Source organism: Sphaeramia orbicularis, chromosome 12 (assembly GCF_902148855.1).
Source record: "Sphaeramia orbicularis chromosome 12, fSphaOr1.1, whole genome shotgun sequence".
In the NCBI taxonomy this organism is placed as follows: Eukaryota; Metazoa; Chordata; class Actinopteri; order Kurtiformes; family Apogonidae; genus Sphaeramia; species Sphaeramia orbicularis.
This window is the reverse complement of record NC_043968.1, coordinates 9,966,025-10,110,015: the sequence shown is the minus strand read 5'-3', so window position 1 is coordinate 10,110,015 and position 143,991 is coordinate 9,966,025. Positions and strand designations below refer to the sequence as shown.

The 143,991-nt window shown below is 36.3% G+C and overlaps 3 protein-coding genes across 3 annotated transcripts; 2 read left to right on the top strand and 1 right to left on the bottom strand.

Moving 5' to 3' along the window:
- Nucleotides 1-27,586: 27,586 nt before the first annotated feature.
- Nucleotides 27,587-28,790, bottom strand: b3galt9 (beta-1,3-galactosyltransferase 9). Its single transcript, XM_030150275.1, has 2 exons — nucleotides 28,772-28,790; nucleotides 27,587-28,693 (listed from the first exon to the last, which is right to left on the bottom strand). The coding sequence occupies exons 1-2, from the start codon at nucleotides 28,775-28,777 to the stop codon at nucleotides 27,587-27,589; spliced, it is 1,113 nt and encodes a 370-aa protein (XP_030006135.1). The 5' UTR covers nucleotides 28,778-28,790.
- Nucleotides 28,791-32,487: 3,697 nt separating this feature from the next.
- psmd5 (proteasome 26S subunit, non-ATPase 5) lies at nucleotides 32,488-41,760 on the top strand. The gene is made up of 10 exons (XM_030150752.1): nucleotides 32,488-32,717; nucleotides 35,776-35,920; nucleotides 36,023-36,136; nucleotides 36,223-36,351; nucleotides 36,458-36,567; nucleotides 36,954-37,096; nucleotides 37,202-37,393; nucleotides 38,039-38,148; nucleotides 38,721-38,861; nucleotides 40,816-41,760. Exons 1-10 carry the CDS (start codon nucleotides 32,545-32,547, stop codon nucleotides 41,071-41,073), a joined length of 1,515 nt encoding a protein of 504 aa, XP_030006612.1. The 5' UTR covers nucleotides 32,488-32,544; the 3' UTR covers nucleotides 41,074-41,760.
- A 13,568-nt stretch (nucleotides 41,761-55,328) lies between these two features.
- Nucleotides 55,329-136,668, top strand: kcnt1a (potassium sodium-activated channel subfamily T member 1a). The gene is made up of 31 exons (XM_030150921.1): nucleotides 55,329-55,816; nucleotides 61,901-62,059; nucleotides 75,966-76,045; nucleotides 76,164-76,299; nucleotides 77,203-77,250; nucleotides 79,493-79,541; nucleotides 81,227-81,286; nucleotides 81,591-81,665; nucleotides 84,279-84,362; nucleotides 85,981-86,075; nucleotides 90,384-90,564; nucleotides 92,006-92,170; nucleotides 92,388-92,524; nucleotides 99,456-99,519; nucleotides 99,692-99,800; nucleotides 105,360-105,468; nucleotides 109,266-109,415; nucleotides 112,446-112,675; nucleotides 114,996-115,212; nucleotides 122,431-122,536; nucleotides 122,689-122,861; nucleotides 125,280-125,351; nucleotides 125,481-125,615; nucleotides 126,291-126,402; nucleotides 126,622-126,723; nucleotides 127,933-128,016; nucleotides 129,020-129,148; nucleotides 130,852-131,146; nucleotides 132,452-132,514; nucleotides 132,607-132,691; nucleotides 136,208-136,668. Exons 1-31 carry the CDS (start codon nucleotides 55,650-55,652, stop codon nucleotides 136,323-136,325), a joined length of 3,789 nt encoding a protein of 1,262 aa, XP_030006781.1. The 5' UTR covers nucleotides 55,329-55,649; the 3' UTR covers nucleotides 136,326-136,668.
- Nucleotides 136,669-143,991: the final 7,323 nt, after the last annotated feature.

The window sequence follows — 143,991 nt, the reverse complement described above, 5'->3', positions numbered from 1 at the left end:
CATGGGGATCATTCATATTACATGGTCTACGCACGCACGCATGACTGATGCCTGTCACTGACTTCCACTGTATCACTTCTGTGGGCCTATCATGGAATTTTTGGGGATTCCGTGGTACCATCACAGACTTGAGGTAGGGAGCAGTGCCTTGCATTCCAGGCTGCTAACGAAAACGACATGCTGACTTCTGTTGTCGTTTGTAGTTTTACCCAAAATTCAAAATCGAAAATCAAGTTTTTAGAGGAAATTATCTGGATTTTATTTTTGGCCAAATTGTGCAGCCCTAATCTGAGTATGTCGAGCCAAAGGACACAAGAAAAAGAAACTGAAAATAATGACTTGATTGTTCTTCAATCACTCAAAGTCCCTATTAAAATTGAGTATAAAGTAAGTCAGTGAGCAATGAAAAGTACAAATTCACTACTGCTACCTTTACTGTAGTTATATCAAGCCCTCATTGGAAAAAACAGCCTCCATACTTTCACAAATTCATTTTCTGAGCCTCTTAATACATATTTGATTTTTTTTTTTGAGCTTCATGTTGAACAAGACATCTGGAATAAGAACTGCCTTTTAATTGCTTTGTATGTATTACTTTGCACTGCAGCCCATTCATTTCCAGAACTTTGAAACTGCCTCTTGTTATGTCAAACTACTTTTTCCTTAGCTGCATAACTCCATGTTTTCAGGTTGGTAGAATATTTTAGTATTTTAGTACATAACAATCTCAGCCCTTTCTGGGAAAACGATGTTCATAGATGACCATATGTGTTCTTCCACAGTCTGTTACAGCATTGACACGTGTGACATGACATGAAATTATGGCTTTTTTTTTTTTTTTTTTTACAGAAACGAGAACATACAGCATCCCTCATTTTCATAAAATCTAGAACTTTATACTTAAAAGGGTGGAGCTCTTCCTGCCATTAAATGACTATATTCAGGTTGCCACAGGGTTTGAAGGAATGCATGTGGGTGCGTCTGGTGCGTCCACACTGTATGTATAACATAAACTGCAAACATGCATCAAAGGAAGTGGCACCCCTGAGGCTAAATATTGCACCCCCTGTTATAGAGGACATAACAGCGCTCACACACGCAAACCCTGCTCTCTGAGATAGCATACAGTAAAATAAATTATGGATTTCTTAAAACATTAAAAAGCTGCAGTTATTTTGCCTTGATACCTTTTACAGAAACATATAGAGGAGGCAACAGGAACATTAAGTTGAAGTGCGTCTTAAATTAAGAATGAATCTACCGGTAGCGGTGTTCACATCATGTATGCAATGACAGTAAAAAAAAAATAAAAGGAAAAGTAATTGCAATCAACTCTAATCCACACTTTAAAACAGGAATGTCAAACTCGTTTTATTTCAGGAGCCACATACAGCCCAATGTTATCTCAACTGAGCCAAACTAGGATAATAAAAGGCATAATAACCTATAACTCACCACTGTTTTAGCGTGACAAAAGTAAAATAACATTATAAAAATGTGAAGAACCTGAACGACCACATACAACCTGCAATGTATTAAGAAAAATATGCACAATTTCAACAATATTATGTCTCCGCTTATTACTAACACAACTAAGAGATTAGAGTGACTCTACAACTGCACAAAACATTTATTAACAGGCATAATATTTTAAAATTTGCACTTATTTTTCATTAGAAATTTCACGTTGCTCAGATTTGTTCAGATTCTTCACATTAAATTGTGAAAAATCTAAATTTTTCATATGTAATTTTATTTTTTTCATGTTAAAGCAAGGATAAAATTTGGAGTTGTCATTACTTAGGTCCATAAATTATTCTTCTATTATTTTGCCTGAGATCCCATCAACAGCATTTATGTTTAATGTTGTGTGATTTTTTTACATAAATTCATCTTGCAGGCCAGAATGGAGCATTTGGGCTGCTGGTTTTGGCCTGTGGGCCGTATGTTTGACACTCCTGCTTTAAAAGAACCGACAAAAAGCCAATACTTTGAGAAAATAATTTGCAAACATTCTATTTTACCTTCTAATCTCCATACTCTGCGATGAACTGGCGACTTGTCCAGGGTGTACCCCGCCTTCGCCCCTATGTAGCTGGGATAGGCTCCAAGCGACCCCCGTGACCCTAGTGAGGATAAAGCGGGTTCAGAAAATGAATGAATGAATCTCCATGCACTACAAGAGTCATAAATATCAGATTAGTAAAATAACAGCATGGAGGCTTCAGTGTGGGTTGTTGCTTGTAGAATATTCTAAAATAAATAACACTGCATTAGCTTAGTACAGTGTGCGGCATGGTGGTGCAGTGGTTAGCCCCATCTGACCCGGGAACCTCCTACTGTGAAGAACTATTTGCTAGTGTTTAAATTAGATTACATTAGATTAGATAAAACTTTACTGGTCCTTTGGGCAGAGCCCTCAGGAAATTGAGGTTCCAATAGGAGCACAACAGCTGGAAATACACATAAGAAATACTACAAGAAAATAGCAAAACAATAACTCTAAAAAATAGAAGAGTTCTGGAAAAAAAACAGTCAGTTGCACATTGTAAAGTACTACTAGAAACAACAAGTAGCAAGGTTGTAATAATAAAGTAATAATAATAATTAGGGGTGTTAGAAAATATCGGCTCTGCAATATATTGCGGTATTTCATTTCACAATACTGTATCGATATTAAAAAGTACTGTATCAATATTTTAGAGTATTTGTTCAAATGCAGATATGGCGGATGTTCATTTTTGTTTTTCTTTATTGTTTATATCTTATTTATTATTATTTAACACTGTTTTACTAAATAATGTTAGTTCCTTTGTTGGGATTGAACTAAAATAATGTTCTGATGTTAGTTCTGAACTAATAGAATATGAACATTTGAACAGGATCTTAAACTGTAATGTCTGTAAAACAGAATTTCAGTCTGAACACAGGAACATTTTGTGATATAGCATTAGATCCTGTTCTGATCAAATAAAAATGTGTTTAGTATTTGTTCATATTTCTGCTGTAATTCAATTCTTCCAGGAAATAATCATTTAAAAAAAGAAAGAAACAAAAAACTACCTTTTTAACAGTATCGTGATTAGAGATGGATAATCGAGAACCGTTTTTTTTTTTTTTGAGAACCAGTTCCCAGTAGCTTGATTCCTTGGAATCGTTTGCCTGCCTGCTTAACAATTCTGCTTATCGATTCCGCCTTCGTTGTGCATGCGTCATGACATCACACGTACACTGCATTGTTTTGGTCAGAACGTGGCCAACATGGCGTTGAGGCAGAAACGGTCTAAAAAGACGACACCAGGTCCACTTACTTGAAACACTGTCAAAGCTTCCATGTCTTCAAAAGGGTGGTATCCCTCCAATATCCTCAAACATTTGTCCACAGCATGTGAATCATTTACAGCAATGTCACATATTTGATACTCTACTTAGTGGCGCTTGTGAATGTAGCGGCAGAGTGAGCGCTGGGCCGGTTCCGGTGTGGGCAACAAATGTCGTAACTCCTCAAATACAAGTTTCCGAAGGTAAGAAGGGAAAGGAAATGAGGTGCACAACAACGGGAGACAAGCCAAGCCGAGTCGAACCTGTTCCATGTAGTAGAAATGCGGCAATAGGAGAATTAGTGAAGCGTCTTTAGTTTCACTCCCCCCTCGCCCCCGAACCGGCCCGGCGTCATCTGTTCTTATTATTTGTACATACTGTATACGTTATATTTTCTGTGCAGAGATGGAAATATAAAAGACAGTTAATGCAAACACACCCATTTGTACTCTTTTACTCCCTCACCAAATGAGAATCAATAAGAGAATCGATAAGGAATCGGATCGATAAGCAATATTGATAATGGAATCAGAATCGTTAAATTCTTAATGATTCCCATCCCTAATCGTGATATATTGTGATATATCGTATCGTGATCCTAGTATCATGATTTGTATCATATCACCAGATTCTTGCCAATACACAGCCCTAATAATAATAATAGCTAATCATGTTGTATGTATCTTTATTATACATGTATGTATTGTTCAACAATCACAGGATAAAAGTTCTAATGAGGTGATCACAATAATAGTAGTCATGCCAATACATATAATAGTAATAATAATAATAAAGGTGTGGGCGTTTTTTTTGTGTAGTCTGCATGTTCTCCTCATGTAGGTTCTGTTTGGGTCCTCCAGCCTCCTCCCACTGTCCAAAGACTTAATGGGTTTATTGGTGAATCTAAAACACCTGTGGATGTGAATGTGACAGTGAATGGTTGTTTGTTGTTGTTTGCTGTTTACATGTGAGCCCTGTGATGAACTGATGACATGTCCAGGGTGTACCCCACCTTTACCCACTTGTAGCCAGGATCGGATCCAGACCCTGTGACCCTCACCTACACTAAGTGAAAAACCAGACCCAGGGTTGGGACCCATGAGTCACTCAGCTGTTTGTATTTGGTCGCCAAATGTCATGAGTAAAATATACAACAATAATGTGATATATGAATTCATTTTCCCAATTAAAATAAAGGAAGCGTGTTCTCTGGAAAAATTTAGAAATGTTGCCCAAAGCCATGTGACAAACACAGGCTTCAGTCATTAAAGACATAACAAGACAAAAATGCGTCAAGAAAAAAAGATGTAAGAAGAAAAAAAACACAATGTAATGACAACACTTTCAGAAAGAGTGTTTGGATCAATTTTTTTTTAAGTAGTTCCGAAGGAGACGAAAAAATGTTTATTTGGATCTTGAACTTGAGCCACAAGTATATGATAACATAAACGGCAAAAGATATTTTTTTATACAAGGCATGAGTTCTTACCACATTACAATTTAATGTCCACTTTCTCCCAACAGTTGCGGACCATTTCATTTTATTGCTCTAAATGACCGTACAGTGGAGCGTTCAGGTAAAGTGCTGACTCTCAGGCCCAGACGTCAACATTGTGGTTCTGTACTTGACACGACCTGTTCAACATTTTTATGGTCAGTGATTGCTGACATTTCCTATTCATGTCTCAGTGGGAACTGACTGAAAGAGACAAATCTAACAATGCAGTGACATTTCTTCAGCTAAATATACTGAAGGGGAGTCATTCAGATGCTGCTTAGAGTCCAGTTGTATTCCCAGAACACGTCTCTGAGTTATGTCTGGGGATGAAACCATGAAACCACACAGGGCTGGATGATGAGGAAGATGTTTACAGAAGAAAAGATCAACAAGATAACTGGTCTGTGTCTACGTACGTATTCCAGGCTTAAGATGCACAAAATAACAAACACACTTCAATGATGTATAAGTAAGGGTGTTCGAAAATATCGGTTCTGCAATAAATCACAATATTTAATTTCACATTACTGTTTCGATCCTAAAAAGAACTGTATTGATATTTTTAGGTATTTATTCAAATGCAGATATGGTGGAGGTTCATTATTGATTTTTGGTTTTCTTTATTGTTTATATTTTATTTATTATTATTTAACACTGTTTTATTAAATAATGGTTATGTGAAGCATCCTAAAAGCACTTTTTACTGTCTGAGAGGGCCAGATGTTAATTCCTTTGTTGGGATCGCACAAAAATAATGTTCTGATGTTAGTTATGAACTAATAGAATATGAACTTTTGAACAGGATCTGAAACTGTACTGTCTGTAAAACATAATTTCAGTTTTAACACAGGAACATTTTGTGATATAACATTAGATCCTGTTGTGATCCAATAACATTGTGTTTAGTATTTGTGCATATTTCTGGTGTGATTCAATTCTTCCAGGAAATAATCATTTTTAAAAAAGAAACAAACAAAAAAAAAATTGCCTTTTTAACAGTATATCATGATATATCGTGATATATCGTATGATGATCCTAGTATTGTGATTTGTATCGTAGCACCAGATTCTTGCCAATACACACCCCTTTGTATAAAAAGTAAAAATTGGCATGTGCCTTGAAACAAAAAACAAAAACAGAGCATTATCATTAGGGACGTACTGATACCACTTTTTTCCAGACCAAGTACAAGTACGAATACTTGTATTTGGTTACTTGGCGATACCGAGTACCGGTATGAGTACCGGGACTTACTCTCTCCCCACATTCAAATCCAGACTCAAAACTTACCTTTACAGAATAGCCTACCCCCCATAAACTCTAATCTCCATTCTACAACTTCATTTCTATATATAGTAATTATTTGTTTTAATCTGTTTATTTCTTTGTATCTTATGGATTGTTTGTTTTATCTTGTTGTACAGTGTCCTTGGGTGTCTTGAAAGGCGCTTATAGGCGCTGCTCTTAATTAACCAGACTGGACAAATACCACGAAGATGAGTAATGTTTTTTGAGACATAGAAGAAGAAAAAAGTCAATAATAACAAACATGGTGAGACAGAGGAGGTAATACTAATGTGGATGCTAATGTTGATATTGATGAGGGTAGTTGTCATAAATCTGTCAGTAGTTTTTCACTAACTCACACTGTCGCTCTTTGAACAGATCCTCTACCTCCACGGTTCCTGCTGGTACTGCTCCAAATTCTCTGTCTGGGTACGCATCCGTGAACATCCGGAAAACGGACAGAATGATGTACAGAATGTAGGCAGAGGATGGACAGAACGCTCCTCCACTTGAATTTCCCTCTCAATTAATAAAGTATCTATCTATCTATCTATCTATCTATCTATCTATCTATCTATGTCAATGTAATTTTCAGTCACCGTTACTTTTGTCATCGTCGTTTATTTAGAAAAATCTCCACACTGCTGACATTAATCTTAAAGTGGTATCGGTGTGTTTGTATCAGAGCAGAGTAGAAATACACGCGCTCAGTATCGGACCGATACCTGATACTGGTATCGGCATCCGTGCATCCCTAATTATCATATCATATTCATGTTTGGACTTATTCAGGTTTTCTCTGTATTGTTCTAAATGTTTAATGTGTGATATTTAGTGACCTCTAGCAGGGTTTCTGCAGGTATCAGCAAATCGGATTTAATGCCCTTTTTAATGCCAATTTAAACGCATTTAATGCCCATGTCCAACTGCAGATACAGTTTTATATATAGTTTTATGACTGTTTACTGTCGACAGGCTTTAACCAGGTTCTGAGTAGTTCCTCCTCCGATCACTTCTACTGAAACTTACATTTTTCCGACATTTGTTAATGCTCTTTCACCACAGCACATGTTGCATTCTAAGCATCCAGTGTTGTGACTTCACGTATTGGTCATAAACAATAGCCAATTAAAGGGTTCCGCCTGTCAATGATCACACTATACTTCCGATCATAATTATTAAATGTTTATATAATTAAAATAAATTGGGAATAACAATGCTTTTTTCCATCAAGTGTATTTAATTTTTTAATGCCTCTGGACATCGAATTTAATGCTTTTTAATGCCATTTAAGGCCTTAATTGTCACAAAATCTATTTAATGACTTTTAATGCTTTTTTTATTACCTGCAGAAACCCTGTCCAGTGGCAGGGCTCGTGACTGCGACTGAATTACGGTCGCATGCGCCTGAGAATTTCGGTAGTGCGACTGTTTTTGAGATTACGATCGCACGGTGCGCCAATATTAAAATGAGCGAAAATTAATACGTGCGCCTAGAATAATGGCTGCAGAAGTAACTCGTCAGCTGAAAATAAACAAGCTCCACGCCCCGCTGACTGAAGCGGAAAATGTAGTCCCCGCCCGCTCGCGTGTGCATCTCTGCGGATGGTCCAACACTGCATGACTTCGATGCACTGCCAGCGGTCAGGAAGTACCTACACTCTGGCACCAGGTCAAGGAGGCCTGACTTCAGGCGTCGTAGTGCAGACCACAGTGACTAAGGGGCACCAGGTCAAGGAGACCTGACTTCAGGCATGGTGTAGACCACAGTGACTAAGGGCCTTTAGGCCATGAAATAAAAAAGTTGGTTGTTGCAAATAATGGTGTGATTCGTCTTTCTTCTCCAAGAACCAACTAAAGTATATACCACACATTGACAATTGTTTTGCACCTGTGTCAATGTAAGCTTTTTCTTTCATACTCTATTCAAATACTTTATTCTAGGTTGTTAACATTGCTTAAATACATATAGGAATATTACTTGGTATGGCCAAGAGTTTTGCTTGTTCTCCAAATTTTTTATATAATAGTGGTGCGCCTAGATTTTAGCCTGTGCTCCTAACTTTTTAGGGTTAGGAGCACAGTGCTCCTAGGTCAAAAAGTTAATTTTGAGCCCTGAGTGGTGAAACTGCATCAGATCAACACCCCCTCGCCACTACACTGATGACTGTACAGGGCCAAATGTTTAATGTTTCAGTCTGCTGACATTGTTCATCATAAGCCTTTGATTTTAATGTTTGACTTAACTCCACCTGTATTTTAGTTGTTTTTTTTTCCTTTCATATACCATATAGTGAACCCACAATCTAACCACTCACGTTGTATATTGAGCTAATATTAACAATGGAGGCAAATATCCAAGTGGTTTTGGCCTCATGCTCAGTTAAACTACTGTTCCTGTGTAAAATATGGAGGTGAAGGAGACTAAACTAAAGTGTAACAGCCTGAACAAGACTAGACTTTGTTATCCGAGACACTTTAATCGTCTGTTTTGAGTTCATTCTGGGTCCTGAATGCATCTGTATTTCACAAAGTAACTTGGCAGCGCTGCAGAAATCATCCAATCATAAAAGGGACAAGAAAATAAAAACAAATCTGATTGGCTAACATGCACAGAAATTACACTTTAGTCCTTCAATCAGAGTCCCACCTCATGTCACTCCAAATGTTTGAAGTTGTTTTATGAGCAACATACACACTCATTTGTCTGGTTCTCCACAACCACAACAACGTGATATCATGAATTGTGAACAGATAATATGCCACTTTTAACTGGCGTGTTATCTGCACGCATTATAAGCTTTCAGCGTGTGTATTTATGCTGTGTAAAAAAACACGCTATTAGTGTGATTAGAGGCTAGCGCTATTAGCAGTTAGGGTTAGGTTTAGGGTTAGCAATTAGTGCAATTAGCGATTAGCACGATTAGTGGTTATGGTTAGGGTTAAGGTTAGGTTTAGGGTTAGCAATTAGCAGCTAGCGCGATTAGGGTTAGCGGTTAGTGATCAGCACAATTAGTGCACTGATGCGCCATCAAATGGCATTAAATAACACGTGTCACATGCAACGCGATTTCATGAGATCAGTCTGACCATGAAGTAAACATACATAAAAACAACAACTTAACATCAATAGAATCTTTATTTTTTCCTTTTTGCATTAACATTTTTGTTAAAGGTGCCCTGCCACACAAAACTGTTTTACTTGTATTTTTTGCAGTATGTTAGGTCCATAGGTGTTTGTGTTATGTAGCGAATGTGAAAATGAACCGTTACCTCCAGGCGTGTTGTTGCCTGAGCTCATTACTATTCATGAGCTTGCCCAGGTGAGACCACGCCCACAGAATTCATCTAGTTCAGTGACAGTTTTTGTATACAGCAAGGATGGCTGAACATCAACATTCTTGTGCGCTATATTCAAACAGAACTTCAACAATGCACATGTTGCCCAAGAAGCCAGAGTTGAGGATCAAATGGCTTCAATTTATTTTTGGAATAATGCCACAACACTGTAATTCAAAATTAACTCTCTGTTCTTCACATTTTGAAGAGAGTGACTTCATCAGCTTTGGTGAGTTCAGCAGAGGGTTTGCAATAAGGATACTGTTGAAGCCTGAAACAGTACAATCATGGCAGTCTAATGAAAAGCCAAGCTCTCATTGGCTAACTGTTAGCCAATCAGAGTCAAGCAGATTAGCATGTTGAATATTGATGAGAATTGGCGCATATGGAGCTGAGTCTTCCAGCAGCCTTTCTATACCTCATTACAATGGCTTGAAACTTGGTAACCAAGTCATTTTTACCACAAAAAATGTTACAGAGTCCATGGTAGAACTTCAGACATTACCACAAAAGTAATGAAATATGTGTGGCAGGGCACCTTTAAAATGAATGTTTAATCAGCTCCTCTTCTCCAAGTAATTTTAAGTGAGGTGCCCTATGCCCCCTATTGACCAGACACCACTGATTTTCATACAAATATCCCCTAATGAAAACAATAACTATTATTAAATTCCATTTCTGCAATTAGATTCTCTTACATCTTTCACACTAAACCTGAAAAATCAGCCATCATCATGACTATTTAAAAAAAAATCGCACTCAACAGCTAAAAAAGCATTTAGTATGCAACGTGATATCATGAAATCACATAAATATACACGCCACTTTTAATTGGTGTGAATTGGTGTGTTATTTGTATGCATTAATGCATTAGAAGGTTTCCATGTGTATGTTCATGCCGTGTTAAATACCACGAGCTGAGGGTTAGGGTTAGGGGTTACGGTTATGTGAAGATCTCGATGTCAATTAACACATGACCAAATGGCATTGAACAACACGCTAAAGGACTAAAATGCACATGTATAGCATGACAAATGCCATAAGAACTGGCATGACATACAACGAGATTTCATGAGATCAGTCTCTAATATGTGTCTAACTCATACTAGAACCTAGGTCAGGGGTGGGCAATCCTGGTCCTCGATGGCCAGTATCCTGCATGTTTTAGATGTTTCCCTCTTCCGACACACCTGGTTCACATAATAAGCCTATCATCAAGCTCTGCAGAAGCCTGATAATGACCTTCAGGTGTGCTGGAAGAGGGAAACATCTAAAGGCGGCCATACACTGCGATTATTTCGATCGTTGCACACAGCTCCATCTCAAACTGTGCGAATCAATCGTAAAGTCAGGCTCACGATTCATGTTCTCACACTGTACGGACCGATGCTCGTATGCGACCTGACTGCTCACACTGTAGGACCATACACCAGAGGACAAACCACACGTTCGAGTGTTGTATCCAGAAATACAACGTTAAAATACCAAGGAATCCGTAAAAGTGCATAGACGATTGTGTATTGGCGTGAGTCACGAAATGGTAGTGCTAAACAAAAACCAACGAGCCGCTTTGGCAATATGTGCCGTTATCTGCAGGGAATCAAAAAAGAAGAAAAGACGACGATGTGTTTGGTGCAGGAATTGGTTGGCCAGACGTGGACAGTATGCGCTGTCAATCCTACGGCGGGAACTAGAGGGAAGCTGCAAAAGCTAAACTGCACTAGGCCAATAACCAGCTACTGTTAGCTTGTACGCTACTGTACGCTTCTGTGTTCGCGCATGCACAGTGTGAGAATTTGAGGCACATGGGCTCGTGGCACTGCTTTGACAGCGCGATACCCTCACGAGGAGCGAGCAGGATTTCAAACAGCTCTATTTTCCTTGCAAACAAATGATTGCTGGTCGTTAGGTGTTAATCGCTTCTCCTTACCCCATGTACACTGCACAAAGCACCACACACGATCAGAGGCACATCTGGCCCGATCCCACGAAGAGTCGCACGAGTGAGAAATCGGCTCTAAAATCGCACAGTGTATGGCCATCTTAAAACATGCAGGATACCGACCCTCAAGGACCAGGATTGCCCACTCCTGACCTAGATCCTTTACCTGATGGCTTACTGAACCAGGATTTAGGCCGCTATATTTCTGGTTTGTGTTGTCCTCTGCTCTCGTTATCTCATTAACATAGCTGACTGGGAATGACAGCAACTATTAATAAAAATCTATAGTGTCTATTTTCCTTGTTATGCATCTTATCTTTTAAGAATATGATTCTATGTTATGGGAATGCAAGTATTTTAATTTGGTTAGTGACTTCTTACATGATTGCTCAACTTTTCATATGGAAGGAACCCGCATTTCTATCAGTCATTTTTGGCTTCTATCCAAACTTTTAACATTTTCTAATCATATCCTATTGTATGTAATGTGTAAATAAAAACTAAAAACTAGCCGCATCCTTTTAAATACCAGAGAAAACCATTCTCCTCATCCTTAAATAGAGCATTTTTCCCCTATTGGAAAGTCTTTTTGAACCAACAATAAGGAAAATGCCATCATGCCATCACTAGTTTTTACATCATTAGCAGCTCATCAGTGTGGTGTGGACTGGGCTACAACATAAAACCCGAATTAAGAGTATCTCTGGAGCCATGAGAATCAGACGTTGCTCCCAACTCTGCTCATACTGGTGTTCACACGCTGTTTCTGTTTTACTGGCGTCATTGCATGCCTGTGAATGAGGATGCAGACGTGCAAAAGACTATGTGCAGCAGTGAAAGTGGCAGAGCATCTTCCAGGATTAAAAGAGGAAGAAAACAGGGAGTAAATAACTGGGTTTGGAAAGATACAATGATGTGAAAACCAGCACACTGGCACCTGATCCAACAGACAGAAGAATTTGGTACAAGAATAGAGCTCACATAGTTATACACTCAGAGCTATCATTACCAACCATTTGCTTCTATTTCTCAATAAGTGACGCACGTTGTTATTGTATCCTCACTGTCTGTGTGTTTATTTTAACACAGGCATGTTTTGCTCCAGCTGTTATATTCATTCAAATAAAATGAATTTCAATAAAACAAAATTACAAACATGAGATAAAGTTCTGACACAAAGGCCACAAGAAAGTATTATAAGATCCACTGTGATATAATTCACAGATAAAAGACACCAGTAAAACCCAAGGAGCAGCAGTGGCTACAAATCTCCCTGCTCCAAGACCTCTGCCTGCAGGCCTCGCTGAGGAAAAGCAGCTTAGTGCAGTGTGTCTCACGTCTGGTCAGTTGAAAGTCCTCTCTGAAACAAAACTCTATTCAGGTCAGATTAAGATCACATTCTGTGGGAGGACAATGGGACCACTGATCTGAGGCCAGCAGAAATAGAGAAGATTGTTTCACTGCCCTTAAATCGAGATAGACTTCCCTTTCAGAAACAGAGGACATTATTACAGACACTTCAAATAAACCTTAAATCCACAGGCATTTACGCTGAAAGGAGTGAAGGGAGTCTGGAGAATTATCTGAAGGGTTATTCTCAACAGAGTAAGAATAACTTGACGAGTGAGTTGAATGTTTGAGGTTAATGTCAGTAAATTTAACAGTAAACGATTATTTATGAGCTCATTAAAGCAGTCCCACTGTATTAATGGGTTGGTTTTGCGCCACTGGGAACCAAATTCACATTTATAAAGTTATCATAGGTAAAATATACAGAACTACTGTTAATTTGATTATTGCACAGCTTTCCTGAATACTTGAATCTGACTTGGTAATAACAGCCTCTCTGGCCTGTTATTTTACTGTTGCTATAACAGACCTTTTCTGTGGTTCAGTTTGGATTGAACACTTGAGGATCAAAACCAGTAACATAATTTTTAAATCATTATTTGTTTTCAAATAATAGATTTTTTTTTTTTTTTTTTCGTGAGAAGACATATAATGAGCATGGTAATGAAGAGCAAAATAATAATTTCACTTTTTTATTGGACTTTTCTTGTTATTTATCATGCCCTTATTCTGATGTGGTGGGATATGATACTGTTCTTGTCTGACTTTGTCTTTAAAATGAGGTGGTAACTACAGTTTTTCTAATTACAGCATCATTGCATGATATTTAGTGACATCTAGCTGCAGTTGCAGATGGCAAACAAATGAATACTACTCCACCTTCACCGATGACGGCCACAAAAAATGCAGAAATCCCTTGTTTGTTCAAGGCTTTCAGTAAAGGATAATAAGTTTGGTCAACACTCAATCATAGTAAGCACTGGTAATGCATTTAATACTGTATGTCAGCTACTAAATAAATGAAAAAGAGGAAGTCCACTTCATAAAAGTACAAATAAGAAATATGCCTCCATTACCAAAACACAATGACTATTAAACTGACTCAGATGTTTGTTTGTTTTTCTGTATATCTATTGTGACGATAATGTAAATATGTAAATAGTATTTAATTTTGAATTCATTTTTTTATTTATATAAATATTTATATAAACACAAAATTTAAAATTTTTCTTTTCACATGTTTCATTTTCACTTGTGTGGTTTTTCTACCTGTCTTTTGTCTCTGTGATTGCTTGTTGTATGTTGCTGCTGTTAAACTGTGAAATTTCCCCATGGTGGGATATTATTTTATCTTATTCTGCCCCTGCTTGTGTGTGTGTGTGTGTGTGTGTGTGTGTGTGTGTGTGTGTGTGTGTGTGTGTGTGTGTAGCGACTACCTCAACAGATGGATAACAGGTATCCCAAGACAAGCCGGACGTCAAACTTGTCTTCAAAGCTCTGCTTAAGATTCACTGTAAAACTGCAAAACATACATACAGAATATGTGTGTTATGTCTGTTGCCTTAGTACAGTGTTTTTCAACCTTGGGGTCGGGACCCCACATGGGGTCACCTGGAATTCAAATGGGGTTGCCTGAAATTTCTAGTAATTGATTAAAAAAAAAAAAATTCCTACTAAAAAAATATATATGGTGAGTTGACAGAGACAATCCCAATTCATAAAAGATATGCCAAACTGAGTCTGAAACTGCAGCACTGTGGTTCTGTTTATCTGTCAAATGTTCATTGCGGTCGGTTTCAGATGCTGCAGCTCTTTCATAATTCATAGTTTGAGTTCTTGTTTGTTCAGTATTAATTGTCAGCCTTGTAAATCCAAGCCGGACTGACTGTACATATCCTGACCAAGGAAAATAAAATTCTCAATTTGAGCAGTAATCTACACCTGGATTTACTGCCTCCGTCCATAATAATATACATTATATAGACTAAATGTCATCTAAAATTAACATTTATTTGCAATGTAGTATAGCAAACTATTACTTGATCAAAAACAAATTAATTTTAGCAAAAAAAAAAAAAAAAAAGTCTTTGTTTTGAATGTCTGGGGCCACCAGAAATTTGTGATGTTAAAATGGGGTCATGAGCCAAAAAAAGGTTGGGAACCATTGGTGCAGACCATTCCATAGGTATTGCACCGCAGTATCGTTTTAATGAGATTACAGAGAAATAAGACTATTAAAAGTAAAACTAGTTCTATAAGTATGTGTGTAGTTTATCCCCTCAAAATGCACTACGAAAACATATCCGCTGCACAACTAAATCAGCAGTGACACTATATACAGCTACGATGAATCAGCCTCAAGTAATGTCAGATGGAACGTGGATGCCCAATTGGACATGCGTTAATGTCGGGTGACCATTCAGTTGCAAATGTCCAAGACAACATATCAACGGAGAAGCTCTGAATGAACTTTGTGCAGTAATCTCAACCTGGCTTTTCTGCCTCCGTCCATAATAAAATACATTATATAGACTAAATGTCATCTAAAATTCATGTTTATTTGCAACATAGTATAGCAAACTATTACATGATCAAAGACAAATTAATTTTAGCAACAAAAAAAAAGTATCTGTTTTGAATGTTTTGGTTCGTCACAAATTTGTGATGTTAAAATGGGGTCACGAGCCAAAAGAGGTTGGGAACCACTGCCTTAGTACATAGCATCATTGAAAAAATAGAAATTAAATCGCTAGCTCGAAGTTAACCTGAATGGGAAATCCCATAGACATGCCAAAGATTAGCATTTACAAATTAACTAAAGGTTTACAACATCTCTTTATCCAACAACAAAGGTTCACATCAGATATTTTTAGTATTCATTCCTACAACAACTGAATATAAAAATACTCATAGGCAAACGCTTTCCTGCATACACACAGAAAACATCTTGACTGTTTAGTTCCTTTTTAGGGCTGCAGTGACTACGGGAACACCGAAAGGACAAAATACACGTTACTGCAACTTATTCTGACCGCTAGAGGGCCTCCTATGCTTGCTTTTAAAAACAAAACACCACTATATCAGTCTTCATTTAAGTCCCTGGTCCTCAGCCTTGGTCCTCCAGAGCCACTATCCTGCATGTTTTAGATGTTTCCCTCTTCCAGCACACCTGACGGTCGTTATCAGGCTTCTGCAGAGCTTGATGATAGGCTGATCATTTGAATCAGGTGTGTTGGAAGAGGGAAACATCTAAAACATGCAGAATAGTGGCTCTCCAGGACCAGGGATTAAGTTCTATTGCAACTGCTGTTAGTCTCATAGTCACCCTATTAAGAGAAAAGAATAAGAGACAAGATATGGACAAGTACAGAAGCCGAGAACGGACGTGGATATACATATTATTTGATGGTCGTTATGTCATGATAATGAATTAATTTGTTATCACAAGACAACAAAGATTGTTGTCTCGTGATAACATTAATTTATTTTGTTATTTTATAATAGAGAACCATATACAGATCTCAGATACAAACAGGTACCACATCCTCCATATCACAGCCTTCAAGACTCACCGCTCACATGTGCTGTACAGAACAGAACACACGTTCAGACTTACCAGTAAGTTACAGTAACTACGAGAAAACGATCTGTGTTATGTTATTTATTATATTTATTCATTTTTATTTTATTGGTTTATTTAATAGGGACCATGCACATTTATGAACATTGCTGTATAAAAAATACACCTATGTAAATATGCCAGAAATAGTAAAAATAACTACTTTTCATCTACAGTCCCTAGGCAGGTGACAGAAACAAAACAAAACAGCCAACATTAATACATCACTCGTTCACTATAAATTAGAAAAATTTAAAATACAAATAATGATGACATGGACATCATCAAAACAAACAAATTAACAAAAAACAAATAGACATAGTGTGATCGCAGGGGCATTAGCCTATTCATTCACCTCTATACTTACATACAACTAAACAGACAGTGTATGGATGATAAAATGTATGTCAGTTAAAAATGAGTGCATCTCTGGTTTTCTAGGAGCCACCGTTTTAAGCGAGTTTTAAAAGTGTTGTATGTTGGACAGTCTCTTATTGGGAGGGGCAGGTATTCCAAAGTTTACTTCTGACGACAATTAATTAATTTATGTCGTTACCACAAGAAAATGATCTTTGTTATCTCAAGAAAACAAATTTATTATTACGAGATAACGATCATAAAATAATATGGAAATCCACGGCCGTTCTTGGCTTCTGTAGGCAACAAGGTTATAATAGTTTTAGATTTTTCATTATGGTTTAGTTTTAACTTTTTTCTCTAATTCAGTTAGTTTTAATTCATTTTTAGAGCAGGTTTGCTCGTTTTTATTAGTTCTCATTTTTTTCCAAAATGCTTAGTTTGAGTATTAATTTTAGTTTTGTCATATCTGTTCTCTTCCTCGCCGTCATATTCAAATAAATCCCAGAAAGGACTCTGCTGCTTTCTCCCAACTTTAACCTCTATGTTGTCAGGTAGAATGGGGACGAGAGGCTGACTCTGAACAAGTGACAAGAAGAGACGGATCATGAAGTACCGTATGGTGCTGCTAGCTAAAACTCCTAGAGTGGTGTCTGCTGGATGGCCGAGCCTTGGGGCCCTCTTGGTCGGTCCCTGATCCTTGGAGGAGTGCGGTTGCGGTTGCATGTCTGTGTTCTTCACCTCAGTCTGTTTGCCTGGTTCACTCTGTCACAGCAGATGAATGTGAACAACTGATGAGGTGTGGATTTGTTTCTGGTATTATTTGTTATAGGTATTATTTGTACGAATGTAGTATACGACATTTTGTTCATGCTTTCTTATATTCTTCATTTCATAGGTCTTATGTATCTCATTGTTGTGGGTTTTTTTTTGTTTTTTTTTGTAGTTTTGTTTGTTTTGTTTTGTTTTGTTTTGTTTTTCTCTCTCTTCTGCCCAGTTTACGCAGTTCTGGTTGTAGTTATTGTCACCATTATAATTGTCTCCATGGTTGTTGCTGTTTGTATTGTTGATACTTTCTTGTGAGGGTCTTCTCCACCTTCTTCTCTCTTGTTCTCTCCCCTTCTTCTACCCCCCCACCCCCACCCCCCATGTCAGGTCCGGCATCGAAATGTGGTTCAACTAAACTCATAATAAACACAGTAGAATATCAAAGGGCGCTTCATATACTTTATGAAGTTACCCTTGGCAAAGGAAATTTGTTCAGCACCAAAAGGAACCAGACTACCATTCTACTGTTAGAACGCTGGACAAGACAAGTAGGGAAAAAAAAAAAAAAAAAACAGTAGTGTGAGATACTCCCTGGCAAAATGTCCAAATAAAAGAGGATACACAAGCAAAGGTGTTAGAAAAATGGGCAATGATGACTGGGAGTACAATTGGTGTTGGCTGCTGCCTTATCGGTACAGACAGCTGCCTGTCAGCCAGCTGAGCCCAAAAACAAAAGAGAAAAAGAAAAAGAAAAAGGAAAAGAAAAAATAAATAAAATAAAATAAAATTCCTAGAGTGAAATAAATTGCTTTCGTATCAATCCGGCATTGACAAAGACGAAAACGAAGGGAATTTTATCCACAATTTTTATAAGTTTTACAAGCACACAATACAGTTTCAGTTAGTTATCCTTTTTTTCTTTTAATAATAGTTTTTATTTATTTCAGTTAACGAAAATGTTTTTTCAATTCTAGTTTTCGTCATTTCGTTAGTTTTCATTAACGATAATAACCTTGGTAGGCAAGTGCATATTTCGCAATAACTTGATCCATGGTTTGTAACAGAATTTTCATTTCTCTTCTTTAATATCTATGTTCTGTTCTCAGCCAGTGCAGAAACATGGCAGACTCTATGAACACAGTAAGCTGCTCCTTCTGTTGGTATAAACTGCTCATTCTCCAGTACAGCTTGCTGAGGCAGCAGAGTCCACATGAACTACACAGGGAAGAACATAAGTGGACTATAGAAAGCATTTATTTAGTTCCTAGTCACACAACATCCATAGATAGAAACCTAAATCTGCAGTCTGTGTATTGGATTGTAAACCTCAACCATCACCACAAGTGTTTGGTTAGGTTTTATACATATTGTACATACGTGCTTAAACGCAGCTATCCTTGACATTCTCGTGAATTCAAGGCGCTGATAACGCGTCAGTTCCTGACGTGCTGCTGAGGAGGAAGCTGTAATAACAAGTGTTGCATGATGAAGTGGTTTTATTGGGAAACCCAGCTTTATAATTACTGTTATTACAAGTCCAGCCTCCCTGTAAAACACTTACACACATATGCTCTCCCTCCGTCTCCTCCTTTACCCCTTCGTATCCAGCGGGATAATGGTCAATTTGCACTGGTGGACACTAGTAACAGTACACCCATAAATCATAATTCTGCTGATATATGGTTTTTATATTTTTTTTTCTGCAAACTTAGAGTATGTTTAACCCTCTTAGACTATTTTTACAGGGATTTTGTCAAGTCATCATCATCATGAGTATTACACCTACTATAAAACAGCTTGAAGACTTCAGCAGTGACCACCTGTTACAAACTGTGATATGATGGGTGTTGATGTAAATTGAATTAGTTCCATCTCACACATCCAGCTGTATGCAACTCTAAATCGCTGATAAGTAATTTTCTTAGGGGTAATGTACACAGCTATACACAGGACTAGTATTGAGTTTTCTTAAAAAGGAAATATAAGGGTGAATCACATTGTTTTTATGCTTGGAAAGGGATACTGTATGTTTGTTTGGAATGGGAAGACCCCAGGAAGAGTAGTTGATGTACTGCGTCAGCTAATGGGGATCCTAATAAATAAATAAATAAACAAATAAATAAATACACTCGATAAGTTTTATTGAGTAGTTATGTTGAATATCACCACACCAGTCCCAACATATGATCGGGTACAGACAGTTCTGCTACCGTTATTGGGCTAATATTCCATTACATACAGATACTCAAAATCATTCATTTAATTTCATTTATACAGTTTAATGTCAGAAAGTGATGAGCAGGTTTTTTCATTACAGCTGCTTTCGGCATAACATATTTTTACAGATTTTTTCTTATTTTTTATTTATTTATGTTTTGGTTTGGTTTGGTTTTTTTTGGTCATGTTGTCTGTCTTTCTTTACTCATTTATTTGTGGAGATAATCCCTTGATATTAATCAGAAACGGGTCTCAGGTTGAGAACCACAGTTTTATGTGATTCTGCACAAAGTGAAATTATAATGTAATGAATACTGGAGTGTCCGACTGAGTAGTAAGTAAGTTTTATTTATAGAGCACTTTTCACAGACAGGGGGTCACAAAGTGCTTTACAGTGCAGATACAGTTATAAGCAATTAAAAATACAGAGTAATATACAGTTTTAAAATGCAATTAAAATGCAATAAATACATAAAGTGCAGTCACTAATCAACCACTGAAAATCCAACCAAAGCATCCCCATTTGCAATACATTTTTCTTTACATTAATGCATTTTTTTCTTTCGGCAAAAAGAGAAGAGTGGGAAATGCCAGCGTATTAGAGTGTTAGCAGATGTCTTGATCATCTGGCTGTAAGCATTCAGACAAAGTATAGAGAAAGATGCAGCAGAACCACACCAGAGCTCATCAGTAAACACAGTACAAGCCTCTAATAACATGTGATCTGATACAGTCTATTACAGACTGTGTCTCCACCCAGCACTGGTCTTGACAGCTGTGATTGAGGACCCTTTTGATAAATCACTCAGTGGCTCAGTACTCTGACAGACCCAGCAAACTGCAGTCCAACTAGCACAAAGAGCAATTAGACAAGAATTCAACACAACTGTCCGCAAGAGACCAAAACCTGGTGCAATATAAGAAAAAATAGAGCTGACTTACCATGTGAACATGTTACAGCTTTGAGAAAAAACACAGAGAGAGTTAGGAGTTTGGAGAGTTAGATCTCATGAGGAGGTGTGTATGTATATATATATATATATATATATATATATATATATATATATATATATATATATATATATATATATATATAACAAACCCCATTTCCAGAAAAGTTGGGATATTTTCTAAAATGTAATATAAATTGAAGGCTTTCACTGAAACTTTATTTAACTCATAAAGACCCAAACATCCATCACCAGCCAAAACCATCTACTAATCTAAACTGTTTAATACCTGTTGGTCCACTAATCCTATCAATGCATGTAAATAATTGGTGTTGAATGTACTTTGTCATCATTTCATGGTCATCAGATATGACCCATTTGGACGTTCAGAGGCTCCTTAGTTACTGTGTAAACACTGTCATCTTCTACAACATTGATTCACCAGTAAAACCCATGGAGTTGGATCAATGACAGTGGATGGGAATGGTTGTTTTTTGTTCAGTTAATGATTGATTTTACTGAAAAAGTCACTTTTTCTGCAGTTTTCTCAGTTTTTGATATATTAACCCCCATCTTTGCTTTTATGAACATCTTCATGATCAGTAAATTAGATATAGGAAAATACCTGATTCATACTGATAAAATACAAAGTACAGAAGATAAAATCACCTAAGAAAGATTAGACATAGAGAAAATTCATTTGGGAACTGACACAAAAGCAGTGCTGGGCCTTTATTGGTTAACTGAAAAATGTAATTTAAATAAATGCCTGCAACACACTCAAAAATGTTGGCGCAAAATACAGCTGAAAAGTTTTATAAAATATCCAGTACAAATAAGGATGTTTTTGTCAAATTCTGCTATGTGCAGGTTAACAGGTAATGACTGAGTGAATCATGATTGGACATACAGGGAAAGTCAACCAGAGGTTTATTCTTTATAAGGATGAGGTGCAACCCAAACTTTAAAGCAGATGTAATGTATTGGATACAGACACATGGGCTCAGAGGGACTGTGGAAAGTGACTGTTGTCACTTAATACAGTCCACTGCTGCATCTAGAAATACAACCTGAATCTGTACTGTATAAGGATGAAGAATGGTATCAGTTCTATGCAAAAACATTTCAAAGTTCTCTTGACCTGAGCTCATTCTGAACTGAAAGACAGTGTGAACATGCGCTGTGGTCAGATGAGTCCACGTTACAGCTTGTTTCCATAAAAAACAGATTTCAGGTTCCATGTCAGGAATGAAAAAGACCATGTGACTATTATTACGATGTAAAATCAACATCTGTGATGGTCTGGGGCTGCATCATAGATACATATAGAGACAATATGCTGCTATTGAGTCGACATGCTTTCCCTGAAGTCCGTGGTTATTTCAGCAGGACGATGCCAGGCTTCGTTCTGTACCCGTTCCAACACCGTGGCTTCGGTCCACATCCGTCTACTGTTGGAAATGTATGGACTTCATGAAGAGGAGAATCAGACGACGGCCACCACGGACTGATGAGCAGCTCAAGTCTTGGAAACAGAATGAATAAATTCCACTTGGGAAACTGCAATGGAGTCCTTAGATTGTAACTGATAGAAAAGTGCAATAAAAAAGAAAGGCAACGTCACATGGGGGTAAAACATGCATCTGTCACAGCCATCAAAATCTAAATTTGCCTATATTTACATATTCTATTTAATATTTAAATGTATTTAAGTTGGTCAATAAACATTTTTTTCTTTACTTTTTCAGTTAAGTAAATGAACAAATCACAGATTTCTGTTTTTATTTTATTTTAGAAAATCTTGCTTTTCTGGAAATTGGGTTGATATACGTATGCATATGACATATAGTATATTGGGATGGAATGCTGATTGTAATATTTTCAAACATAACATTAGTGCAAATATAAATATATACCTAGCACACAGCTAGTGTTGGTAGATATTTTAACATAACACATTTAATTTTGAAAAATCTTTTTTTTTTTCAATATAAATAAATCTACCAATTTGATTGACGGTTCATCAAAGTCATCTTCTGTGGGTTGGGAAGGAATCTCAGCATTTCCAGAGTCCTGCCTGTGCCCCTTATACTGTCTGTTGGTGCTATTTCGTCCAGCTGTATCTCATTATTATATCATATGACATCAGGTTACACACATGCAAAGATCACAACAAACAAATATACTTTCAGTCAATCTGTCTTACATTTTCCATTATGTAACCTGAACGGCCAGAGATGGATGTAATCTCTCTGCAGTGAAGAAAGTTCAAATTGCTTATTTATAAAGTGTCACTTAAAATAATTAGCGTGCAAACTTTGCTAATGGAGAATATTTATGATATGACAAGTATCTGGCAGCATCAGTAGTTTCCCTTAGACCTATTAAAGACTTGCTCCAAAGTCCATTAGATTTCATACATTTAATTTCATCCAGATGCAATAGTTTCGCAAATGAAAAAAGACCCTTTTGTTAGAACAGCCAAATGTTATAGAATGGATAATTTAAACACAAGAAGTCAAAAGCAGCAGCACCGTATGAAGCACAAACTACTGGCTTGGCAAAGTTACCAAAGCCTCAAAGAAAAGATTATGGAGTTTACTAAAAGGGAAAGGAGAAGAAACCACAGATGTCGTCAAAAAAGAGGGTTTATCCTTGAGGTTAGAGCTTCTACGTAAATGAGCGTGGGCTGGAGGGCCACATGAATACAGAGCCTCTGCTCTGAACATGAAACCTCCATGAGACTCTATCAGGATCATACACTCGTATAAAAACGCACACTGTAAGTATCTGATGAATGACACATGTGCATGTACAAAATTAATATGACACACAACTATTTCTTTCATCAGTTGAGTCGTTGACTCCTGCTGACCTCCCCTTAAATCAGTGGCAGTGGCTGCGGAGCCCCAGACTTCTTTCGTCAGTGTAAACAGCCTAAATAAAACAGTGTTTCTCTGGTTTGATGAGTCCCGCTCTACAGAGATGCATCTCTCTGAGGGGAGGCTTTCATTAGTGCCCTGCACCACCCACATGCAGTTTACCGACCCCTCGACCTCACATTAACAATCTCTGCAGGCTGTATTAGGAGTGTGTGTGTGTTTGGTTGTGCATGCGTGGTGGTGTACATGTGGTTTGAGGGGGTGGGAGGGTCTGAAGGCTTTCCCACTCTGCAGACCCTGTTTCCACATTCTGTTGGAAAAGCCCACAGACCTCAAGTGAGTTTTGGAGCCGGTAGGAATTACTTTTTTGAAAAAATAACTCCGCTCACAAATGCCATTTAAAGTGAACATCCGTAAACTACAAACAAATTGGGTAGTCTTAATTTAAAACTTAGAAAAAGTAGAAGAATTTTTTGGGCACCTGAATTGGTTTTGGAAGATATTCTTACACTAAGGTCAATAATCAAACATTTGATTTGTCTAAGAACAGATGTAATCTTTGAAGAAATAACAGTAAAGGTTAATGCTTTTTACTGTGAACACAGAAAGAATTCAGATTAAGCTTTTTTTATTATCATGATTAAATCCAGATTATTAGCATTAGTGGTTCATTGATAGTTCTAGTGCAGTGTTTTTCAACCTTAGGGTAGGGACCCCACGTGGGGTCACCTGGAATTCAAATGGGGTCGCCTGAAAGTTCTAGTAATTGATCGAAATTTAAAAAAAAAAAGCAAAACAAACAAACAAAAAAACCTTACTAATAAAAAATTTATGGTGAGTTGACAAAGACAATCCCAATCCATAAAAGACAAACTCTGAGTCTGAAACTGCAGCACTGTGGTTCTGTTTATCTGTCAAATGTTCATTGTGGTCAGTTTCAGATGCTGCAGCTCTTTCATAATTCATAGTTTGAGTTCTTGTTTGTTCAGTATTAATTGTCAGCCTTGTAAATCCCAGCTGGACTGACTGTACATATCCTGACCAAGGAAAATCAAACTCTCCCTTTGTGCAGTAATCTACACCTGGCTTTTCTGCCTCCATCCTTAATAATATACATTGTATAGACTAAATGTCATCTAAAATTAAAGTTGTTTTTTTTTTTTTTGCAACACAGTATAGCAAACTATTACGTGATAAAATAATAATAATAATAATAATTTTAGCCAAAAAAAGGCTTTGTTTTGAATGTCTGGGGTCGCCAGAAATTTGTGATGTTAAAATGAGGTCACAAGCCAAAAAAGGTAGGGAACCACTGTTCTAGTGGTTCAAAAGTTACTAAATATTTTCGAACAATAGATTTTTTTAGCTAATGAGCTAACAGGAGGGATCCACTGCTGTGGATCTCAATATCAGTGCTTGTTTTGTATCAGAAAAACGTACAATATAAAAGTATAATGAGCTTATTCTTCCCCACAGAGTATGTTCAGGATGTTGGTGATTAGAAAATGGCCAAAATGTTAACCCTGAAGCCTCATGGGGCCATTTGTCAAGACTAGACAGACGACCCAGGTACGGAGGTGAGGGGCCAAGGATCCTGCGGTGCTGAGGCCATGGATGAAAGGTGTTGATGCTAATTTATCCAGATTAATCCTGGAGAGCGATCTGGTCTTCCACTGATGGCATGCCAGTCAAATTGTTGCTTTGATTGGTCACCAGTCAGAAAGATTAGACATGCAGCAATGTTATGCTTTGAATGCTATGGCTGGATGTGGAGAGACAGACAGCCAGGGAAAGCTCTGCAGACACAATGGAACCAGGCCAAAGTGGAGTAGAGTGTTGCAGTGTGAACCACTGGCACGAAAACAGAAGAGAAAAAGGTTGTACAACATCCAAACATTTTGTTTGGTCAGCTCATGTTGCTGGGACAGACGCCAGAGTTTCCTTTTGTGGAATTTAGGGAGGGAGGCAGTAGTTTATGTCGTATTAAAAGAACATCAGATGGAACAGAGACACTTCTGTTGCGGTAACTTTGTTTGCTGACAACATCTAACCAGGTCAAAATGGTAATAGGATGATGATGGTAATAAAAATATAAAAATGTCTGTGATCTAAAAAAAAATATGACAGATTTATTTCACAACTTAATACTCGGAGTATTTATGACACTCCTGATGACTTTCCTTGTATAAATACTGCTTTTGGTAATAAATAAGGATTACTACATTTCACCCTATTAATTTTTAATACTGACATGCAAAAATAAAAACTGATTAAATGCCACTATTTGTTTTTTTATATTTGTAACTCATGTATGTTTGTGAGCCTTGAGTAAAGAAAAAAAAAAAAAAAAAACTGCTCTTTTATGTTTTTATGTTCAGCGAGTTTCCCTATATTGCAATATTGTTAAATGACCACTAGATGTCCTCCTTGAATTTAGCAGTGACCACACATAAATGACATTCATTAGATAAAATAGTAGTACACTATTACTACTACTGCTATTACAAAATAAATAAAATGAGAAAATGAATTATTATTATTATTATTATTATTAATAATAATAATAATAATAATAATAATAATAATAATAATAATAATAAGCTAACATCCTTGACATTAAATATGTGTTGTGTCTATAATAAATTAAAATTTAAAACAGATGAAACCCTTTTGTTTGTTAACAGACATTTACTTCATTATTGTTTGGTCAGGAATGTTTAAACTTGTGGTTATTAAAAATGAGGTAGATTGATATAGGTCACCTCAAGTAGCCTTCGGGTACTAGATTTCCTCTGGTTGGGGAATGTTGGTGGATGTATATAGAGACTGACATCTGCAATGACAGCATGTGAACATCATGTGTTTTTAAAACATTTTTATGGCATAGAAAAATATGATGAGTTTAATTAGATGGCAGCTTTTATTATCTTATGGTCTGCAATTTAGATATGTTGTTTTCATCTTCATGTTATTCAACTTGTAATCTGTGGTGTATTTCATATACTGTCTCTTTTCCCCAATTGGTGCGATAGCATTAGTCAAACCAATAATAAATACATGCAATTACAGCAAAAGGTTTATTAAAAATGTACCCACTGCAGCTTTATTCATGTAAATGTGTGCCTGTGAATATGAATATTGCATAAAATACAATTTTCCAGGTTAAACTATCCCTTTTGGTTACAATAAGGTCCCATACAAAGACTTAGTCAATGGGCAAACAAAAGTGACAAACTCAAACATAATCTTATGTATATATTTTGCACACTCTTCCATTCATCCTCTTTTACTCATACGCAGACCAAACATAAACACCATACTCATAAGTACAGGTTCAGTCTGTGATATCCCATATCAGCTGAACAATCCTCCAGTACTGACTGAATATAAATCAGGCAAACAAGCAACATGGCTCCCTCTGCAACTGCAGGATTTTGACTTTATTTAAACAGCATCACAGCATCCTTTGTTATATACAGACTACGGTCATGTCCAGAGTTTGTTTTGTTCATTAATAGCTTAGTAATTCTGGTATATTAATTCTAGTCCACACACCAATTTGGTGACAGTAATGCATCTTAACACAAGGTTTTACCCCCTATAAATGAAAAAAAAAAACAACCAAAAACTAGAAAAGCATTCGGAGAGTGCAGACCTCCGCCAAGGCAGATCAGTGCCCCCCCACTGATCACCACCAAAATTTAATTATTTGTTCCTTGTGCCAGTATCAACATTTCCTGAAATTTTCATCCAAATCTGTCCATAACTTTTTGAGTTATCTTGCACACAGACAGACAGACAAACAGACAGACAAACGAACGCTGGCAAAAACCAAACCTCCTTGGCGGAGGTAAAAAAAAAAAAGTCAGGTCTTTGCAGAAACATGGCGATGCAACATGGCTCTATGAAAGGTGACCTGCTCCCTCTATGGGTATGAACAGCTTGTTTTATTGTAACAAAAACACAATGAACCTCATTTTCATATAATCCTACGCTAATGAAAACATAATTATGAATATTATACTCCGTTCTTACAATTCAATCTGATTAAATCTTTAATCATGTAACACACTTTGCCCCTGCGAGTTGAATAAGGACAGTTTATCCAAGTATGTAAGAGCCTTGCATGTCACCAGACCAGAGTAGGTTTGTAACAGGGAGCAACTTTTTTCACTTTGCCCCAAATCTGCCCAAACCCTCTCTAATTCTTTGCCTCCCATTCCTGCAGAGCTGAACAGGTAACGGTAGCAGCAGGCATTGTAGCGGATGTGCTTCTCTCCTGAAAACCTTGAGCTGTGACTTGGCGCCACCCCAGCCTTCTGAGCACAAAGACCTACAAAGACATCAGCCGACACAGGTGCACGCACCACTGCAGAGGCTATGTACACTTTTCGGACCACATCCTGTGAGAGAACATATGCCGTCCTGTCACAGTACTCGGGCAAGTACTTGTTAGGGTACAGAGCAGGAGGCAGGTAGCCGGGGCTGTTAGGGTCCCGATCAGGGGGATCTCTCTGAATCACTCTACCTAGATAAAGGTCCTCTGGGTGCCTGTGAAGTCCAAGCAGGTAAGATCCAATGGCAGGGAGGTTGACATACACAGAGTCCTGAGTCAGCAGAACAAAACGAGCCACCGGACAGAAGGCTATCACCCAACGGAGTGCCAGTACTGTCCTCTCTGTTGGGCCACGCAGAGACGAGTCAGCCACAGCATGACCCTGCACCATGTCTCCATAAAGGTCAGACTCCCTTTTGAGATCTTCCTGCGCTGTAGACGTCTGAGTTGATCCTAAAAAGAACAATACCCGCACTGGGAAGCCTTGAACATCTGTTTGGTTCGCCCACGTCCTCCTGACTGCGTGTCTCTGTGTGATATTAGCTGGAGAACTGAAGACTATAGAGAGCAGGAAGAGGTCAGAGTTTAAGCAGGCGTCAGGGTTAGCAACGGGGTAGGCTTGGGACACATTTTCCCTGGCATTGCTCAGGTCAAGTTTTCTCGCTTTCTCCCTCACATTAACAACCATGCCATCAGTGTATACGCCGGGTGTTGGTTGAAGGAGGTACTCCTCGACAAAATCTGCCCCGAACAACAGGCAATGGAAGAGAAGCACATTGAAGAGCAGGAAACACCACTGGTGGGTACGCAACTTGCACAGAGAACACTGAAACATCACACAGAGGTAAGATTAGAGACAAACTTGAATTACAAAATTCAAAACAGCAAATAGGTAACAATGTACCTGCATGACTAGCCTTGATGTTTCTCTTTCAGCTGTTGGGGACCGAAAAGACCTGCCACTGGCTCTACAACAATACTTGCTGACAGAGGTGGTTTCCTCTTTCATGAAACTCTAGTAGCATGTAACCTGCTACTCCAAACCCAAGTCACATGAAGAGGAGAGTGTACTGCATACAAAATTAATGATACATAGAAGGAATGTTTGGACAGCACCACATGGACAATGACAGATCGACTAAATCAAAGAGTTTATGAGCTATTGGCTTAAATTTAACCTCCTCAGACCCAGCAATGGGTTTTCTGTCCACATTTGTGGACAAGAGTTTCACAACTTTATACAAAAAAGAAAAGAAAACTGTCCACCACAAAGGACATTCCATAAAAATTTCAAAAACTGCATCTGAAAAAACTGTTGCATTGATGTTTCCAATATAGGCACTGATTTAATAAAAAAACAAAAAAAGCTTGTACTTTGCTGACATTTCCTGGGTCTTAGGAGGTTAAGGTAGAGATTCAACAATTCAAAGCATAGATGAACAACCACACTATGACCTGTTGAACTCTAACAATTGAGCACATAAGCAATTGGTTTTATTGGTCAAAATTCTAAACTTTTTTTTTTCAAAATTCTGCTCGAAAAGCCAGGTGTGTAAGATTTCTAAGTGTCTGGAAGGATCTATGTACAGAAAAAGAACATAATATTCATAATCATAGTTTCTTTAGCATATAACTACAAAACATTACAATTGTGTTTTTGTTCTCTGTGAAATGAGCCATTTATGTTTTCCATTTGAGGATGTTCAGGTGACATCCAGCTTTAAGATGTATTACCATCATTTATTATGTTTAAGCATTAACCTAATATCCATCCATTATCTTCTGCTTTATTCGGGGCCAGGTCGTGGGGGTAACAGTCTAAGCAAGGATGCCCAGACTTCCCTCTCCCCAGACACCTCTGGACACCTAACCTAATATCCTCTTAAATAAAAAGCAGAGAACAGAAAAACAAATAAGGGACTTTCATGGTTTGGCAAGCATCATAGGTGAGGATTTAAGTGGTATTTGGTTGGTAGCAATCTGCAACTTCTCCAATAGATGACAGAGAAAAGTATTGATTGAACCTTTTAAGTATATTTTGAACATGAGCTGTAATACTGAAGTGGCACATATTGTATACTGTGCTTTTTCTGCTTGAAAAGCCAGGTGTGTAAGATCTGTAAGTGTCTGGAAGGATCTATTAACAGAAAAAGAACATAATATTCATAATCATGGTTTCTTTAGTACATAACTACAAAACATTACAATTGTGTTTTTGTTCTCTGTGAAATGAGCCATTTATATTTTCCATTTGAGGATGTTCAGGTGACGTCCAGCTTTAAGATGTATCATCACCATCATTTATTATGTTTAAGTGTTGACCTAATATCCTCTTAAATAAAAAGCAGAGAACAGAAAAACAAATAAGGGACTTTCATGGTTTGGCAAGCATCATAGGTAAGGATTTAAGTGGTATTTAGTTGGTAGCAATCTGCAACTTCTCCAGTAGATGTCACAGAATAGTACTGATTGAACATTTTAAAATATATATTGAACATGAGCTGTAATACTGAAGTGGCACATAATGTGCTTTGGGGCCGTACAGTTAAGGCATCCATGAAACACAGTATATTCTGGTAGAAAATACTTTATTTCCTTTGCTCACAGACATGTTGTCCAGTAGAGCATGTACAGTAAATCCAAACAGCTGTTATATAAGCTGCAACATGTTATATCCACAGGGAGACAGTGTGTAGTGACAAGAGTGATATTGTACAGTTTATGTGATTCATTGTATTCCGCTGATGGAAAGTGATTGTTCAAATTAATCCAAATTAACCCACGAGGTGATCCAGGTGCACAGCAGTGACACACCATAGTTGTTATGATTGGTCAGCAGCCAAAATGTACAAACATGCTGCGTCTCTGTCTGGACTCTGTCATCATGTGGTGAGGAAGACGAGACACAGAGGAACCTCGCCAAAGTGAAGTAAAGAGTTACCCTATAAATCACAGTGACCTGGACAAGCAGGCAGGGTCTTACAAGTAAGTTTGGTGCTGGGGTGTTATGAGGTTACCAAGTTATCAAAAAATACAGTGTAGAAGAAATTAGTCAAACCTTTTTGATCACTGGACCAAGTTGCTGCAGCTCCAGGTGCTGTCAGTCACACTTGCTTCTCCCACAGCCTTGTTCCAACTTTCTGGAGACACATTGCAGTAATCACATTCAAAATGACTGTATTTTTTCTTAAAAGCATACATTTTTTGAATTTCAGTGTCAGTTAATGTTTTATTGGGAATGATATTTGCAGTAATGAAATTTGCAAATCATTACATTCTGTTTTTACCTTTTTTTTTTTTCTTCTAATATTAATGATATAACGTATTATTCTAACAAGAAAAAAAAAAATGTCTGGCCATTTATGTTGAATTATACATCAGTGAATCAACACCATGTACCTGTTGGCAGTAGTTTACTTAAATACAGTTTCTAATATACCAGTCATAGTTTTATTACTATTTATGGTAGTTTGTTGCATATATATTAGTTGTCATAACATATAATATTATTTTGTGATCAAATAATTTCTATCAAATCAGCTGTCATTACCTAACAAGCTAACAGTGGCTAACTTTAGCTAGTAGTTAAGCAGTTTCATTTTGCCAGTTCAATTAGACTGAGGTGAAATTACAAAATAAGTTGAGGACATATAAACTCAAAAGCTTCAGAGCTGTTGAGAATTAATTCATGGTTGCATCATGGTTTTTTTTTGTTTTTTTGGGGGTTTTTTTTAATTGACAATATACACATATACAAACAACTTGGCATCTGTATTAAAGAACATATAAAGGCATGGGTGCAAATAGGAGTACATACACAGATGTCAACAACCATGAAGACTGCAAATTTTGAAAAAAAATAAAATAAAATAAAGAAATAAAGAAATAAAAATAAATAAAGAAATAAAATTAACAAATAAAATGAGGTGGGGGGCAAGGGCTTGTTGTACAAATTACATTCTTCAATAATTGATAAAAGCTTAAATGCAGGTTTACTCTTCATGTAATTGAGAGTTTTCGTATAGAGCAAAAACTCATTATGGAAACTGGAAAATGTGGGTTTCATCTTCAAATGTTTACATTTGTGTATGTAAAACTGACCCAGAATGATGATATTATCAATTAACAAGCTATCTTTGACATTGTCCAGTACATGCCCATAAGTAATGTCCATTACAGAAAATTCTTCAGGATGGCAAGCGTTTCTGTGAAGCCAGTAATTAATATCGGTGAAATTGCTTTCACATACATATAATAAAAAATTAAATGTATTATGGTGTCAGTCTCAGTACAAACAATGCAATCAATACTTTCAAAATCATATTGTTATTTTATCACATCATTGGAGGGATAGACTGGTTGCATCATGGCTGCACTCACACTTTTTCTTTATTTAGTCATTACTTGCATTTACACTGATCTAGATCATTTTAGACAGATTTCTTTATTTCTTTATTTCTTTAATCATTTATCTATGAATGAATGAATGAATGAGTGGAAATAGTGAAGTTCTATTTGACCCCTAGTAACACAGAAAAAAAATTACAACAAATTTTATTTTGAATTACGTAGGACCGGAAGTAGTATGACGTTTCGGCGTAGAACCAACCGGGTTTCCGGTACATTTCCGGTAGTGATCAGCACGTTAGTCGCCAGTTTCCCCAAACATTCACAGTCATGACCGCATCAATTGAGAGTTTGTTGGAGGAAATCTCCACTGTTGAAGATCCAATTGAAGAACTGCAGAGTTTAAAGACGGCCCTTTTGTCCATCCCTGTCAGCGCTTTGAGGGACACAGTGAGTGGGCAGCGTCTGGATGTCATCTTCTCCCTCTTAAACTCCAATGAAAGGTCTGTTTGCTGTCAGTCATGTTGTTGTTGTTATTATCTGCTGCGTCACTGAGCTGTCACTGTTTTAGTGACAGAAGTTGAGTTGGATGTAGTCACACCTGTAGCCCAAGTGAGGTTACAAACATACTGTATCAAATGTGTGCTAGCGGCTAGTAGCTAACTACTGAGCTATTTAGACATGATTTGACTGAAAATTAACATTTACATTTTCTCACTAAAAAATATTTAATACGGTTTGGGAAGTCCTCTAAACATTTAACACTGTAGCAGGATTATCAAAGCCTGAGATTTTCTACAATACAGATGTTGCACAAGCAAAGGCTAAATAATATTAACACTAATGTCACACACAGCCTGACCAAAAGAAGTCCTCACAAATATTTAACTTAACAAATTGTCCAGATCCTGCCACTGGATAATTTCTGCAGTCATTAATATGTTTAATTTGCAACAAGATCTTTAGCCATAAGTGATGGAGTGAGTAGCTTCTCATTTCTTAACCATCACTTTGATAGAGAACATAAAGATTGGACTGTGTTATAAAGATTGGACAGTGTTTCAGTGTAAAAAGGTCATGTTGTCTGGAAAGTCCAGACTAAAGCTGAAACCGATTAATTGATTAGGTGCTTGAAGCAAATGCAAAAATTCACGATTTGATTAACTGACTCGAATTGATTGATGGGAAATATTCTATTGCAGTTTTCCTGAATTGAAGCTTCTTTGTGCGTCACAGTAAGTGTCCCTGTGAAACACAACAGTGGAACCAATGTTTAACAGCAAAGAAATGAAGTAAACAAAGCTTTGAATCAGGAGAATTGTGGTTGAATGATTTTTTTATTTATTTTTTTTTTTAAATCACTTTGAGTCAATTAATTATTTCAGCTCTAGTCCAGACTGACCCTGTTCCAGAAACATGGGTGTACTGTATTTATTCAGACAGGCCTACTCAATTCCATAATTTCACTTTTATCAACTGCCATTTTATGAACCAATGTGTTTTATATATGTATATATGAAATTCTAATTGTGCTTTATTTATTTTATTTACTTTTAAGAATTTTGTACGGTGACCTTGAGTGTCCTGAAAGGCGCCTATAAATAAAATGTATTATTATTATTATTATTATTATTATTATTATTATTATTATTATTATTATCAGGGTGAGAAGAGAAGTGGATGAAGTCATTACCCATCATGCTTAGTGCCTACAGTGCAAACCTGAGAGGGTAGTGTTATAATCTGGGGGTGAATTTTTTTAAAGCCATGTTGGGTGTTTTGAACTGTCAGTTAACATTATTTTATTTTTCCGCTTGTTCTTTTAAACTCTGTGTTGCCAGATGTTGTAAGAGTTAAATATTGCTTTAATGTCAGTCTAATCAAAAGTTATGTGGTTTGTGAAAAAATTGATTAAAAATTTACCTGAGTGGTACCTTGCACCCACTGTGTGCTGCATTTCAGAGTTAAAATAATTTAAAATAGGTAAGACCATAGCATACATTTGACTTATTTAAAAAATATATATATATTGAAATTTGGAGAAATCCATTATATACAAACTGTATGAGTATGTTTCAATTGTTTCTTTTTTTTTTTTTTCTTTGCTTGTCCAGGGTTTTATATCCACCAGACTGACATGTTGTCATAAATATATACATCACCAAATGTGATCTGAATCAATGTATAAGCTATTTTATTGAATTGCCTATTGTTAAAATGCTATGAGTGACAAGTCTGGCTGATAAGTTCTTAGGCTGACTATGATCACCTTGTGGAATGTGATCACATGGTTTATTTTTCTCCCAGTGATACTGCAGTGCTTAGACCACCTTGGTTTAGAAACATTACAGTCATTACAATGGTCAAAATGTCTCCAAGTGCAGATATAAGCTTATCATGAGGTTGCAACTGCTTCCCAACCAAATTATTATCATGATGGAAAACAGAGTACTGTTAAATGGCGCTAAATCAGATGATACTGAGGTTGATCAACCACTTAAAAGCCACAGTCCTGCACTGCAGCCATTGCAACCCCAGTCTTTGTGCTGGGGCAGGGTCTCAACGAAACAATACACCCTTTCATCAGTTTCCCTGGGCATTTAGGCCTGATAGCCTTTTGTAGCTGCCTTGGCAATTTGGCATTGTACAAGTACATTTATTTTCTGTCCCTTTTGGAAGCCATCACCTGCTGAAGACATGACCTTGACCTTTTTTGGAGGATATGAGAAGGGGGTGTTTCCACTGCATAGATTACCTCTTCTTTCCTTCCTCAAAGCAACCCAACACCCATCTTGGGTTAGAAACCGTTCACTGAAATTTGCTGGGTCAGGGTCCTTTGTAATGAAGTTCAGGGTGATATTTAGTGACATCTTTCCTCTGGGTGCTCCAGTTTTCCTCACCATTTAAAAAGACAAACCAAACAGGTACATGTAGGTTAATTCTGTCAGTCCCCCTGACCTCAGTGCTAATGAATATCTGCAGTTGGTCCTTCAGTGGCAGTTCACTGTTCCTTACATGTGCTAACACTAATGCTAAGTACTGTGTGTATGTATTAGGATGGTAAAATACAGAGACTGGCTTTACATATGGGAATAATCAAGAGAGTCAACCTTAACCTTAACATAATGGTGAAATTGCAGTTAGTATTCAACTGAATTCTATGAATATTGTATTCCATTCATGTAACTGAATCCTAATTATGGTCATTTAGTTTCAGGTCAGATGTCATGTAGTTGTAATACAGACAGGAAAAGTGTAGTTTAACCTCCTGAGACCCAGGAAATGTCAGCAAAGTACAAGCTTTTTTTGTTTTTTATGAAAAAAAAGTGCCAATATTGGAAACATCATGATGCAACAGTTTTTTCAGATGCAGTTTTGAAAATTTTTATGGAATGTCCTTTGTGGTGGACAGTTTTCTTTTTTTTTGTATAAAGTTGTGAAACTCTTGTCCACAAATGTGGACAGAAAACCCATAGCTGGGTCTGAGGAGGTTAAGGTAAACATCCATGATGGGACAGTATTCAGCAGGTTCAAAGTTACCAATGCAACCTGTGTTCACAGAGAGCAGGTTGAACTATGTGTGGACATCCTGGAGCGTGTCTTAATGGCGCTCAGCCCTGTTCACCTGGCCCAGAACTACCAAGCAGAGCTGCAGGGAGGTCTCAGCCATCCTAATGAAAATGTCAAGATATTAGCCTTGACTCAGGTAGGCTTCCATTTGTTACATATGTGCATGCACAGTTCAGCTGCCTTCATAACAACATACCATATCAAGTTTTTTTTCTCTCCTTCTTTTCTATCTTGTCAGATTGGCAGAATGGTAGAGCACCCTGACGCTGTCACTGAAATCCTCAACAACCACGGCATTCTTTGCTCTGTCATCCAGTGCATTGGAGAGGAGAAGATGGCTGTGGCCAAGCAGGTAAAAACTGAATATCAAGTCAAGAATTCCATTTAGATTCTAATGCATATATATACAGTGTGTGTATTAACTGTGTTGTTTTGTAGGCCATTCAGTCGTTGTGTAAACTGAGTCACTCAAAGCCTGGTTTAGACAAACTGTTCCAGAGCGACCTGCTGAAAACTGTCAAGGATGTGATGGCCATTAGTGACATTGTCAGATACAGAGTATACGAGGTATGTTGTAACATTGGTTTTGTTTATTTAGTATCTGGTAATGCATGAACAGCAGGTCATGTTGTCATAACTTAAAGAAGATTGACGTGTTGTTTTGTCTCTGCAGCTGGTTGTGGAAATCTCATCTGTGTCTCCCATTTCACTCGGCTACTGTGCCAACAGCAGCATCATTTCTCAGATGTTAGGTGAACTGACAGGAGATGACGTATTGATCAGGTAAAAAAAATGACTCATACTGACACAGAAGCACAGATTGAGTCTATGTGTACAACTTTGCATTCTTTGGACTACATGTTTCCTGTCTTTCTTCCTGTGTCTTTAACTGTTTTCAGTAGACGGTAGTAGTGTAGTTTGTAAAGACCCACCTGTTCTCAGCTGCATTTGAATAGAGTTTTTATTCATCAGGTCAGATACGCACTGTGTCTTTTAAGTTTAAAATTTTTATCTGTTTATCTGGGGTTTTTTTCTTCTCTTTTTTTCTCATGCCTATACTTTTTATTGCTTCCCTGCTGTAATGCTTTTAATGTTTTATGTAAAGCACTTTGAATTGTAGTAGTTATAGTTGTAAAGTATTCTAAGTGTGTGTGGTTTTGTTTCTCTAGAGCTACAGCCATTGAGATGGTGACAACCCTAGCCCATAGTCAGCATGGCCGCCAATACTTGGCCCAGCAGGGTATAATGGATAAGATCTCCAACATGATCAGAGGAGCAGAAACTGACCCTTTCTCTTCTCTCTACCTTCCAGGTAAGTGTGATTAAACTATTGCCTATTTAAGTGTTTACATATAAAATGGAAATATGTCATTTTTCACACTACTATTACTATTAATCCTTCGTTTTGCTTCCACAGGTTTGGTGAAGTTTTTTGGGAATCTGGCCATTATGGACAGTCCTCAGCAGGTTTGTGAAACATATCCGGCCTTCCAGAACAAAGTGTTTGAGATGGCCCTGGACCCAGACCCTGCCATGATCGGTGTGGCTCTGGACACTTTGGGCTTACTTGGGTCCACCGTGGAGGGAAAACAGGTCCTGCAGAAAACAGGTCAGCTGGTTATGTTTGTAAGCTGTAAAGGCTCATTCGTACTCGCTTTACGTATATAAATAGGTGTGTCCATTTCAAACGATGTCAAGCGTCACTACCTTCATACTTAAAAGCGTCCATTGCGTTGGAATGAGCTTTTGTCGATCCATCCACCAGAGGGCGCCACTCTTAATTAACGTGCTTGCCATATACCATGAAGAGTAAATGTTTTTTGAGAAGAAACGTCAATAGTAAACATGGTGACGACAGAGGAGGTATTACTAATGTTGATATTGAGAAAGGTAGATGTCATAAATATGTCGTTAGGTTTTCACTAACTCACACAGTCGCTCTTTGAAAAGTTCTGCCATTTCTGGACATGATTTTCTTCAAATCTCAACACTGCCTCCACGGTTCCAATTGGTACTGCTCCATATTCCCCATTTGGGTTTGCATCCACAAGTTCCCAGGAAACAGACAGATGTGAACACAGAGGATGGATAGAAAGCTCCGTCTGTATACGTATGTGTTTTTAACGTAGAGCATGAATAGGCCTTTAATCATTCTGCACTGTGCTATGAGTAACGGTGTTCTAATGTTGTGATTTTCAGAGTGGTTTATTTGAGGTAATTAATATTTATACTGACTTTTTCTGCGTTTCCTCAGGGGAAAAATTCAAGACAGTGCTGTCAAGAATGAGCCAACTCGCCGGCTCTGGAGCCACAGAGCTCAGAGTACGAAGTTTAGACGCCATATCTCAGCTGCTGACACTACAGGTATGTGTGTGAAAACATCAGGAATAGTCTTCAGTCAGGGTTTATTTAAGTTCTTTAAGTCTAAACCAAGGTTAATTCCATTTTTTCTTTCACTGTACTCATCTGCTCTAGTTAGTTTTAATTACTCACTTGATTTTTGGAGCACAGTAAAGACGTGTTTGACATACCTTCATCCTGCCAGCATCATTGAGCCTCATGGAATATTTTTGTAAAAGGTATATGAACTTTTTCCTACTTATTTTAACCACATCAGATTCAACAAATAACTTTGGAAAACTGTGCAAATGACCAACATACTCATAAATGAACCTGGTCTATCACCTGTGTCAAACAGAATGTCCACAAATCATGAGGTATATAGGATTTTCAAACTGAAAATTGATTGTAGTAAGCTGTAAAAGTGATGAAATATACATCCACTTATAGAAAAGCTTTGTCACAATTACAGAAAATCAATTCCTTTAAAAAGATCCGGACCCACCAGCAGATGTCTGCCATCGCACAGTACTGTTCTGTATTTATTCCATCATTATACTTCACCATTGTGTTTTACCCTGATGTTTTTACTGCAGCCAGAGCAGCAGACAGAAGACCTTTTGGCTCTGACTGAGTCCTGGTTCCATGTTCTGTCTAATCAGCCCATGGACATGATTCGCAACATCAGCACACAGCCTTTCCCAGAGCTGCACTGTGGGGCTCTGCACATATTCACTGTGAGTATCGGTCTGTTAGAATTAACTGTCATTTCCACCCTGTGCTACTGAAGCTGTGATTCCAACAAACAGTAGAGGAACTCTAGAGTACATTCTTATTTCACAAAAGTTCACACTTCTCTCAGGACCTTACTTTGCAGCTCCGTCACAGGTTGCATTTAGTAAAATTCACAAATACAGCCTAATAACAAGATTTAATGTGATCAAACAGCATCCGGTCCCTTTAAATCCGGCCCACCAAAGGGTCCAGTTCGGCCCTTGGGATGAATTTGTGAAATGCAAAAATTACACTGAAGATATTAACAATCCTTTTAGTTCATGTTCCACATTCAGACCAATTCAATCTCAAGTGGGTCAGACCAGTAAAATACTACCATAATAACATAAAAATAATGATAACTCCAAATGTTTCTCTTTGTAAATGTAAATAATTTCATGTATTTACACTAAAACAAAGTATAATTTTTTCAAAAAATGCGAATAACCCGAAATGTCGTAGGAGAAACAAGTACAGTTTTAACAATATTCTGCCTGTTACTCAATGTTTTGTGTATTTGTAGATCCACTGTGGTCTGTAAGTTATAATGTACATGTATAAATGATAAACTGAAGCATAATATTGTGAAAATTACACTAATTTTTCCAGTTTGTTGATGTTATTCACATCTTTTGAAAGGATAGTTTGTAGATGTAAACCTGTTCATAATGTAAATCAACCCTTTTTGCTCTAAAACATAGAGAAAAATTTTGAGTTGACATTATTTATGTATTATATTATAATTTTACTGGTCCGGCCCTTTTCAGATCAAATTTAGCTGAATCTGGCCCCTGAACTAAAATGAGTTTGACACCCCTGCTTTGGATGATCTGAATCTGATCTGCTCGGACCTGTAATATTAACTATGATATATTTAATGCACTATTACTCTATTACTATTATGAACATGTTGTAATGTCAAATATGACCTACAGCTGTCTCAATAATCATGTGTTTACTTCAGTACCTGCTACTGGTGAACAAGTTAAGAGTAAAGATAAACCCACCGACTGACATCATCGGCTAATTTGAAGATGGCAGTGAAAAACAAGTGAAAAAGTAAACAGACCTTAACACCCTAATACCCTTGCCCGGTTGCACAACACTTTGCCCCTCCCACTCACTGATACCCTGCCTACCCAGGGATCAATTATGACTATTAACTTTTCAATAATGCCTGAGAAAATTTTAATTTCGGGGGGATTTTTTTTTTACAAATATTTGAGAATTTCAATTTTAAAAAAATTTGTCCAACCAATTTCTCTGAGACTGTTCACCTGATTCTTTTCAAATTTTACACACATCTTTACAGGAATCTGTTAAAAAAAAAGAGCAAAAATTCTAATTTTTTTTCTTTACAAATTCTTAAAAAATTTTTGAAAAAATTGAAAGTTAAGACTCAAAACGAATCCCTTGGTAGGCAGGGTATCAGTGAGCAGGAGGGGTAAAGTGTTGTGCAGCCGGGCGGGGGCATTAGTAAGGTCTGCTTACTTTTTTACTTGTTTTTTTTTTTTTTTAATTTATTTCAATTCCTCTTTAAGGTTTCCATATTTACCTTTTTCATCACTGATGCATTAATATTCCTGAATTTCTGTTGGGAAATTCATAAAAAACAGCACTAAACCTGATTTACATAAAGACATGGAAGAGAAAAGAAAAAATAAAACATCTAGGTTTTCCATTGGTTTTGTATTGAATGTAGGTGCAGGGATGATTTTTGTTATCATAATGTGAATAAAATCTATTCATTTTTGCATAATTGTGGAGCTATGTTGTTAAAATGTCAGGAAATAGGTTGTAAGAAGTTTTAGTATTTGATGTGGATATGAAATTAACCAGTACTTAACTGTTCACTTGTGTTCATGTGCTTAAAGGTTGTGATTAGTGTATAATTAAGTGTGTGTTTTTGTGTTTTAGGCTATCGCTTCTCAACCATGGGGTCAGAGGTTAATGATCGCAACCCCCGGGTTCATGGAGTTCATACTGGATCGGTCAACAGGCCAGACCAAGGAGGCTAAGGATGCCAAGTTCGAGCTGGTGGGGTCACTTGTGAGTTCTTCAGCAGCAGCTCAGATTCTGGGCAGCCAGCATTACCTCCAGCTGAAGACGTACCTCAGAGAAGGGCCGTACTATGTTTCAGCTGTAGCCTCAGTCAGCACAGAAGGGGCAGACTGAGTCAAAGCAGCTCTGATGCACTTTATGGGTCTTTAGTTAATGCTTAAGTAACGGTGAAGTGCCTGATAAATGTTACTCACATGTCACACACTGCCATAATAAACCTAAGCTTTTCAAAGTAGATGAAGAAACCTGAGTTAACCCGTTCAGCTGAATATTCGGAGTATATTCAGTTCAGCTCCATGTAAAACCACAGGATTCAGAACAGATCATTTAGATTTAGATACCCAGAATGCATTCACAAATGATGTAAAATGAGTTAATTACTTTGTCGAGGGTTCATTTATCTGTGCTGTCTAAAATAAAGCGTTCATTAAATTTAAGTGTGAAAATCAACTTCCTTTTGGCTCAATATCACCATGACTGGAAAACAGATACGAGAAATATTTGTTGGACTCGCTGCTAACATGTATAATTAGTCTTTACCAACTACTTAAGCACTAATTTCAGAGCCATTCATTGTGTCAGAATTTACCCTTTAGAGGTTTACCGTTATTTCCACAGATTCACATCCTCACAGCATCTTTAAACCCGTCAGGACTGGACCAATAATACACACTCAGTAATCAGACTCCTTTCTGCCAAACCCATCAAATGTGGATGCAATTTCTTTTGTTTGAAATATTTATTTTTTACCAGATGGAATTAAGTGTATTTGTAATTAAAGAGGATGCAGTCCGACTGTGATTGTGGTTTTGCTTTTTAACTTTTGCATCATTTCATACAAGGTTTGCAACTAAACAATACACACACGTGACTGAGGGGAGACAATGCAACACTTACCTGGTTGGATTATGTGATATTTTCTTTAATATTTGTTTTTTTTAATCATGGAACAAAATAGTTTAATGCATTTCTCTAGAAATTTTTTAAAATTACAGAAGTCAGTCTAGTTCTAGTCTCTAGTTATTATTTTATAATTTCTAATGTTATTAAACCGCAGAGATTCAAAACCACACGTGTAAAAATACTACTAGTTTTATGCACTAACGTGGTTAAACACACTTTAAACATCTCCTTAAATGATATCTGATAAAATAGGGCTGGACGATAAAACAAGAACAAATCATCTCAATATAATTTTATTTAATAAAATCAATATTGTGATATTTATCACAATATATGTCCTATATATACAGCATGTGTGTTCTTTCTTCTAGGTTTAGTTTGTTTTATGTCTTTAGCAAAAACATTTAAATGATTCAATGTGTGTTGCTCTAAAAAAAATTAACATAACCATACTAAAAAAAGTCTCAGTGTGTAACCGTGCAAGGCTGTTGCTCTTCAAAATTCTGCACCATGTGCAAATCTCTCCTAATAAAAGACACCAGATGAATCACCAACTTTCACCTCTGTGTTTGAAGTGCAGGGCTGCTATAGGAACCTATACACACTGTGTCTGCTTATGTCTAAAAATTCAATCCTATTGGGTAGATATTTTACAGGACATGGAAAAGATTCTTGAAGTGTCTTTGAAACTGGACCCTTTATCTCTACACTTGGGACATCCAAGTCCGGACATTATCGACACCAGCTTGAAAAGAATAATAATAATAATAATAATAATAATAATAATAATAATAATGGATTAGATTTCTGTAGCGGTTTTCTATGAATGCATACTCAAAGCGCGTACAGAGGATCCATTATTCATTCACTCTCACATTCACACTCTGGTGGTGGTAAACTACATTTGTATCCACAGCTGCCCTGGGGCAGACTGATGGAAGCGTGGCTGCCAATCCGCACCTACGGCCCCTCAAAAAAACAAAAAAAGACTTTATGATACCCCTGCATATACTGCAGGGAAAAATATTTTCATGTCTTGGATAAATGACAAACCTCCCACTATAACAACTTGGCATAAAATCCTTATGGAATGCTTTCCTATGGAATATTTGACCTGTTTACTTCATTTCTCAAAGGGACAGTTTATGAGAATTTGGACTGCATACCTTCGTTTCACTAATTCATCGGTCACTTCTATACTTTCATACCAACCTTTGGTGCTTGGTCACAGTCAGATCACTACTGTTCTCACCTGTCACTGCTGGATTGTCTAATCTTTGTTTTATCCTCACTGTAAGTCCATACAGTGTACTATTCACTTCATCTTGGATTAGTCTACTCTTTTTTCTTACTCTGCCTATCTTCCAACAGCTTTATATTTTTATTTTCATATAGACCAGGTGTTGTGCTGAGCCATTTGTTGAAAAAATGTAATAAAAACTAATAAAGATAATTGGGGAAAAAATATAACATAACAGGCAATTAATCAAAAATGTAGATTTTTAATTCAGCTGCTTATACATGTTCATCTTTTACACTTTTCATTGTGTTTCATCTTCTGCATGGTTTTATCTTATGTTTTCAAATGATTAATTTAAAACCACAAATAATAATAATCATCATTCTTGATATTCATTTCAGTTTAGTGTAGACAGGGTTTTATTGCAGCATATAAAGTTAGTGAAGATATGACATGGCTCCTGTGTATCCAAGTATGCATTAACTTAGTCGTGGAAAAAATTATTAGACCACCCCATGTTTTCTTCAATTTCTTGTTCATTTTAATGCCTGATACAACTAAAGGTACATTTGTTTGGACAAAGATAATGATAACAATAAAAATAGCTCATAGTAGTTTAATTTCAGAGCTGATATCTTTCCATTTTCCATGTTTTCTTGATAATAACACTGGTCTACAATTTTTTAGAAATGATTTGCTTCAGACATTGAATGTGCTAAATGTTATGTATTTTAATAAGATTAATTGGAAAATAAATGACAAAAGTGTGGGTTTGCTAATATTTTCAACGTATATGATTAAGTGTTATTACACATATATTGGTTTATGTACATTTATATAATAGTTTTATAAATCTTCCACTAAATAGAACCTGTAAAGTGAATGTATTCTAATGTGCAGACAGTGTTTTGAAGTAGGTCTTGTAGCTCTGAGACAAATATTCCTTTTGAGTCAAACCCGTTCTCTCGTTAATTCTTGAATTTCACATTTTGACCCAAGGCTGTATCTTGGAAAGTTCAGCCAACCAGCATTTTTGACTTGATTTTTCTTTATCAGTGACTCTCATGTGGTAAAATTTCATTACTTTTATTCTGGAAACATTTTCCTCGTAGACCAGTGTAACCAAAATCACTTCAGTTCTTACATCAATATCTATGGCATTGTACTGACAAAAACAGTGCTTTTATCATTCCATGTTTTCTGTCTGTCTTAGTCACATGATGCACACAGGAGTTAGTACTTTATTGCATAACCATTGTTTTTGATGACTTTTGATGGTCTAATATTTTTTTCCGCGACTGTATATGCAGCCTTTCTAATGAAATGTCTAAAATAAATCCAGCTATCAGTCATACTAGATTTACACATCACCTTCCTTACAGATGAGTATAGGTCTGTGCGCTTTACAGAGGATTAATAGCACAGAACAAACTGCAAACATGTCAAATAAAAATAGATGCTGAAGAAGTAAATCTTAAATTTCAACCCTTTCATTAGTTTTCATGTTCTCCATCATGAACCCCAAAAATTGGTTCATCATCATCATTTCAACAAACAAAATAATTCTAAAATCCATGAGCTGACAGCTGACTAGTGTAACAGGCTGGACAATGGTGTTCTGTCCTGTTGGTCTGTGTTTTGTACTCAAGCTGCAGATGAATTGGCTGTAGTTACTCATGACGTAGACCAGACAGGAGAGGATTACAGCTGTCAAACCTGTTTGAATGGAAATACAAGAGGCAGGATCTGACACTTTCTAGTGTTTCATTCTATAACACATATTCTCCACAAGTACAATACATAGTAATGATAACACTGGCCAACAACAAATTTATTGTTTAAGTTTTTTGAGCTGATTTAGGATAATTTTGGTGTGCTGAATCCAAAAATCACATTACTTTTGCTCAATCAGGTCAACTTTCTGAACTATGCTACACATTGGCTTTTTAACATTTTTGCTTACATTTATGGGCATTTTCACATCATATGATACAAAATTCTTTCATATTTCTTGCAATAAACGAGTTCTGAAGATTTTACTTTTGCCAATTTATGATTAATGTTTTTTTTAATATTACAGGTGAATGAAATGGCTTCGACTAGAAGATCTTGCAAAAATAAGCCTGACGTATTCTGCTAAATCTGCGGTGAATACATCATTGTACCTAGCAGGAATCAATTCACAAGTTTCATAAAGTGTGCTTACCAATCTTATTTTGGTATTAATTCTTATATTTTGTGAGAAGATCAAATTTTTCAAAATCAAATTAGCAAAAAAAACCTGACCTGATTGAGAAAAACAGATGTCATATTTGGATTTAGCGGTGCAAAATGGTCCTAATTCAGTTGAAAAAACCTAGACAACTTGCAAAAAACATTTTTTTGTAACCCAGTGTAATTATCATAAGGTGGGAAATAAGAAATGGATCGAAATTTCAAAGTTTTGTTAGATTAGATTACATTGGATTTCCTTTATTGTCATTATGTAACAAATATGATGGAATCCAAAGCCCAGTAAAATAAAATAATACTAATAAAACATAAAGTCAAGCAGTACTCACACCTTCTACTTGCGCACACATACACACCCATGCACCTACAAGCACTCATGACCTCATTACACACTATTGCACATATTGGTGCTGTTTTCTATACACTATGGAAATTCTACTTTATGATATAAATGACTACATTTAAAAATAAAACAGAAAAAATACAGAGAGAAACACTTTTATACATATGTAGATATACCAGGAATTCTGTCCGTCCTTCCATCTTAGATTTTTGTCCATCCCATTTCTCAGACACTATTCATCCGATTGTTTTTAAATTTCCCACATATTCTTTTTCACTACTAGAGTTGCAGTGCACAGTTTAATGACTGGGTTACAATGGAATTTTTTTTTTTTTTTTTTTTAATTTTTGAAAATTTCAACTTACAATTTTTGTCCAATCTTTTTCTTTGACAGTATTCACCCAATTCTTTTCATATTGGACACATATTATTTAACACTAGAAGAGGTGCAGTGAACAGTGTGATGGCAAAATTAAAACTTTGGGATTTTTTTAAATGCATTTTTTTCATGCATCTTTTTTTTTTGTTTGTTTGTTTGTTTGTTTTACACTTTTTTTTTTTTTTTTTACACATTTTTTTTACACTTTTTTTTTTTTTAATGTTTTAACCCATAAAGACCCAGTGCTACTTTTGTGGCACTTCTGAAATATTTTTTTCTACATTTAACTCTTAAGTGTTTTATTATCATTTATTATAATATCATTTTCATGTATTGATAGGATTACTGGATCAGCAGGTATTAAATATTTTAGATCAGTATGGTTTTGGTTGCTGGTAGAGTTTTGGGTCTTTATGGGTTAAAAAGATTGAAAGGTTATACTCAAAATTCCAAAATTCCTGCCAGGGGTAAAGTGTTGTGTTGCTGGGTTGGTGTATTAGTAAGGTCTGTTTACATGTTCACTTGTTGCACTTGTTATATTTTCACTTGTTTAGTGCTGTTACAGATTTCCTGTTGGTGTGTGACTGGTGTGTGGTCCAGGGGTCAATCTCTGATGTCATATGGAGACGACAATGGCCCAGTGTTCAGATCTGGCTGAAAATGGTAAAGCTTATGTAAAAGTCTGCACTATGAGCGTTGAGATTTTCTGTTAAAGTCTCCTCTCCTGGACATGACTGCAGACTGGATGTAGTATGTTTATCCATCAGGATGCTGTTCTTGGACTCAACTCCAGTGTCATATTCTCTGTAAGTCCACACAAACACTATCTCACATCTTTAAATCACTTTTTTTTTTTTTTAATTGATTTATTTCGAATATGGAAATGATACAAGTTTCCTGATTGCTACTAACTGACTGCTTTGCACAACATAATATAGAAATGAAAATTCAAGGAAGCATAAAATATTGATACACACAAAAAGAAAAAAAGTCATATTCAAAAAGCAGTGAGAAGAAGCATAGCTTATTAGCTAAACCATCATTAGTCTAAACCAATAATATGTACATATATACATACATACATATACACATACATACACACATATACATACACACATATATACACCCATATATATGTACACATCTCTCTCTGTCTCTCTGTCTCTGTCTCTGTCTCTCTCTCTCTCTCTCTCTCTCTCTCTCTCTCTCTCTCTCTCTCTCTCTCTCTCTCTCTCTCTCTCTCTCTCTCTCTCTCTCTCTATATATATATATATATATATATATATATATATATACATATATATATATATATATATATATATATACACACACACACATACATGTACACATGCATATATGTACACATCCACATATATCATTATATACATACAGGGGTTGGACAAAATAATGGAAACACCTTCACCTCAAGATGATAATGCCCCAATCCATACAGCTAGAATTGTTAAAGAATGGCATGAGGAACATTCTAATGAAGTTGAGCATCTCGTATGGCCGGCACAGTCCCCAGACCTCAACATTATTGAGCATTTATGGTCAGTTTTAGAGATTCAAGTAAGACGTCGATTTCCACCGCCATCGTCTCTAAAAGAGTTGGAGGGTATTCTAACTGAAGAATGGCTTAAAATTCCTTTGGAAACAATTCACAAGTTGTATGAATCAATGCCTCGGAGAATTGAGGCTGTAATTGCCGCAAAAGGCGGACCTACACCATATTAAATTATATTTTGTTGATTTTTTTAAGGTGTTTCCATTATTTTGTCCAACCCCTGTATATGCATATACATACCCATGCACATACACTTACATATACATGTACAAATGCATACATATACACATCCGCATATACCATCATATATATATACACACACACACACACACACACGCACATACACACACACACATGTATGCATATACACACATATACATACCCATGCACATGCACTTACATATACATGTACAAATGCATACATATACACATCCACACATACCATCACATACATATATACATACACATACACCTACATATACATACATACACACACGTATATGCATATACATACCCATGCACATACACATGTACAAATTCCTATATACACTGTTACATATATACATTCCCATAGGCTCCTCTGCCTCTTATCCCTGTGCCATATCAATGAGTAAAGGACACTAGTCAGTAATGATAATTATCAATTATCAGTTATAACTGCTAAAGAAAATATTTTTGTACATTTTCTTAAACTGGTTAACTTCAGTCTTTTTTGGCTGAAATGTATAGCCCAGCACATTTCTGTATCCTTATTTGTCACAAACGTGATGTGTCTCTACTCCAACAGTACAAAAAAAAAAACAACAACTTCCCACACGAGTCAGAATGACTTCATCCATCAAAAGCTTAAAAGTCTGGACCGACCCCATGTCACCGTCTCCCTGGTGAATCATGTCACCTCTCCCACGTCCTGTCTATACTTGCTCCAGTTTGCGTCATCAAATAAACAAGAAAGAAAGAAATAATAAAAAAAAAAAACCACACACACACTCTGTCAGTCATTCTTTACCTTTTTATTTGATTTCTCATCCTCAGATTTCTCTTCTGGTCATTTGGCTCCTCTTACTTCACACATGCTCCACAGTTTTATCGCTGTCAGAATATTTACACTGCTTCTTCATATGGACAATTTATATTATTAGTTTTGTATTTATTGCATTTCAGACATCAAACTCGAAGTATCATCCTGACTGTTTTATCTTCAGTGATGAGGTTGATTCTGATAGTAGCTTTTCAACAGGAATTACTGACTTTGACAGAAATCATGGCTGGAAGAGGGGAAAATAGCCAACCTTATTCATTTAGGATTTCATTATTTTGACTTATACAGTTTCAAATAAAATCTGTAATAGGGTCAAAACACAGTAATGTCCTGTCAGAGAGCAAACCTTAATTCATTTCCATTCCAACATTTATTTTAATATAAAGTAGCTGCTTGTTTTGGATAATCCCTTATTGTCCAACTAAAGCAAAAATTAATTTAAAAGTAAAAATGTGGGTCATTTAGCAACACTAATCTGTCAAATTGTCTCTAAAATGTCCCATCAGAGAGATTTTGAATACCGTGTTTTGACCCAATATTTGATTCCCAGTAAAAATATGTCTTAGTATTACACCAGTCCTGTAAAACTACTGTAAATGAACAAAGAAGTCTATATAATAGTGACATGTCATTTCAACAGGTAAAAATACATTAGTGCTGGATGTAAACTGATAAAGAATCAAGAGCAACATTTCAACATGCATCATAAGAGATACAGAGAAGTGACAAGTGTTTTTTTATTGAGCGGTGGCTACAGACAGGTGTTGAGGACAGACACTTTGTGGATTTTTTTATGCCGGATGAATTTATGCAGAGGATATTTATTGGAATGAGATGAAGCGCACTTCCCATCTGTCGGTATTTAAGGCTAACTAACAGTTAGTCCTGTCCAAATACGGCAAAACTGTGTCTGTCATTCAGTGGATCAGTGTTTAATACATCCACTCTAATGCATAAGGTAGAAAAAGAAGATATGGCCATGTCCAGTTTATTATCATAGTACAAAATGTTTTATTCAGTTAAATGTGATTAGAACATTGTAAAGTGTCATCCCCTGTGGTGTCCGTCTGTGTGTCTGTCCATCACTGTCAAAGCCGTTACTCTTCATCAAATCACCTGATCTCTGTCATGTTTGGTATTTAGGTGAAACTTGGGAAGTTCTTGGATGAGTTCTTTGGACGTTGACCTTGACCTTCATTTTCGAGGTCACCAATGTTGGCCAACATTTTTCAGGTGTTTTTGGGGTCAGTTTCATGGGGGCAGATAGGAGAAGTTACTACAGACACTGCAAAAAATCTAAATCTTACCAAGTATATTTTTCTCATTTCTAGTCAAAATATTTCCTCACACTTATAATAAGACATAATCAGCCTAAAGAGTAACTTTTCAGTGAGATATAAGAGCTTATTTTTAGACAATAGAGCTGGAAAATCTTATTTCAAGAAATCTTACCAAGATAGCTTTCACTTGTTCCACTGGCATATTTTTTTGATTAATTCAAGATTTTTATTTTTTTTTGCTTAATTCAACCCATACACCTTGTTTTTACTTTTACCTTGTATATATCCTTTATTACCTGTAAAGATCCTCATGTATTATGTTTATGTTTATGTTTACGCATTTGGCAGATGCTTTTTTCCAAAGCGACTTACAGGGGAAAACCAATTAAATCACTCAATCAATCAAATTTTATTTATATAGCGCCAGATCACAAAAAAGTTATCTCTTGACATTTTATATATAGAGTTGGTCAAAGCCAGACTCTAAGTCAATTCTACAGAAACCCAACAGAATCCTCCTGGAGCAAACACTTGTGACTGGTGACAGTGGCGAGGAAAAACTTCCCTTTAACAGCAGAAACCTGGAGCAGACCCAGACTCCTGGAGGATGGCCGTCTGCCTTGACCAGTTGGGGTTAAAGAGAGAGAGTAGAGAAGGGGAAAAAGAGAGAGCGATAGAGATAGGGACTGGGGGAGAGGGGGAGAAGGGGGGAGTAGGGGGAGACACATGGAGGCGGTTGAGGATAAGTGAGTGGTGATGATGAGGGCAGGGAAGAGGCCGGACCACCGCAGCAGGTCCAGAGATAATCGTGAAAGAATCTGTGGTTGTCCTGGGAAAAACCTTATTAGAATATTTAAAATGGAATGTTTGAAAGTGCTAGGAAAGGAGGTGCTCTCGGAAGAGCTGGGTCTTCAGGAGCTTCTTGAAGATAGGCAGGGATGACTCTGTTCTTGTAGCACTTGGTAGAGCGTTCCACCAACATGGAACGACCCATGAAAAGAGCCTGGATTGTCTTGTACAAGGTCTGGGGACCACCAGACTACGTTCCCCAGACGAGCGGAGTGGTCGTGGGGCGACATAAGCTTTTATTAGTGCACCTAAGTAGACAGGAGCAGACCCACGGAGAATTTTGTAGGCTAGGATTAAAGATTTGAATTTGATGCGGGCAGCTATGGGTAGCCAGTGTAACTCAATGAGTAAGGGGGTGACATGTGCCCTTTTAGGCTGATTGAAGACCAGACGCGCTGCTGCATTCTGGACCATCTGTAGTGGTTTGACAACACAAGCTGGGAGGCCCGTTAGAAGAGCATTGCAGTAGTCAAGACGGGAGATAACCATAGTCTGCACCAGGAGCTGGGTGGCCTGTTCGGTTAGGTATGGCCTGATCTTTATTAGGTTGAACAGAGTGAAACGGCATGATCGGGTGACAGAGGCAACGTGATCCGTGAAGGTCAACTGATTATCAATCATGACTCCCAAGTTACGTACTACACTGGTAGGAGCCAGAGGTATGGAGTCAATAGTGATGGAGATGTCCTGCTGTATGGTTGGCTTAGCTGGGAAGACCAGCAGTTCAGTTTTGGACAGGTTCAGCTGAAGGTGATGGGCTTTCATCCATGCAGATATGTTAGAGAGACAATCTGAGATCCGCACTGAGACTGTGGAGTCATCAGGTGGGAATGACAGATAGAGCTGGGTATCATCAGCATAGCAATGATATGAGAAGCCGTGTGAGTGGATGATCTGACCGAGTGAGGTGGTGTATATGGCAAAAAGGAGAGGGCCCAACACAGAGCCTTGGGGGACCCCCGTGGTGAGGCGGTGAACTGCTGATGTGTGCCCTAGCCAGGACACACTGAAGGACCGACCAGTAAGGTAAGATTGAAACCAGGAGTGTGCGTGGCCTGTGATGCCCATGTTCCAGAGTATGGATAACAGGATATCATGATTGACAGTGTCAAATGCTGCTGATAAGTCCAGTAGAATGAGTACTGAAGACTTGGCTGCTGCTCTAGCCTCTTTCAAGGCTTCTGTCACAGACAACAGAGCCGTTTCAGTGGAGTGGCCGATTTTGAAGCCAGATTGGTTGATGTCAAGGAGGTTATTTTGGGAGAGGAATTCTGTGACCTGTTTGAAAACAGCCCTTTCGATGATCTTAGAAAGGTATGGGAGGAGTGAGACTGGTCGATAATTCTCCACTTGAGTGGGGGTGAGGGAAGGTTTTTTGAGTAGTGGTGTTACCTGCGCTTGTTTAAATACTGTAGGAAATGTTCCTGAAGTCAGTGAAGCATTAATCACATGTGTGATTGGTGCTGTGATAGTAGGGGCAACAGACTGTAAGAGGTTGGATGGAATAGGGTCCAACAAGCATGTTGTAGGACGGCTAGAGGAAAGGAGTTTAGACACCTCGTTCTCTGTGAGGGGAGTAAATGAGGGGAATGACGCAGTTGGGCTTTTATCAGTTGAGTTAGTAGTAGCCGTAGTCAGGGGAGAGGAAGCAGTGTGTGATGATGATGATGTTGAAGAAGGAGGCGTGCAGTCTATGGGTGGATCAGTGAACTGACTGCTGATAGTAGACACTTTATTTGTGAAAAATGAAGCAAAATTGTCTTCTGTCAGATTAGTAGTGGGCGGTGGAGGTGGAGGGTTGAGTAGTGTTTTAAAGGTTGAGAATAGTTTCTTGGTGTCGGTGGCAGAATGAATTTTGTTATTATAGTAAGCCTTCTTCGCAGCAGTGACACTGGATGAGAAGGATACCAATAGTGACTGGAATGTGATCAGGTCAGAAGAGCTTTTTGTTTTGTGCCATTTTCTCTCTGCGGCTCTGATACATTATTATGTATTATGTATATATTTATTTTATTTGTAGTATAGAGTTAGAGTTTAATATTTCTTTGTAGTTTCTGTATATTGTCAATATTTTTAATTTTCAGTCTAATTTTGTGTGTTATTTTTATACAACTACTTTTTTGTGATACTCAAAACTTATCTGTTTAAACTGGCATATTCACTTTGACTGGATACTGCACACCACACTTGTTTTTAGGTTGATGTTTTCTTTTATTTATGTCTGATGTTGTTATTTTATGCTTTTTATTGTCTGTAAGATGACCTTGGGTGACTTGAAAGGCATGACCAAATAACATTTATTATTATTATTATTATTATTATTATTATTATTATTATTATTATTATTATTGTTGTTGTTGTTGTTGTTATACAGTCTTTTTGCACTTTAAGTTTTTGCTGCTAAATAAGAAACAGAGCTACTAAACTAATATTCTATTCTGTTCTATTCTATTCTATTCTATTCTATTCTATTCTATTCTATTCTATTCTATTCTATTCTATTCTATTCTAAAAATAAAATAAAATAAAATAAAAACATCTCTTATAATGTAAGGGAATATAAAATGAATATGATAAATGCCTTGATAACTGGATGTCTGTTTCTCTCATTTTTCTCTAATACATGCTTGTTGTCTTTTTAACCCATAAAGACCCAAACAACCACTGGCAACCAAAATCATCTACCAATATAAAATGTTTAATAACTTCTGATCCACTAATCCTATCAATCTATCTAAATAATTGGTGTAAAATACAGTTATTCATCTTTTCATGGTCATCAGATATGACCCATTTGAACGTTTAGAGGCTCTGTAGTGAACGTGGAAACACTGTCATCTTCTACAACATTGATTCACCAGTAAAACCCATGGAGTTGGATCAATGACAGTGGATGGACACACTTTTTATTATTTTGTTACTGATATATTTGGCTGAAAATGCCAGTTTTTCTTCCATTTACTCTATTTTTGATATAATAACCCTTAACTTTAATGTGAGCTTTAATGAACGTCAACATGATCAGTGAATTAAATATAGGAAAATACATCATTTTTCTCTGAAAACAGACAAAACATAGAGGATAATAATACATAGTGAGAAACTGCTTAAGAAAGGTTCAATAGAGAGAAACATTAATTTGGCAACTGCCACAAAAGAACCAAGGGTTAATCTGTGCATCCTACTGTATATTCGACTGACTAGTTCTGTTGTGCAGACACAGAGCCTGTAAAGCAGGTGTTGTGCCAAGGTATGTATCCCCACTCAGAAATGTTTCCCCTGGCTGTGGGAGCATAATTTCAACTTTTTATCTCTCATGATTTTGACTTTTTATCTCATAATCATAACTTTTTATCTCACATTTTTGACTTTTTGTTTCATAATGTTGACTTTTTGTCTCATATTATGTCTTTTTCTCACAATTCCGACTTTTTGTCTCATAATTTTTGACTTTTTATCTCATATTCATGACTTTTTATCTCATAATTTCGGCTTTTGTCTATAATTATGACTTCTTTTATCTCATAATTATGACTTTTTATCTCACAATTTTGATTTTTTGTCTTATAATTTAGACTTTTTATCTCATAATTATGACTTTTTATCTCATAATATTAACTTTTTGTCTCATAATTTTGACTTTTTTAATCTCATAATTATGACTTTTTATCTCATAATATTAACTTTTTGTCTCGTAATTTTGACTTTTTAAATCTCATAATTATGACTTTTTATGTCACAGTCTTGACTTTTTATCTCACAATTTAGACTTTTTGTCTCACAATTTCGCCTTTTCATGTCACAATTTCGACTTTTTGTCTCATAATTTCGACTTTTTATCTCATAATTATGACTTTTTTCTCACAATTTCAACTTTTTGTCTCAATTTTGACTTTTTATCTCATAATCATTTATCTCATAATTTCGATTTTTGTCCAATAATTATGACTTTTTGTCTCACAATTTAGACTTTTTGTCTCACAATTTAGACTTTTTGTCTCACAATTTTGCCTTTTCATGTCACAATTTTGACTTTTTGTCTCATAATTTCGACTTTTTATCTCATAATTATGACTTTTTTCTCACAATTTCAACTTTTTGTCTCAATTTTGACTTTTTATCTCATAATCATTTATCTCATAATTTCGACTTTTTTCCAATAATGACTTTTTGTCTCACAATTTAGACTTTTTGTCTCATAATTTCAGCTTTTCATCTCATAATTATGAGTTTTTATGTCATAATTATAAGCTTTCTATGTATGGAAGCCCGTTTCCACCACTGAAAAAAAATCCCCATGGTAAGTCATAATTATGTGATAAAAAATCGAAATGATGCTCCAGGGGAAACCCTTCTGAGCGGGTATAAGTGCCTTGGCAGTGGCTCTACACCTGTACCTGTTTCCTCTTCATCCTGGAGCAGTGCAGAGGAGCAGGGCCTCCAGCAGATGGGGCTAATGTCTCTCTGTCCTCAGCAGCAGCAGTTGGGTGATCATTCAACAGTTATGTCATTAGGTGTACCACCACCTCAGGAGGAAAAACTGTCATCACCGTCATGTTCACTGCTTTCCAAGACCTGTCCTCTGTATCTCACTGCACTTTTTACCCCCTCTCACACTCAGATGATTTAACCCGCATCTTTCAGCTGATCCTGTGAAGAGTTCAGTGACAGAAGCAGAAGAAGCTGTGTGTGTTTGTGTGTGTGTTTGTGTGTGTGTGCGTTGGCGGCTGAAACTCTTCACACTCTTCCTCCAGGATGCACCTGCAGAGGTGAGCAGGGCCACCCGGGCTAAGCCACCGGGGCTTTTTATGTCCAAGGCTAAGTCTTTCTCCAGGAGTTGGCTGATCACCCTCCGATGCAATTAACCCAGCAAGAAGACTCTGTCAAGGGGGACTCAACGCCGACCACCGCAGCTCTCCAATCCGACGGCAGCGCCGGGTCTCCGGCCAAAATGTGCAGTGAATGTTACGTCAACCAGTCATTCGTGAACGATGATGGGACCGTGAACCACCACAAACCACGGTAAGAAAGACAGAAAAAAAAACAGCAGAGACCAAGACTAGTAAGACAGAGAAGTTCAGGTGGAGATCAGTGGTGTGGATGTGGAAGTTTGTGCAGCTTGCATGCATTGATCAGCTGATGTTTGTTTACATTTGTCTAGTTGATCATTTGTCCATCATGGTCTGCTTTTCAATTCAGAGATCTGGGAAAAGCAGGCAACCTAATAATTCTTCCTTGTACCTTAAATTATTAGATTCTTTCTGTGTTTGTAGTGGCTGTGTGCATCCTGAACTCCAACAGTGCAGAGTGTTTTTCTTTCTCTGCTGTTCATCACTGGTGTGTGTTCAGCTGGGCTTGTTCTGTGCTTGTCTCAGCTGTCAGTGTCCAGACCATTACATTTACTGGAACTGTATGTAAATAATTACTGAAATAATTCTTAGAGGACACCAGGTGTGATGGAGTTAACAACCCTTGGGCTCTTAAAATGTGAGCAGACACTCACTAAACACCTTATTGTCCACATGTCCTTTACATGGAGAAGTCATTTGAATTTGTCGGAGATTAAAAAAAAAAAGAGGGATGAGCCAAGGTTTAAGAAATTACTGGTCCTTAACCCTTTCATGCATAAGTCACTCCAGTGGACAGTTCTTCTCCAGCTGTTCTCTTGTATATTAATGGGTTTAGTTGTTTTAGTTCCATATCAGCCAACACAGTGGACACTTACGCATCATCTCATATCCTGACATTCATACCATTACTGTAACTTTGCTGTTCTTCATAAACCTGATGTGCACTAACATGTTTGAGTGTAAATCAATTGTTAGTTAGACAAGGAGGGTTTTTTTTGCACATTATCTCGATGAAGTGAGGAATTAATAGCATTAGAATATGTTAAAAATGTGAGAAGACATCAGATTAGCAGCATTAAACATTTTTTTATTTCATTGTTTTCATCTCACTTTCTGATACTTGGTTTTAAACACATGTTTCTTTACTTCAAAAATTAAATGCATGGATATTTTTGTAACTCCACAGGAAAAAAAACCTTGATTGCATTGTTTTTTTTCATGCCTAAGGAGGAATAAAAACACTGAAGAAAAATATTTTGACTAAGGTTCTCACAATTAATGCATGAAAGGGTTAAACTTGGAATCTAATCCATTTCTTTTTCTGACAATAAAAAAAGTCCTGAAGCCTAAATAGTAAGGCACACAAGAAATGCTTCTAGAATGTTGCATAATGATCATAATAACAAATCAATTTTCTGAGGAAAAACTAGCATATTTCTAAATGACCAAGCTGCTTTGCTATTGTGTACCACCCCGCCCCTTCAAAATATGATTTTTAGACGATGTAGTGAGTAAATGTCAACAACTTTCCCCAATATTGACACAAAAAAACAGGACATAACTTGTTGTTTTGACATCCACCACCTGTCAAAATGTATGTTTGTGCTCAGTCCATCCAATATCCTCCTGAGACCCAGCAATGCTTTTTTGTCCTCTGTAGGGGACAAGAGTTTAACAGCTTTACTTAGAAAAAAATCCCGTCCACTGCAAAAGACATTCCATAAAAAATTAAAATTAAAATGTTACCTGAAAAACTGTTGCATTATGCTTTTTCCAATCAAGACAATTATTTAATGTAAAAAAAAAGCCAAAAAAAATACTTTCCTGTGTCTTAGGAGGATATAGATGACACCAGTCAGGCTGTTTCATCTAAAGGACATTTGTAACAGGACATTTGCGCAGATGTAAAATCCTGTTTGTCCCATTTGAGGTTGGGTTTAACCCATAAAGACCCAGTGCTACTTTTGTGGCAGTTACATATTTAACCTTGCTTAAGTGTTTTATCACCATATATTATAATATTATCCTCTGCATTTTGTGTTTTTTGAGTGAAAATCAGGTATTTTCCTATATTTAATTTAGTGATCATCAAGAGCAGATTAAAGTTCAGGGATATTATGTCAGAAATAGAAAAAATTGGGGAAAAAGTATATATATATATCATTAACTGAACATAAAAACAAGTGTGTCCATCCACTGTCAATGATCCAACTCCATGGGTTTTATTGGTGAATCAATGTTGTAGAAGATGACGGTGTTTCCACGTTCACTACGGAGCCTCTGGACGTCCAAATGGGTCATATCTGATGACCATGAAAAGACGATAAACTGCATTTTCCACCAATTATTTACATGTATTGATAGAATTAATGGATCAGATGTTATTAAGCCTTTCATGCATGAATTATGAGAACCTTAATCAAGATGTTTTTCCCAAGTGATTTTTATTTCTCTTTGGGCTTGAAAAAAACAAAAAACAAAAAACAAAAAAACAATGCGATTGAATTTTTTTTATGAACCTATTTTCATGGAGTTACAAAAATGTCTACTCAGCTGGACACCATGCGTTCAATTTTAGCAACGAAGAAATGTGTATTTACTACATGTATTTACTGATGTACTGTTTGAAAACTATGAAATAAAAACATGTTTAATGCCGCTAATCTGATGTTTAATCACAATTAATCATACTCTAATACTAGTTATTACTCACTTCATGGAGATAATATGCAAAAAAAAAAACCCAACTTTTTGTTTAAAAAAGAAAAAAAATCCTGTTAATTACAGTCTAATAACAGTTAGCATTTTTTTATACTCAAACATGTTACTGCAGATTAGGTTTATCTAGAACAGCAAAGTTACAGTAGTGGTATGAAATGCAGCGTACAGGATGATGCATAAGTGTCCTCTGTATATGGAACTAAAACCACAAAATCCATGAATATACAAGAGAACGCCTTTGAACAGCTGTTCACTGTAGTGACCATTATACATGAAAGGGTCATACATTTTTGATCAGTAGATGATTTAATTTCTCAGTTGCTGTTTGAGTCTTTATGGGTTAAACATATGTTGGATGGTCTGAAGTTGTATTTTGTGTTCATACACTCATAATAAGAAAGAAAAGTAACACTTAAGAGTCATCCACTCGATTTTCTTCTACGAAAAACTGATTGGAACCTGATTTAACCTGATTTCAGAACATTTATATAAACGCATATATGCACACTTATGTGTGTAATGTTAGTACATATTAATTATTTTCTCGGTTTTAGATTTATTTATTTTACTATGACACTACCTCGTCAGTATTTTATAACTTAATTTATCTCAGGTGTTTTTCTTAGTGTTAACCCTGCATCAAAATTTCGCTCTGCAGTGCATCTCGGATGTAATTTTTTGCTGAATGACAATAAAGTGATCTGATTCTGATATAAAGATATATTTTGGTCAAAATGTCATAAGCTGTTGTGTAGATGCGGCACATCCAGTAATATCATCAAACAATCCTTCCAACTACCATGCTTTGTCCTCTAGCTCTTCATTCCAACACCTCATATGACCTGTGTAAGATCTACTGTGTTTTAAAGACCTGAGTGGAATATTTTGCCACTGGGTTTTGTTTGATTTTGTCAGATGGATGTTTTCATAAAATTGCAAGGGGAAGTTGCCCCTCATCTATTATACAATGAGTTTGACATGTTTAATGCATGACTTTAGTAAACAAACAGACAAAATGATGAAGAGAAGAGGTGGAGAGGAGTGAAGGGAGGAAGAAAAATGAGGGAAAACAAGGTTTGCAGGTTTTTCAGCACTCTGTTTTTGCAAATCCCATGTCTATTCCTTCTACTTCTTCAGCGCAACTATTTGGATAAATTAGACATTGCTTACATCTCTGTGTGATGACTAATAATTCATCAGAGATTCATTGTTTGAACTGGTGAAGGGGAGATTTCATATTCTAATGATTTATAAAATGTAAGACTGTCATAAAAATCTCTTTGCTGTGTATTTTAACAGTTTAAAATATGACAGTGTTGTTCATCTCAGTTCTGGAGTTTCTAATTCATCCCATTCCTTCAAGTGCCCACCATCAGCTCATCTTCACACACCTCCTCCCTCTGAAGTCAAAGGTAACATCTCACTGTGCTGTGCTTCTCCTTTTGCATGCTACTCATCAAGCTTTGACGACTGTGATTGAAAAGTGACTCAACATCTACTGACATTCACAGAAAACATGACAGTAGTAGCTGGTAGAAAATGGCTCTGGATCTGGATCTTTGGATGTTCCTGCTTCTGCTCATTAAATTCTTACAGCGACACTAATGGCAGTTTATCCCTGCATCATGCCTCAGGGTACTTTCAGTACTGAGCTTGTCCGATGTTTGAGATAAACACAGCGACCGGATCTGCTTTTAATTGTTCATGTCAAAATGGAGGATGCTGTTTGAACAAATAGTTTGGACTTGTGTTGTCCTGGGGCCGGCACCAAACAGACAGATAATTAACCTCAATGGAGGCTAATTATATCTGCAGTCACCTTTGCTCAGTGTACAGCACAGGTGTCAAGCATGCGGCCCGGGGGCTAAATCCGGCCCGCCAAAGGGTCCGGTCTGGCCCCTGGGATGACTTTGTGAAATGCGAAAATTACACTGAAGATATTAATCATTTTAGTTCAGCTTCCACATACAGGCCAATTTAATCTCAAGTGAGTCAGATCAGTAAAATACTATCATAATAACCCATAAATACTCACAACTCCATTTTTTTCTCTTTGTAAATGTAAAATTTTTCATGTCATTTTATTGTATTTACACTAAAACAAACTAACATTTCACAAAAACACGAATAACCTCAACAAATATAAACATTCTGAAATGTCTGAAGTGTAATTTTAACAATATTCTGCCTGTTTTTAAATGTTTTGTGTATTTGTAGATCCACTGTGATTTGTCAGTTGTGATTTACATGTTTAAATGATAAGCTGAGACATAATATTGTTAAAATTGCATATAGTTTTCTTAAGAAATTTCAGTTTGTTCATGTTATTCACTTTGTTTTAAAGGATAGTTGGTAGATGTAAACATTTTAATCAAATAATTTAACTTTTTTTGCTCTAAAACAGAGAAAAAAGTTTGGAGTTGACATTATTCATATATTATTATTTTATTATTTTACTTGTCCGGCCCACTTCAGATCAAATTTGGCTTAATGTGGCCCCTGAATGAAAATGAATTTGACACCCCTGGTGTACAGTGTTTTTCTGACTGGGCTGAAATGTGTTCTATTAGTGTTGGACTATAGGGGTGTGAATTGGCAAGAATCTGGCGATATGATAGAAATCACAATCTTAGTACCACGATATGATATATCGTGATGTGTCATGATACTGTTAACAAGGCAATATTTTTTGTTTTGTTTCTTCTTCTAAGAGAATATTTCCTGGGAAAATATAATTATACCAGAAATATGCACAAACACTAAACAGATTTTTATTTGATCAGAACAGGATTTAATACTATATCACAAAACTTTCTTCTGTAAAAAATACATTTTGTTATAATAATAATAATAATAATAATAATAATAATAATAATAATAAATAAATAAATAAATAAATAAATAAATAAATAAAATTATGTTTACAGACATTAAAGTTTAAGATCCTGCTCAAATGTTCATATTTATTAGTTGTGAAAAGAAGGCATAGTGGACAGTCCCTGAATCATCCAGCATCATAACATTATTTTTGTGCTATACCAACAAAAAAAATTAACATCTGCCTCTCAGACAGTAAAAAGTGCTTTTAGGATGATTGAAATGACCCTTATTTAACAAAACAGTGTTATCAGTTTAAAAAAAAACTACATGCATGACTGGCAAATATAAAAATACTACTTTTTTAGTATAAACAACAGAGCGAAACACCCATTTGAATATGGAAATAAAAGAAACACAAAAAAGAAAAACAAAAATATGAACCTCCGCCATATCTTCATTTGAATAAATACCTAAAAATATCAATACAGTACTTTTTAATATCAATACAGTATCATGAAATGAAATATCACAATATATTGCAGAACCGATATTTTCTTACAGCCCTATCGGACTAAATGTCAGTAGTCCACCGCCCAGTTTCCTTTTCCCTGCTTCTGCTCTCATGTCCCTTGTGCTCACTGCTCCCCTCTTAATCTTCCCTCTTAATCTAGGTCCTCTTCTTATTTTCTTTCCCCTTCTTCTTTCCCTCCCTCAGCTCCACCCCAAAATCACTCCAGACAAACAACAGCGGGGTTATCTTAGACATCTCCACCCTTAAGATGGAGCAGCTTGAAAGTGAGGTGCTTCCGCTGCCGCCCCGTTTTCGCTTCAGAGATCTGCTGCTTGGAGACCAGAGCTTCCAGAATGATGACAGGTAAGCACCAGGCCCTTCACAGTTATTTCATAATTGCCTTACCACAGTTATTTGAGATAATGGCAATGATTTTGTGTAACTATGATAATCATCTCCATTCACCTGTATTAAAAACAGCTGGATGTAACTAAGAAATGAACTTTTCTAAACACTATTTCTACATCATTTTTTTTTTTTTTTACCTTTTGAGGTTCAACCCTAGGTGCTCTTTGAAAGGCACATTTTCAAGCACATTTTGTAAGGTATATTATATTTTATCTCCAATTTGGTCAATACCAATAAGTGGCTCATCTTTTTTTCTTATTCATTCAATGTACTGTGTGCATACCAGTAAACTTATATTCAGACTGATGGCATAAATGACCTGAAAAAGACAAGCTCCAGAGAGACACATAACCTTACCTTGGCATCTAAATCCTCCACAGCAACATTCCATCCTACTATGAGCATATGCAAATTCACAACAGGTTTTAGATAAAGGTTCAAACATAGCTCAGTTAAACATAGAAGAATATCAGTGAACAAAATCTTGAGATAAAATGATCATTAGAAAATCCTCTATCATGACCTGGATCTTTGTCCTTTCATACTTTTCTATGCTTGTGTGTTGTAAATCAGATAATAGGTAATTAACATTACTGACCTGTGTTGCAGATGACTTCACCTCATCACAGCTCTCTTATTGGCTGAAAAACTCTGTTGATTTGCCTCTTTTACAGACACCAAGATATATTTTTTTTTGTAGTAGAGTTTGTTAATATGCTTATAGCTGAAGTGTTTGCCTTGAACACCACCTGTCCTGCGGTTGAGCGGATGGTTGTTTGTGTTATGGAGTCTGTCAGTACTACTGTTTAAGAGGGGGTGGTGCTGTCCATGGTGCTGAAAAACGTGGCACATATAAGAAAATGCATCATAGAGGTTGAATGTGTCTTGAGATGGTGTGACCTGAAACGTGTTTTTTAAACAGCACCGGCATGTAATGAGAATTTAAAATGAGATCTCCATAGCGGTCCATCTGTTAGCTACCTATCCACATCCAAACTTGTCTCCTCACTTTCCTCTGCTGTTTCTGCTGAAACAGTCTTATGATCTGCTCTGTGGATGAACTGCACTCTAAGATTGAAGAACAGTCATACAGATGGGATATTAAAAGCCTTAATGCACAGGTGTCAAACATATGGCCCGGGGGCCAAAACCGGCCCGCCAAAGGGTCCGATCCGGCCCGCGAGATGAATTTGTGAAATGCAAAAATTACACTCAAGATATTAACAGTCAATCCTTTTATTTTAGGGGCCATATAAAGCCCGACTTGAGTCTGAAGTGGGTCAGATCAGTAAAATACCATCATAAAAACCTACAAATAGTGGCAATTCCAAATTTTTGCTCTGTTTTAGTGTAAAAAAGGAAAATTACATGAAAATGTCTAAATTTACAAACTAGCCTTTCACAAAAAATATGACAAACCAGAAATGTCCTAAGAGAAGTAAGTGCAATTTTACTAATATTCTGCCAGTTACTAAAATGTTTTGTGCATTTGCAGATCCATTGTGATCTGTAAGAGTTGTAATGCAGAGACATAATATAGTTAAAATTGCACTTATTTTTCCTAACACATTTCAGTTTTTTCCTGGTTGTTCATGTTATTCACATTTTTAAAAGGACAGTTTGTAGATGTAAACATTTCCATAATGTAATTTTACTTTTTTCACTATAAAACACACTGAAATGTCTGGAGTTGGCATTTTTTATATATTATTATGTTATTCATTTACTGGTCCGGCCCACTTCAGATTATATTGGGAGGATATGGCCCCTGAACTAAAATGAGTTTGACACCCCTGCCTTAATGTCTTGATAAAGAGTTCAAATGGCTTGACAAAGACAGTAACGTCTATATTAGTCATAAATTATTATTATCATTGAATGCGTAATCTTGGTTCCTGCCTCTTTATAGTGTTGATGGAATGTAAAGTTAGACGTGATTACAGCACAGTAAGAAAAGCTTTTTGCAATATTTGACATGTTCCTTTGATAAAACACATGCGCTGCCAGTGCTTTTAGTCAAAGGTGACCTTTTTCCAGCTGTCCTTGCAAGATCCGTTGTTTTCTCTCTCCATTAAACTGCCCACATTTGCAGCTTCTATTTAGACTGTCATAATAATTTTTTTTCTGTTCCTTTCCTGAATACAAACCTGCCCTCTGTTCCTGGTAGATAGTGTGCTTGGGGGAGGTGGCAGATGCTTCGGGTTACCTTTTCTGTGCTCACCTTCCAAGCGTGTTTTCACAGCCTGTCTGTGAACTCGAAAATGTCACTGGTCACATCTGCCCAGGGTTCATCAATCAGTCTGGGGCTCCTTCCTCAAAGCCCATCATGCATTATAAGAAGTACATGTGGGTCTGATCAAGCAAAAGTGAACATCAACATGAAAAAGTACATTTGCACACATCAATTATCAAGTGGATTCATTTTTTAGCTAAAGGTCTCTATTTTATGGAACTGTTATCCTTTTTAAAACACCACTTGTAGAAAACAAGTTACAATTGAGTTTATAGATTGTACTTTTTACACCATAGCCATGCCTCAGACATAAAATTACTGCTTGAATTTGACACTAAAAACTCTATCTAAAAAATTAGAAAATGTATTCAATGTCACATTTAAAAAGACTATCTATGAACTGTTACTGAGAAATTACTCTTTATTTGTAATTTTCCCATATCACTAGATAGATAGATAGATAGATAGATAGATAGATAGATAGATAGATAGATAGATAGATAGATAGATAGATAGATAGATAGATAGATAGATAGATAGATAGATAGATAGATAGATAGATAGATAGATAGATAGATATTTTATTGATCCTTTGCAGGAAATTATTTGTAAAAGTAAAACACACTGACCCATCCCTACAGACAACCAACATTAGAGACACAAGGTAAGACGTGATGAAAAAGAATAAAAGAATGGACCACCACAAGTTGTAAATTACACTGTGTTAGTATTAAATACATTCAATAAAGCATTGTGAGTATAAATCAGCATTTTGGGTGATGCATACAATGGTAAAGAGTCGTCCGTGTGTTACTATGGCAACCTGACCACGTGTTACCACATTCTCATGTCAATAAAACAGAGACTTTTCAACATTTTCTCCAAAATTTATTTTCAGAATAGTTGAACATAATAAACGTTTTTGTTAGTTAGTTAGTTTAGTTTTATTTTGAGCACATAGAATGATCAGGTAACACGGAACCATACAACATGGTTAAACAGTTTTTTGGCACTCAAAAAGGAGTGGGAATAAGTATAACTTATAGACTCCTGCCCCTTTTTTACAAATTAATAATTAAATTCATTTTGCTTCCTTTGCTTTGTTAACACACTCTTTTTAAAATATATTTTACAATAACACAAAGCATCCATACAAACCATTCACATACACTTCTTTAGTCACCTCACACACAATCAGATTTGCAAAATCAACCTTTTTTAATAGAAACTATAATATTTATATGCACTTTAAATATTTACTACAAATACAATCATCAATAAATGTGATAATATCTCCTAATCATGATAGTCTGTATTAATTAATTACAATAATATCTTATTTTATACGTTCTTCTATATTATAAGGAGGAGGGGCCAAGGGGTGAATTGGGATTGGGCCTAAATGCCACTAAATATCATACACCAAACCATGGGTGGTTTTAGCCTGTTTTGGGGGGTGTTGAAGCACCCCTAAATTGATTCCCAGCACCCCTAAAATATTTTAAGGTGGCTGAAATTTTTCTTTTTTCTTGTTTAGTTTATGTCCATTCTTAACATGCTAGAAAAATGTCAAAACCATATACAGTACATGGTTGAAACGTAATATTTTAACAACAAAAATACAGCACCCCCTCACCCATCTAGTCTTGAAAATGGTTTGATCTACTCCATCCCTCCCCCCTTTCCCTGACTCGGACTCTGGGCTCCATCTGTATAGAGCAGTGCGCAGGCGCTGCCTTCTGGAGTTGGGATACAGTAGTGGTGTAAGTATGTGGTGTAAACCAGGACATTTGTTTACTTTTACCACTAAATACCAACACATTATTATCATCACTAGTCCCTATTTTTGCTGCATTGAAACGTAGATCCCTGTTTATGCTGTTAGGTGGGAGTTAGGTGTTCATATTAAAGACAAGGTGCTGCTGTCTTTATCTGACTGGCTAACTGACTGGATACCCATTAACTCCTAGTGTGTGTGTGTGTGTGTGTGTGTGTGTGTGTGTGCGTGTGTGTGCGCGTGTGCGTGTGTGTGTGTGTGTGTGTGCGCGTGTGTGCGTGCAGACAGCCAGCCTCATCATGAGCATATGATTGTTTTTTTTTTCTGGCTCAGAGATTAAATGTGCTAAATGTTACATATTTTAATCAGATTAATTGGAAAACTAAAGACAAAAGTGCCGGTTTGCTGATGTTTTGATGGTATATGATAAAGTGTTCTTCCACACACATATATATATATATATATATATATATATATATATATACATATACATATATATTGGTTTATGTACATTTATCCAACAGATTTATAAATGTCTCACTGATAGAACCTGTAAAGTGAATGTATTGTCATGTGCAGACAGTGTTTTGAAGTAGATCTGGTACATCTGACACTCATATTCATCTGGACTTAAGACCATTCTCTCATAGATGTATATGTTGAGGAGCTGCTGTATCAAAATGGAAGATTGTCTTCCACCAGAAATTAGGGTTAGGGTATAGTTCTTTTGTGATTCCTATCCATTCCTCTTTTACTGTGGCTCAGCATTTAAATAACTTTGATCAGATTTGATGGTTTAGTCACAGAGTTTCTCATACCCAAAAAATGTAAGCTTTTCTTTCACAAATGTGGGAACGATGGTCCGTAATTGCATTAAAGTGTTGAAAACAGTGAAATTTCTCTTGCCTGGCCAGCCTGCACTCTGGGTGCTCAGCGCCCCTAAACCTCTGATCCTAGAATCCCCCCTGCACCAAACCTTTTAACACCTGCTCCTTGACATTCTCATGCTACTGTGTTATTTCATTGCGTCACATGTCATCTTTACTCATCCTGATTAATCTTATTTATGAACTAAACTTGGCAAAACATAAATGCCAGCGAGTGGTTATGTCGTAACAGGCAGTAGATGAAGCTGAGTGGTGCCACCAGTGTGGGCGAGGGCTTCAGGTGGAGTAGCCTCTTGGGATATTTTCACAACCACTGACTCATAAATTACTTCTTCAGACTATTCAAAGAGACAGTAGATTAAAGGTGAGAGAGATGTGGGGAAACACAGAAGAGATTTCACTTTTTCTCCTCAAATAATAAAAAAAGAGCTTTTCTCTCATCTGTTTTTTTGTCATCTGTCACATAAGACATAAGGTTCCATCCATCAACAGAACAGAGAGAATAGAACCCCCACCCCAATTCCCTGCTGAGAAAATGAGAAAAACTGCACAAGCCTTTGAGTGTTGCAGTGTATAAGTCATGAGGGCTTCAGATGGCAGCTGGAGACAGTCTTGGAGCCAGCGGTGCAGTGAAGAAGCCTCAGGTCACAGATGTCAAACATGCAGCCCGCTAAAGGGTTCAATCTGGCCCCTGGGATGAATTTGTGAAAAGCAAAAATTACACTGAAGAAATTACTAATCAAGGATGTTAAAATCATTTTAGGTCAATTCCATCTACAAATGATCAGACCAGTAAAATACTATCATAATAACCTGTAAATTATGAAAACTGCAATTTTTTGTCTTTGTTTCAATGTAAAAAAAAACCAACAAAAAAAAGGTACGTAACACCAGAACATTTACAGACTAGCCTTTTATTTGAAAAAAAAATGTGAATAACCTGTAACCTCTTAAGAGAAGTAAGTATGTACAATTTTAATGATATTCTGCCTGTTATTTAATGTTTTGTGTGTGCGTAGATCCACTGTGACCTCTAAGTTATGATTCACATGTATAAATGATAAACTAAGGCGTAATATTGTTAACATTGCACTTATTTTACTTAAGAATTTTCAGGTTGTTCATATTTGTTCATGTTATGTTCGAGTACAATTCGTAGATGTAAACATTTTCATTAGGGATTTTTTTTTAAATTATTATTATTGATTTATTTCGAATATGGAAATGATACAAGTTTCCTGATTGCTACTTATTGACTTCTTTGCACAACATAATATAGAAACGAAAATTCAAGGAAGCGTAAAATAATGATACACACAAAAAGAAAAAAAAAGCCATATTCGAAAAGGAGTGAGAAGATGCATAGCTTATTAGCTCTCAGCCCTGGGTCTAAACCAACAATATGGACATATATACATACATACACACATATACATACATACATATATATACACCCATATACGTACACATCCAAACACACACACACACACACACACACACACACATATACATATAGAGGGAATGCACATACGTCACTTCCCCCCTGGGCCACGCCCCTCTAAGTCAGACTGAGTGGCAAAAACAAACCGGCTCAACATGGCGGAGCATAGCAGTAACTACAGCGAGACCAGGAAAAATGTGGAATATAACATGAAATTAAAGACAATTGGACTGGACAATGGATCCATACAAGCTACAAACAACAAGTGGTCTATGAACATTGATATGTGGCCGGAAATCACGTATCCTGACATTTATACAGGGTGGGGAAGCAAAATTTACAATGAACATTTAGTTGTTTTTTCTCAGCAGGCACTACGTCAATTGTTTTAAAACCAAACATATATTGATGTCATAATCATACCTAACACTATTATCCATACCTTTTCAGAAACTTTTGCCCATATGAGTAATCAGGAAAGCAAACGTCAAAGAGTGTGTGATTTGCTGAATGCACTCGTCACACCAAAGGAGATTTCAAAAATAGTTGGAGTGTCCATAAAGACTGTTTAGAATGGAAAGAAGAGAATGACTATGAGCAAAACTATTACCAGAAAGTCTGGAAGATACTATTAAAGAAGAATGGGAGAAGTTGTCACCCCAATATTGGAGGAACATTTGCACAAGTTTCAGGAAGCGTGTGAAGGCAGTTATTGAGAAAGAAGGAGGACACATAGAAGAAAAACATTTTCTATTATGTACATTTTCTTGTGGCAAATAAATTCTCATGACTTTCAATAAACTAACTGGTCATACACTGTCTTTCAATCCCTGCCTCAAAATATTGTAAATTTTGCTTCCCCACCCTGTACACTCACATATACATGTACAAATTCATACATACATATACATGCACATAGGCTTCTCTGCCTCTAATCCCTGTGCCATATGGATTTTACATTTTTTGACTCAAAAATTCTTATCCTATTATTTATATTATTTTACTGGTCCGGCCCACTTTCTATCATATTAGGCTGTATGTGGGCCCTGAACTCAAATGAGTGTGTCACCCCTGCCTCAGGTGATGATGGCCAGGGCGGTGCACCTGATGCCAGCAGTCAGCCTGTGTGTGCAGATGATCCATCAGATCATTCCTTCACACTGTCACCCTGAGTGTGTTCTGCTTTTTTCGTGGAGCTGCAGTCAGTCAGTCAGTCAGTGTGCTGCTGGAGAGGAGCGTGCAACAGCATCAGTTAGGGTTATTCCTGTCGTAGCATCGTTGCTGTGGCAACAGGCCCGCGCACGAGAGATGGAGAGAGAGAGAGAGAGAGAGAGAGAGAGAGCAAGAAAGCGGGAGAGGGACAGAGAAATTGTATAGATTTATATAAAAACATGTTTACATAAGCACCCGTTCCTTAAAATAAATAATTAATTAATGCATAAAAACCTGCCTCTTGTTTCATATGTGCATCTCTTCCTTTTCTGTGCAGTCTGCTCAGGTTTTTTTGTTTTGTTTTGTTTGTTTGTTTTTCTTCTCAAAGCTAAAACACAATTAATCAGTTAGTGCAGTTTTATTCTAGAGCTGCAGGGAGGCGCAACATAGAGAAGGATTAAAAACCTGACAACACGACGCAGCTACAGGTGCGCAATGGATCCGAACATCCTCATCCAGACCTGGGTCAGTCCGTCCGTGGGCGCGTGGAGGTCGGAGCTGTTTGGTAGCGACAGCGGGCAGAGGTAGGACCACCTGGGACACACCGAGGCCGGATCACATGTCCGTGCACCCGGGTCTCACACACTGGAGGAGAGCGCATGATAGGCTGAAGCTCCGGCTGCAAACTTTTATCCTTCTGTTTTGGTTTTCCAGCTGATACTGTTTACATTTCATTGCATTTGCAGAATGAAGCAATAAGTGCGCGTTCCTCATTTGATAAGCGCGCTCAAAATGAAGGTCCATGGAAATGTGTGAAATAGTACTGAAACTTAGAACAAGTCAGATTTTATATTTAGACTCTTATACTATATACAGCCAGTCATCAAGCATGTCTTTGTCTTGTTGCTACAAATGGCCACGATGATTTTATTTTTCTGATTATGAAAGAGTCCTGCAGCTGAAACAGCATGACCATAACACATGGTCACAGGATGATGCATCTTATTAACTGTTTGACTGCCAATCCAAATGCTTTAGCACTAGATTGCACTTGATTTTTTTTGTGGAAAACTGTTTTAAGTGACAAGATGATGCCTTAAGGATAAATGGAAAAGAAAATGATGCTTAAGTGGAACCTTTTTTCTGGGCTGGAACAGGCATTTTTCCAGCTACCAAACCAAAATACCTAATAACTTTATTACCTACCATGCTGTCATATCACAGAGATTTTTCTTGTATTTTTGTCTCTTTAAAAATGTGGTATTTAGTTGATGCAATGAGTGCATGTAAGCAGCAACAGCCTAATCTGAGTCAGTGCAGAGACAGGATTAAAAACTATAAAACAGGGCTGTCAAACTCATTTTAGTTCAAGGGCCACATTCAGCTAAATTTGATCTGAAATGGCCAAACCAGTAAAATAATAACATAATTATTTATAAATAATGTCAACTCCAAAATTTTCTCTATGTTTTACAGTGAAAAACATAAAATTAAACAAAAAAAAGGTTTACTTCTACCAACTATCCTTTCAAACAATGTGAATAACATGAACAAACTGAAAAAATAAATGTAATTTTAGCAATATGCTGCCTCACTATATCATTTCCACATGTTTATTATAACTTACAGATCACATGGATCTACAACTACACAAAACATTTAATATCAGGCAGAATATTGTTAAAATTTTACTTACTTCTCTTAAAATATTTCAGATTGTTCATATTTGTTCAGGTTATTCACATTTTTTGTGAAATTATACTTTATTTTAGTCTAAATACATGGAAATATTTACATTTACTAAGACAGAAATTTTAAGTTGTGAGTATTTATAGGTTCTTATGGTAGTATTTTACTGGTCTGACCCACTTTTTGATCATATTGGTCTAAATGTGGAACCTGAGCTAAAATGATTGTTAATATCTTCAGTGTAATTTTGCATTTCACAACTTCATCCCAAGGGCCAGACTGGACCCTTTGGCGGGCCGGATTTGGCCCCCGGGCCACCTGTTTGACACCTGTGGTTTAAGGTATACACTGAATACATGTTAGGATGAAAATGTCATGTTTGACACCTGTGCTGTAAGAAATCATATACGAGGGGTCTCAAACTAATTTTCTTTTGGGGGCCACATTCAGCCCAATTTGTTCTCAAGTGGGCCGGACCAGTAAAATAATAGCATAATAACCTATAAATAATGACAACTCCAAATTTTTGTCTTTGTTTTAGTGCAAAACCCCCCATTAAATTATAAAAATACATACTTTTCTAAACTATCCAAACAAAAAAAAAAGTGAATAACCTGAGAAAAAAAAAACAAATTTCTTTGGAAAAATAAGTGCAATTTGAACAATATTATGTCTCAACTTATCATTTCTACATGTGCATTATGGATCAGATCTACAAAGACACTAAACACTAAGTAACAGGCAAAAATGTGTTAAAATTGTGCTTAATTTTCTTTAGACATTTCAGGTTGTTCATATTTGTTCAGGTTATTCACATTTTATTGTTACAGGATAGTTTGTAAATGTAAATATTTTCATAATTCAATGTTATTTTTTGCACTAAAACAAAGACAAATTTGATGTTGTCATTATTTATTGGCATAATGTAATGTTATTTTTTTCACATCAAACCAAGAAGTCATTTTTGTAGGTTATTATGTTATTATTTTACCATAGATCATATTGGTCTGTATGTGGAACCTGAACTAAAATGAGTTCCACAGCCTTGACTGTGGAATTTTTGCACTTTGCAAATTCATCCCACGGGCCGGATGTTTGAGACCTCTGCCATATATGAAAAAATTTTCTCCTATTTCTGCTCATATCCTTCATATTCTCTTATTTTGTTAGTACCCATAGATTTGTGGGATTCACCAATGTTTTCTTATTTCTGCTCTTACTCGAGGTAAAAGAAAAGTTGACAAGTAGTTGAGGGCAGTCTACCAAGATAAGAGAAAAACATCAATGTTCGATCATTATTTGATGCATGGAAACACACGTTTTAAATTTTGCTACCACAGAAACACAAACTACAATCTAATTCAGATTATTTTTAGAGGAATTTTTATGATTGAGAAATTTGTGGTTAAAAAATATCCTATCAAGTTGAGCGTCTGACTGGACACCTTAGTATCAGAAATAATAAAAACAAAAGTAATAATTGACCAGTGGTTGTCTTTTTGTCATCTTGTGAAATAAGATATGTGGGGAATTGATTTACGCGGCCTGTTTTGGATTTGTACTTGCAGAAGTTGCTGTGCCACAATTTTCTTTGCGTTTTGCCTGAAACTCTAAAGTGACACCAGTATGACTAATATCAGACCACTTCAGATGGTAATTTTGTGCTCAACAGGAACTGATTGAGGGTCATTACTTGCAGTATTATGTAGGCCACGATATGTGTGTGTGTGTATGTGTGTTTGTGTGTGCGTGTGTGTGTGGGCGAAGAGGTGACACACAGACAGACACAGCGCAGCTCTGTGATGCACTGAGGTCATCTGTAGCCACATGTAACAGATTTTTTTTTCAGATCTCATCCACAGACTTTTTCAATCCCATTTTCATCTTCGCTCTTTGGTTCAGTTTTGCCAGTGTTGACCTGAAACAGTCATCGCAGTCAGTGCACACCGCAGTACTCATGAGCATCAAACCCACACACTGCCTTGTCCCACTCTGAACCCTGAAGCCACAAGTCAAAACTTTTACATGACTGCATCTACCTGCTTGGATGGATTGAATTCTTCTTCTCTGTTTGATCCTTGCACTCCATCTTTCATTTGTCCCCCGTCTGAACTCCCTTACGGCAGTACTTTGAACATTACGCATGAAAAGGGTAACGACTTTCCCTACAGAGCAGTGTTGCCAAGTTGTACCTGCTATAGGCAGATTTCATGCTGTTTTGCTTTGCCTCACAAATTTGCACTCGGCACATGCTATTCATTCACTCATTCATTGTCAGTTCATTGCAGACAAAGAACTATTCACACTCATGTTCACACCTGGGGCACTTGTAGTGACAGACTAATCCAGAGGGAACATGCAAACTCCTGTTAGGCCTACAGTACAGGGTGGGGAAGCAAAATTTACAATATTTTGAGGCAGGGATTGAAAGACAGTGTATGACCAATTAGTTTATTGAAAGTCACGAGAATTTATTTGCCACAAGAAAATTGACATAATAGAAAATGTTTTTATTCTATGTGTCCTCCTTCTTTCTCAATAACTGCCTTCACACACCTCCTGAAACTTGCACAAGTGTTCCTCCAATATTCGGGTGACAACTTCTCCCATTCTTCTTTAATAGTATCTTCCAGACTTTCTGGTAATAGTTTTGCTCATAGTCATTCTCTTCTTTCCATTATAAACAGTCTTTATGGACACTCCAACTATTTTTGAAATCTCCTTTGGTGTGACGAGTGCATTCAGCAAATCACACACTCTTTGACGTTTGCTTTCCTGATTACTCATATGGGCACAAGTTTCTGAAAAGGTATGGATAATAGTGTTAGGTATGATTATGACATCAGTATATGTTTGATTTCAAAACAATTGACGTAGTGTCTGCTGAGAAAAAACAACTAAATGTTCATTGTAAATTTTGCTTCCCCACCCTGTATGTTTAGAATAGTACCTAAATGCTGTGAGGTGACAGTGATAACCACTGTAGTACCCCACAACTGAATTAATGGAGTGATATTTAGCTTTTTTAAATGGAATTACTCATCTTAAAACATTTCCCTGTGGTCTACATAAGCTGTAAATGCTATGCTTTGGTCTGAATTCTTCATTAATTCAAATCCACAGGTCCATCTTCAACCCTACTTCTGAGTAATGACTAGGGGTGTTAGAAAATATCGGTTTTGCAATATATATATATATTACAATATTTCATTTCACAATACTGTATCGATATTAAAAAGTACTGTATCAACATTTTTAGGTATTTATTCAAATGCAGAAATGGTGGAGGCTCATTATTTGGTTTTCTTTATTGTTTATATCTTATTTAACATACAACAACTTATTTAAATTTATTATTTAACATTGTTTCATTAAATAATGGTTATTTGAAGCATCCTAAAAGCACTTTTTACTGTCTGAGAGGCAGATGTTAGTTACTTTGGAAACTAGGAGAATTCAAAAAATTTTGTGATACAGTATTAGATCCTGTTCTGATCAAATAAAAATGTGTTTAGTATTTGTACATATTTCTGGTGTACTTCAAGTCTTCGAGGAAATAATAAAACATTTTTTAAAAAAGACACAAAAAATTGCCTTTGAACAGTATCATGATATATTATGATATATCGTATCATGCGCCTAGTATTGTGATTTGTATCGTATCACCAGATTCTTGCCAATACACACCCCTAGTAATGACACCAGAAAGGTCGTTTTGAGCACTGGCCCTTTAAATGCAAATGAGCCACTTCACACCCCACCCCCTTCAAGTTGTTGACTGTGCTTTCTGTCCTGTTCAGCCACTTGTGTTTGTTAAAACAACCAACAACTGAACATTTTAGGTAATCAGCTCAAAGTTTGGACATATTTTCAGTATGGACTACAACCGCTGCTGCTGATAAACAATTATGTCGTACTCGGAGAAATGTTCATCGGAAGTCTTGACCTTATATGTGCAAATGTTGTGACGTAAGTGGTTATAAAACGTAACAAATTAAGCAGGAATTGAAACAGGTTGTAGAAATCCACTGGATTTTTGCAGGAATGAAAATAAAGATAGCTTTGCAGCACCTGGAGGGTTCAAATTCAACCTTTTTGAACTATAAGGGTCCCCAAATATACAAATAAAGGTACCAAAGACTAATAAAAGTGGGTTTAGCAAAATATGACCCCTTTAATCTAAATGAAGAACTTTCACATTGCTAGCAAATAAGTCACTCACTACTATTTACATTCTGCTCTTGCTCAAAGCCCTATTTGTGTGTTTGTGTGTTGCTGTTTTCATAGCCATAATACAGTATTCACATTATTAAGAAAACCTGGACTGAGCGTTATTTTGAACTTCATTTTTTATACCACTTGAAGGTCACATTAACACTAAAAGTCAGACTATGAATATATGTTTTTGGCTTTTTGGTTTGTTTGTTTTTTTTGCATGAAAGCAGTAATGCATTAGTTGCTTCTGTAACTCCTACATCTGTGGTTTATGCTACATGGCCTGTCTTAACTCTGTCTCATGATTGGGAACAAAATCAGTGCTGGATAATTACCGAACCTACTCCAGGCAAATGATTAGGAAAAACATCATGCATATTCATGTTCGGTGAAATTTGTCCTTTAAAAAACAGCTGCATGGTTCTTTCTGTAAGTGTTGTTGATTTTCTTCCTCTCTTCCCTGTTAGGGTGCAGGTAGAGTTTTATGTGAATGAAAACACCTTCAAAGAGCGTTTGAAGCTTTTCTTCATCAAAAACCAAAGATCAAGTGAGTGCATGCCATCATCTCAATTCAAGAACAATACAACGAAATCTAAACACTTACGCCTCATTAGATTCAGATGTGTATATACGTACACATGCAGTCTCATTTATCTCTCCTTCAGGCCTGAGGATCCGTGTGTTCAACTTCTCGCTGAAGCTGCTCACCTGTCTCCTGTACATTATCAGAGTGATGACGGACAACCCTGTGCAGGGCACCAACAGCAGCCACAGTGCAGGACAGCAGAGCAGCGGCAAATGGTGCTTTCACTGTTTAGAAATTCTGAAACTGTGTCTGAACAAGCTAGAAGAAACTTTGCTTGAAGTGCAACTAGGGATGTAATATGAAAATTTCATATCACGGTTATTGTGACCAAAATTATCACGGTTATCATTATTATCGCGGTATTATTGAAATTGTGCTCAAAATGTTCAAAAAGTACTTATGCACACACTGAAATAATTTAACCAAGTTCTATTTAATAAAATAAAATAAAATCATTGGTACAATGTACTTTCTCTTGGCAGAAACATTCAAATTTTAACCCTTAGGGATCTGAGCCTATTTTGTCAGTTTTTCAGTCCTTTTGATTTTACCTTTATATACTATATAAACAAATGTTTACTATACCCATGTTTGTTTGTTTTTTTTTTTTCAGCACAACTTCATTTATATCATCTGCCTATTATTTTTTCACTTTAACCTACCATGTCAACATAAAAGGCCAGAAAACACACAAAAAAATAAATATATACTAAAAGATAAAATCTAATTTGAAAAATTTCTATACTTTATCACATAAATAACACAAAGATGCTTAACAAACCTTGTCAAAGACTTTAAAAGTGAATATTGGTTCCAAATATTTGGTATATAAAATTAAAATTGTAATAAATTAAAACTACACTCAAACATTTGACATAAAAGCATATCTTTACATAGGCGTTTTTTCCCCTAAAAGTGCGGTAATCAAACACAGTTATCATGATAATAAGAATTTAAACGGTAATACTAGCTGTCTGCAATTTTACCATGGTTTATCACTATTCTGGTAATCGTTACATCCCTAAGTGCAACAGTAGTGATACCACTACAAAAGGTATTCATTTTCATTTGATTCTCCGTTCTCTTTTCTTTTCTCTGCCATCATCTCGACTCTGCAGCGTTAACTGCCAGTGGAACGGATCAGTGCAGGACAGAGAGATTAACTGGTGAGTAACTAAAGGTGTCATTTCTCCTGATAAGGGCAGATTACTAGCAAATAATAACATTGCTTCCAGTCAGAATAACACTCTAATGGAGCATCTTTCACTTATATCATTATTCAACCTTGCATTAAATCACCTATTTTAATAGTAAGATGAGTGCAGATGTCGTTAATAGGACCGAACCATTACCTCTGAAGGCAGGGTTTTTCTCCTTGTATGTCTGTGCCATTTTGAACACCACTTTATTCTAATTAATGTCAACTCAGTGCAGAGAGCACCAACATTAACACTGTTAGGTTCACACTGCCAGTCTTAATGTTCAATTCAGATATACTCCAATATATATAAAAGTTATGCACACCTACGTTTGCAACCCAAAAAAGAAAAAGTTGGCACATAGAGAAGATGCAAATTAAAAATTAAATGCACCAATGTTGTTACAACTGATTTGTAATTGACTGAAGTCTTTCTTCATTCCACACATTCAGGCTGCAAGAAGAAGTTACCAACATAACACATTCACCAATTTGTAATGTCAGTTATTTTCACAACACTTAAAGGAGGATCAGGGACAGAAAACACTAAGAGGACATGTAATTTTGTCCTCCGTCTGTTAATAAATCTTTAGATGAGCAACAGTATAAGGTCACCATTGCCGCATTTTGTGTTTCAAAATGGGCCACATATTCTCTGTTGGGAACAAGTGTAGACTGCATTAGGCCAGTCCAGCACCTGCCGCCTCGTCTTCCTCTGCCAGACCTTTGAAATATCTGCAGAGTGTGGTTTTGTTTTGTTTGGATGAAATATAGAGTCAAGGTCAAACGTTTTCGCTGTGACACAAACTGACTCTGTGCATTAATGCAATTTGTCAATAAAAGCTTTGGAAACTCAGAAAATGCTGGTATTTCTTCTTCACTGTACCCCACAAACATGTGGAGAAAAAAAAAACTGAAGCAACAAACCTTGCAAAAAAAAATAAAGTTTGTGTCACTACCAAACACAAACATCCCTGCAATGATTATCTTGAAGCCAACATTTGTTGCTTCAAAATGTATTAATGTAATATCCAGCATTTATGATGCATCAAACAAGTGACTCCAGACCAGGACAAACCTCAGCACCTGTTACTGGTAGTATTAGTACTGTAGTATTAGTAGTATTAGCACTGTAGTATGAGTACTGTGGTATTAGTAGTATTAGAACTATAGTATTAGTACTGTAGTATGAGCACTGTAGTATTAATACAGTGGTATTAGTAGTATTAGAAATGTAGTATTAGTACTGTAGTATAGTAGTGTAGTAGGAGTACTGCAGTATTAGCACTGTAGAATTAACAGTAGAGTATTAGTACTGTAGTATTAGTAGTGTAGTATGAGTACTGTAGTGTAGTATGAGTACTGTAGTATTAGTAGTGCAGTATAAGTAGTGTAGTACTAGTACTATAGTATTAATACTGATTGTTTTCGTAGCACACATCAGTCATTTGTCCAAACCCAAGTCCTGGATGCTGATTGGTCTGAGTAGAGTCCTCGTTCCCACTGATGGTCCGTCCCAGATACCTCTGAGTCCACAGGAGTCCACCATGCCTCTGGACACAGTTAACTCCAGGCTTCCTTTGGGCTCATCTGTGGATCTTGTCTGTATTGCAGAGCTTAGCGAAGGTTCGTCACAGTAATCCTGACCCATGTGGTTCTATCAGCTGTAGATGAACGTGTTGTCAGAGCGATCAGAGACCACGGCGTTCACCTTAGACCTGAGCCCTTATCTCACTGAAACATGGAACTGCACCCTGATTCCTTGGATCTTTTCATTTGTTTTATACTGTTGATGCTGAAATATCTAAATCCCTTCCTATCAAACGAAGTCGATCAGACAAAACATGAACCATGTTGTGTTCTAATGTCAGATAAGTTTCATACTAGTGCTTTCTTGATTTGCATTTTTGATACCGTCACAACTGTTTCTTATTTGGGCTTGTATTATCCACTGTAGCTTTTCCAAACTTTTAAAGACACATATGTTTTATATTTTTTATTCTGAGCCCTCAAACATTTTCTGGGGGGGAGGACCTCCAAATCAACATGTGTGCACTTATGTTTCTCATAAATTTAAGGATAACTCTGAAATATATTAATACCTAAAGATAATTCATCTGACAGCGTGGGTGATTATAATCGTATTTATAATTGCTGGCATATAAACAAATAAAGTTGATTAAGTGTTGTTTGTTCTTTCTGTCTGTCAGGGAACTGATCTTCTGGGTGGACAGGAAAGTTCCGGTCTGGGCCATTCAAGTGAGTCATTAAAGAATAAAGATAAATTAATTACTATGGTAAATAAGTTGTCAAAATGTCCCTGAACAGAAGGGCGAAGTCAAGGGAAGGTTAACATCTGGTCAAAAAAATAAAACTACAATAACTTACACCAAACTTATATTTTTGGGCAGGTAATTACTTATATTTTCAGAAAAATTTATTTTAAAATGAGAAAAAAAAAATTAGGAGTTTTATGAGGGTGAATGTTTGGAAAGTGACAAAGTTTTCTTCTGTCATTCTGAGTTCATTTTATAAACTCTCATAAATAAACTAAATTTATTCCAAATACATTGATATTTGACCATTACATTATTTATGTCATATTCTAAACATACAGCGTTTAAAATTAATAAATCCATATATCGATGCAAAATACATTTGAATGTAATGTTGATATTATTTGTATGCTGTAAATATTGTAAAAAAAAAAAAAAAAAAAAAGTATATGATATCGATAATTGAAATAAAAATGTTTAATTTGTTATTTACTTTTTTTGTCCATCCATGATACTGCCATTTGTCAAAACTCCTGCTATTTAGGTATGGTCAAATGTTTATTTATTTATTTTTTACCTGTAACCACTTATTAAGTTGTAAAATAGAGGGTTTAAGGCAGGGGTGTCAAACTCATTATAGTTCAGGGGCCACATTTAGCTAAATTTGATTTGAAGTGGGTCAGAGCAGTGAAATAATAACATAATAATATATAAATAATATCAACTCCAAACTTTCCTTTATGTTTTAGTGTGAAAAAAGTAAAATAACATTATGAAATTTTTTATATCTACAAACTATACTTTAAAACAATGTGAATAACATGAACAAACTGAAAAAATAAGTGCAATTTTAACAATATTATGCTTCAGTTTATCATTTACAGACATAATATTGTTAAAATTGCACTTACTTCTCTTAAGATATTTCAGGTTGTTCATATTTGTTCAGGTTATTCACAGTTTTTACAAATTATTCTTTGTTTTAGTGTAAATACATAAAAATGTTTACATTTACAAAGAGAAAAATTTGGAGTTATGAGTATTTATGGGTTATTACAATAGAATTTTACTGATCCGACCCACTTTAGATCATACTGGTCTGAATGTGGACTCTGAACTAAAATGATTGTTAGTATCTTAGTGTAATTTTTACATTTCACACATTCATCCAAAGGACCGGACTGGACCTTTTGGTGGGCCAGATTTGGTCCCCGGGCCACCTGTTTGACACCTGTGGTTTAAGGTATACACTGAATACATGTTAGGAGGAAAATGTCACAGGAACTTCACTTTTGAGAACTTCATAATTCTTGCAAAAAATAGATGTTAATTTTTTGTCCATCTGTGACGCAGTAGTTTTTGATATTTTTAATTTAAAAATATTTGAAACTAAATTTTGCCCTTTGAGTACATTTAAGATGGCATTTAGACCTTTACAATTATAATATTTGTCTTCAACTTTTCTGGTTCAAAAGTTCTGAATCAAAAAGTAGTGGGCTGTCCCTAGACCTCGCTCAGAAATGAGTGTGTTTTCAATCAGCAGATCATATTTGGCCACTTAATATGAACCCCAGATGTTTTTAAGTGACTGTTGAAGTATGCATACATTATTTTAGAGAACATTATTACGTCGTAACACTGTTATGAGATTGTGTTTGATTTATTCAGGTGATTGTGGCCATCATCAGTTTCCTGGAGACTATGTTATTGATGTATCTGAGCTACAAGGTGAGACACACAAACATGAGCACACAAAGCCTTGAAGCACGTCAGCATGATTAATGCATTTTGAACAATTAGTCACTTACAGTCTGAGAGTGGCAGTCCATAAGTGGAGTAATTAGCCCCAGTCGTTTGTCACTGCTACATCAAGGCTAGCAGGTAATTACAGGATCTGAGGGAGGTGAAGGATTAAGTGCTGCCGGAAAGTGACAGATGACAAAAAAGAAGTGCATCTCTCTGGTGACTCACTGCCTATTGTTTGCACAGGTAAAAGTGTTTTTAAAAAAAGACTGTTTGCCTCTTATAACAGGGGAACATCTGGGAGCAGATATTCCAAGTGTCATTTCTTCTGGAGATGATCAACACAGTTCCGTTCATCATCACGGTAAAAAGTCCCAACTTCCTGAATGTGTTATTACTAGTCATTAAAGAGTTTTTTTTTTTTTTTTTACCAAAACCAAAATTCAAAACTTCTATACACACACAGCCTGGCTAAAAAACACAACTTACCCAGTTGTCGACCCTTTGTCCAACGACCGAAGGGTTGGCGGTTTGAATCTTGGCTCCGACTGTCCACATGTCAAAGTGTCCTTGGGCAAGACACTGAACCCTAAATGGACTTTATGCACAGCTCCACCACTTCCTGAACTTCAGGTGGCTCCTGTATTTCCTGTCTTTCATCATTGGACACACTGATTAATCCAGGTGTGTCTGACCACAGTTGTCACAACAAGAAGTAGCAGACACACCTGGATTAATCAGTGTGTCCAATAATGAAAGACTTGTGCTGCATTCCAGAGTACTTAGTTAATGATTAGTTAATGATATATGTTGTTGAAAAAGTCACTGTTTCTGATATAATAAACCTCAACTTCAATCTAAGTTTTATGAACATCTACTTGGTCAGTAAATTAAATATAGACCTAGAAAAGCACGTGGAGAGCTCAGACCTCCACCAAGGCAGATCAGCCCCTCCAACCCAAATCACCACCAAAATTTAATCATTTGTTCCTTGTGCCAGTATTAACATTTCCTGAAAATGTCATCTAAATCTGTCCGGAACTTTTTGAGTTATCTTGCTAACAGACGGACAAACAGACAAACCCTGATGAAAACATAACCTCTGCCATCCTTGGCGACGGTAAAAATACCTGATTCTCACTGAAAAAATAGAGGATATATAGGATAATATTATAATAAACAGTGAAGAATCACTTTAAGAAAGGTTGAATAGAGAGAAAATTTGATTAAATTTGGTTTGGGAAATGCCACAATAGCAGTAGCAGATCTTTATGGTTAATGCAACTCTGGACAGAAATAAATATTGTGACATTGCATAACCTTACTGAAATAATTCCATGGTGAATACATGCTGTAATCAAAGCTGTAGGAGTGTGGGACCTTTTTTGGTCAGGCTGTATATTTTATAATATTTGGACTCTGTGGTCTGGGAGTAATGTGTAATGTGAATAGGTCATAGACCACCTTTAGCTTTGTTAGAATGAGCATACATATTTATTAGTAAATATTAATGCAACTTAGGGGGGAAGTAAATGCTATGACATTTATTGTGACGTTACATAAGCATCACATGGCATAAACAATGCCTTAGCAAATGCATCAATGCATCATAATCAAAGCTGAAGGCGTTCCAAAGAAGTACATTCGATGACTTTTTTGGCCATGCATTGTATATTCAAAGGAGTGATATTTTGCTTTTATAAATGGAATTATGCATTTTAAAACATTTCCCTGTGGTTTAAATAAGCTGTAAATGCTATGCTTGGGTCTGAGTTCTTCATTAATTCAACTCCACAGGTCCATCTTCAACCCTATTTATTTTTATTTATTTTATTTATTTATTTATTATTTATTAGGGACAGTGCATATTAATGAACATCTACAACAGTTGCAGCTGTAAATATGCCAGATCGTAGCAGTGTCATTTCTGAGTAATGACACAAGGCAGGTCGTTTTGAGCACTGGCCCTTTAAAGTAAATGAGCCACTTCATGCCCCATCTCCTCCAGGTTGTTGAATGTGCTCCTCTGTCCAGTTCAGCCACTTGTGTTCATTAATACAACCATTAACTGAACATTTTAGGTAATTGGCTCGAAGTTTGGAGATATTTTCAGTATGGACTACAGCTGCTGCTGCTGACAAACAATTATGTCATACTCCAAGAAATGTTCGTCTGAAGTCTTGACCTTATATGTGCAAAAGTCGTGACGTAACTAGTTATAAAATGTAACAAATTAAGCAGGAATTCAAACAGGTTGTAGAAATCCACTCGATTTTTGCCAAAATGAATATAAAGATAGTTTTGCTGCACTTGGAGGGTTCAAATTCAAACTTTCTGAACTATTAGGGTCCAAATACACAAATAAATGAACCACAGGCTAAGAAAAATGGGTTTAGCAAAATATGAGTCCTTTAAAAGAGAACTACTTGCAGATGTGGATCCTGGTCTCATGTTCATGTAGCAGCCCAGTACATCATCAGCTCAGCCTAACTGGGTTGACTTTACCTAGATTTATATATTTATATCAAACTTAGAGAGCCTAACTTTGGCAAATGAATGATTTTAGAATATTTATGCTTTTTCTACTAAATGTTCAATCTTTTCCTCATTAATTTACCACTCAATCGGGAAAAGATTTTTTCCCTCGAAATTTTACCCTCCTCCTCTCCTTCAGTATTTGTTTTGTACCTAAAATGACCTCAGTGCGCAATGTCCCAGTATTCTATGTCTGTGCAGATAACAAAACTGCAGCCTCTGAGCTTAATAACAGCTAAAAAATCAAAACTACATCTCTACTGCATGTGTTTGGGTGACAAATTTTGCATAAGTTATCATTTTTCTCAGCTTTTTTGTGCAATTTAATTTGCATAATACCCTTCACTATGAATTTTTTGATAAGCCATTTGAAGAAAATTTGCCAAAATGATTAAATATCAGCTTCAAATTTGACATTTTACTTTTTCTTTTTTTTTTTCAGATCTTCTGGCCCTCATTAAGAAATATCTTCATCCCTGTGTTTCTCAACTGCTGGTTAGCCAAATGTGCTTTGGAGAACATGATTGTGAGTGAAAACATTCTCTCAATGGTTTTTATTAATGACCTATTGGTAGATCACATTGAAATGAAGTAAGCCAAGGCCGACTGAGTCACACTATGCTGGTTTATGAAGGCTTCATGCACACTCATTCATAGTGTTGCTGCTACTGACAACAGCCTCCTCAACACATCTTTCACCTGTTTTGGTTCTGCTCTGTTTGTGTGCATCCCAGAGGATTCCCATTGGGGGATTATTTGCTGTTTTTGCTGCGTTTTATCATGTTGCTCTGGATTTCATTCTGGTATTGCTGCAACATGAGGTAGCTCTAAAAGTAGAACCATACTGCCATCACTGTGTGCAACAAATCATTTAACAACAGTAGTGGTATATGTTTTATTTATTTATTCACAACAATGACGGTGCAAACAGTTAAGGTCATCAAGCATGTATTTTTAGATTAAAACTACAACCAATTAAAACTAATTGCAATTAAGACTGAAATACAGGACACACAAATGATAGAGATGATACTGTATAGCAGGGGTCTCAAACTCATTTTCTGTCAGGGGCCACATTCAACCCGATTTGATCTCCAGTGGGCTGGACCAGTAAAATAATAATATAATAACCTATAGATAATGACAACTCCAAATTTTTGTCTTTGTTTTAGTGCAAAAAATCCCCATTAAATTATGAAAATACTGACTTTTATAAACTATCCAAACAAAAAAGATGTGAATAACCTGAAAAAAAATGAAATTTCTTAAGAAAAATAAGTGCAATTTCAACAATATCATGCCTCAACTTATCATTTCTACATGGGCATTATGGATCAGATTTACAAAGACACTAAACACTGAGTAACAGGCAGAAAATAGTTAAAATTGTGCTTAATTTTCTTTAGACATTTCAGGTTGTTCATATTTGTTCAGGTTATTCACATTATATTGTTACATTTTATTGTTATAGTTTGTAAATGTAAATATTTTCAAAATTTAATGTTATTTTTGCACTAAAACAAAGACAAAAATTTGAAGTTGTCATTATTTATAGACATAATGTAATATTATTTTTTCATATCAAACCGAGAAGAAAATATAGTTATTTTTGTAGGTTATTCTGCTGTTATTATTTTACTGAAGATCATATTGGTCTGTAGGTGGAACCTGAACTAAAATGAGTTCCACAGCCTTGACTGTGGAATTTTTGTACTTTGCAAATTCACCCCAGGGGCCGAACTGGAACCTTTGGCGGGCCGCGTTTGGCCCCCAGGCCACATGTTTGAGACCCCTGCTGTATAGGATGAAATATGTCACAGAAACTACAACCATCAGTCAGTTACACTATTAATTGATAATGTTTTAAAGCAAAAAAAAGGCACGATGTAAGCCTCGATTGGTGTGCTAACATTCATAACTATTCTATTTTAACGTACCCTATTTCAAACAAGTGAGAGGAAATCAGACAAAAAAGGAAAGTAAATTATGTACAGACAAGTGCAAAGTCAAGTATAGTAAAAAAAAAACATGTGTCCCAAAGGTCAGATGCAATAATGTCTATCAAGTGGCTACTTGACAAGAACATGAGGTACTTGTGGTTGTATAAAACAGCAGTATATGTGTGTGCTGTCTTTGTTGTGTAGAATGATGTCCACAGAGCCATCCAGAGGACCAACTCTGCTATGTTCAACCAGGTCCTCATTCTCATCTGTACTCTGCTCTGCCTCGTGTTCACAGGGTGAGAAAATCCTTTACACATGTTGTTTTTATGTTTTTGTGTGGGGTATCAAACTCGTTTTAGTTCAGGGGCCACATTCAGTCCAATATGATCTGAAATAGTAACATAATTACAGTGAAAAAAGTAAAATTACATTATGAAAAGCTGTTTACATCTATAAAGTTTTCTTAATGTGTGTTACAACTTACAGACCACAGTAGATCTACAAATACACATTACATTTAGTAACAGACAGAATAGTGATACAATTATACTGACATCTCAAAAGACATTTCAGGTTGTTCATATGTGTTCAGGTTTTTCACATTTTCTGTGACAGGATAGTTTGTAAATGCAAAAAATTTTAATGGACTTTTAACTTTTTACCCTAAAACAAAGAAAAAAGTTTGTAGTTGTCATTATTTGTAGGTTATCATGATAGTATTTTACTGCTCTGATCCACTTTAGATCATTTCGGTCTGTATGTGGCAAGGTTATTATCGTTAACGAAAACTAACGAAATGACGAAAACTGAATTGTAAAAACATTTTCGTGAACTGAAATAAATAAAAACTATAATTAAAAGAAAAATGATAACTGAAACTGTATTGTGTGCTTACAAAACTAACTAAAACGTATAAAAATGATGGATAAAATTCCCTTCATTTTTGTTTTTGTCAATGTCAGATCGATATGAAATCTATTTATTGCACCCGAGCATTTTGGCCGGCGCCACCATACGGTACTTCACAGTCTGTCACTTCTCATCACTTGTCATTTCCAGTCGTCTTCTGGTCCCCACTCTACCTGGAAACATGGAGACTAAAGTTGGGAGAAAGCAGCAGAGTCCTGTCTGGGATTTATTTGAATATGTTGGCGAGGAAGATAAAAGATATTAAAAAACTACAACTAAACTAAAACTAAGCATTTAGGAAAAAACAAAAACTTATAAAAACTAGCAAACCTGCTCTAAAAACTAATTAAAACTAACTGAATTCGAGAAAAAAAGTCCAAACTAAATAAAACTAAACTATAATGAAAAATCCAAAACTGTTATAACCTCGGTATGTGGAACCTGAACTAAAAAGATTTTACTACCATTGATTGTTATTATCTTCAGTGTAAATTTTCCAGTTAAGAAATTTATCCCACGGGCCGGACTGGAGCCTTAGGTGGGCCGGTTTTGGCCCACGGGCCGTATGTTTGACACCTGTGTTTTAGTATAATTGACCTGTTCATTTTATTTTACTTAAATTCATGTTCTGAAGTTAGCAAGACTGGAAAGTACACATCGACATGCACATGCACATGCACATGCACATGCACATGCACATGCACAGTCTCACATTTAATTTAAAGTCTAGTGTGTAAGATTTCGCTGCAGAAATTAATGATAGCCATTATTTTGTTTTCATTACTCAATGGTAAACTGAAAATGACTTGTATTGTTGTTACTTTAGTAATTCCACCAACATGAGTCCACCATGTTGCAGCCATGTTTTTACAGTAGCCCAGAATAGACTTCCTTTTTTTTTTTTTTTTTTACATTTTATAGAGGGTGGTATGTATCGTGACGGTGCATTACCTTCTTGTATCATAGTTGACTCTGGGCTTGAGTTAAAATCCCATGATCTTCTTGCATAGCCAGATCCACCTCCACACTTTGTTGGTGTTGTACTAGTACTGAAAATCTGTTATGACACCATCCACTGTCATCATGGAATTGGAAAAACAAAACTCTCCAGACTGTTTGCCTAGTTTTATACTTCTTTAAACAACACTCATCCTAGCCCTGTGATGAACTGGTGACATGACCATGACATGACCCCATCTGCACCCTTCAGTAGCTGGGAGGGGCTCCAGTACCCCTGCCACCCACTCAAGGACTAAGCAGTTCAGAAAATAAATGAATGAACGAATGAACACTCATCCTTGGTGGCACTAAGCTAAAACAGAATAGAATAGAATAGAATAGAATAGAATAGAATAGAATAGAATAGAATAGAATAGAATAAGCTTTATTGTTGTTGCAAATTACCATTGTACAGTGCAACGAAATTTGGTTTTATGTTCTGTAAGGTGCTCAAGTAAAATAAACACATCAATTATAAAACAGTCAAGTTAAAAAGACAATATAAGTATAAAAACAGTCAAGTACAAAACCACACACACACACACACACACACACACAAAAAGTGAGTTCTCTGTCAAACTACAGGAGACAATTCACCAGAAGAGGCAATGCAGCCAAATTCTATACAATGTGGCAGCCTGTTTTATCATATATTAAAAAGATGGACACAAACAATTTGTCATTGTAACTAAGAACATATATATGTGTGTGTCAGTGGCGATTTCTCATAGACTGCAAGGGAGGCCCAGCTTTCCCTAAAATTATGAAAATTAAATGGTTAAATATGTACGGCTGTGTTGACATTTCATTGACTACAAATGTGTTAGAACACGTTCATCTCAAAGATGAGTTCGTTCAGAATCAGCTTTATCACAAATCAGCAGACGTGATGTTGTTCACTTCTCCTCCATTCCCGTGTCTGTGTTTTCTCCTCCATCTCTGCTCAGTGCATTTGTCCGTAGACTGCGGGCGTCTCTGGGCTTCAATGGGACTGAGTGGAACAGTTTTTTTCATTGCCTCAAAACTGGACGGTAATTGGATAAATGCCACGATGTTGTCCCGCCCCCGGACGCCGGGCGTCTCTGGGGGTGAATGGAGCTGTAGGCGGTGCTTGGCCGGGCTGGACGCCAGAATCTCACGTGCTGATTGGAGGATCAGTCAAAAGGCTGAATCCCGTTTGATTGACAGCTGTTTTCAGATCTACTCCTTCACTGACTACAGTTCAGTTTAATACCGTCACACATTCTGCTGTGAAATCAGAGAAACTACTACGAAATTACTCGTTCATTTCTTGCACTGTAAATAAAACACACTCATTGTACTTCCTTGTTTCAATTTAACATAATTTCAGCGTTTGCTTGTTTCAGTTCCATAACTGAATCATTTCTTGTCCGAGTTTAATATCGTTTTGTAGATAGTTAAGTCAATCAAACTGTCGGCTAGGTCGGAGTGAAAGGGGCATCTGTAGTTTAAAAAGGCTGAAGTCTTACACCCACAACACACTGGGCCAAGGCCGTCTAAGCAGCCAAGCTCTGCTGGACATTCAGAGGACACTGGTCCAGTCCCTGGAAAAGACACCTACTTGGTACGATAAGGTCACTGAGCATTTTCTTAAAAAGGAACAGAGGACCGAATGTATGTTTAAATAACTTGACAATTTGTTATGTATTCATTTATTTATTTTTATGTAAGCCAACAATGAGCTTCCCCTGTCTGAAAGACGAGCAGCCGCCACTGGTGTGTGTGTATGCATATAGATAGATAGATAGATAGATAGATAGATAGATAGATAGATAGATAGATAGATAGATAGATAGACAGACAGACAGACAGACAGACAGACAGACAGATACATATTTTTTTATTTTTAATTGTATTTTAATTAATTTTATTTTATGTATTCATTTTGGATGTGTGTGTTTATATATTTTTGTTAGAGTATGAGGTACATCAGGGTTGGGACTCCATTAGAGTGGGGATACATACCTATGTTGTTATATTTTATGTACATTCAATTGTACAGTTAGGATTGTTACAATATAAAAATTCAATTAAAAAGAAAAAACTTTGAAGGAAAAAAAAATACAGGAGACAGTAACAACTATAATGTTTAATCTTTTTAAGCAAAGTGGGTAGTGCAATGTCCTGAGTATGACTTCTGTTCCTTGGTAAATGGCAGCAGAGTGAAATTACATTGTAAAGTGTCTTTGCAGAACAGGAGAGAAGTGGTTTGGGAGGAAATTTGCACATGAGGATGTGAGCTGCAGTATAAAAATGGCTAAATCTCTACAAATGAAACTGTCCTATAAAGATAGGTTTTCAAGACGTTGCTGCAGCTTGGAGGTCATGGTGTTTAAATAAGTGGGGGGGACTGTGGAAAAGCTAACACATAATAGTCACCCAGTAGGAGTATTATTCCAGAGAAGTGCATCCTATGAACCAAAGTAAATACGTTCTTAACTAAACATTCCAGAACAGACAAAATAGACACTGTCTCTAATGAGGGACATTTTCTGCAGTGACTGTAGGGGAAATTCAGCTGGTTGCAAATTCCTCTAAAGATGTCACTAAATATCACACACTGAACCTTTAAATCATGCTTTTGACTTGTCACATAAATAATTACAGCTGCATGTTGCCTCTGGTTCATACTGACTATGATATAAAGTATTCTTATTTCCGACTCCTCTAAACAGAACATGTGGAATCCAACATTTAGAGCGAGCAGGAAGAAACCTCTCCCTCTTCAATTCCTTCTACTTCTGCATCGTCACCTTCTCCACCGTGGGCTTTGGAGATGTCACTCCTCGTATTTGGCCCTCCCAGCTGCTAGTGGTCATCATGATCTGTGTGGCGTTGGTGGTGCTGCCCCTCCAGGTGCCCCTTCCCATATTGAACTAATGTTGAACTTTCACTGTAAGACCGGATAAATAGAGTTTACATAAAAAATCTGAGGTAACTGGTTGCCTTAAAAAAATTTAAGTAATGACTAATGAAAACTTGAGTATATTAACTCTTTCATGCACGAATTATGAGAACCACAGTCAAGATTTTTTTCATGAGTGTTTTTATTCTTCTATAGGCATGAAAAAAAAACAAAACAATGTGATTGAATTTTTTTTAAGTAACCTATTTTTCATGGAATTACAAAAATGTCCACTCAGTTGGACATCATGCATTTAATTTTAGAAGCAAAGAAACATGTATTTACTGATATACTATGAGGTAAAAACATTTTTAATGCTGCTAATTTGATGTTTTCTCACATTTAAACAATACCTGCATATAGATAATATGCAAAAAAAACCCAAAACTGTTAATTACAGTTTAATAACAATTAGCTTTTTTTTTTTTTTACAGTCAAACATGTTACTGCAGATCAGATTTATCTAGAACAGCAAATTTACAGTAATGTTATGAATTACAGTGTATGGGACGATACATAAGCGTCCACTGTGTTGGCTGATATGGAACTAAAACAACAAAATCCATAAGTATATAAGAGAACCCCTTTGAACAGCTGTCCACTGTAGTGACCACTATGCATGAAAGGGTTAAACTTAAATGCTAGATTTGAATGGAATTGCTATTTTCAGTACAACACACTAAATGCCAAGTTAATTTAGCATATTAATTTAGTTAATTTAACTGCTTTATATAATCATTAGACTTAATATCATCAATTAGTTGTACTCAATTCCAAGTATATTTAAATTAAAATCATTTACAGTATAAATTGCTTTGTATAATCATTCAATTTAATATATTGTAACATGGATGGAAGTTAGGCAGGAAGTTAGCTCAATGATTTTTGCCAGTACAGGAATTGCTTTTAATTTGGTAAAGCATAAAGTTTTATATTACTTAAGAATAATCACAGATGAACAGTAAATCCATAGTTCTTCCTATGGCTCTCACTCATGTTGCAGCTCTACAAAAATACAAAAACAAACACAAAAAGACCAATAAACATTACCATACACACATTAAATCCAAATTAACACTAACACCACAACCCCGCTGAACCCCTGCACAGAAAAAGAACACATTTTAGACAACATCCCCACTACCCACAATGCAATGCGGAGATAAAAAGGTGTGGTCATGACTAAAACTAAGTGATTTAAAAACTTTTTCGTACTTTCAACTATATCTACAAATTAGTAGAATATACTAAACATTTTATAGTAATGGAATAAAACTTAAATCATTGAAGTACATTGTAATTATAGCATTTTAGTAAATACAAAGTCCGGGTTTACAGTGTTGGAGCGGTCTAGTGTAGGTCAGAGTTTTAACAAAGTTTGTTTTGTGACAGTTTGAGGAGCTGATTTATCTGTGGATGGAGAGGCAGAAATCTGGAGGGAATTACAGCCGCCACCGTGCACAGACAGAGAAACACGTCGTGCTATGTGTCAGCTCACTCAAGATAGATTTACTCATGGATTTCCTTAATGAATTCTATGCCCATCCCAGACTACAGGTATATGCTTTCTTCATATTGTGCAAAAATATGCACATACATTTTTATTTTAGTGTGGTGCATGTCGTAAAATAAGCGTGGTTTACCACTAAGCAAACTGAGATGACACATTAACTAAAAAATACACAATAGTGGAAGCCATATTTGGTGAGATTAGTAAAAGGAGGCTATCAAAAGTCAAAACAAACCCTTATATCTTTATTTTGTCATCTACAAGGATTACTACGTGGTGATCCTGTGTCCAAGTGAAATGGACCTTCAGGTTCGGAGAGTACTGCAGATCCCTCTGTGGTCACAAAGGGTCATCTACCTTCAAGGATCTGTTCTCAAAGACCAGGATCTGCTGAGAGCCAAGTAAGTCAACAATTACAGTCAAGCACTTTTAAAAATAAAAATAAACACTTTAACCCATAAAGACCCAAACATCCACTGGCGACCAAAACCATCTACTGATCTAAAGGTTTAACACCTGTTGATCCATTAATCCAGGGGTGTCAAACTCATTTCACTTCAGGGGCCATATCCTCCCAATATGATCTAAAGTGGGCCGGACCAGTAAATTAACAACATTATAATATATAAATAATGCCAACTCCAAACATTTCAATGTGTTTTATAGTGAAAAAAGTAAAATTACATTATGGAAACATTCACAGCTATAAACTGTCCTTTTAAAATGTGTGAATAACATGAACAACCATGAAAAAACTGAAATGAATCAAGAAAAATAAGTGCAATTTTAACTCTGTTATGCCTCTGCTTATCATTTGCAAATGTGTATTACAACTTGCAGATCACAATGGATCTGCAAATACACAAAATATCTAGTAAGTGGCAGAATATTACTAAAATTGCACTTACTTCTCTTAGGACATTTCTAGTTTTTTGTATTTTTTTGTGAAAGGCTAGTTTGTAAATATACACATTTTCAGGTAATTTCACTTTTTTTTTTTTTTTTTTTACACTAAAACAGAGGAAAAATTTGGAATTGTCATTATTTGTTGGTTATGTTGATAATATTTTACTGATTTGACCCACTTGAGACTAAAGCAGGGCTTTATATGGTCCCTAAAGCAAAAAGATTGACTGTTAATATCTTGAGTGTAATTTTTGCATCTCACAAATTTATCCAACGGGCTGGATCGGACCCTTTGGAGGGCTACTTTTGGCCCACAGGCCGTATGTTTGACACCTGTGCATTAATCCTATGAATACATGCCAATAATTGGTGTAAAATACAGTTTTTTGTCTTTTCACGGTCATCAAACATGACCCATTTGGATGTTCAGAGGCTCCGTAGTTACTGTGGAAACACCGTCATCTTCTACAGCATTGATTCACCAGTAAAACCCATGGAGTTGGATCAATGACAGTGGATGGACATGCTTGCTCTTTGTTCAGTTATTGATATGTGTGCTGAAATAAGTAACTTTTTCTTCAGTTTTCTCTGTTTTGAATTTACTGTAAGCTTTTATGAACATCTACATGATCAGTGAATTAAATATGTCAAAATACCTCAGTTTCACCAAAAAAATGCAAAATACTGAAGATAATATTTCAATAAATGGTGATAAATCACTTAAGAAAGGTTAAATAGAGAGAAAAATTCATTCACAAAAGTAGCAGTGGGTCTTTATGGGTTAATATGATGCCATTAGTGCCACGTACACAGTCAGCTGAGCAGGCAGTCCTTCAACCCTTCCCAGGACACATTCATGTTCAGACTGCTAAGAAAATGTGGACGCGTGTCCCAGACCACCTTCAGATGCATCATGAGTAAGCGGATCTCCATGTGTCCTGAGTGCCTTCACACCTAGCGTTAGAGCTGCCATTTGATCAGCTGTTGCTGCCAGGTCTGAACAGAATCATAAGAGTTATCATGTGCTGCATGTGTTATTGACACTTTTCTTTACCACATAATTCAAACAGGTCTGAGCAAGCAAAGTTTATTCATATAGCACCTTTCACATGCAAGAGAAGTCACAAAGTGCTTCACAAAAGATAATTAAATATAAATAAGACAATAAAATACAAATAAGAACACATAAAATTACAATCATAAAAAGGAATACATTTAAAATAATAAGTTGGTCATATAACAATTCTTTATCTACTGCTGTTAAAATGCCTGGAGAAACAAGTGAGTTTTGAGTTTACTCTTAAAAACATCAACAATTCAACAAGCAACAAGCAATTTCAATGACTGACGTTGTTGGTACAAATCAGTGGTTCCCAACCTTTTTTGGTTCGTGACCCCATTTTCTGATGACTCCACACATTCAAAACGGAGACATTTTTTGGCTAAAATTAATATGTTTTTGATCATGTAATAGTTTGCTGTGCTATGTTGCAAATAAATGTTAATTTTAGATGACATTTAGTCTATATAATGTATATTATTATGGACGGAGGCAGTAAATCCAGGTGTAGATTACTGCACAAAGGGAGAATTGGATTTTCCTTGGTCAGGATATGTACAGTCAGTCCAGCTTGGATTTACAAGGCTGACAATTAAAACTGAACAAACAAGAACTCAAACTATGAATTATGAAAGAGCTGCAGCATCTGAAACCGACCACAATGAACATTTGACAGATAAACAGAACCACAGTGCTGCAGTTTCACACTCACAGTTTGTCTTTTATGAATTGGGATTTTCTCTATCAACTCACCATATATTTTTTATTAGTAAGATTTATTTATTTTTTAATATCAATTTCTAGAAATTTCAGGTGACCCCATGTGGGCTCCCACCCCAAGGTTGAAAAACACCGGTATAAATGCTATAATTAAATAGCGTAAAAATATTTCATTTCGACATCTCTGTCCTCTCTTGGCGAGGGGTGTAAGAAAATATCGGTTCTGCAATATATCGCAATATTTCGTTTCACAATACTGTATTGATATTAAAAAGTACTGTATCAATATTTTTAGGTATTTATTCAACTGCAGATATTGTGGAGGTTCATTTTTGTTTTTGCTTTTCTTTTTTGTTTATATTTTATTATTATTATTTAACACTCTTACTAAATGTTAATTTCTTTGTTGGGATTGCACAAAAATAATGTTATGTTAGTTCTGAACTAATAGAATATGAACATTTGAACAGGATCTTAAACTGTAATGTATGTAAAACATAATTTAAGTTTGAACACAGGAAAATTTTGTGATATAACATTAGATCCTGTTCTGATCAAATAAAAATATGTTTAGTATTTGTGCAGATTTTTAGCGTAATTCAATTCTTCCAGGAAGTAATCATTAAAAAAAAAAAAAAAAAAGAAACAAAAAAATGGCCTTTTTAACAGTATCATGATATACCGTATTGTGATCCTAGTATTGTGATTTGTATCGTATCACCACATTCTTGCCAATACACAGCCCTACTCTTGGCCTACTGTATGGAGGATGACTCTCAGTGTTGTGTGCTGTAGAGAGTGATGGGGTGTAGCCTGTTTACTTAAGTGCATCCTTATTGTATGTCCTTCAGAAAAATAAAAACCTCTCAGACTGATTCGATTTTGTTTGACTTTGCAGACTGGACCTGCAACTAAATGCACAAGTCTAGTCTGAGATTGCACTATCTTTAGAGTAGGATGACATTTGAAATCCTGTACATTGGTTCAGGAATGAGTAATTGCATTAACCTACAAGGCTATCATCAACAGGGTGTGAATCATTATTGTGCTTCTGTTCTTTTATGTCACTCTGATATTCGCTCACTTTTTTTTTTTTTTTTAAGAAATAGACTTGTCAGAGCTATTGTGTGCCCTCAGACTCATAGAACATGGTAATTATTTGTTCAAGCTGTTCTCATTTGAGATTGATCATTGAACTTCTTTCTTAGGAGAGAGTGATCTGCCCCACATTCATCTGATCATTTTGAGTCGTGCGCGTCTTAATGGTAGACATAATGTACCAAAATTCATTTTCATTTATTTATTTTGTTCGTGGTTGTGCATTTCATCAGTAGACATTCAATAATCATCAGGTGAACAAACATATACACACCCATGCTCGAAAAGGAGTAGGATGAAGAAAATCTTATATTTCCTGCCTATTTTTGAGGCAGGGATTGAAAGACAGTGTATGACCAATTAGTTTATTGAAAGTCATGAGAATTTAAATCTTCAAATCATATTTTACTGCATTTCTAACCGTCTTGTTGTCTACCTCAAGTTCAATTGTCATTTTTCTCATGGATTTGGTTGGATCCTTTAGGATTTTGGATTTGAGAGCTTTAGTAAAAGCTTTGGTACGTTTTTTGTTGCTTCCTCCACTTCCAGACTTTCTCGTAATAGTTTTGCTCATAGTCATTCTCTTCTTTTCATTATAAACAGTCTTTATGGACACTCCAACTAATTATGAAATCTCCTTTGGTGTGACGCGTGCATTCAGCAAATCACACACTCTTTGACGTTTGCTTTCCTGATTACTCATATGGGCACAAGTTTCTGAAAAGGTATGGATAATAGTGTTAGGTATGATTATGACATCAATATATGTTTGGTTTCAAAATAATTGATGTAGTGCCTGCTGAGAAAAAACAACTAAATGTTCATTGTAAATTTTGCTTCCCCGCCCTGTATATAATACACGTTCTGTGTCCGATCGATGTTGCAGCACAGGAGAGTGTTCGCACAGATTTTCCTCAGCCTTCACAGGCCCCATCACTGCCAATCTCGCCAAATGAATAGAAACATTGCGTGACTATCTACTAGGCACAATTTTATGTCCGTATTCAAATGTTGTGAGGTATGCTGGGTGATTTTAGCCTCTCTCTACTTTGAATTCTTCATCCCTTAACACCATACTCCATTTTCGGAAGTGGTTATGCTGACGTTCATGAAATTTCTACTGCTAGCAGACGATACTACAATGTGAAGGCTGCAGTTCACTACCACTGTATGAATTTAATCATGCTTGACAGGTCAAACAAATACATGCTCTTCCCTTCATGCCTCACATGTTGGCTCAAAATATTACCTGCACAATGCATGATGAAATGGTAGTTTACAAATGGATAGTGGTGGCAGACAAGTTCTACTTATCATGCTATCATACAGTGGCACCACGGGTACAATGCCGCTAGTAGCCTTAATGCAGTGTTTTTCAACCTTGGGGTCGGGACCCCACGTGGAGTCACCTGGAATTCAAATGGGGTCGGTTGAAATTTCTAGAAATTGATATAAAAAATAAATAAATCTTACTAATAAAAAATATATGGTGAGTTGACAGGGACAATCCCAATTCATAAAAGACAAACTGTGAGTCTGAAACTACAGCACTGTGATTCTGTTTATCTGTCAAATGTTCATTGTGGTCGGTTTCAGATGCTGTAGCTCTTTCATAATTCATAGTTTGAGTTCTTGTTTGTTCAGTATTAATTGTCAGCCTTGTAAATCCAAGCTGGACTGACTGTACATATCCTGACCAAGGAAAATCCAATTCTCCCTTTGTGCAGTAATCTACACCTGGATTTACTGCCTCCGTCCATAATAATACACATTATATAGACTAAATGTCATCTAAAATTACCCCTTTATTTACAACATAGTGTAGTAAACTATTACATGATCAAAAACAAATTAATTTTAGCAAAAAATGTCTCCGTTTTGAATGTGTGGGGTCACCAGAAATTTGTGATATTAAAATGACGTTATGAGCCAAAAAAGGTTGGGAACCACTGCCTTAATGGTTAGCTATACAGAACCAGCTATAAAGTCCTACTGTATAAAGTCAGACAAACCAAACAAAATACATCCAAGGATAATACAAAATGAATACAAAACCAAGTGCAAAACTACATGTCCAGGAAGTACAAAACAAACAAAACATAGGTAAATATATACCTGATGAAATGATGCAAAACAATTATGATACTAGACCAAAATAAGGGTCAAAACACAGTCATGTCCCATCAGAGAGCAAACTTTAATTGATTGCCATTCCAACATTTATTTCAGTTTAAAGTAGCTCCTTGTTTTGGATAATCCCTTATCGTCCAACTAAAGCGAAAATTAATGTAAAAGTAAAAATGTGGGTCATTTATAAGGATTTGTATTGGGAAGAATCTGGCAGTATGATACAAATCACAATACTAGGATCATGATACGATATATCACGATATATCATGATACTGTTAAAAATGCAATTTTTTGTTTCTTTTTGTAAAAATGATTATTTCCTTGGAGAATTGATTTCCACCAGAAATATGTACAAATACTAAACATATTTTTATTTGATCACAACAGGATCTGATGCTATATCACAGAATTTTCCTGTGTTGAAACTTAAATTCTGTTTTACAGACATTACAGTTTAAGATCCTGTTCAAATGTTCATATTCTATTAGTTCAGAACTAACATCAGAACATTATTTTTATGCAATCCCAACAAAGGAACTAACATTATTTAATAAAAGAGTGTTAAATAATAATAAATACAATATAAACAAAAAAGAAAAAAGAAAAATGAACCTCCATAATATTTGCATTTGAATAAATACCTAAAAATATCGATACGGTGCTTTTTAATATCGATCCAGTATTGTGAAATGAAATATCGTGATATATTGCAGAACCGATATTTTCTTACACCCCTAGTCATTTAGCAACACTAATCTGTCAAATTGTCTCTAAAATGTCCCGTCAGAGAGATTTCGAATATTGTTTTGACCCATAAGCAAATAAATATGTCACAAGATGATTAGTATCAAAATGACTTTTCAGACAGCTTTGAACAAGAGGCAATGAAATAATATGCAATATACAAAAAAAAAAAAATTAAGCAAAAAAAAAAAACACTTGTACCTTGAAATAATCTAACGATAATCAAACTGGGTTATATAATGTTGCTGTGTACATTTCCTGGGTTTTGATAGAGCCATTAAAAGTAGAGGACTGGGCGTGTGTCAAGCTTACATCTTACATCTGGCACTGTTTCAAATCCACCCACACTTGTTTTGCGTTCTGCACTCTGCTGGCTGTGTTAATCATATGCAAAACAGTTACACATTCGCTGCACATATACAGTATTGAGCATTTCAGGTTGTTTTTTTGTGAGTGTGTGTGTGTGTGTTTGTCTGTCCGGAAGCACTGTTGAATTGTATTTTGAATCAAAGGAAATTGCAGTCTATTCCAGCAGGTCAAATGTGTAACAGGAGCTTCCACTGGCTGACTTAAACTGACATAATGTGTCTTTCTTCGCTCTTTTGTAGATGGGTAATTTTCCTTTGCTATTGACTATAGGCTGAATTTTCTTATTTTTCCAACTGTGTGTGCAGAATGGATGATGCCGAGGCCTGTTTCATCCTCAGCAGTCGTAATGAGGTGGATCGAATGGCTGCAGTAAGAATAACAGCTCTCTACAACGACACTTTCTCAACACTGAGTCAGAACTGAGTTGTTGACAAAATTCATGTCATTAATGCTGTCAATCACAAAGAGATACTAATTAATAAGAGATTAAGTACAGATTGAAATACTGAAAATGAATAAACCTTTATTGTTTCTCCCTCAGGACCATCAGACAATCCTCAGAGCCTGGGCTGTGAAGGACTTTGCTCCAAACTGTCCTCTTTATGTGCAGATACTCAAACCGGAAAATAAGTTTCATGTCAAATTTGCAGGTAAGAATTTTCATACTTTAACCCATAAAGACCCAGTGCTACTTTGGTGCACTGGAAAAAATCTAAATCTTACAAAGTGTATTTTTCTCATTTCTAGTCAAAATATCTCATCACACTTAAAATTAGACAGAATCACCTAAAGAGTAACTTTTCCGTGAGATATAAGAACTTATTTTTAGACAATAAATTTGGAAAATCTTACTTCAAGAAATCTTACCAAGATAATTTTCACTTGTTCCATTGGCAGATTTTTTTTTTGCTTAACCCTTTCATGCATGAATTATGAGAGCCTTAATCAAGATTCTTTTTTTCCTGAGTGTTTTTATTCCTTTAGGCATTAAAAAAACAATACGATTAAAAATTTTTTGTGAACCAATTTTTCATGGAGTTGCAATAATGTCGACTCAGCTGGAAACCATGCATTTAATTTTTGAAGTAAAGAAATATATTTATTGATATACTGTATGAAAACTATGAAATAAAAACATTTTTAATGCAACTAATCTGATGTTTTTCTCACATTTTCACAGATAATATGCAAAAAAAAAAACACAAACTGTTAATTACAGTCTAATAATAAGAATAAGCAACTGATTTCCACTCAAGCATGTTAGTGCAGATCAGGTTTATGAAGAACGGCAAAGTTAACGGTATGAATTACAGTGTATGGGACGGTGCATGAGCGTCCACTGTGTCAGCTGATATGGAATTAAAACAACAAAATCCATGAAGATATAAGAGAACAGCTGAAGAATAACTGTCCACTGGAGTGACCACTGTGCATAAAAGGGTTAATTTAAGATTTTTTTTGCTTAATTCAAGCAAAAAAAACCTACCAATGGAACAAGTGAAAATTATCTTGGTAAGATTTCTTTCTAAGTGTTGATGTTTGAGTGTCATGCTATTGTAGCGGCTATATTTGTGCGTTGTGTAAGATATGACAAAATCAATCTTCTTTGGACACTTGTCGTTTATTCCTGGCAGAAAAGTATACAGTCAGTCTCATTAGTAACACCCGAACCTTGTTCTCACACTGCTAAGCTAAAATAAAAATAAATAAATGAATAAAAGTTAGCTAACACACCACATGTTAATCATGCTATGAACATATAATTTAGAATATTGTCATTTTCATTCAAGAATATGCTCAACCAATAGGGAGCTAAGCGTTACACAAATATACTGGTGTAATACAATCATTTAGATATGAAATTAAAATTAAACTAGAAGCACTCGGAGAGCACAGACCTCCACCAAGGCTGATCAGTGGCCCCCCCCCCCGTGGGCCCCCCCACCCCCGATCACCACCAAAATTTAATCATTTCTTCCTTATCCCATTTCCAACAAACCCTGAAAATTTCATCCAAATCTGTCCATAACTTTTTGAGTTATGTTGCACACTAACGGACAGACAAACAAACAAACAAACAAACAAACAAACAAACAGACAAACAAACAAACAAACAAACCCTGGCAAAAACATAACCTCCTTGGCGGAGGTAAAAATGTAAAATAATGACAGGACTAACAATGTGTGTACTTACCAGATAGACAGCACAACCAAACTGTTACTATCTCCCTGGAGTGCACGACTCTAGTCCACAGGGGTGTTGCATTCAATGGCGATTAAATAAAATTGTAATTAATACAATGACAGTGTGAGATGGCAAGTGGAATCGCATGCTACATACATTAACTCCGTTACACTATTACAGAAGAATTTCCCAAGTTTGGGATCAATAAAGTACATCTAAGTAAATTTAAATGTTGTTAATAAAGTTTTTGTTTTGTTTAAAAGACGCAAATCGGGTAAGGTCCACAAATCGGTTTTGTCCAAATGGAGTTGCCGTAGTTTTGTGGTCATGATGGCTGACCGTATTGGGCATGCATGAAGCAAATGGGGTAGGGGCGCAGATCGGGTAGCCGCAGAGGTAGCTACAGATAAATACAGGACATTTTAATTTTCCTCAGATGAGGCTGAACATGCAGCTTTGGGGCCCCAAGCATTTGCCTAGTTCTCCAATAGAGGTTATGCACATACGTCACTTCCCCCCCTAAGCCCCGCCCCTCTAAGTCAGACTGAATGGCAAAAACCAACCTGCTCAACATGACGGAGTATAGCAGTAAACACAGCCAGACCAGGAAAATGTGAAATATGAAATTAAATGAAGGACAGTTGGACTGGACATGGATCTGTACGAGCTACCAAAGAACAAGTGGTCCATGAACACTGACATGTGGACAGAAATGGAGGATCCAGACCTGATCCAGGGTGGAGGGGATCAGTGCTATTTGGACCTGAAACAAATATACATGGTTTCATCATTACTGACAACCAGGGTCCAAAACTAGGGCCCAGAACCAGCTGATCCAAAGTGCATTTCCAGTAGACCGTGGACTGACCCCAGTGAATATATGCAGGATCTACTGGGACTGAGGAGATTTACTGAGTCTAGTTCAGATCCAATACTTTATCCAACACATATACTACTGCTGTGGACCAGCAGGGCACCACTGGATTCAAGGAAATTAGCAGATTTAGACCACCTGTTTTTAAATTAACACATTATTCTTGTAATACTATGGCTTTATTGTCGGAATATAATGACTTTAATCTCATAAACGAATGACATTTTTGTTAAATTATGAGTCTTTTTATAACTACGACTTTAATCTCATAACATTGTGATTCTTTTTGTATTCGACTTTATTCTCATAAATTTACGGGTTTTATATCGATATTTTATGACTTTATACTCGTAGTGACAAGCGTTTTTATTTTCTTATGTGGCCCTAATACTCCGTCGTAGCTTTATTCTCCAGTTCCCCCGTATTTGAAAAACTAGGTTAGCCTCAGTTTAAGTTAGTTTACTAATCATGTAAGAGCACAAGGTTCAGAATCACAAAATGAAGACAAAAACCATGAAAGATCTGATCATGAAACCAAGAGCTGCACTAAGAAGGAACGTTAGCCAAAACAATATGTAATTTAAGGTCTGGTTGGACCCAAAATACAGCAGAAATTAATGTTAGCTGACACCAAACAGGATCCACAGATTTAGGTTTGGTTTCCTGGATTTGTGGATCCATCTACTTCTCTTTTCTTTGTCTTTCGGTGTCTGTAAAACGATAGCTCCCACTGCTTTAAGAACCTGTTCATACAATCAATCGCACAACAGCTCTTCCCCATTTTTTATTAAATATTGTTCTTCAGTTTAGAGAGTACTGAAGTGAACGCTGCTACTCATCTCCCTCTTTCTGCCACTCAGTGGGCGGAACCACGGTGACGTCCGCTAGCAGTGACGTCATGTGCATACCCTCTATAGCAAGAAACGGTCCTGAGTGGCTGTTTGGGGCATTATGGGTTAAGTAAAATGATGTAATTCAGTACTGGTAATTAGCATTTTGGGGAGTCCATTTGCTCGCCTTCCGGCTGAATTGTAGATAAAAACTTTACTACCCCTCTAATTGCTACCAGTTAACTTACTTTAGCATGAAATGTCAAAAGCCCAGGGAAAGCAACAGAAAGGCTGTTTCCAAACCTAAAAATAACTCCTCAACACTTCATTTACCCACGAAGAGACTGTTAAATCGTGTTTGTTTAATCGGTACAAGGACAGGGAATTAAAAACAAGTTGTGGTTTTGTGGTTTGATGCTGGAGTTATATGCTGGTGACTTCATGGAGTCGCTCTGATGTTGCTAGGCAACCAGCAAAGACATAAAGAAATCACTTAACCCCTGTATGATGGCTGTAAAGAAATAGAACCAGCATGTGGCTTCATGTAACATCACTCATACTGATTAAAAAGATGAAATCAGTGAAGGATAAAGGATGTATCACATAATGTGCTCGATTAGAATAATTAGATCCTGGCAGATATTACATAAACTGTTTCTCCAGTCTGTGTTAAATAGACTTTGGGGGTTGTTGTTTTTTTTTTTTTACCATCGAATTTTCAGCCAGATGGGGTTGGGCTATTGTTTTTAATTAGCCATCATCTGATAAATTACAGCATCTGTTACATGCCATTGTTTCACAGCTGTGTTTGGTACTCAATGGTGATTGGTCAGACTGATGCTACAGTATATATCAGTGGTATCTAACAGACTATCTAAGTCTGTTAAATACCAGTATACAACAAGGGTATCCTTACACGGAAACAGAATTTAGAAATGCTTTATAATAAGGCTGTTAACCAGGTCATAATGTAAACACTTTCAAAGTCATTAACAAACTCTTATAAAGACCTTATAACCAAGAGGCAAGGACCTCAGCTCAGTCTAAAAATAGTGAATAATTTTTTCCAGGACTTATTCCGGTCTCATTCGGACCCTCTAATAACTGACCTGGACCATCTCAAAATTTTTCCCCCATTAATCAGATCTCAGGTCAAACTGAAGCTTTGATATCTGGCCTGTCAGATTTGGATTTACAGCTCACTCACCTGCTAAGTCAGACCTTCTGAGTTTTGTTTCATATAATAAAATTATTACATATGGCTCCACTGTAGTTGTGGTTAATGGGTGCAACTAAAAAGACTGTAAAATGACCGTCTAATGCAGTTATTGATGTAGTTTACCACTTAACCAAGTCAGTAAAGTATAAAAAAAACACAGATTCCATACAGACATCAAGTCAGGTTCACTACTTGGAAATATCAAGTTATTCAGTTAACCCATAAAGACCCAGTGCTACTTTTGTGGCAGTTCCCAAATGAATTTTTGACCATTTTTTAAGTGATTTATCTCCATTTATGATAATATTATCCTCTGTATTTTGCATTTTTCAGTGTATATCATGTATTGTCCTATATTTAACTTATTGATCATGTAGATGTTCATAAAAACTCAGAGTAAATTTAAAGATCTTATATCAGAAACAGTTCCAAAAGATGCCCTAGTGACCTCCTGCGTCAGTTTGTAAACACAGTTTGTTTATGGTGGATGGCACTAAGAAATTGTTCACCGTAATGCAAGAGATTCAGGTGAGTAATGACAGAAAGACTTACAGATTCATGATACTGAGGATATGACTGAGGTTTGACAGATTTGATGAAAAATTGGTCACGAAAGTCTCCAGCACCTTTAAAAGATGACACTGATTCCACAAAATAATAGCTGTAAAATACTACAGCTGGCCTTTCACAGTCAGTCCAGCATCAAACACAAATCACTGCAGATACAGGCAGGAATAGAAGTAACTACTTGGTAAGTGACTTTTTTCGTACACTTATTAATCAGATAATTTGATACCAAATTGCACTAGTTGAGGATTAAGACATGCTTGATATGCAAGTAGTCCTTGATCTCTAATCTGATCCATACAGCGCATACAACTTAATTATAAATCAAATCAAAATTTTGGTCCTCCTATTATGAAGAGGTACCGATTTCTTTAGTAGGTGTGTAATAAGGGGGATAAATGCAGCGAGTAGGACATTATTATGATATAAACCCCTTCAGCATGTTTCAAGACTCCTATTATCCTTTACATAACATAGACGTGACTTCATCATCTTAATAGCCTCTGTGATTAAGTCATTTTCTCCTCTTTTCAGATCATGTTGTGTGTGAGGAGGAGTTCAAGTACGCAATGCTGGCTCTCAACTGTGTCTGTCCCGCCACCTCCACCTTGGTCACGCTCCTAGTGCACACGTCTCGTGGACGGTCAGTTAGCTTCCATAACCAGAGGCCTCCTTTGGCTTTTTTGATTTCCGCTCAGTGTGGTCACAAAGTTCACGTGTTAATGCCTGCAGATTTATATATAGCTTTTCACGGGGCTGACACAGAATTATGAATCAGCCGAGGCAAAGACAAATGCTTTACCTCATTGTGAAGCCCAGCAGGAATGAAAGAAAGTGCATTTAACAAAAAAGGGGGAGCAGAGGCAGCTCCTAAAAGGATGTATTCTCCGTGTAACAGTATGAAAGGCTCAGTGTGAAAATGATTTTACACAGCATGTGAGCAGATCGCTGTTAAAAGCTCATGTCAATAGCTTAGAGAAACTACATTAAGGAGAAATCAATGGACTATAGCCCTGACTGTGATTCTGACAACTCTTTAGAAAGTAAAGCTTTGTACATTTTATTTGGCCAGTGTGCAGGATGTGAGATTACACATGAATGCCATATCATAGGTGTGATGGAGTATGTTTTTCCAAATTTATGTTTCTGTTTTTTTTTATTTGTTGTGGGCTGCAAGGTTCAAGGTTCAAGGTTACTTTACTTATACCCGTGGGTAGATTTGTTTTGCAGAGTGATTGCTTTTGGCATTACAACAAAACATACATTGAACCTGTTCAGCAGGTACTTGATCGAGCGTCCACACAAGACAAAAAGTGCTCAGTGTTCCACCATTCAACAGTATAACAGCATGGATAAGTAAAACAATAAAATAAATAAATAAGATCAAATAAATAAAAACAAGATGTTCTGGGATAAAAAAAAACCTGGATAAGAACATAAAATTTTAAATTTAAAAGTCACAATAATAAATAGAACAAAGAAATAGGATAAATAACTAAAATAAGTAAATAAAGTTCAATGTCACTATTTCTTATTGAGCTCAGTGACGGCGACAGGAACAAAGCTGCTTTTCTAACGCTGTGTCCTGCACCTGGGGACAAAAAACCTCCGTCCAGAGGAAAGGAGCTGAAATTCACATCGTAAAGGATGGGAGTCATTATTAAGAACTGATGAAGCCATCCTCTTTACCTGTTTAGTGGACAGGGAGGCGGGACAAGACTGGGACTCACCAATCAGGCGACTGGACCATCTGACTATTTGATTCAGTGAGTTTCTCTCTGCAACTGAGGTCTGACCGAACCACGGCACCAGGCAAAAAGATAAAACAGACTCATTTGCATGACCAAATGTTGTATCACAATATTTTAAGATGCATCCACAGCACATCTCTATAAGACAAGGTGTTTGTCTGCATTACCTTGAAAAGGCAATATTTCAGATTTATGATTTGAGTAAGTAAGTAAGTTTTACAAAATATAACACAAAATTTCACATGCAAAGATTTTTAGTAGAAAAAGTTCAACATCAGTGTGAGCTAAAAACACACACATTTTGGCCATAACCACTAGTAATAGATAAAAGTGCAGTTTATTATTGAAGGATTGTATATTCGGAGACACATTGGAGTGAGCTTACAGTTGCTTTCTGGCAGTTACTGGTGTTGTAGTACGTCAGATTAGTCTTGATCTTGAGACTGATCACTTTATAAAGGTTTTGGTCTTGTCTCCAAATCCACCTTATTTTTTACTCATGTCTTGGTCTTGGACAAAGAGAACTATGGATTGTGTTTTAAGACTGGTCAAGACCACAGCTGCAGAGATATCTGTATGTGCATCGTCTCATGCTTTCTTTCAAACCACAAAGAATTTAACTGTGACAACAGTTTCCAAAAGAAAACACACCAGTGTGTAAATTCTGCAGTGCAACGATAACTGAGGTATGTGGGGTCAAGTCAAACTTCTATCAGTGAATCATAAGGAGAGGTAGTGACGTTAGTAATCTGCCTCTGCCAAAAGCTCTTCATCCATAGAGATTTTGTGAATATTGGCTATGTATAATAAACAACTCTGTATATACTGAATACTTCAGGGCATTAGTTTCAGTATCTTGCCATTTAACAGCCAGCTACACACACACACACACACACACACACACACACTCACACTCATTTAGACACATTTAGTTAGCATAAACCAGGGGTAGACAACCTGTGGCTCCGGGGCCACATATGGTTCTTGGGCCCTTTTCCAGTGGCTCAATGTGGCTATGTCAAAAACCATAAGGAAATGAAAAACACTTTTTTTTCAACACATTTTTCTTTTATTGTCGCTACCATAAAGTGATTCTGATGTTACGCAGCTGTAAAAATGTAGACTATACTTCAAATGAATTGAAAGAAAAATAGTAGTAGTAGTAGTAGTAGTAGTAGTTATAGTAGTAAATGTGGATTACTTTTTAATTTTATGACACTGAAGCTATTCATCTATATTTTTCATTGCAAAGAAAGCATTCACATTCCAGTTGATTTTTGAATGAAAATGACAAATATCACTGTTTTCTTTAGTTCTGTAATTTCTTTGTGGTTCTGTAAATGCACTCAAACTTGGATTTATTCTCCAGCTTCTTTATGATGATGTCAACAAAAGTTGGTGAAATCATTTGGATCCGGATCTGATTCTGGATTTGGTGCAACTTTGAAAAATTTCCCCATTATAACAGATGGGAAGTGGATCGCTGCAATAACTCAGTAAATATAAATGATATCAGGTTGAAATTTCTACAGTCTAGCCCTGATGGGGAGATGACCAAAACATAATGGCCTCATGCTGATCAGGATCTTCTTCTGGATCTGGGAACTTATGGAATATTTAACAGGGGTTCTTATGGGGAAAAAATTTCCATCGTCTTCTTCTCCGAAACTCCAGTTCTGATTGACTTCAAACTTGGTATACAGCTTCTGTATGATGATGTCAGCGCAAGGTATTGAAATTATTTCGATCCGGATCTGATTCTGGATTTGATGCCACTTTGAAAAATTTTCCCATTTTAAGAGATAGGAAGTGGATTGATCCAATAAATTAGCCTCAATGATATCAAGTTGGAATTAGAATTTTTTACAGATTTGATTGAAATATGACCAAAACATGGGCTATTTCTGTAATATAATAAATACACATAACTGGGAGATAATAAATGGCATCTGGATACATTTCCCAAAGCTTTTAATTTGGCCGGTAAGCTACAGGGCCATTGGTCCTATTTTTTTTTCTATTTCTGTCCTAAAATGGCTCTTTAGATTGCGAAGGTTGCCGACCCATGGCATAAACTAAACTAGTGGTTTAGGTGGTGTGGATGACAATTGTTTTACATTTCTCTGTCATGACTGAGTTTTTATATAAATGCATAGATTATTCTACTGGCAGGAATATACACAGAACAGAACTCAAAACAGCAGCAGTGTATTAAAAATTCTTCTGATACCTCCCATGATTCATGCAGAATATCATCTGGCATTAGTGTGTGTATAGTTGTGTGTTTGGATGTGTCATTTAAAGGGCATCCCATTGTTATCATAAATACCAAATGCTGTAACTATGGCCTTACCTTCTAGTTGTTCTAAGTATCTCTTGTAGCCCAATTAAATATTATTGACGTGTTTGAGCAGCTACCATAATTACCTGAAGTTATTACTGCCGACGTATTACTGTTAAGCAAATGGATCAAACTGTTTCCTTTCAACAGGAGACCCATAGCTCCAGGGTGTGGATGGAGATTTGTAGCTTTTAATCACTATGTTCGGATTTTCATGTTGTTTGAATGGGAGAGACACGGGGAGGATTAACCTTGACCTAATTGACAGCGGGTAAACAAATTCTAAAGCTATTGTTCTTACTGACCAGTTTTGTGTTTGGTTGCATTTTCACTGAATAAACAACACAGAGAAGGACAGCAGTCTCCGGAGCAATGGCAGAGGATGTACGGATGTTGCTCTGGCAACGAGGTCTACCACATCCGACTGTGTGACAGCAAGTTCTTTGGAGAGTATAATGGCAAGAGCTTCACATACGCTTCCTTTCATGCTCACAAGAAGTAAGTTGACATGTAAACTAACAATCTCTTTCACACTCTGTCAGCCTAAAAATATACTATACCGTTCCACCGTATTATTAAAGCACAAAGAAACCATAAATTACGACCTGTATTTTCATCGTTTCAGTCAGTCAGTTAGTTAGTTTAACAGACTGTTGCCATGGTAACAAAGGTTGTCGTATAGTTTGTCGGTTGGAGCCTCTTTTTTGTACTTGCCGAGCTCATGCAATGAAAGTGTGAAGATGATAAATTCGTCTGTTTGACTATTGATAAAAACGTATAAATGTAATGGCTATCCTGTAGTTAAGTTCAGGCGTGTTTATCACTTTGAGCCAATGGTATCAGTTCTCTGAAGTCACTCGACGTTCTCCTAATGTTCTCACAGAGCAGATTTCTTTGTTGTAATGACAGAGATTGGTAGCAGTGTTAGAAAATATCGATTCTGCAATATATCGCGATATTTCATTTCACAGTACTGTATCGATACTAAAAAGTACTGTATCGATATTTTTGGGTATTTATTCAAATGCAGGTATGGCGGAGGTTCATTTTTGTTTTTTGTTTTTCTTGATTGTTTATATCTTATTTATTATTTATTTAATACTGTTTTATTAAATAGTGGTTCTTTGAAGCATCCTAAAAGCACTTTTTACTGTCTGAGAGGCAGATGGTAGTTCCTTTGGAAGCTAGGAGAATTAGAAATATTTTGTGATACAGCATTAGATCCTGTTCTGATCAAATAAAAATGTGTTTAGTATTTGTACATATTTCTAGTGTAATTAAATTCTTCCTGGAAATAATCTTAAAAAAAAAAAAAGAAAGAAAGAAACAACAAATTGCCTTTTTAACAGTATCATGATATATTGCTGTTTTCGCTAGTCTGTTCCTTGACCTAAAATGCATGAGTATGCCAAAGTGCAGCAGTCAGCTCTGTCCGGATTTTGTGTGATGCCTGAGACACACACACACACACACACACACACACATACATAATGAGAGTCCACATCCCTTTTATAATATAGATTGCAACAGAATACTACAGTCCAAAATTCAGTCCAATATTCACTTTGGACTGAAAACACCACTGCTTGTCTTTTTCCTCCGATCTCTCTTTTTGTTAAAGAGCGTAAGAAATGGGTAAAAAGTAAAAGTTAATTGTTCCATGACAATATCAGTGTGCAGCAGCAGAGTGACACCTCCATCATGTGGCACTGAAAGACGTTGACAAACAAGCTCTACTTAGCTTCTATACTAATGATAGTGTTTATCTGCTTGTGTGTTTAGCTATGTAAACTGTACTGTCATTTACTGTAAAAGTGTCTTATTGTTGTCTTTTTAGTGGTCTCAGTAATATAAAACTAAAAAAAAGAGACACTAAAGAAAAAAAGAAAAACTAATCTTAAATTTACAATGGAGCTGTTTTTGTGTGAATGCAGAATTAAGATGTCAAATGTGTTGCAGACCATAAAATGTAATCATCAGGCTGTTTTTTTTGTTTTGTTTTTTTTACAATCATATCAACTAGAATAGAATAGATCTTTATTAACACTGTCACAGGAACAGCAAAATCACTTTATGCAAAAAAAAGACTGTAAAAAAATCACACAAAATACTGAAAAATTTAGGTAATGTGCAAATCTGCGGGATAAAATACTAAATATACATACTAGGGATGTAACGATGGGAAAATTTCATATCACGGTTATTGTGGCCAAAATTATCATAGTAATCATTATTATCATGGTATTGTTGAAATTGTGCACAAAATGTTCAAAAAGTACTAATACACACACACTGAAATAATTTAATAAAGTTGTATTTTGAAAAAACAAACAAACAAATAAAATAACAGCACAATGTCCTTTGTTGGCAGAAACATTCAGATATTACCATGTAAACATCAAACATACAAATGTGCATTAAAGATGACACCTTATGGCCATTGTTTGATCATTTTCCATATCAAGTTTGAGTTGTTTTAGTTTCTTTTTCAGAGATAGACAGACAGACAGACAGACAGACAGACAGACAGACAGACAGACAGACAGACAGACAGACAGACAGACAGACAGACAGACAGACAGACAGACAGACAGACAGACAGACAGACAGACAGACAGATAGATAGATAGATAGATAGATAGATAGATAGATAGATAGATAGATAGATAGATAGATAGATAGATAGATAGATAGATAGATAGAATGGAGGTCTCTCTCTCTCTCTGAGTTTTCAAAGGGTGGTAATCAAACACAATTAAACGGTAATACTAACCACTGAGAATTTTACCGCGGTTTATCATTATGCTGGTAATCGTTACATCCCTAATACATACTAAACTACTACAAACACTACTGAAATATACAGGGTGGGGAAGCAAAACTTACAATATTTTGAGGCAGGGATTGAAAGACAGTGTATGACCAATTAGTTTATTGAAAGTCATGAGAATTTATTTGCCACAAGAAAATTGACATAATAGAAAATGTTTTTATTCTGTGTCCTCCTTCTTTCTCAACAACTGCCTTCACACACTTCCTGAAACTTGCGAAAGTGTTCCTCCAATATTCGGGTGACAACTTCTCCCATTCTTCTTTAATAGTATCTTCCAGACTTTGTCGTAATAGTTTTGCTCATAGTCATTCTCTTCTTTACATTATAAACAGTCTTTATGGACACTCCAACTATTTTTGAAATCTCCTTTGGTGTGATGAGTGCATTCAGCAAATCACACACTCTTTGACGTTTGCTTTCCTGATTACTCATATGGGCAAAAGTTTCAGAAAAGGTATGGATAATAGTGTTAGGTATGATTATGACATCAGTATATGTTTGGTTTCAAAACAATTGACGTAGTGCCTGCTGAGAAAAAAACACTAAATGTTCATTGTAAATTTTGCTTCCCCACCCTGTACAAAAAGCTAACTCTATTCTACAGATGAGAAATATGTGCAACACATGAGGACATGTAGGGTTAATTCGCTCTCCTGTCGTTGCCATGTGAACCCTAACAGCTATGTGATGTTCAGGTATGGTGTGTGTCTGATTGGCATAAAGAGGGAGGATAACAAGAGCATCCTGCTGAACCCGGGCCCACGCCACATCATGGCATCCACAGACACCTGCTACTACATCAACATCACCAAGGAGGAGAACTCCGCCTTCATCTTCAACCAGGAGGAGAGGAAGGGCCGCAGTCCAGGGGGAATCTATGACGGACCCTCGCAGCTTCCTGTGCATAGCATCATTGCAAGCATGGGTCAGAGAGGAAACCACACCGTGATGATTATGGATCACTTTAAGACAGGGGTGTCAAGCTTATTTTAGTTCAGGGGGTCGCATTCAGACCAATATAATCTGTTCTGAGTCGGACAGGCCTCCTCTGTCTGTTTTTAAATCCCTTCTTAAAACCCATCTTTTCTCCTTGGCTTTTGAAAACATGTGAGATGTTTGAAGGTACTATCTTTATTCTATTGTTTTTATTTAGTAGTGGTTTATTGTTCTTATTTATCTGTTTGTTTGTTTATTATTTATTTATTTATTTTTGTTCTTAATTGTATGGCTTTTTAATCTATTCTTGTATTGTATTCTTTTATTTGGGTTTTATTTATTCTTCTGTAGAGCACTTTTTTTTTTTGTACAGTTTCTAAGTCTTTAAATCTATTTCTGTATTTTATTCTCCTAGTTTGGTTTTAATTATTCTTCTATACAGCACTTCAGTCCACTGCAGTTGTTTTAAAGTGCTTTACAAATAAAGTTGGATTGGATTGGATTGGATTGGATCGGACCAGTAAAATAACAACAGTGAAAAAAGTAAAATTACACGATGAAAATGTTCACATCTACAAACTACCCTTTAAAAAATGTGAATTACATGAACAACCTGAAATTTCTTAAGAAAAATAAGAATATTAGTATTAAGTATATTATGCCTCCACTCAAATGCATTACAGCTTATAGATTGCACTGGATCTATAAATGCACAAAACATTTAGTAACAGGCAGAATATTGGTAAAATTGCACTTCTCTTAAGACAGTGGTTCCAAACCTTTTTTGGCTCGTGACCCCATTTTAACATCACATATATCTGGCGACCCCAGACATTCAAAATGGAGACATTTTTTTACTAAAATTAATTTGTTTTTGATCATGTTTGCTATACTATGTTGCAAATAAACATTAATTTTAGAGGACATTTAATCTATATAATGTATATTATTCTGGACAGAGGCAGTAAATCCAGGTGTAGATTACTGCACAAGGGGGAATTTTATTTTCCTTGGTCAGGATATGTACAGTCAGTCCAGCTTGGATTTACAAGGCTGACAATTAATACTGAACAAACAAGAACTCAAACTATGAATTATGAAAGAGCTGCAGCATCTGAAACCGACCACAATGAACATTTGACAGATAAACAGAACCACAGTGCTGCAGTTTCACATCCACAGTTTGTCATGTCTTCTATGGATTGTGACTGTCTCTGTCAACTCACCATATTTTTTTAGATGTAATTTTATTTTTATCAGTTACTAGAAACTTCAGGCGACCCCAACCCTAAAGTTGACAAACACTGTCTTAAGACATTTCAGGTTGTTCATGTTTGTTCAGGTTTTTCAGATTTTTTCTGAAAGGATTATTTATAAATGTCAACATTTTCATGTAATTTTTTTTTTTTTTTTACACTATAACAAAGAGTAAAATTTGGAGTTATTATGATAGTATTTTACTGGTCTGACCCACTTGAGATCATATTGGACAGTATGTGACCCCTGAATTAAATGATTTTGACATCCTTGATTGTTAATTTCTTCAGTGTAATTTTCGTATGTAACTAGTTCATCCCACGGGTCGGATTGGACCCTTTGCCAGGCTGGTTTCAGCACATGGACTATATGTTTGACACCCCTGCTTTAAGAGATCTGCTTCTTTATCTGTTGTTTTAAAGGGCTCATATTTTGCTAAACCCACTTTTATTAGTCTTTGGTTCATTTATTTGTGTATTTGGACCCGAATAGTTCAAAAAGTTTGAATTTGAACCCTCCAGGTGCTGCAAAGCTATCTTTATATTGATTTTGGGAAAAATCGAGTGGATTTCTACAACCTGTTACAATTTCTTCTTAATTTGTTACGTCTATAACTAGTACATCACATTTGCACATATAAGGTCAAGATTTTGGATGAACATTTCTCCAAGTACGATATAATTGTCAGCAGTAGCGGTTTTAATCCATACTGAAATAATGTCCAAACTTCGAGCTGATTACCTAAAATGTTCAGTTAATGGTTGTATTAACGAACACACGTGGCTGAACGAGGCAGAGCAGCACGGTCAACAACCTGGAGGGGGTGGGGCATGAAGTGGCTCATTTACATTTGAAGGGCCAGCACTCAAAACCACCTTTCTGGTGTCATTACTCAGAAATAGGGTTGAAGATGGACCTGTGGAGTTGAATTAATGAAGAATTCAGACCCAAGCAGAGCATTTACAGTTTATGTAGACCACAGGGAAATGTTTTAAAATGCATAATTCCATTGTAAAAAAGCAAAATATCACTCCTTTAAACTCTTTCTCCAGGCACTGTTGCGATGGATCTTCAGAATACCAGTCCACCTGATGCCCCAGGTGGTAAACTGGTCCCACCTACAGTAAACGGGACAGGGGGCCGACGACCCAGCATCGCGCCCGTTCAGGAGATTGCCGATTCATCCTCAATTCTACCATGCGACCTCCTTAGTGACCAATCAGAAGATGACTCGGTTTTCACAGACGAGAAAGGCCACTCATCACCAGAGTAAGGACTTTGTTTCTGTCTGTATACAGCTGTGTGGGCAAATTATAGCCTTCGTCTAATGCTGGAGTTATTAATAAATACTGTGAAGGCCGTTTATTGTGAATGCCATATTTTAACCCATAAAGACCCAAACAGCCACCGGTGACCAAAACCATCTACACATCTATACTGTTTAATACCCACTGATCCACTAATCCTATCAATACATGTAAATAATTGATGTAAAATGCAGTTTGTCGTCTTTTCATGGTCATCAGATATGACCCATTTGGATGTTCAGAGGCTACATAGTAACCGTGGAAACACCGTCATCTTCTATAACTTTGATTCACCATTGAAACCCATGGAGTTGGATCAATGACAGTAAATAGAGATGCTTTTTTAATGTTGAATTAATGATATTTTTGCCAAAAAAGTCACTTTTTCTTTAGTTTTCTCTGTTTCTGATATAATGAAACACAACTTTAATCTAAGCTTTTAAGAACATCTGTATGATCAGAAAATTAAATATTGGAAAATACATGAGTTATACTGAAAAAAACAAAAAATACAGAGGATAATGTTATAGTAAATGGCGATAAATCAATTAAGAATGATTGAATAGAATAGAAAAATTCAATTGGGAACTGCCCCAGAAGAACCACTAGGTCTTTCTGGGTTGATTTAGAGCTGGTTGTTTAATAATACTCCTATCCCTATAACGCCAAATGTATCATAGTTGATACATGAGTTTTGAAGCCCTCTACATGATCAGTGTGATTTTTTTTTCTTTTTTTTTTTAAACTCTTAATTTTTGAGATTTTTTTTTTTTTACAGATTCAAAAACAAAAAACAAAACAAACAGGTCATGAGGTCAAGGGATTACATAGATCACATTGCTTAGACAACACAGTTTTTCCACTTAAAGATTTACAAGTTTGTCTCACAGGTTATGTAAACGTGCCACGTTTCCCAAAGTTCTTCACCCAGTTCTTTCTGTAGTCATATTGTGTAGGTCATCTATTCTAGTTAATGGAGATGTTTTACAATACTGGTAAAGACAGTCATTGGTGGACATTCTGATATTTTTTTTCTTGAAAAGCCTGATGTATACAATTAGATACATGCAATACACGGATAATCCACCAGGGGGAGGAATTCATTCACCAGAGGCCTTTCCAGTGACACTACAAGACTGTCATTAATGAGGAAGAACTTTGCCAATTTTGAAAAGGAATTACCAGTTTCTTAGACGTGTTTGTGTTATATTATGTTTTTGTTTGTTCAAAAATAATAATATTTCAGCATTGAGACAAGATGTATCAAATATGATACAAAACTGAAACTCATACATGGAAATTGATATTTGAAAAAAAAAATTGGGTTGTTCAGAAGGACCAATAAAAGCTCCAGTTTCAAAGAACTGGAATTTTCTGTCAGTGATTTAATGGTTCAGGCTTTACAGGGCTATTATTGTGAGTATGTTAATACTGTAAATTCAGTGACAGTATATTTATGTCTGAAGTCTAGTACTGAGGGAGAGATTCCCATTTTGTGTTTATCTGGTTTTACATACCTTTGCACCCACCACACTACACTTATATTTTATATCCTGAAAGATTTCTTGGCCAGTTTTGTCATTTTTTAATAGCTACAGGTTCAGTGTGTGATATTTAGTAAAACTTGATGGCAGATTGTAACCAAATAAACTCATTAATTTACTTACTTGTAGATTATAAGTGGTTAAATCCCCACTTGCACCAATTAGAGTGGTTGTAAAAAGTGCAAAAGTCCCTCCTTAGAGTGAATGTTTCTTTGGTCCGTTTTGGGCTTTTTAGTTAAAACTGCAGTGCTCTATAGTTTTTTAGGTATCACAGACCAAAACCTTTCAGCACATAGTAATTCAAGAGGACACAAGACACCTCCCCTCTTCTGTAGCCTGTAGAGAATGTGCTTTGTGTCACAGACTTTGGCTTGGCGTTTTCACACAGGTAGGGAGGTTAGGGATGTGAGTGACAGCTGTAATTACCTGCCACAGTTCACATTCAGTAAGTCGTGACTCTACTGGTATGGAACATTCTTTGGTCCAACTGTCATTTAGTCTTTTGTGTGCATTGATGAATTCCGGTGTTTTTTCCCACGATTTCAGCTTCTGCAATTTTAACAGGATATAACTGTGGTTTACACTCAAATGGAGCTGGTGGTAGTGACGCACCTTAACCCATAAAGACCCAGTGCTACTTTTGTGGCACATCCCAACCAGGGCTGTGTATTGGCAAGAATCTGGTGATACAATACAAATCGCAATACTAGGATCACGATACGATATATCACGATATGATACTGTTAAAAAGGCAAATTTTTTTGGTTTGTTTCTTTTTTTAAATGATTATTTCCTGGAAGAATTGAATTACACGCGATATATGCACAAATACTAAACACATTTTTATTTGATCAGAACAGGATCTAATGCTATATTACAAAATTTTCCTGTGTTAACACTTAAATTATGTTTGACAGACATTACAGTTTAAGATCCTGTTCAAATGTTCATATTCTATTATTTCAGAACTAACATCAGAATAGGGCTGTGCAATTAATCGAAATTCAATTACGATTTCGATTATTACACGCAACGATTACAAAAATTATGTAATTGAGAAAAAACGATTATTAATTTTGAGTTGTTTTAATTCACGCGCACGCAAGCTCCCATGAGCTGCTCTGCCCCGCCCCCCTCTAAGCTACAGCTGCCAGCTAGCCGGCAGGTCCACCCCAAGAGGACAGTTGGACCTAGCGGTCTGGAAAAACGGCAGGAGAATCCCAGCAGAAGTGCTTGGTAAACAAAAAAGGCAAGTCCAATTCAATTGTATGGAATCACTTTGGGTTTGATGAAGAAGACGAAGAGCAAAAACACATCACGTGCAAAAAGTGTTTCGTAGTTGTGTCCGCACCGACCGCTAACACAACAAACCTTTTAACCATCTGAAGTTTAACCACCGCCACCTTTATCATAATCTTATGAAAAACTAAAACACATAAAAACAACTTCGTCCGCAATGCAGTCTTCAGTCTCCGAATCTCTTTATGCTGTAACTCCCGTATTAACCTAACCCTAACCCGTATAACCCTAACGTACGTATTCTAGATGGCTCATGTATACAGAAGGCCTGAACTGAAACCTCACAGCACGCCACTGAGTTTATTATGTTTCATACTACACTGAACATACTTGAATTTATAATTTGCACTTTACGTGAGGTTTTTTTTTTTTTTATTGCTACAGTTCTATGGCAAGTCTATAGCAGTTTAATTCCAGTGCACTATTTATTTACAAAAAGAAACATACTTGAATTTACAGTACACTTATTTGCATTCAAAGATTTTTTTGTTTCATACAAAAGTGAAAATACTTTGTTTTAGTGGTTAAAAGCTTCATTTATGTTTAAAGAGTATATTTTACATTGCTTTGCAAGAAAAAAATAAACAACTTTAAGGTTAAAAAATAATCGTTTTTAATAATCGTGATTTCAATTATTGCTAAAATAATCGTGATTATTTTTTTTTCCTATAATCGAGCAGCCCTACATCAGAACATTATTTTTGTGCAATCCCAACAAAGGAACTAACATTATTTAATAAAAGAGTGCTAAATAATAATACATAAAATATATATATAAAAAAAGAACCTCCACAATATCTGCATTTTAATAAATACCTAAAAATATCAATACAGTACTTTTTTATATCGATACAGTATTGTGTCATGAAATATCACGATATATTGCAGAACCGATATTTTCTTACCTCCCTAATCCCAAAGGGTTTTTTTTCTCTGTTTTTACCTTTTCTTAAGTGATTTATCACTATTTATTCTGCTAATATTGTCAGTATTTTGCATTCTAAAGTGAAAATCAGGTATTTTTCTACATTTAATTTACCGATCATGATTGATGTCCATAAAAGCTCAAATTAAAGTTGAGGGTTATTATATCAAAAACAGAGAAATTGGAGGAAAAAGTGACTTTTTCAGTAAAATATGTCATTAACTGAACATAAAAACAAGTGTCTCCATTCACTGTCATTGGTCAATGTTGTAGAAGATGACGGTGTTGCCACATTCACTACAGAGCCTCTGAACGTCCAAATGGGTCATATCTGATGACCATGAAAAGATGACAAACTGTATTTTACACCAATTCTTTACATGTATTGATAGGATTAGTGGATCAGCAGTTATTTAACTTTTTATATCAGTGAATTATTTTGGTCGCCAGTGGGTGTTTGGATCTTTATGGGTTGATGGCGGATTTCATCTGGTATAAAATGAAATAAAAGGAGAAGAGAAAGACCATTTTCAGACTATGTGATGTCCTTAATGAACTACTCTAGATAAGATGAGTTTGTCTTACAAGAGGAAATTCCAAATTTACAGCAGCAAAGCACAGAAGAGCAAAAAAGAGCAAAATCAAAATAAAGACAAATCCAAAAAAGCTATAAATACTATTTACTGCTGTGCACATGCTGATCGTACCACAGGTTGGATAGGGGAGATACTCATACATACACCTATACACACATATCTACACATATAATTATATATATAGGCATGTGTACAGATTATACATGAGTATTTATTACACTGCTTATTGCCCAGAATTATTTGGAGCAGTTTCTGTTGTGGAGCCTAACAGCTGCAGGAAGGAAAGACCTGCGATACCTCTGCTTCACACACTGTGGGTGTATCATCAAACAAGTGGCTCATTCTAATGGAATGAAATAAGACTGTTATTTGTAATTTGCTGCCGTCTTGGTCAGGTTTCCCTTGAAAAAGATATCCATCTTAATGGGACCAACCTGGTTAAATAAAGGTTAAAATAAATATATTTTTAAAAAATAAATAAATAAATAAAACACACAATTATGACAACTTAATTTATGTTCTAAAATTAAATCATTGTCTTCCATTTGACAAGAAAAGTCAAGACACCTGTGTGCCTGAGCTGTGTAAATTAGATACACACACATGCATTATTTATAGTGCATGTGAATATAATGACTTTGAACGATTTTGCTTTGTATTCTTTTTTTTTGTGTGTATTATTATTATTTTATGCTTCCTTGAATTTTCATTTCTATATTATGTTGTGCAAGGAAGTCAAATTAGTAGTAATCAGGAAGCTTTTATCATTTCCATATTCAAAATAAATCAATATATATAAAAAAAGCAAATTCTACAAAAGCAAAAAGTGACTTACTATCTTTGTGAATATAAATGGCTCATTCTAAGTTCATTCTAACAAACACACGATTGTCGTTTTCATGTGATCAAACATAATTCTGAGTATTATATTCTGTTTCCTGCTCTCAGATCCTCCTACATGCTTCTAAATCGTATATACAGAGGCCACTGTAGGGGAGGATGTATTCACAGTTGGATGTCTCTAAATACTACACACTGAAGCTTTATCGTCGTTTTTGGTGTTCTCTAGCTCCACTAAAAATAAGGAGTGATAGATATTCTTAATCTTCTACAGGGGTGTCAAACTCATTTTCTTTCAGGGGCCACATTCAGCCCAATATGATCTGAAGTGGGCTGGACCAGTAAAATAATACCAGTGAAAAAAGAAAAATTACATTATGATAATGTTTATATCTACATTGTTGCCTTAAAGATCTGAATAACGTGAACAACTTGAAATGACTTAAGAAAAACAAGTGCAGTTTTAACAATATTCTGCATCAGTTTATCAGTTTCTCTTTTAAACATGTGCATTACAACTTACATTACAATTACAAACACACAAAACATTTAGTAACAGGTATAATATTGTTAAAATTGCATTTACGTTTCTCAAGACATTTCACGTTTTTCATATTTGTTCCGGTTATTCACATTTTTTGTAAAAGGACAGTTTGTTAATGTCAACATTTTCATGTAATTGTATTTTTTTTACACTAAAACAAAGATAAAATCTGCAGTTGTCATTATTTACAGGCTATTATGACAGCATTTTTCTGGTCTGACCCAACGGACATCTAATTGGTTTACATGTGTATATGTGAAACATGAAATAAAATGATTTGTACACTATTGATTGTCAATATCGTCAGTGTAATTTTTGCATTTCACAAATTCATCCTTCGGGCCAGATTGGACCCTTTGGCAGGCCGGATTTGGCCCCCGGGCCGCATGTTTGACACCTGCGATCTACGTAATACACAGGTGTCAAACATGCGGCCCGGGGGCCAAATGCCGGCCCGCCAAAGGGTCAGATCTGGTCTGTGGGATGAATTTGTGTAATGCAAAAATTACACTGAAGATATTAACAATCAGTGGTGTCAAAATTATTTCAATTCAAGTTCCACATACAGACAAATATAATTCTCAAGTGGGTCAATCCAGTAAAATACAATGGTAGTAACCTATAAATAATGACAACGCAAATTTTCTTGTTTTAGTGTAAAAAAAGGACAATTACATGAAAATGTTTACATCGACAAACTTTCCTTTTTCAAAAAATGTGGATAACCTGAATAAATATGAACAATCTGAAATGTCTTAAGAGAAGTAAGTGCAATTTTACCAATATTATAACTGTTAGTAAATATTTAGTGTTTTTGTAATTGTAAAGTAAGTTGTAATGCACATGTGTAAATGATAAACTGTGGCAGAATATTGTTAAAATTGCACCTGTTTTTCTTAAGATATTCCAAGTTGCTCATGTTATTCAGATTTTTAAGGAAACTTTATAGATGTAAACATTGACATAATTTAATTTTACTTTTGTCACTGTTGTTATTTTACTGGTCCGGCCCACTTGAGATCTTATGGGGTGAATGTGGCCCCTGAACTAAAATGAGTTTGACACCCCTGACATAATACATTCAGCGTACACACAGCAATCCAGCATGATCCATCAGTATCTGTTTTTGTGCGTCACTATTATATAACCTTTGTAAAAACTGACCAGAACAAAGCAAAATATTTTCAGCATGAATTAGCAGCTCTCTGTGAATAACATTGAAGTCCACATGTGGCTGAGACTGAAAGCACTGCCAACTAATTCCCAAAGTATCATGAATAAATCAGTGTATCCTCTGAAACTGTATCTTAGCATCAGGAACTTAAAGACGCTTAAATCTGCACAACACACACTCACCAAAAATATGGTCTTTTCAGATAAATGCAGCTTCCATAAAACGTGTCAAACTCATCCTTTCTGGATTCCTTCCTAGGTATGTGAAAGGTTATCCCCCTAACTCTCCCTACATTGGGAGCTCGCCCACCTTGTGCCATCTGTTGGCTGAGAAAGCCCCGTTTTGCTGCCTACGACTGGACCAGGTGGGCAGTCACCGTTTCTCCAACTTAGTCACTCAATTACTTGCTGCCTCCATCATTCCTCCCTTTTTTTTTTTTTTTTGGCTGTCCTTCATTTCATAAAAGCCAGCCTAAAATACCTGTTTGCCTTTCTCTCATCTCTGCTCTACGTGCAGGGTTGCCGGCACAACAGTTTTGAAGATGCCAAGGCGTACGGCTTTAAAAACAAGCTCATCATTGTGTCCGCTGAGACCGCTGGGAACGGTCTTTATAACTTTATAGTGCCTCTCAGAGCTTACTACAGACCTAGAAAGGAACTGAACCCCATTGTCTTGCTGTTGGATAATCCGTGAGTTCACTTTAACACACACACACACACACACACACATTTCCTTTCTTTCCTTTTCTCTGCTGTTGTCGTTCACCATTTCACGCTGGGGGAACATTATGTATTCTAAAAGCTCACGTCAGCTGAGCACTTAGGACAAGGCTGTGGAGGTGGGACTCCATTGTCAGTCCTGATGTTAGGTTACAGCTGCTGCTCATAGTGACGGTGTGCTGTGAGCGACAAAGAAAAAGAAAAAAAAGGAAAAAAAAGGCTGCACTCTGTAGTTCCAGACAGTAACCATAGCAACTTGCTTTCCCTTGAACCTGGATGATGATATATATATTGCTACAAGGGGAGAAAAAAGATGGAGAAAATGATTTTTCTTCGGAGACCACCAAGCAGGCTTTCATTGACAGCCTTGATGTGTGCCTTTTCAGCCCCCACACGTGTGCTCTCAGGACCCTCATAGAAATACGCACCTAACAATAAACTCCCCCCTCCCCTCCCCTCCCCGCATAGCTCTGGCTTCCTCTCTTATTGCTGTGACACACACAAATATAAACACCCACTCACTCGGATATGCAATTCAAGCACTTACGACAGCCTTGAGCCGCAAGTCAGCTGGACTGAGCAGCAGTAGAACTAGTGTTCTGTCAGGACTGCCGCTCATGGAAGACAGGCAGTAATAAGGCGACTAAACGGCATAGAAGCAGACAGGCTCAGCCGTCAGCCTCAAGAAACACTGACAAAGGAGTTGAACTGACACTGAAGGTGCACATGGGCGAATAGTAAACACGCAGCCCTAAAGCAGTTTGTGGAGGTTTTCGTGTAAACCTGTAGAAACTAAGATTTACACTTTGTATTTTTAATCATACAATAGCCTTTGTAACTGTGTGGTTTAGGATGGACACAAACATGTACATAAAAAAGTATTAGTATTGTCATCTAAGTTTTTGAATGTCCTTTTTTACATTTATTAACAGAAGGTTTGGTTCCTCTTCCCAATAATAATAATAATAATAATAATAATAATAATAATAGTTATTATTATTATTATTATTATTAGTAGTAGTAGTAGTAGTAGTAGTAGTAGTAGTAGTAGTAGTAGTAGTAGTATAACTAGAAAAGCACTCAGAGAGCGCAGACCTCTGACAAGGCAGATCAGGCCCTCCCATCACCATCAAAATTTAATAATTTGTTCCTTGTGCCAGATTCAATATTTCCTGAAAATTTCATCAAAATCTGCCCCCCCCCCAATCACCACCAAAATTTAATCATTTGTTCCTTGTGCCAGTATCAACACTTCCTGAAAATTTCATCCAAATCCGTCCATAACATTTTGAGTTATCTTGCTAACAGACAAACAAACAGACAAACCCTGATGTGTATTTATTACCTCCGCCGTTTCACTTGGCGGAGGTAATAAATACACTGTTGTTCATAAAGTTGTAATAATTTCCTCTTTTTATTCCTATTTATACACATCAGTAACCACATCTGATGATTACACACTGAGTCCCAGTTGCACTTTATCTATTGTGAAAAACCACAAGAGTAAAAAATTAAATATTAGAGGAAAACTAAGAAATTTGGTATTTATATAAATATTTATATAAATATAGAATTAATAGCTATAGAATTATAGAATTTACGCTCAGCAGGGGTAGACATAAAGAACCTCTGTGGTACAGATGGATGAATGTGAGGAAAAAGCCATGTTTGTGGTCAAAAGGAGAAACACAACTGCTGCTGAACCTGTCTGTGTAGGTTCTCATTTGTCCAGGTCATCATTCTTTTTGGTAGTTCCTCTCTGTTCAACTGGACTGGTTTAGGTCTTTTGAAAACATTTTGTCTCTGATCCAAGAGACTTCTTCAGTTCTGATAACTAGTGGAGGAAACTGGACTTATAAACCTACAAACATACTTTAATATAATGACAGAGTTCACCATCAGGTTTATGGATACAAAAGGAGAAACGAAAGAAAGAAGCTGAATTCACACAGTGCAACATCTGCAACTGGTGGAAAACACACATTTAATAGGGTGTTTACATCTGCATGTGAAGAGGAATATTAGAGGAATATTGATTTTCATCTACCACGTAAACAGAGTATTTGGAATATTGTTTTTGTCGAAATTTGGGAAAAAAGCTCAATATTAGTGTGCATGTAACCGTAGTCATTCCGTAAGTACATCTGTCAATCATGCATTAATTACCTCTAAATCTCTAAAAACACTTGGGAAGTTTTGCACAGTGAAACTGTCATGCACTGCAGTTTTAATCATTGAACCTCTGTATAATGTATTATATATTATGTGTCATCATGCAGATTGGCAGATTCATGCCAATACTCAGCACTAATTAGTAGGTTTAATGCAAGCTCTGCAAATCAGTACTTGAACTATAAATGGTATATCTTCTTTTTTTTTTTCTTATAGGCCAGATAATCACTTTCTAGAGGCTATCTGCTGTTTTCCAATGGTCTACTACATGGCTGGAACCATAGACAAGTAAGTGTACTCCTTACCATTGTGTGTTTTTTCATTATTATTTTATTGCATCAAAAATATGGAAGAGGACTTGTTCAGCACAGCATATTTCAGGTAAGGTAGTGTGTTTTGTGTTTTTTTCCCACGCAGTCTGGATAGTCTCCTGCAGTGCGGCATTATCTACGCTGACAATTTGGTGGTTGTGGATAAGGAAAGCACGATGAGCGCTGAGGAGGATTACATGGCTGATGCCAAAACTATTGTCAATGTGCAGACGATGTTCAGGTACAATTCATGACATCTGTCTTTCCTTAAATCAGTGTTTTTCAACCTTGGGATCGGATCCCACATGGGGTCGCCTGAAATTTCTAGTAATTGATAAAAATAAAAAACAATTACTTATAAAAAATATACAGTGATTTGATAGAGACGATCCCAATCCATAAAAGACATGACAAACTGTGAGTCTGAAACTGCAGCACTGTGGTTCTGTTTATCTGTCAAATGTTCATTGTGGTCAGTTTCAGATGCTGCAACTCTTTCATAATTCATAGTTTGAGTTCTTGTTTGTTCAGTATTAATTGTCGTCCTTGTAAATCCAAGCTGGACTGACTGTACATATCCTGACCAAGGAAAATCAAATTCTCACTTTGTGCCGTATTCTACACCTGGATTTACTGCCTCCGTCCACAATAATATACATTATCTAGTCTAAATGTTGTCTAAAATTAATGTTTATTTGCAACATAGTATATCAAACTATTACATGATCAAAAACAAATTGATTTTAGCAAAAAAAAAAAGTCTCCATTTCGAATGTCTGGGGTCACCAGAAATTTGTGATGTTAAAATGGGGTCACGAGCCAAAAAAGTTGGGAACCACTGCCTTAAATCCTTGAGCGCTGATATTTATTTGCCCACCCCTCCTTGAAAATAATGCACTTGTCTGTGTGTTTTCAGATTGTTTCCCAGCCTCAGTATTATCACAGAACTTACTCATCCATCCAACATGAGGTTCATGCAGTTCAGAGCTAAGGACTGCTATTCACTTGCACTCTCCAAGCTGGAGAAGGTAAGACATGGGAGACTTTCAAGAGCGCTTATGATCGTCAATTGCACAGCGAGAGAGAAGGTCAAGAGACTTTAAGTTATGCTTCTGACGTATTTTTTTTTTTATTGAAATCCGTCGAACTGAGCTGTGCCATTTTTCATCTCAGTTTCTGCACAAGAAATGACAGAAAGAGCCCGTTGACTGCCATTGTTACCGCTTTGTTTGTCTTCTTCCCCGTAGAAAGAGCGTGATAAAGGCTCTAACTTAGCCTTCATGTTTCGCCTACCCTTCGCTGCCGGCAGAGTGTTCAGCATCAGCATGCTAGACACCCTGCTCTATCAGGTTAGTACATAGCTTACAGCCAAAAACTCAGCATACAAAAAAACCTTCAAAATCAAATGAAAAAGATGAATGTTTCCACAGTTTCAGAGAAACAGTAGCACTGGTGGAAGCCAAACAACTAGAGCAAAAGTGCCACCTTGTGTTCAGCAGACAGAAACATCCATTTTCTGTGTCATGTAACATCTGTGGCTGTAAAGTTATGCACTTATAAATGTTGTTCTTTCTTTGTGAGCACTCTACTAACTTCTAGTCTAAAATTGAAAAATATATCATATCTAAAAGTAATGAATGAACGAATGAATGAATGAATGAAATCTTTATTTTTAACATGTCGACAGTGAAATCAAAACAAAAATCAGCCAACAAAATATAAGTACTGGTACATAAATGATTGATAAGCAAACAAACAACAAAAAATATATAAATAAATAAATAATAATAATAATAGTAATAATAATAATAATAATAATAATATGAAGAAGAAGAAGATAAATAAAACAAATGAAATGAAATTATACATGCTTGAAAAGGAGTAGGAAGAAGTAAAAACTTATGTACTCCTACCCCCAATTTCTTTTCCTAGTGATCACTATATAGCAATTATTATTTTGTATGAATATCAATATAATAATAATAATAATAATAATAATAATAATAATAATAGTATAACAATATCACACACCCTTTTTCCTATATACACTAATATGATAATACCCATTTACAACTTATCCTACCAGATATTAATAAAAACAAAAAAAAAACCTAAAAACATATTTTGAACATGACATTCGTAATTTAGAATTTGTTGTAATTTGATCATTTTATTGGGAAAATTTCATAAACACAAAAATAAATATACCAAAAACACACCCCAAATTTTAAAATCTATCTGATGCAATTTGAAAAATATATTAAATCATTAGATTTTATTTTTAACAAAAAAAGCACTAGCACCCTGACAATTTATAAAGAATTCTTTAAAATAGTAAAATAGACTGAACTCTCTGATGTATTTATCTATTTATTTTTGTTAGATATGTTTTTTTTATGTACTATTATTTGTCTGTTCTGCTTTGTGTCTTTAAATCTATGCACTTTAATGTTTTTTTCTTTTGACATCTTGATGTTTGTTCAAAATGTATATGTTTTGTAAACCCAAATATTTTCAATTACAAAAAACTTCTAAATATTGTTTTTCTGTGATTCTAGTCCTTTGTGAAAGACTACATGATCCTCATTGCAAGGCTGCTGCTGGGTCTGGACACCACTCCAGGATCAGGATACCTCTGTGCTGTGAGTGAGGATTTAGGTCACCAAATGCATTTTCATTTCAAGCATCTGAGAAAAAACTTTAAACAAGAACCACATTCATATTGTTCTAATAATTCGACAAACAGGGGTGTCCAACTCCCTCTAGTTCAGGGGCCACATACAGCCCAGTGGGACTTCAAGTGGGCTGGACCCGTAATATAACAGCACAATAACCTATAAATAATAATGCAAATTGTTTTCTTTCAGTGTGGAAAAAAAGATAATACAAGTAAAACAACCATATACTACCTAGGGATGTAACGATTACCGGTACAACGATAAACCGCGAGAAAATTCCTGACGGTTAGAATTACCGTTTAAATTCTAATTATCTTGATAACCATTTTTCCAGACCATGGAATGAATTTGCAAATAGGGCTGTGTATTAGCAAGAATATGGTGATACAATACAAATCACAATACTTGGATCAGGATACGATATATCACGATACTGTTAAAAAGGCAGTTTTCTGTTTGTTTCTTTTTTAAAATGGTTATTTCCTTGAAGAATTGAATTGCAAGAGAAATATGCACAAATACTAAACACATTTTTTTTTTTTATCAGAACAGGATCTGATACTATATCACACAATTTTCCTGTGTTAAAACTTAAATTATGTTTTACTGACATTACAGATTAAGATCCTGTTCAAATGTTCATGTTCTATTGGTTCAGAACTAGCATTGTAACATTATTTTTGTGCAATCCCAACAAAGGAACTAAAATTATTTAATAAAAAAAAAGTGCTAAATAATAATAAATAAAATATAATCAAAAAACAAAAAAAACAAAACAAAAATGAACCTCTGCAATATTGGCATTTGAATAAACACCTAAAAATATCGATACAGTACTTTTTAATATCAATATGGTATTGTGAAATGAAATATCGCGATATATTGCAGAACTGATATTTTCTTACACCCCTACTCACCACACGGTTTACCATATTTATTACCATTACCGTATTTTCTCTTCTTCCAGATGAAAGTAACTGAAGAGGATCTATGGATAGGTACTTATGGAAGACTGTTTCAGAAGCTCTGTTCATCTAGTGCTGAAATTCCAATCGGGATCTATCGCACAGAATCCCATATCTTCTCCACTTCTGAGGTGAGGAGGACGTCTTATATAAAGAAAATGTTTGTGATTATTGTAGCGAATCAACAGTCATGTAGGAGCTATTTATCTGTTTAGTTTTTTGTTCAAAGTTAATTTACCTTTTTTGTTTACTAATTTAGTATTTTTTGCTAATTGTTACTTCCGCCAAGGAGGTTATGTTTTTGCCAGGGTTTGTTGGTTGGTTGGTTGGTTGGTTGGTTAGCAAGATAACTCAAAAAGTTATGGACAGATTTGGATGAAATTTTCAGGAAATATTGATACTGACACAAGGAACAAATGATTAAACCTTTCATGCATGAATTATAAAAACCTCAATCAAGATTTTTTTTCCTCACTGTTTTTATTCCTCTTTAAGTATGAAAAAAAAATTATGCAATTGATTTTTCACAAACCTATTTTTCAAAAATGTCTTCTCGGCTGAAAACGATGTTAATTTTAGACGCAAAGTATCATGTGTTTACTTATTTACTGTGAGAAAACAATGAAATAAAAACATTTTTAGTGCTGCTAATCTGATATTTTCTCACATTGCAACATACCTACACGGATATAATATGCAAAAAAAAAAAAAAAAATCATAAACAAGCAAACAAAACAAAACTGTTAATTACAATCTAATAACAATTAGCATTAGCATGTAACTTTGCATGATATGGAACTAAAACAACAAATTCTTTATTCTTCTATTTTGGTTTTAATTATTCTTCTGTACAGCACTTTGATCCACTGTGGCTGTTTTAAAGTGCTTTACAAATAAAGTTGGATTGGATTGGATGAATATGCATGATCCCTATTAAATAAATTGATAAATAATACAAAATAAATAAATAGAACAGCTGTCCACTGTGGTGACCACTGTGCGTGAAAGGGTTAAATTTTGGTGGTGATCGGGGGGGGGGGGGCGGGGGGGCAGATCTGCCTTGGTGGAGGTCTGCGCTCTCTGAGTGCTTTTCTAGTTACCTCCGCCAAGGAGGTTTTGTTTTTGCCAGCGCTGGTTTGTTTGTTTGTCTGTCTGTCCATGTGCAAGATAACTCAAAAAGTTATGGACAGATTTGGATGAAAATTTCAGGAAATGTTGATACTGGCACAAGGGACAAATGATAGAATTTTAGTGGTGATCCGGGGTAGGGGGGCGGGGGGCTGATTTGCCTTGGCAGAGGTTTGCGCTCTCCGAGTGCTTTTCTAGTTTATTTTTTGTTTACTTTTTGTTTGTTTAATATTTAGAGTATATTTTTTTTATTTTCACGGTTATTGCTTTTACTCTTTAGTATTTAGCACCTTTTTGTTTTGTGTTTTCTTATTGGTTTAGACCATGGGCACCTGGGTATAAATAGGGAGCACTAAGAGAGACCAGCATGCACCTGGGTGGGCCTATGGTTTTATACCCGACAACCAGATAACCAGTCATTCACAGACAGACAGACAGACAGGATGAGCAGGAGAGACAGCACAAAAGGCCTTGGTTGTTGTTTGCCTGCAAAATCCTAAAAATAAACCACTTGAAATACATCTATGGTATGGACATTGTATTTTTGACTGCGTAAACCACAAACCCATGGTGCATCTAGTGGTTATTTGAGTTAGGTTAAAGTCTTAAGATCAGTCACTTTTGAGTTGATTTAAATTTGATGACAAATAGCCGCTACATGTCACATTGAGCATCCGTTGAGTTAAAGGTAACTTCCTGGTCTCAGTCTCAGGTGTCAGTCAGCGTGGACGACTGCGAGGACACCAAGGACAGAGGGTGCGAATCCCGGTCCGCCGAGCAGTCCGATCACCCCCTGCTGAGGAAGAAGAGCATGCAGTGGGCACGGCGTCTGAGTAAAAGAAGCGTGAGGTGGCAGGGAGCGAACCGGGACTCCGGCAGGGACCACGCCCAACGCATCGCACAGCAGCGCCTCAACCTGTACCGGCGATCTGAGAGGGAGGAGCTGTCCGAGCTGGTCCGCAACCGAATGAAACACCTGGGCCTCCCCACATCCGGATATGGTGAGAATAAACACGTCTGTCACTTTGACTTGCTGAACCTAGAGCACATCTGAGAATATCATCACATTTTTATACCCAAAGGGGAGGCAAGGGGTATTACTTTTGGTTTGGTTTGTTTCTTTGTTTGTTTGTTAACACTTTAGCAGCAGAACAGTTGGTTGGATTCAGACCAAAGTGGGTTTATAGATTGCCAGTGACCCAGAATAGATGTGATTACGTTTTGGGAAAAGTAGGAAACATTTCAGTTTTTCTATTAATTTTTTAAATCTTCTTTTCCCATTTACTTATAATGGCTGAAATTTGTCTATGCCAGGGGTGTCAAACTCCGGTCCTCGAGGGCTGGTATCCTGCATGTTGTAGATATTTCCCTCTTCCAGCATTAGGGGTGTTAGAAAATACTGGTTCTGCAATATATCGCGATATTTCATTTCATAATACTGTATCGATTTTAAAAAGTACTGTATCGATATTCTTAGGTATTTATTCAAATGCATACATGGCGGAGGTTCATTTTTCTTTTTTGATTTTCTTTATTATTTATCTTTTATTTATTATTATTGAACACTGTTTTATTAAATAATGGTTATTTGAAGCATCCTAAAAGCACTTTTTAATGTCTCAGAGAGGCAGATGTTAGTTCCTTTGTTGGGATTGCACAAAAATAATGTTATGATGTTAGTTATGAACTAACAGAATATGAACATTTGAAGAGGATCCTAAACTGTAATGTCTATAAAGTATAATTTCAGTTTTAATACAGGAACGTTTTGTGATATAGCATTAGATCCTGTTGGGATCAAATAAAAATGTGTTTAGTATTTGTGCAGATTTCTGGTGTAATTCAATTCTTCTGGGAAATAATCATTTTAAAAAAAGAAACAAAAAAAATTGCCTTTTTAACAGTATCATGATATATCATATTGTGATCCTAGTACTGTGATTTGTATTGTATTGCCAGATTGTTGCCAATACACAGCCCTATCCAGCATACCTGGTTCAATTAATGATCAGCTCATCATCATGCTCTGCAAAAGCCTGATAATGATGTAATGGCTTCCAGGTGTAATGGAAGAGGGAAATATTTAAAAATGCAGGATACCGGCCCTCGAGGACCAGAGTTTGACACCCCTGGTCTATGCTGTCTATGTCTATGCTGACATCAGCACACGCATAGACATGATGACATCAGCTGGATCGATGCCAAAATAAACTACAATATGAGCGAGGGGCGGGGTTTGTTGTGCCTGGCACCACTTGTTCTCATCTTTTTTTGCTGAATGTTTGTTTCTGATGCATCATGTGTAGAAGATCTGACTAATCTGACCGCTAGTGACGTCATGAACAGAGTGAACCTGGGCTACCTACAAGGCAAGCACTTCAGTTATTAAAAGAGATCAGATCATAATCATGTCCTGCAGCTGTTCTTCAGTTCTCTAAATGACTTTGTGACTTAATTGCAGATGAGCAGAACGATCATCAGAACACGCTGTCCTACGTCCTGATTAACCCGTCTCCTGACACCAGATTGGAGCTCAATGACATTGTGTAAGTATTCTTTCTTTTCTTTTCTGCTTGGTTTCTTTGTTTGGGTATTTTTATGCCGTTGACATCCTGTGAACTCATCTAATATAAATCAAAGGCTGGAAAAAGGGAAAAGAGAGACTCAGTATGAATCCTGTCACAAACAGTCAAGACTTCAAATTGATTCAGGTAAAAAAAGAAAAAACTTTCAGATTTCAAGGTTTTAACACCTTAAAATCTGAGCCTGTGTCATGACTAATTATAAAGCCTAAAAACTGCAGTGCTTAATAGTGTTTGGCATCACTGGACAAAGATTCCACAATTATGTGTTAGTAACAGGACTGTGTATCGGCAAGAATGTGGCGATACAATACAAATCACAATACTAGGATCAGGATAGGATATATCACAATATATCGTGATATCGTTAAAAAGGCAATTTTTGGTTTATTTTGTGTTTTTAAATGATTATTTCTTTGAAGAATTGAATTACAACATAAATATGCACAAATACTAAACACATTTTTATTTGATCCCAACAGGATCTATTGTTATATCACAAAACGTTTCGGTGTTAAAACTTAAATTATGTTTTACAGACATTACAGTTTAAGATCCTGTTCAAATGTTCATATTCTGTTAGTTCATAACTAACATCGTAACATTATTTTTGTGCAATTCCAACAAAGGAACTAACATTATTTAATAAAACAGTGTTAAATAATAATAAATAAAACATAAACAAAAACAAAAAACAAAAATGAACCTCCACAATATCTGCATTTGAATAAATACATAAAAATATCAATACAGTACTTTTTAATATCAATACAGTATTGTGAAATGAAACATCGCGATATGTTGCAGAGCAGATATTTTCTTACACCCCTAGTCAGTAAATACTTTTGACGATTGGGATTATTCAGATTTATTTTATTTATTTGCACATCATAAACAGCAAGAGAAAAAAAAAACAATTTTCATGTAAGTAACACCATTTTACAGGAGAGAATAGAAGCTAAAAAGGGCTTTTGTAAATACCTCCCTGGAAATAAACAATACTTAGGAAAAAAAAAGAATTAAAAATACAATAAAACTGAAATAATAATCTGAAGTAAAAACAATAGAAATACAAATGAAATTATATACATCCTTACATTTTTTTCATAAATTAGAGTCCTTTTCAGATGCTTTTTAAATAACGATAAAGAAGCTGTTGATTGAAGTTCAGGTCGTAGATTATTCCAAAAATGTGGTCCACGATATTTTAGAGAATACTGACAGACAAAAGTTCGGCAGTATGGAAGATAAAATTTGCTTGAGTATCGTGTAGGATAATTGTGAATAACAGAAGACAACATAAAAAAAGTTGTGGAAAAGTTTAAGAAGGGCAGGAGTTAAATGAACATATTTGTACATGAAGACACAGGTCTGGTAAACGTCCACATCAAAAACTGAGACGCCACAGAGTAACTCACACTGATTGTCAACACATGTATTAAATAACTTTAGGATGCATTTCTTTTATCCATCAAAATGCTGTTGAGCTGGGACATTAAATTAGTAGTTTTTCTAAAGTTATCGATTATTTACAATTTATGCACATTATGCTCTGCATTTTGCATTTTTCAGTGACAATCAGATACTTTCCTATATTTAATATACTGATCATGTAATTGCTTATAACATCTAAGAAGAACCATTGAATTTGATAAGATAAGATAAGATAAGATAAGATAAGATATTCCTTTATTGATCCCACAATGGGGAAATTCAGTGTTGTCAGCAGCAAACATACACTTAAAACAGTCATATAAATTTGAATAAAAAAGTGTTTAAAAAGTGTTTAAAAGGAGGGTGCAAATACGGTTTGATATGAATGTAGTGCAAAAAATATATAAATATGGATTTCAATATATACAGATTTGGAAAAGTGCAGTTTTAGATATATAAATATGGTGCCTATAAACAGTGATGCATATAGACAGTTCAGCACAACAAAGCAGCCAGACCACCATTCTGCTGGTATGATGCTGGACAAGACAAGACAAGACAAAAAAAAAAAAAGAATCATTGAATTTATAATGGTTATTATATCAAAACAGAGAAAACTGAGGAAAAAAGTGGCTTTTTCCACTAAAAAGATTTCATTTACTGAATAAGAAGTGTCTCCATCCACTGTTATTTATCAAACTCCATGGGTTTTATTGGTGAATCAATGTTCCAGAGGATGATAGTGTTTCTGCATTCACTACGTAGCCTCTGAACATCCAAATGAGTCATATCTGACGCTGCTGAAAAGCTGATAAACTGCATATTATCTGAATTATTTCAGTGGGTTGATAGGATTAGTGTTTGAACAGGTATTAAACATTTTAGATCTGTAGATGCTTTTGGTTGCTGGTGGCTGTTGAGGTCTTTGAGGATTAAACAATATGTCATATATAACTGGATAAACACGTTCAAGCTTTACATAGTACAAGAAGCAAACAGGTTGCAGTTGACATTTTGAGACAGAAAGGTCTCCATAGGAGTAATCTTGATTTTGCACTTTGAGTATTTTTTTTCATGTTTTCAGAGAGCAAACCTTCACTGTATCGCCCATCCCAACAGGGCTGAATGTGTTTTCATGAAACCTTTTGCTGCTTCACCTTGACTTCCTTTTATATAATCATCAGTTTCAGAATCAGAAGAGGCACATGTTGGTCAGAGGTGGAAACAGAAAAGAAACAGAAAATGGTTCCTACAGTAACTGAGCTCTGCTCTGACATTAAACAGTTCAATTCAGTTATATGTTATTATGGAAGAGGACTAGGGCCACTGAAAAAAAAGAAAAAGGTCCAATAATTTTTTTTTTATTATTGTTCTGAGAAAAAAGTCAGAATTCTGAATTCTATCCTGTACTGCCTGTATATATCCATATGTCTCATCTGTAGTATAGAGTTAGCTTTTGTATATTTCAGTCGTTTTAATAGTACTTCAGTAGCAGTATATTTAATACTTTATCCTGTAGCCTTTTGCTGTTTTGTGGGATATTTTCAGTCTTTTTTTAAGTGTTTTCGCTGCTGAACAGAATAGAGCTGCTAAATGGATTTTTACTGTTAGTGACAGTGACAATAAAGGTCTTTTCTATTCTATTCTATTTTATTCTATATTTTTCTATTCTATTCTATTTTATTCTATTCTATTCAGTCCTATTGTATTTTATTCTATTCTATTTTATTCTATATTTTTTAAATTCTATTTTATTCTATTCTATTTTGTTCTATTTAATTCTATTGTATTCTATTTTATTCTATTCTATTTTATTCTATATTTTTCTATTCTGTTTTATTCTATTCTATTCAGTCCTTTTCTATTTTATTCTATTGTATTCTATTCTATTCTGTTCTATTCTATTCTATTCTATTCTATAACAGGTAGGTACTACCAAGCACTGCAGCTCTAAGTGACATCAGAAAGTCATATTGAACCCATGCTTAGGTGTGTTCTGTGTCTGGTTGCACATATTTACATGTTTTCCTCCATCCCCTCGTTCAGGTACTTGATCCGTTCGGACCCTCTGGCTCACGTTCCTGAGGACCCTCCTGTCCACAGCAGCAGTCTGAAAGAAAGACGCGAGTTCACTTCAGACATCAGAGAGGACACCCAGCTCTGATGACCTCTAGCCCCTGTTGTCGACCCCCCCACCCCCACCCCCACAGCTGGCTGCACCAACACAGGCCTAAACAGCTAACAGAGGGCATTGTGAGCTACTGTGTTCCAGCACTGCAGTCTGACACTGTATTATACGAGTGCCTACTGTTTGGCAGATTTTCATCATCTCGCCACAGATGACGTATTTAAGAATTGAGTGTTTGTGTTTACCAGAGCTCGTTCAGGTGAGCTTCCATACAAGGTGTCTTTGAGTGTTAGTCTTTTTGCTGCGTGGTCCATTTGGGTAAGTGCGCATTATGTAATAATGGTGCAATATGTAATAATGTAATAAGTTTTCACCTCATTATGTACAGGGTGGGGAAGCAAAATTTACAATATTTTGAGGTAGGGATTGAAAGACAGTGTATGACCAACTAGTTTATTGAAAGTCATGAGAATTTATTTGCCACAAGAAAATTTACATAATAGAAAATGTTTTTATTCTGTGTCCTCCTTCTTTCTCAATAACTGCCTTCACATGCTTCCTGAAACTTGCGCAAGTGTTCCTCAAATATTCGGGTGACAACTTCTCCCATTCTTCTTTAATAGTATCTTAAAGACTTTCTCGTAATAGTTTTGCTCATAGTCATTCTCTTCTTTCCATTATAAACAGTCTTTATGGACACTCCAACTATTTTTGAAATCTCCTTTGGTGTGATGAGTGCATTCAGCAAATCACACACTCTTTGACGTTTGCTTTCCTGATTACTCATATGGGCAAAAGTTTCTGAAAAGGTATGGATAATAGTGTTAGGTATGATTATTACATCAATATATGTTTGGTTTCAAAACAATTGACGTAGTGCCTGCTGAGAAAAAACAACTAAATGTTCATTGTAAATTTTGCTTCCCCACCCTGTAATTACAAAATGTGGCCTGTTATTACACAATGCGGCGTTGTTACATAATGAGGTGAAAAATTATTACACTATTACATATTGCGGCGTTATTACATAATGCAGCACCACACACACATCACAAAAAGTGTGTAAGGCTTGTAGGATGTTTTGGAAGAGCTCAGCCGAAACTAGACGCACATGTTCAACACCGACCGCAAACAATCAAAATACCCTCATGTGCAATTAGCTTCCGATGCTTTATTTTGTAGCTGAACCATAGATGCAGATATTTCTTAGTGTTTAGCCCTTAACTAGTGACTTACAAACCACTGGTCGGTGGCGTTCAGTTCATTAGATGAGGTTGTTGCACTATGGGAGCTAAGCTCAGCCCTTAAACAGGCCATGCCATATATTCAGTCATGTGCCATAAAGGACCTGTCTGATTTGTACAATATTAGTAATAATCCAAGAACCTTAGTCATCTCTCAGTGCTGCTCAGTGAAACAATTTGCTTGTTAACAAACATTTTTGGCTGTTTGGACAAAGTATATTGTATACTGTAAAATATTACATCGTTAATTCTTTGACTTGATAAGTGTTTAATGTTGGATTTTTTTTTTTTTTTAATTTGTATGTTCAAGTGCCATATAATGAAAGACAAAGTCTACAAATATTGGTTAAATTTAGCCTTAGACCAGGAATGGTAGTGAATGCGGATGAACTCTCTTAACTCTCTTTTAATATTGTCCTCTAATGTGCATATAAGCCACATGTTAGGAGTTAATCTGAAACATGTGTTCATTACATACATTAAAAAAAGCAAAACGTGTAATTTGCACATATCTGACTCATGATACTCTTCTTTATTAGGATCATTTTTTTCCTTTCTTTTCATTTTAATTGTGGACTCAAACACATAAATAATTCAGTGTGTTAATGTTCATTGGAGCATTTTCACTAGAATTACCATATGATGTATTAAGAGAAGCACATGTACTTTTCCTGGGATTTTACCCATTTTGCCATAAAATTGATGTCTCATTTTTGAACGTTTATTGAAATAAGACATAACATTTACCTACATTATGTTTTTAGAAATTTGTGATGTCACCTTTTATGAAAATTGCACCTGTGTTTAAAGTAAAATAGTACAGTCTGTTTGGGGTGGGCCTCGGTCAGTGTTCCCAAAGTGTGATGTGTGACACTTCTCTACAGCGGGGTTCATCCAGATAATGCCCGGCCCATGTGCCAAATGCAGCGCTCCACCCTCAGAACAGAAAGATCTATTTTTGTCTAAATAGACCAGGGGTCTCAAACTCATTTTCTTTCAGGCTCGACAGGACACCGGATCTACTAAAGGTCTGTGTGTATTAAAACGTGTGCAAACTCCTTGCGCGCGCAAAAAAATGTACAAACTGATTTACTAACAGTGTGCACTAAGGGTTGTGTCTTTCAAAGGTGCAAAACAGCGTGTCTGCATCAGTTTGTACTTTTCCCCCAATGAATATGCAGTATGGGGTGTTTACACACAATACTGCGTGTGCTGGGAGAAGAAAATGTAAATATATTAATTTAGCACACGCAGAGTGATTTATCAAACCTGAAAGCAATTTTGCTGATAGAAACGGTCTATATTTAAGACGTCTCAAAAGGACGAGCAAACGGGCTGGATGTGTAATTGCACACACGGAAGTGGTTAGGAGACAAAGAAATGATGAAACAAGATGCAGAGAACGCATTTTTCACCCTGGTGTGAACATTACACTGGTCTACAATTTTTTAGAAATGATTTGCTTCAGAGATTAAATGTGCTTAATGTTACATATTTTAATAAGATTAATTGGAAAATAAATGACAAAAGTGCCGGTTTGCTGATGTTTTCAAGGTATATGATAAAGTGTTATTACACATATATATTGGTTTATGTACATTTATATAATAGTTTTATAAATCTTCCACTAAATAGAACCTGTAAAGTGAATGTATTCTAATGTGCAGACGGTGTTTTGAAGTAGATCTTGTAGCTCTGAGACAAATATTCCTTTTGAGTCAAACCCGTTCTCTCGTTAATTCTTGAATTTCACATTTTGACCCAAGGCTGTATCTTGGAAAGTTCAGCCAACCAGCATTTTTGACTTGATTTTTCTTTATCAGTGACTCTCATGCGGTAAAATGTCATTACTTTTATTCTGGCAGCATTTTCCTTGTAGACCAGTGTTATTGGAGTGATGGAAATAAAAATAATTGAGTATGCCGCCCCCCCCCCCCACACACACACAGATTGCACAAGCAAATTAGTACACGCAAATTGTGATCTTAGTCGATCTGGCCCTTAGTGTCCTATCCGTATCTTCTCCTGTGGTGGCCACGAACACACAACACACCCTCCCTATGCCAGTGTTTGTATTGTCTACTCTAGGCTTTTTAGACGAGGGGATGTTATGTGTTCTGGACGTTAAAGCTATACCTACCGATGTGGCATTTCTCACAGTGCTTAGTAAAAGTTTGAACATGAACAACCCGCCTCCTTCCAAAGCCCCGCCCCCTTCCCCCTGCCCAAGCTCTGACGCTCCCTTCCTCTGACCTGATGCACGCGGTGGAAGCGGATTTGGAGGCGGAGGTCTGGTCTGCTTCGGCGTGTCAGTGGACCCCTCCCTCAGTAATCAGATACATCATCCACCTGCCACAGGCCCTGTTTCATCAGTAGACCCTGCATTTAAGGGTCTGGTCTGTGCAGTGCTGGGTCAGTGTCTTCCCATTACTTAGGCGATGAGGCGATGGACGCATGCACTGTGAGCACGCAGCCACTTCAAATTTTCTGTGGACATTTGAGGTTTCCTAGTCCATACATTTATCATCCTACACTGTGTAACACCAAGTACATGTACCTGTATGAGTCCCACGGTCATAAAAGCTGACCTTTGTGCAGACCTGTTTAGTCCAGTACACCTGACTTCCGGACTTTTATCGCCATCCTTCATTCATCAGACTCCTGTTTGTTCCCCTTAGTTGTTGTTTCTGTTCATAAATCCGTTTTTTCCCTTCCACATGTGCATTTGAGTTCTATCCATACACACCCTAGACAGTAGACTGTGGTCAGTGACAGGAGAAGCAGCAAGTGAAGCGTCAGATTCAGGGGGACAAATGGATGCGGGGACGGCGGTAATGGTTCGGATGCTGGACAGTCGTAATGGATGATTGACAGGAGGCTCAGGCAGGTTCGGCCAATTATTTCATTCGGACCGAATAAAGTAATTGGTCAGAATTTTATCAGAAGTATGAGCAATATATGAGAATTAAACATTTTTGAGTTTCAAGACCAGGTGGATTTCTTTTACATTTTAGTTTGACACACGCTTATTAGGAGCATTTTAAGATGACAAAATTAAAGTGTAAAAATGCCACATCATACGGTATAGCTTTAATGCACCTTAACACTAGATGCCACCCATTAGAAACACCCATTCAGAAAGTATGCATAACAGTCAATGGTGAGAGAATAGTATGTTTTTGAAATGTCCACACATGTAACACATAATGTTTCTCAAATTAAAAGACAATTTCACAACTGCAGGATGTGGCATTTTGTTGTAAAGACAGTAAAGTACTATGTACCTGTGTGAAACGACTCAGTGGACTGCATCTCATGTCAAAAGGACCATCACCTCTGCACGGCTGAGGTAGAGCGGGTCATCCAGTAACTGAAGGGTTGGTGGTTCGAATCCTGCTCTGTCCTAGTCAGTCCGTTGTGTCCTTGAGCAAGACACTTCACCCTCCTTGCCTCCAGTGTTACTCACACTGGGGTATGAATGCGTATGAATGTTCGGTGGTGGTCGGAGTGATGTAATGTAAAGCAATTTGGGTAGAAAAGCGCTATAGAAATCTAATCTAATCTAATCCAGTACAATTACACTGGTCTACAATTTTTTAGAAATGATTTGCTTCAGAGATTAAATGTGCTACATGTTACATATTTTAATAAGATTAATTGGAAAATAAATGACAAAAGTGCCGGTTTGCTGATGTTTTCAAGGTGTATGATAAAGTGTTATTACACATATATATTGGTTTATGTACATTTATATAATAGTTTTATAAATCTTCCACTAAATAGAACCTGTAAAGTGAATGTATTCTAATGTGCAGACAGTGTTTTGAAGTAGATCTTGTAGCTGTGAGACTAATATTCCTTTTTGAGTCAAACCCATTCTCTCGTTAATTCTTGAATTTCACATTTTGACCCAAGGCTGTATCTTGGAAAGTTCAGCCAACCAGCATTTTTGACTTGATTTTTCTTTATCAGTGACTCTCATGGTAAAATTTCATTACTTTTATTCTGGAAGCATTTTCCTTGTAGACTAGTGTTACTTTTCACACTTCTTCAAGAGCAAATGAACAAGTATGAAAATGTTAGCCTCATAGCATAATAACCTAATCCATATACAATTAAAGCTGCAAGCAGCATTGGGCGGGACCTCGCACCAGGCGTTCCGCCTCCCCCGTGATCTGCCTCCCGTGACCGTCGACACCTCAGCTCCACTCACACCTCTCCGTCCCGATACCAGTTCCCACCCTTTAGTGTCCATCCTCCTTACATCTGTACAGAACACCAGCGACCCTCTGCTGAAACCACCATCACCTTTAATGAGACTTTGATTTTGGAAACCCTACTGTGTGTATGTGCATTTGTTTTGTATGTGAGAGAAAGAATCAGTTTGAAAAATGAATTGAAACTGTGTGAATAATTGAGCATGAAAGTGATGATTTCTCACATTTAAGGCTTTTATTTTGGAAAAACCCTATTGTGTGAGCATGTGTGTCTGTGAGAAAGAGTACTTTTGAATGAAGAAACATTGTACAAACAGTTGAGCGTTTGGTCATAAAAATGAAAATAAGTTATGTAATAGACATTTTGTATTATTCTTAATTGGGGTTTTATTTTGAAAACAATGTACTCTGTGTACTTTTGAATGTGTGCAAAAGTTCCAATATCCACAATACAATGCAGTAAAACCTGTTTTAAAGTAAAAAAAAAAAAAAAAAGTTTGGATTGCCTGGGACTTGAACCAGGGTTCTTCTGCTCAATAGGCAGCACCTGAAACCACTGCACTATAGACAGACATGTGCAATCATCCAGCAGCAAGACTTTTATAGGGATTTTGCCATTGTGAAAAGTGAAATTAGACATACTCTTCAAAAAAAAATCGCCCTTATTCCATAACTGTGGGTCGTATCTGAAAAATTCTTTCAGTTTTGGATTCTGCAGACTTGTGGGAATTTAATGAGGTATAACTTTTTTGTCAAAAGTCTGAAATGAATAAGCAGTAATTGCAGAAACGTAGAGGAACTTTCAAAGGCAGATTGCCAACTTCCTGTTGGAGTTAGCTCATGAGTGTCAGTGTATGATTTGTCAGGCACAATCAGACCAACATTTTGGCATTTGTTTCATGTTTCTGTGACATTCCTACTGGCCGCTAGGGCAGATTTTGTGTGTTTTTTAGTACATAGGTGGCGCTACAGAGTCCATTTTGGCACCCAAGGGGTTAATTTTGATATTGAATGAAAGTGTTCAGCAGCCATGACATACATGGCAAATTTGGTGAGTTTTGGAGCATGTGAAGGGGGTCAAATGGCAGACTAAAATGTAAAAAGTATGAAAATAAACAAATTGCTATAAATCAATAACCGTACATCCTATCTTAAAAATTTTTGAATGTGAGCATTGTGCTGAGTCCCGTCAACGCGTAGATATGTCACATGTGGGGAAAACCTCCAAAGTGAAAAATGAGTTCCAAACATCGCAACTTTGCAGGCTTCTAAAAAAAAACTAAGAGTTAAGACTGAGTTACGAGATCACTTTTTTGAAGAGGGTTCACTCCATTTTTGCCGCTATTTAGAAGTAAATACGACAAACGGTGCCATCGGAGTTAGTTTTAAAAATTTTATTTTGAAAGGCATATTGCGAACTTCCTGTTGGAGTTAGGTTAGGGGCATCCGTGTATCATTTGTAGTGCTTCATCCAACAAACATTTTGGCACTAGTTCCATGTCTCTACGACATTCCTACTGGCCACTAGGGCTGTTTCGTTTTTTTTTTCACGTAGGTGGCGCTAGAGAGCCCATTTTGGCACCTATGGGGTTAATTTTTTCATTTTATCAAATTTTTCGCCAGGCCTGACGTGTGCCAAATTTGGTGAGTTTTCGAGCATGTTTAGGGGGTCAAAATCCAGGTCAAAGTGGTGTCTGAATAATAATAATAATAATAATAATAATAATAATAATAATATCATAACGAACGAATAACAATAGGGCCTTGCTTGCAGGCAAGGCCTCTCACTGTGTGAGAGGGCCTTACCTTTCGGCTCGGTCCCTAATAATAGGGATGTAATGGAGTCGAAGCCTGCAGGTTGTGTGTGAACAAAGTTTCTTCCTGACCCTCTATGGATATAAGGAGGTCTGCGTAGGAGCCTGTATTGTTTTCTGGTGGATTTACATGATGGAATGGAACGAGTGTTGAGTTTGAGCAGTTGTGAGATGGAGTAGTTGAACATCAATCGCACCATTAGTCCGGAGATAGCCCCAGCCAGCAGTCCAACAACCAGGAGGATGAGAGACGAACGGCAGAGTGAAGTAAGTGTTCCACAGTCCAACTGGATAGAACAGCACAGGGAAAACTGTTGAGGGAGGGAGGGTGAGTGGGTGCAAAACTGGCAATGGTGAAGAGAAACAGAGGCAGCAGGTTAGCACTATGGCCGGAGCTGTTAGCACTCACTGCTAGGGTTTTTTTTTT

Bases quoted from the DNA above. Each gene is read 5' to 3' on its own strand.
- psmd5 (XM_030150752.1), top strand. From the start codon at position 32,545: ATGACCGCATCAATTGAGAGTTTGTTGGAGGAAATCTCCACTGTTGAA. The intron at 36,568-36,953 runs GTAAAAAAAATG...TTGTTTCTCTAG, and splicing joins GGAGATGACGTATTGATCAG to AGCTACAGCCATTGAGATGG. The intron at 38,862-40,815 runs GTGAGTATCGGT...TTTGTGTTTTAG, and splicing joins GGGCTCTGCACATATTCACT to GCTATCGCTTCTCAACCATG.
- kcnt1a (XM_030150921.1), top strand. From the start codon at position 55,650: ATGCAATTAACCCAGCAAGAAGACTCTGTCAAGGGGGACTCAACGCCG. The intron at 99,520-99,691 runs GTAAGAATAACA...TTTCTCCCTCAG, and splicing joins AGGTGGATCGAATGGCTGCA to GACCATCAGACAATCCTCAG. The intron at 109,416-112,445 runs GTAAGTTGACAT...TGTGATGTTCAG, and splicing joins TCCTTTCATGCTCACAAGAA to GTATGGTGTGTGTCTGATTG.